This window comes from Oncorhynchus keta, chromosome 26, assembly GCF_023373465.1.
Source record: "Oncorhynchus keta strain PuntledgeMale-10-30-2019 chromosome 26, Oket_V2, whole genome shotgun sequence".
NCBI lineage: Eukaryota > Metazoa > Chordata > Actinopteri > Salmoniformes > Salmonidae > Oncorhynchus > Oncorhynchus keta.
The window spans coordinates 29,712,370-29,835,574 of NC_068446.1; the positions used below are offsets into that span (position 1 = coordinate 29,712,370).

Below are 123,205 nucleotides of genomic sequence, written 5' to 3' on the forward strand. Positions count from 1 at the left end.
TTGAGTCTCTGATCCACCTCTACGCAGACGACACACTTCTGTATACTTCTGGACCTTCTTTGGACACTGTGTTAACAACCCTCCAGGTGAGCTTCAATGCCATACAACTCTTCTTCCGTGGCCTCCAATTGCTCTTGAATACAAGTAAAACTAAATGCCTGCTCTTCAACCGATTGCTGCCTGCACCTGCCCGCCTGTCCAACATCACTACTCTGGACGGCTCTGACTTAGAATACGTGGACAACTATTAATACCTAGGTGTCAGATGTTTGACTCACATCAAACATCTCCAATCCAAAGTTAAATCTAGAATTGGCTTCCTATTTCGCAACAAAGCATCCTTCACTCATGCTGCCAAACATACCCTTGTAAAACTGACCATCCTACTAATCCTCGACTTCGGCGACGTAATTTACAAAATAGCCTCCAATACCCTACTCAATAAATTGGATGCAGTCTATCACAGTGCCATCCGTTTTGTCACCAAATCCCCATATACTACCCACCACTGGGACCTGTACGCTCTCGTTGGCTGGCCCTCGCTTCATACTCGTCGCCAAACCCACTGGCTCCAGGTCATCTACAAGACACTGCTAGGTAAAGTCCCCCCTTATGTCAGCTCGCTGGTCACCATGGCAGCAACCACCCGTAGCATGCACTCCAGCAGGTATATCTCTCTGGTCACCTCCAAAACCAATTCTTCCTTTGGCCGCCTTTACTTACAGTTCTCTGCTGCAAATGACTGGAACGAACTACAAAAATCTCTGAAACTGGAAACACATATGTCCCTCACTAGCTTTAAGCACCAGCTGTCAGAGCAGCTCACATATTACTGCACCTGTACATAGCCCATCTATAATTTAGCCCAAACAACTACCTCTTTCCCTACTGTATTTATTTATTTTGCTCCTTTGCACCCCATTATTTCTATCTCTACTTTGCACATTCTTCCACTCCAAATCAACCATTCCAGTGTTTTACTTGCTATATTGTATTTACTTTGCCACCATGGCCTTTTTTTTGCCTTTACCTCCCTTATCTCACCTCATTTGCTCATATTGTATATAGACTTGTTTATACTGTATTATTGACTGTATGTTTATGTTACTCCGTGTGTAACTCTGTGTTGTTGTATGTGTCGAACTGCTTTGCTTTATCTTGGCCAGGTCGCAATTGTAAATGAGAACTTGTTCTCAACTTGCCTACCTGGTTAAATAAAGGTGAAATAAAAAATAAATAAAATAAATGTACCGGTATGTTAGCTAACTTAGTTACTTAACGTTAGTTGGCACCTAATCAACGAACTGGCGAGGCAGTATATTAAAGTATATGCTATCTAACTAACTACACAAAGTTTATTGACATGATTATTCACATTAATTCTTAGCTTAGCGGCGTTTCATCGTGCGTTTCATTTGACATTGTTAATTCTGGCTATCTATTCCGATTTCAGAGAACTCTCGTGCAGAATAACTGATTCATTTATGAACACTCAACACAAAGTTGAAAATGGCCAGTGTCAGAAAAGTCCTAAAAACAGCATAATTAAATTGTTGCCAGCAACAGTTAGTCACCAACCCTCTGGATAACAGGAAAACAGCCTAACCAGCTCTGCTAGGGAGAGTACAATGGTCAGTGAGGTGTTCTCTCATTTGTGTCTAGAAGTAGCTAGCCAACGTTAGCTTAAGTGCTTGACTGCCATTGAACGCTTGGATCAAACTTACAGGCTATTCCTCGGCCAGAGCGTCCAGTGTGTGCTCTGAATTTACTGAGAGACAATCTGACAACTAGCAGAATTTACAAACACGCAGAGCGCACTCTGTCACTCCAGATTGGATTTCCAAACACACCCGAAAACATAAAATGCTTAGCTAGTCATTTGTTATGCTATCAAGCCAGTAAGAGGTTGCATAGCAACATCATCAACATCTGGTAGACAGGCGAAGCTCTAGTACGCTCAACTGAAACGATACTGTTCGTTTACAGTATACTAGAATTGACTAATAGTATGTAGTATATAGTCATTAAGTATGTAGTATACAATATGTTAGTATGGGTATTCGAACACATTTTGGAAGTCTCTCCTCAGAATCCTCGAGGGGGCAGCAGTACTTCATTTATAAACTGCAGATTATGTCTCCTTTACGTTTTCAACCTGGAGAAGGATTCTATGTGAGAGGTTACATTATTAAATCAAGCTTTATTTATACAGCAAATTTCAGACATTGAAAGCAACGCAATGTGCTTCACAGGAAAAAACAAATACAAATAAAATATTATAAATGATATTATATATTTACTACACAGCAAACATAAGAGGATAAAAAAAACAAATAATAACAACTGAATGACTAAAAAGATCCCTAAGGAAAAGCAAAGCTAAAAAGGTGTGTTTTAAGATCTCTTTTAAATATGTCTACAGTTTTGGCCCCCCTCATGTACTATGGCAGGCTATTCCAGAGGCTGGGGGCATAGTAACTAAAGGCTACCCCCCAATGCCTCTTGGTCCTAGGCTTTGTGATAGTTAGAGGGCCAGTGCCAGAGGACCTGGGGGACCAACTGGGTAAATAACTTAAAATCATGTCTAACTTGTATTTGGGTGCACAGTTGTGGATTGATTTAAAGCCAATAGAATAATCTTTAAAGTATTTCTAAAGCTCACAGGCAGCCAGTGCAGAGACCTTAAAACCAGTGTAATGTCTAGGCTTGGTCAGTACCCGAGCTGAAGCATTCTGTATGTTTTGCAGTTGACCAATGGCTTTCTTGGGTCGACCAGACAGGAGAGCATTACAGTAGTCAAGCCTGCTTGTAATAAAATCATGGATGAGTCTCTCTGTATCCGCCTGAGATAGAAACGGCCATACCTTGCCAATGTTCCTCAGGTGGTAAAAAGCTATTTTGGACACATTCCTAATGTGTGATTCGAAATGGAGTTCAGAATCTAAAATGACACCAAGGTTTTTTTTACCTGGTGTTTAATCTTTATTGCCCATGAATTAAATGGTGTGCCCAGATTCTCTCTGTGCGCTTTGGCTCCGACAATAAGTACCTCGGACTTGTCTTGATTTAGCTGGCGGAAATTGTGAGCCATCCAAGTATTTAAATCACTAATAGTCTAATCATTTATCCATGGAGCTTAAATCCTCTGGTGAAACAGAGATGTAAAGTTGTGAACTGTCTGCAAAGCAGTGAAAATCAATGCTGTGGTTTCTGATAACACTGCCAAGGGGTAACATATATATAAACTGAACAGTACACCACGTGTGATACGTATTTTCTTTGAATTATGTTCACCAAGGGTGACAAAGAACTATTGACCAGTTGAATAGGTCCTAAACCATTTAGAACTGTCTCAGAGAGGCCAACCCACCTCTCCAGTCTGTCCAGAAGGACATCATGATCAGTGTAGAATGCATCACTTAAAACCAAGGACAGAGAGCTGTTTGACATCTATGTTGGCTCTAAGATCATTTACCACTTTAACTAAGGGTGTCTCTGTGCTGTGGTGGGCACAAAAACAAGATTGACATATTTAAAAAAATATATATATAAAAAAAATAGAGTTGGCAGTAATTTAGCTGTTTGAACACCAAGAATGCTTAAGAATGGAAGGTTGGAGATTGGCCGTAAATTGCTAAGAGCTGAAGAATCTTGATTACATTTCTTCTTTCACCATAGCAGTTATTAGTGCAGTGGGAAAGTGCCTGTGAACAGAGAGTGATTAACAATAGCTTGCACTTCTTTAGTTATGCAATTAAAAACTGTTTTGAAGAAGGTGGTGGGGATAGGATCGAGAAGGCAGGTAGAAGTCTTAAGTTGTGATATCACTTTCCTGAGCATGTCTGTGTCAACCAGGAAAAATAAATCCATAGTGCCTTTGTGTGGTAGGCTAGGGCACATATCACATTTTTTAACAGGTCTTGCTTTTTGATTTATTTCTTATTTCACCTTTATTTAACCAGGTAGGCTAGTTGAGAACAAGTTCTCATTTACAACTGCGACTTGGTCACAATAAAGCAAAGCAGTGCGACAAAAACAACAACAGAGTTACACATGGAATAAACAAACGTAGTCAATAACACAATAGAAAATCTGTATACAGTGTGTGCAAATGGTGTGAGGAGGTAAGGCAATAAATAGTCCATAGTGGTGAAGTAATTACAATTTAGCAATTTATACAGTGGGGCAAAAAAAGTATTTAGTCAGCCACCAATTGAGCAAGTTCTCCCACTTAAAAAGATGAGGCCTGTAATTTTCATCATAGGTACACTTCAACTATGACAGACAAAATGAGGAAACAAAATCCAGAAAATCACATTGTAGGATTTTAAAATGGATTTATTTGCAAATTATGGTAGAAAATAAGTATTTGGTCACATACAACCAAGCAAGATTTCTGGCTCTCACAGACCTGTAACTTCTTCTTTAAGAGGCTCCTCTGTCCTCCACTCGTTACCTGTATTAATGGCACCTGTTTGAACTTGTTATCAGTATAAAAGACACCTGTCCACAACCTCAAACAGTCACACTCCAAACTCCACTATGGCCAAGACCAAAGAGCTGTCAAAGGACACCAGAAACAAAATTGTAGACCTGCACCAGGCTGCGAAGACTGAATCTGCAATAGGTAAGCAGCTTGGTTTGAAGAAATCAACTGTGGGAGCAATTATTAGGAAATGGAAGACATACAAGACCACTGATAATCTCCCTCGATCTGGGGCTCAACGCAAGATCTCACCCCGTGGGGTCAAAATGATCACAATCGCAAAAATCCCAGAACCACGCGGGGGGATCTAGTGAATGACCTGCAGAGAGCTGGGACCAAAGTAACACACTACGGCAGTGCCAGGCGTGTCCCCCTGCTTGTCCCCTGCGTGTCCCCCTGCTTAAGCCAGTACATGTCCAGGCCCGTCTGAAGTTTGCTAGAGAGCATTTGGATGATCCAGAAGAAGATTGGGAGAATGTCAGTCATATGGTCAGATGAAACCAAAATATAACTTTTTGGTAAAAACTCAACTCGTCATGTTTGGAGGACAAAGAATGCTGAGTTGCATCCAAAGAACACCATACCTACTGTGAAGCATGGGGGTGGAAACATCATGCTTTGGGTCTGTTTTTCTGCAAAGGGACCAGGACGACTGATCCGTGTAAAGGAAAGAATGAATGGGGCCATGTATCGTGAGATTTTGAGTGAAAACCTCCTTCCATCAGCAAAGGCATTGAAGATGAAACGTGGCTGGGTCTTTCAGCATGACAATGATCCCAAACACACCGCCCAGGCAACGAAGGAGTGGCTTCGTAAGAAGCATTTCAAGGTCCTGGAGTGGCCTGACCAGTCTCCAGATCACAACCCCATAGAAAATCTTTGGAGGGAGTTGAATGTCCATGTTGCCCAGCAACAGCCCCAAAACATCACTGCTCTAGAGGAGATCTGCATGGAGGAATGGGCCAAAATACCAGCAACAGTGTGTGAAAACCTTGTGAAGACTTAAAGAAAACGTTTGACCTCTGTTATATACCCTTTGTTGGCAATGACAAAGTATTGAGAAACTTTTGTTATTGACCAAATACTTATTTTCCACCATAATTTGCAAATAAATTCACAAAAAATCCTATAATGTGATTTTCTGGATTTTTTTACTTAATTTTGTCTGTCATAGTTGAAGTGTACCTATGATGAAAATTACAGGCCTCTCATCTTTTTAAGTGGGAGAACTTGCACAATTGGTGGCTGACTAAATACTTTTTTGCCCCACTATGTGCAGATGAGGATGTGCAAAAGAGCATACAAATATATGGGGATGAAGAAGGTAGTTTGTTGGATAGGCTATTTGCAGATGGGCTGTGTACAGCTGCAGCGATCGGTAAGCTGTTCTGACAGCCGATGCTTGAAGTTAATAAGGGAGATACAAGTCTCCAGCTTGACTGATAACCAACCTAATGTTTGTTATCATATCTCTAAAATATGCCACAAACTCATCACATACAGTATAGATGTGGAGGAAAGTTCACAGGTTTGCGAGGATAGGATTTATCAGGCCATCAATGGTCGAGAAGAGCACTATGTAATTATAAGTGATCAAGTTAGAAAAATGACCCCGTCTGGCATTTCTAATTGCCTTGTTAAGATGCCAAGATGCTCACTCAGAATATCACAATGGACCTGCAACTTTGACTTTCTCCACTTACACTCTGCAATTATAACCCCTAGCCACACACATCCCAATTCTGTTCAATATCCAGGGACGGCAAAGGCCATAAAAACACAATCAGTAAGTACACTTATCAGAATACCATTCCATAGGTTGTATGTGCTGTGTTTTTTATGGTTCTGTTGAGCTTCACTGTATGATTGTTTACCGTTTTCCTGCCTGCCACACTCTTGGGTGAGACTGAAAAGGCATCGGCATGGCTATGTGGGCAGGAGTTGGATCTGTGTGGCGATCAGGGGCAGCAATCTGACTCACTGTGTGAAAGATCTTAGAAATCCATAAGTGTTCCAGTTGGCCAGGTTTAGCTGCCTCGCCCCCGTCCAAATGTTGGCCTCAGCTCAGAGACCTGGATGAGTGTCAGCGAGTTCAGTTTGGCAGCCTACCATCTTCCTCTGCTCTTGGTGGACTCCAGGTCAAACCCCTCAACATGCAACACCCCTACACACTATTCAGCCTATCTACAGAGCCGCTGCCATGTTTATAACCACACCACAAGTTAAGGACTCTCTTGTCTGTGTGTTCATGGGTCTGCCAGCAAGGCACAATCCTTTAATTTGTCTAAGTCTTAAGGATAGGGATGAGATATATTCTCTACACAAGTAGCACGGATCAATACCCTAATTTGGGAAAGTAGGTCATGTTTAAGTGTAACCGGACAGTTGAATGACCTTTATACATCTCCATGTTTGTTAACCATTACACAATGGGCCCATGTACAATACTGTTCAAAAGTTTGGGGTCACTTAAAAATGTCCTTGTTTTTGAAAAAAAAGCACGAAAAAAATGTCCATTAAAATAACATAAAATTGATCAGAAATACAGTGTAGACATTGTTAATGTTGTAAATGACTATTGGAGCTGGAAACTGCAGATTCTTTATGGAATATCTACATAGGTGTACAGAGGACCATTTTCAGCAACCATCACTCCTGTGTTCCAATGGCATGTTGTGTTAGCTAATCCAAGTTTGTCATTTTAAAACTCTAATTGATCATTAGAAAAATCTTTTGCAATTATGTTGGCACAGCTGAAACTGTTGTGCTGTTTAAAGAAGCAATAAAACTGGACTTTAAAAAACTGGACTCCAGTATCTGGAGCATTAGCATTTGTGGGTTCGATTACAGGCTCAAAATGGCCAGAAAGACCTTTCTTCTGAAACTCATCAGTCTATTCTTGTTCTGAGAAATGAAAGCTATTCCATGCGAGAAATTGCCAAGAAACGAAAGATCTCGTACAACCCGGTGTACTACTCTCTTCACAGAACAGCACAAACTGTCTCTAACCAGAATAGAAAGAGGTGTGGGAGGCACCGGTGCAGAACTGAGCAAGAGGTCAAGTACATTAGACTGTCCAGAAACAGAGACCTCACAAGTCCTCAACTGGCAGCCTCATTAAATAGTACCCACAAAACACCAGTCTCAACGTCAACAGTGAAGAGGCGACTCCGTGATGCTGGCCTTATTTTGTGAAGTGCACCAGTCCCTCCTGCAGCAAAGCACCCACACAACATGATTCTGCCACCAGCGTGCTTCACAATTGGAATGGTGTTGTTCGGCTTGCAAGCCTCCCCCATTTCTATTTTTGTTTCATCAGACCACAGGACATTTCTCCAAAAAGTACAATCTTTGCCCCCATGTGCTTTTGCAAACCGTAGTCTTGCTTTTTTATGGCGGTTTTAGAGCAGTGACTACTTCTTTGCTGAGCGGCCTTTTGACTCAAACACCTCCAATTGACTCAAATTAGCCTATCAGAAGCTTCTAAAGCCATGACATCATTTTCTGGAATTTCCCAAGCTGTTTAAAGCCGCCACAGTCAACTTATTGTATGTAAACTTCTGACCCACTGCAATTGTGATACAGTAAATTATAAGTTAAATAATCTGTCTGTAAACAATTGTTGGAAAAATGACTTGTGTCATGCACAAAGTAGATGGCCTAACCTACTTGCCAAAACTATGGTTTGTAAACAAGAAATTTGTGGATTGGTTGAAAAACTAGTTTTGATGACTCCAACCTAAGTGTATGTAAACTTCCGTATTCAACTGTAACTATTGGATGGCTCCATTGGTGAGCCGTACGTTCTTAACTCGGTTACATATACATAGTGAAGTGTATATGATACCAACCAATACGTAATTTGTGATGAGTACAAAAGAGTTGTTGCTGAGAAAAGGCTTTTTAAATTATTCTGCCTTTTTATTGGTGTCATCATACCATTGACTCACTATTTCCATACAAACATGATCAACAAGTCATTAAGGCCTCCTAGATTACAAAATCAAATAATCTCAAATAATCTCTGATATTTAAATTAATTCACAATGTGGACGGTTTTACAAAAGCTAAACAAAATTAATTAATTCAAATCATTTGCCTTATAAAGACATCAGGATTTCCATTTACAAGTTCTGGGACACTGTGGAGAATAAGAACACCTCCCAGCTGCCCACAACACTGAGGCTAGGAAACACTATCACCACTGATAAATCTATGTTACTCAAGAATTTCAATAAGCATTTTTCTGGCACCTACCACAGTCAACAGCTCTGCACCACCAACAGCAACTTGCCCAAGCCTCCCCATTTCTCCTTCACCCAAATCCAGATAGCTGATGTTCTGAAAGAGCTGCAAAATCTGGGCTCCTACAAATAAGCTGGGCTAGACAATCTGGACCATCTCTTTCTTAAATTATCCGCTTTCTAAAATGATCCGATTGGAAAGCTGCCGCGGTCATCCCCTCTTCAAAGGGGGAGACACTCTAGACCCAAACTGCTTCAGACCTATATCTATCCTACCCTGCCTTTCTGAAGTCTTCAAAAGCTAAGTTAACAAACAGATCACCGACCATTTAGAATCCTAAAGGTACCTTCTCCGCTATGCAATCTGGTTTCCGAGCTGGTCATGGGTGCACCTCAGCCACGCTCAAGGTCCTAAACAATATCATAACTGCCATCGATAAGAGACAATACTGTGCAGCAGTCTTCATCAACCTGGCCAAGGCTTTCGACTCTGTCAATCACCAAATTCTTATCGGCAGACTCAACAGCCTTGGTTTCTCAAATGACTGCCTCGCCTGGTTCACCAACTACTTCTCAGAGAGTTCAGTGTGTCAAATCGGAGGGCCTGTTGTCCGGACCTCTGGCAGTCTCTATGGGGGTGCCACAGGGTTCAAATCTCGGGCCAACTCTTTTCTCTGTATACATCAATGATGTCGCTCTTGCTGCTAGTGATTCTCTGATCCACCTATATGCAGACGACACCAAATCAAATCAAATGTATTTATATAGCCCTTCGTACATCAGCTGATATCTCAAAAGTGCTGTACAGAAACCCAGCCTAAAACCCCAAACAGCAAGCAATGCAGGTGTAGAAGCACAGTAGCTAGGAAAAACTCCCTAGAAAGGCCAAAACCTAGGAGGAAACCTAGAGAGGAACCAGGCTATGTGGGGTGGCCAGCCCTCTTCTGGCTGTGCCAGGTGGAGATTATAACAGAACATGGCCAAGATGTTGAAATGTTCATAAATGACCAGCATGGTCAAATAATAATAATCACAGGCAGAACAGTTGAAACTGGAGCAGCAGCACGGCCAAGTGGACGGCCAGCATCACTACTCTGGAGGGTTTTGGCTTAGAATATGTGGACAACTACAAATACCTAGGTGTCTGGTTAGACTGTAAACTCTCCTTCCAGACTCACATTAAGCATCTCCGATTGTTGTGAAGAAGGCTTCAGGGCGCCCAAGAAAGTCCAGGAAGCGCCAGGACCATCTCCTAAAGTTGATTCAGCTGCAGGATCGGGGCACCACCAGTACAGAGCTTGCTCAGGAATGGCAGGTGTGAGTGCATCTGCACGCACAGTGAGGCAAAGACTTTTGGAGGATGGCCTGGTGTCAAGAAGGGCAGCAAAGAAGCCACCTCTCCAGGAAAAACATCAGGGACAGACTGATATTCTGCAAAAGGTACAGGGATTGGACTGCTGAGGACTGGGGTAAAGTCATTTTCTCTGATGAATCCCCTTTCCGATTGTTTGGTGCATCCGAAAATAAGCTTGTCTGGAGACGACAAGGTGAGCTCTACCATCAGTCCTGTGTCATGCCAACAGTAAAGTATCCTGGGATGCTGGTTGCTTCTCAGCCAAGGGAGTGGGCTCACTCACAATTTTGCCAAAGAACACAGCCATGAATAAAGAATGGTACCAATACATCCTCCGAGAGCAACCTCTCCCATCCATCCAGGAAAAGTTTGGTTTCAAACAATGCCTTTTCCAGCATGATGGAGCACCTTGCCATAAGGCAAAAGTGATAACTAAGTGGCTCGGGGAACAAAACATCAATATTTTGGGTCCATGGCCAGGAAACTCCCCAGACCTTAATCCCATTGAGCCCACTCCCTCAAGAGGAAGGTGAACAAACAAAATCCCACAAATTCTGACAAAGTCCAAGCATTGATTATGCAAGAATGGGCTGCCATCAGTCAGGAATGTGGCCCAGAAGTTAATTGACAGCATGCCAGGGCAGATTGCAGAGGTCTTGAAAAAGAAGGGTCAACACTGCAAATATAGACTCTTTTCATCAACTTCATGTAATTGTCAATAAAAGCCTTTGACACTTATGAAATGCTTGTAATTATACTTCAGTATTCTATAGTAACATCTGACAAAAATATCTAAAGACACTGAAGCAGCAAACTTTGTGGAATTAATATGCGTCATTCTCAAAACTTTTGGCCATGACTGTACACACTCCCAGGATTGTAATTCATGATAGATTATTAGCTTCCCTACAGAAAAGACACTAACCTTCACACATCTAGATGACCGGGCAGGGTGGGTGTGGAGCCAGAGACAGTAATGGGTTCAAACTGTAGAACCAGTTCCTACAATTGAATATAGAAATGTATTTTTTCAAACAAATCTACACTCATTTTATCTCTGGGACCCTCAAGATGACAAATCAGAGCAAGATTACTGAATGTTAGTACATTATTTACCTTCAGATGGGAATGTATCAAACCGTGGTAAAAGTATTTTGTCGTCATCAAACAGCATGATATTCTTAGCATGGTATTCTTTTGCTGTAATAGCTACTGTTAGATTAACAAGAATATAAGCTTTATGCCCATGTTAGACATGTCTATGTCCCGGAAGTTGGCTGTTGTTTACAATGTTTTCTAGTCATATTATCGCATATTGAGCAACAACTGCCCCGGTGTAGGGACACCAATCCCATAGAGGTTAAATCATTTCTTCAGTTGTTTAATAGGAATTAGTATATTGCAAATAACTAACCTGTGGGTCATTCCATGTTATTTCACCCACCATCTCAGATTGTTATGAAATCGTTTCTTATGTTCGAAACAGATAAGATTACCATTCCTGATTTTTTTTGTTTGTTTAAATTATATTTGATCTCTGGGAAATTAGGCTAAATTCTTGCACCCAAATTGACAGTTTTTTATTTATAGGATTCACATAATATTCAACAAATACAGTACCCAACTACCGATTTGGACCAAAATTCTTCCTACCCTTGAGTAAAACATGAGGAATCCAAAACATTGTTGAAAGTCACCCATGGACCCCTACACTCCACAGCAATCCCACCCCAACAACCAGTCTACAGCATCAGATCTCCATGTTTGATGAGTAGTATTGTTCTTCACCCTTTGATATATATTACCTGTGAATATGTTGATGGTTTTTCCCCCTTGTTCAGAGAAATTTGACATGGAATTATTAGTGTGAAAGTACCAGATTTTGCCCACTAGATGCTGCCGTTTTAGTTACAACATTTTAGTCACAATCCAGACCTGTTTTTGAACGGAATGAATCATTCACAGTTTCCAGGACACAAATAAAGCCTAAGAGAAGGACAAACTGAATTGCTTGAATTGTGAGGATGACCATACAATGTATTTTCATCATGAGCAAAATCTATTGGTTTTCTTCCCAAAGTTACAAAGAAAATGTTGTGATCCATTTAATAAACACAAAAGAACAGCAACATGGATAAAATAGTGTGGTGGCAATAGCAGGAACAGTGGCGTCTAGTGGGCAAAACGTGGTACTTTCCCACTAATTATTACGGTAAATAATGCATCAACTTCAATTCTCTAATTTCTTTGAAAGGAAAAAAAACATCACCAGATTCACAGGGAATACATTACAAAGGATGAAGAAGCAATAGTCTAAGCAGCAGCTGCACACTACTTGTCAAACATAGAGAACTGATACTGTATACTGGATTTTGGGGTGGGATTGGCGTGGGGTGTGTGGGGTCCGTTGGTGGCTTATGATCAGTTCATTGGATTCTCCATGTCTTATTCATTGTTAGATGTAGTTATGGTCCAAATCAGATTAAGGTACAAGAATCTTGTAAATTAAATGGGCTAATTTGGGTGCAATAAATAAGACTAGGAATGCTCATCTTAACCATTTTTAACTACAGAAACGACTTAAGAACAATCTGAGATGGTGGCTGTTGAAATCCTCTTTCTTGTGCTTTTTGAGATGTAATGACTTCTATCTCTGTCATTGGGCGTTATCATTCTCTTCCCTATGAAAAGTGTACCTTGAGGATCAAAAGGCACTGGGTCAGGGAGGGTATCTCACTGTTGGCTCTCCCTCAATGAAATGCTGTGATATAACAATTTTAAGTCAAATCAATGTTGAGTTGTTAAATCCCAATGTAGACATACTGTAGATCAGGGGTACTCAACTCTAACAGTTCGAGGTCCAGATCCTGCTGCTTTTTGTTCTGATAATTAATTGCACACACCTGGTGTCTCAGGTCTAAATCAGTCCCTGATTAGAGGGGAACAATGAAAAAATGCAGTGGAACGGGCTTTGAGATCGAGAGTCAAGTTTGAGGCCTGTAGATGCTATACACTGAACTAAACTACCATGTAAATTGTAATACAGTGAGGCTCACAGTACATCTGAGCATTCAGGATCCAAGTCCTGGAAACCTGCTAACAAAACTGGTTAGTTGTGTCGGATTCGTTAGCTACATCCAAAATACCCTAAAAAGTATGTGGACACCTGCTCGTCGAACATCTCATTCCAAAATCATGGGCATTAATATGGAGTTGATCCCACCTTTGCTGCTACAACAGCCTCTACTCTTCTGGGAAGGTTTCCACTAGATGTTGGAACATTGCTGCGGGGACTTGCTTCTATTCAGCCAAACGATTAGGTTTGGCTTGCAGTCGGCGTTCCAATTCATCCCGAAGGTGTTTGATAGGGTTTCTGTATGGACCTCACTTTGTGCACAGGGGCATTGTTATGCTGAAACAGGAAAAGGGCTTTCTCCAAACTGTTGCCACAAAGTTAGAAGCACAGAATCATCTAGAATGTCATTGTATGCTGTATCGTTAAGATTTCCCTTCACTGGAACTAAGGGGCCCGAACCATGAAAAACAGCCCCAGAGCCGTATTCCTCCTCCACCAAACTTTACAGATGGCACTATGCATTGGAGCAGGTAGTATTCTCCTGGCATCCCCAAACACAGATTTGTCCGTTGGACTGCCAGATGGGGAAGTGTAATAAATCACTCCAGAGAACGCGTTTCCAATGCTCCAGTGTTCAATGGTGGTGAGCTTTACACCACTCCAGCCGACGCTTGGAATTGCGCATGGTGATATTAGGCTTGTGTGTGGCTGCTCGGCCATGAAGACCCATTTCAAGAAGCTCCCGACAAACAGTTATTGTGCTGACGATGCTTCCAGAGGCAGTTTGGAACTCTGTATTGAGTGTTGCAACTGAGGACAGACAATTTTTACACGCTATGCATATCAGCACTCAGCGGTCCCGTTCTGTGAGCTTGTGTGGCCTACCACTTTGAGGCTGATCCGTTGTTGCATGTCACTGAGCTCTTCTGTATGGGCCATTCTACTGCCAATGTTTGTCTATGGAGATTGCATGGCTATGCACTCGATCTTATACACCTGTCAGCAACGGGTGTGGCTGAAATAGCTAAATACACTAACTTGAAGAGGTGTCCACAAACTTTTCGTGATGTAGTGTATATCTAGCCTAGCAAATGCACTAGCTAGCTACTCACCTCAGTGCAGACAAAAATGTTTCTTAAGGTTCTACACACGTTACGGTCAGCTCTTCCGCAAAGTGTTATCCTTGGTTTAAGGACTGGCATACACCAACCGGACACCTGGCCAGAACTCTTGAATAACCCAATATGTCATGGTTAGTTGTTGTCTTAACTTTAACGGCATCTCTCCCAACTGTGCCTGCAGCGCTGCCACCGGGGAGATCCCAACTGCTCCACAACATATTCATAGAGCTTGTGCCAGGAACATCGATCTTTTCACGGTCACCATTTTGGGGAAATTTTTATCAAGTTGTGCCTTCTGTTGTGATTGGTGAGCCGGTTCTTGTTCATTAGGGAAGACAGTGTAAAAATGTTTGCAATGGAAAAGGGAATAAAGCGTATCTTATTGGGCTAGTCCAGATAGTACCTTCCCATTTTTACCATTTTTGTCCTTTCATGCGTACTGAACACCACCCTGGTTGAGTATTGCTAATTGGCATCCGTGTAGCAGCCCGGCGTGAGAAAGGGTTGGGGGAGACCCGGGTGGGAGTTTTACCGACTCTGTCCAAGGCCTGGGCTATTGCGGTGGAGGTGGTAAAACTCATTGACTACGGCAGTGGTTTTTCAAAGCTCTCTTTGGGGACCCCCAGTTTCACAATTTGGTTGTAGCCCTGAACTACACAAAACATAAATATAAACGAAACATGCAACCATTTCAAAGATTTTACTGAGTTACAGTTACAGAAATCAGTAAATTCAAGTAAATTAATTCGGCCCTAATCTATGGATTTCACATGACTGTGAATACAGATGCATTTGGTGGTCACATATCTTTTTTTAAAGGTAGGGGAGTGGATAAGAAAACCAGGCAGTATCTGGTGTGACCGCCATTTGGCTCATGCAGCGTGACACATCTCCTTGCATAGAGTTGATCAGGCTGATGATTGTGGCCTGTGGAATGTTGTCCCACTCCTCCTCAATGGCTGTGTGAACTTGATGGATATTCCCGGGAACTGGAACACGCTGTCTTACACGTTCAATGGGTGGCATGTCTGGTGAGTATGCAGGCTATGGAAGAACGGACATTTTCAGCTTCCAGGAATTGTGTACAGATCCTTGCGACATGGGGCTGTGCATTATCATGATGCCGGTGGATGAATGGCACGACAATGGGCCTCAGGATCTTGTCACGGCATCTCTGTGTATTCAAATTGTAAAAAAATGCAATTGTGTTTGTTGTCCTTAGCTTATGCCTGCCCATACCATAACCGCCACCATGGGGCACTGTTCACAACGTTGACATCTGCAAACCACTCACCCACACAATGCCATCTACCCAGTACAGTTAAAACCGGGATTAATCCGCACACCTCCAGCGTGCCAGTGCTCATCAAAGGCAAGCCCTTGCCCACTGAAGTCGGCTACTATGCCAAACTGCAGTCAGGTCAACACCCTGGTGAGGATGACGAGCACGCAGATGAGCTTCCCTGAGACGGTTTCTGACAGTTTGTGCAGAAATTCTTCGGCTGTGCAAACTCACAGTTTCATCAGCTGTCTGGGTGGCTGGACTCAGACGTTCCCGCAGGTGAAGAAGTCGGATGTGGAGGTCCTGGGCTGGCGTGGTTGCATTTGGTCTGCGGTTCTGAGACCGGTTGGTTGTACTGCCAAATTCTCTAAAACAACGTTAGAGGCGGCTTATGGTACAAAATGGAACATTAAAATCTCTGGCGACAGCTCTGGTGGACATTCCTGCACACAGGATGCCAATTGCACGCTCCCTCAACAATTGAGACATCTATGGCATTGTGTTGGGTAACAAAACTGCACATTTTAGAGTGGCCTTTTATTGTCCCAAGCACAAGGTGTACCTGTGTAATGATCATGCTGATTAATCAGCTACTTGATATGCCATGGATTATTTTGGAAAAGGAGAAATGCTCACTAATGTGGATGTAAACAAATTTGTGCACAAGATTTTTGATAAATAAGCTTTTTGAGCGTATGGAACATTTATGGGATCTTTTATTCAGCTCATGAGATATGGGACCAACACTTTACATGTTGGGTTTATATTTTTGTTCAGTGTAGCTGACCTAATCAAGGGCTTGATAATTAGTTGCTTAGTTGAATCAGGTGTGCTAGCTCTGGAATAGTTCAAATACATGACTGGAGGTCCGCTACGAGGTTTGAAAACCCCCTGGAAGGCACTATAGCATTCACTCGCGCTACATTGGTTGGCTACATTGGTGGCAGCGATGGGATGTCTATAGGTATTTATTTACCTTAGAACAATGCCTAGTGACTTCATCAAGAGTTTTTGACCTTCTGGTGTAATGTGCAGTGACAGGTTTGAGCTGCCTACACCCACCCCGAATTTGCTTCAATGGTCAGAAGTGGGGTTGCTCAATACTTTATTTGGCTTTTATACATTTTTGAGTCTTCACATAGGAATTAATAGTGGCAGATGATCAATAGCTTTGTCCATTCATATACAGTCATTGAACTCAAGTTGAAGGTGTTAACTCTCGCAAGGCTGCCGGAACAGACGGCATCCCTAGCCGCGTCCTCAGAGCATGCACAGACCAGTTGGCTGGAGTGTTTACGGACATATTCAATCTCTCCCTATCCCAGTCTGCTGTCCCCACTTGCTTCAAGATGTCCACCATTGTTCCTGTACCCAAGAAAGCAAAGGTAACTGAACTAAATGACTCTCGCCCTGTAACACTCACTTCTGTCATCATGAAGTGCTTTGAGGGGCTAGTTAAGGGTCATATCACCACTATCTTACCTGACACCGTAGATAGACCCACCTCAATTTGCTTACCGCCTCCAATAGATCCGCAGATGATGCAATCGCCATCGCACTGCCCTATCCCGTCTGGACAAAAGGAATACCTATGTAAGAATGCTGTTCATTGACTATAGCTCAGCATTCAACACCATAGTACCCTTCAAGCTCACAATTACGCTCCGGGCCCTGGGTCTGAACCCCGCCCTGTGCAACTGGGTCCTGAACTTCCTGATGGGCTGCCCCCCCCCAGGTGGTGAAGGTAGGAAACAACACCTCCACTCAGCCCCCTCCTGTACTCAGTCCCCTCCTGTACTCCCTGTTCCCCCATGACTGTGTGGCCACACATGCCACCAACTCAATCATCAAGTTTGCAGATGACACAACAGTAGTAGGCCTGATTACCAACAATGACGAGACAGCCTACAGGGAGGAGGTGAGAGCCCTGGTAATGTCGACAAAACAAAGGAGCTGCTCATGGACTTCAGGAAACAGCAGAGGGAGCATGCTCCTATCCACATTGACGGAACCGCAGTTGAGCAGGTGGAAAGATTCAAGTTCCTCAGCATACACATCACCGACGGTCCACTGCTCCATCGGAATTGGACCAACCACACCCACAGAGTGGTGAAGAAGGTGCAACAGCGTCTCTTCAACCTCAGGAGGCTGAAGAAATTTCGCTTGGCACCTAAAACCCTCAACTTTTACAGATGCACAATTGAGATCATCCTGTTGGGCTGTATCACCGCCTGGCAAGGCAACTGCACCGCCTGCAACCACAGGGCTCTCCAGAGGGTGATGCGGTCTGCCCAGCGCATCACCAGTGGCAAACTATCAGCCCTCCAGGGCAACATCCAGCCGAGCCACTGCCTGTTCACTCCACTATCATCCAGAAAGCAAGGTCAGTACAAGTGCATCAAAGCTGGGACCGAGAAACTGGAAAACAACTTCTATCTCAAGGCCATCAGACTGTTAAATAGCCATCACTAGGCGGCTTCCACCCGGTTACGTAACCCTGCACCTTAGAGGCTGCTGCCCTATATACATAAGACTTGAAATTACTGGCCACTTTAATAATGGAACACTAGGCACTTTAATAATGTTTACAAATTAGTGCTTTACTCATCTCATATGTATGTACTGTATTCTATTCTACTGTATTTGAGTCTATGCCACTCTGACATTGCTTATCCTAATATTTCTATATTCCTTAATTAATTAATTCCTTAATTCCTTTCTTTTACTTTTAGGTTTGTATGTATTGTTGAGAATTGTTATATATTACTATATTGTTGGAGCTAGAAAACAAGCATTTCCCCTCACCCGCAATAACATCTGCTAAACATGCGTATGTGAGCAATTACTTTTTGATTTGAAGGCCGACTGGGTTACTCCAGGCTGCAATTAGCAACTAAATTATCATTACTTTTTCTGTGTGCGATTTTAAAATAATTGGTTCAAGGAAATACATCTGGTCTATTAGAAGCAGTTATTGGTAACATGATTATCTTCAAAACTTTTATTTACAAGAAGATTGGCCACGAAGATCGCCATGTTTCGATTCACAATAATAGGGGATCCTGTTTTCTGCTAACAATGCTGCAGTACCATGGTTGGCCTTGAACTCCCTGGCTTCAATGACAGGGAGTTCACCCCTGCTTGAGTTAAATGGCCCAGATTTCGACTGCTCCTACAGTTTTGCTTCGGTACTGCTGTTTAACACGGAGAAGTCAGATTTGAACATTGCTAACAAAATATCCATTGAATTATTCAAATCGTTGTTGCTGAGGCAGATTTATTTTTTCTATCACTCACAGCCGAGATCAACATTTTATATTCATACAATGTCTGCCATGTGTTTGGATGACGTGTTGACGTTGTGCGCATTTGACGTTCTTCCATATAAACCAGATGCAACCCGGATATAGTCAGTCCATGAATAGGCGTATATGAATGTGAGTAGATTACCTTGAAAACAATGTTAAGATATCTTGGGTGCATTCCTCAGTTCATTTTTATACCGCGTTGGTTAAATTAGTCAATGCGAGGGGGCAGCACTGACCAAGCCTGTTACGTCACGTCCTGGACTAGCTCAAACGGTGCATGTTATGGGTGCGTTCCTCTGCCCATTCATTGCTGACACATGCCATCTCTCATATGTTAAAGTATTATGTTGGTCGATGACGTGGCATGCAACCATTGGTTGATGTGTGCAATGTTTCAGCAGGGGACACAACCTTTGTCTCCATGAGAAACCATTTTTAGGGTCATGCTCTGATACAGTTTTTGTCAAAGTGTGTATATATATATATATATATATATACACACACTTTGACAATAGCTATATATATATATCTTTTTTTGGGGGGTTGTTGTGCGCATTTGACGTTCTTAATCCTAACCTGCTACGAAAAGTCAATTTTGACAAACTGTAACCCTTCGAGACAACTCATTTTAATCGACTTCATTTGGCATCAATTCGCTATTTAGTCTATTCATAGGAATGAATGGAGTCACGTGATCAATGGCTTTGTCCATTTATATCATATACAGCCATTGGCTCCTTGATAAACACACTTGACACACTTTAGGTAAATTGAGGAAAACAAACGACCTCTGTCTGCTCCATCCAAAACATTGGTTTTATTGTTCAATGTCATCACATGCAGTGAGTAATCGAGTAAAATGGTATCTCCCGCCAGTTGTCCGTTATTGTTCCCGGGAAATTCTAATTCAAACTGTTTTATACAGAGGAGAATGTTTGGTTGTTATCGTCATACTCATCTTTCGAAAAGTTACAATCCGGTTGTACAGCCCCGGTAACGGTTGATAGTTCCCATTCACCGACTGCCGCTCCCCCCACATAGACATGAAAACAGCCCCCGGCGTTTCTGTCCCTTTGGTAGTGACCGATTTTCACGCCGGGCAAGATGGCGGCTGTACTGCCGAGGTGTAGGAGCCGCTCGGCATGAAGTCATTTTTTAACAAATAGATTAAAATCAAACAAATATTTGAACACCGGACTACAGGGAGCTACTTGTACCACTTGCCACTCATTACATTCATCGATATCTAATTTTATATGTTGCGATAAGGATTTATTTCTGACAAAATGATAATTGTAGTAGCTCGCTAAACTAGCTAACGTTAGGAAACGCCGGAGAAAGTGTAGAATGGGAGAAAAGCTAGAACTCAAGCTGAAGTCGCCAGTTGGAGCTGAAGCTGCTGGCTACTCGTGGCCATTACCAGTATACGTGAGTATTTAATTAAACCAACCAAGTTGCCAGTTATAACTTGGCCAACCAAGTGAAGATTAGCTATTCATCTCTTAATGTACCTACCTAGCTGTTAGCTAGCTCTGTGTATAGCTACTAGCTTATGTGTTCGCTAAGGTTACATGCATACAGGCCAGACAGACGGTCCACCACAGGGCTAGCCAGAAGCTGTTCGAAGTGGGTATCATTGACATTATATCCACCGATTCTCAGTGGAGTGTATAGCCAACAATGTGGCTACTGACTGTGCGGAACACCTTACTAGTAAATAGATTACTAACGGATTAAAGTAAACACATCGTTAGATGGAGCATGACACAAATTACACACGAGAAGCGCTGCACACTTGGCTAGCTAAGTACAGTATGTTAGCTAGTTATAGGTCCCGGTAACTCTCAGAAGTCTAGAAGAAGCTCACCACCATTTGGTTTCTGTTGGGTCAGTAAGTTAGCTAGGTACTGTAGCTAACTAGTTAAGGTTCAACCACATAAAGGGTTATAAATATATTTGGTTAAACTCGGCTAGCTAGCGTTCTTAAAGGCGTTATTTGACTCGCATTATAGTTCTGAGTAACGTTAAGCATTTATTTAGCTATTTAGAACGCTAGCTCGCTAACTTTTTTTTATTTTATATATCTATCCATGATTTAATGTAACTAGCTACCATGCCATCATGAAGTGAGTCATAGAGCGATGTTTTAACACCACTGTCATTTGCAATACGTGTAATTCGACTCATGCATGCAAGGAATTTTGCCAGAACTTAATCAATATATTGTACCATGTGTTTTTCAAAATATTTTGCTGAAACGTTATTACTACAGTAGCTGGACTTCAAATGACTCTCTGCCTGGTGGTCACTGTCTTGTTGATCTACTTGTTACTGTTATTGCACAGAAAGATTGTTGCATACTCCAGTCTGACTGAATTTAGGGTATAGCTGCCAGCTGGAATTGCACCTAAAATCCTACACTCTTGATGCAATACTGCACTCATGCCAATAGAGTACAATCTGAAGGTATAATTTGCATTAATATAGCAGAAACACTGCACAATTCCTCAACTCTAGTCCCTTATATGGATATAAAAGTTGCTTTTCCACTAGGTCCAGTAAATCAAATAAATAGCGCTTCTGGGTAGTACCATCCCATATGACTCACATGTGTCTCACATGGTTTGACCAGTTATCCATCCCACTTCTAAAACCAGTTCCACAAATTCAGTGGATTAGCTGACAGACTTGAACTTGAAACCTAGTTTCAACCATAAATGTGAACATCCAATACTGTTTTGCAGTATGTAGGTTACTCAAAACATGTTTTTGTTAGTGCAGAGGAGACTGCAAACATCTAACCGAAAGGGTGTTAGACAGAAGCCTAATTGCAACAATTTTGGAATCCAGAATATAGCCTGTACACCTTGAGAAATCTGTGGAGGACTAGGCTAAGTTTCGGTTGTTCTACGCAAATCCCACTAAATAAACCAGTAGTGTGGGTTGACTGTGGGCAAAGGCCTACTGAATAACACTTAAGTCTTTTTGTTTTTACTTTTGCATGCATGTCATGTGTAGATTAAAAACAGTGAATCATTGCTGTGTGTTATGACCAAGCTTCTCGATCTTCCGTAGATTGCTTTTTGTTGTTGTTGCATGCACATACTATGATGCTGTAGTATTTTAACCTATGTGGATCTTACTAGATAGGCTATATGCAAAAACATATTTTCCTAGTTAGGCCCTAATGTGTTAAGTAGAGGTCGACCGATTATGATTTTTCAACGCCGATACCGATTCATTGGAAGACCAAAAAAGCCGATACTGATTTAATCGGCCAATTTAATAAAATAATAATAATAAATAATGCATTTGTAGTAATGACAATTACGACAATGCTGAATTAACACTTATTTTACTTAATATAGTACATCAATAAAATCAATTTAGCCTCAAGTAAATAATGGAACATGTTCAATTTGGTTTAAATAATGCAAAAACTAAATGTTTGAGAAGAAAGTAAACGTGCTATTTAAGAAAGCTAACGTTTCAGTTCCTTGCTCAGAACATGAGAACATATGAAAGCTGGTGGTTCCTTTTAACATGAGTCTTCAATATTCCCAGGTAAGAAGTTTTAGGTTGTAGTTATTATAGGACTATTTCCCTCTATACCATTTGTATTTCATTAACCGTTGACTATTGGATGTTCTTATGGGCACTTTAGTATTGCCAGTGTAAGAGTATAGCTTCTGTCCCTCTCCTCGCTCCTCCCTGGGCTCGAACCAGCAACACAACAACAGCCACCAACGAAGCAGCTTTACCCATGCAGAGCAAGGGGAACAACTACTCGATGCCTCAGAGCGAGTGACGCTTGAAAAGCTATTAGCGCACGCTAACTAGCTAGCCATTTCACTTCGGTTACACCAGCCTCATCTCGGGAGTTGATAGGCTTGAAGTCATAAACAGCGCAATGCTTGAGACACAACGAAGAGCTGCTGGCAAAACTCAAAGTGCTGTTGGAATGAATGTTTACGCGCCTGCTTCTGCCTACCACCGCTCAGTCAGATACTTGTATGCTCAGTCAGATTATATGCAATGCAGGACACGCTAGATAGTATCTAGTTATAATATCAAACGTGTGTGTGTAGTTAACTAGTGATTATGATTATTTTTTTTATAAGAAGTTTAATGCTAGCTAGCAACTTACCTTGGCTTACTGCATTCGCATAACAGGCAGTCTCCTTGTGGAGTGCAACGAGAGAGAGGCAGGTCGTTATTGCGTTGGATTAGTTAACTGTAAGGTTGCAAGACTGGATCACCCGAGCGGACAAGGTGAAAATCCGTCGTTCTGCCCCTGAACAGGGCAGTTAACCCACTGTTCCTAGGCCGTCATTGAAAATAAGAATTTGTTTTTAACTGACTTGCCTAGTTAAATAAAGTTATTTTTTTAAATCGTCAAATCGGCGCCCAAAAATACAGATTTCTGATTGTTATGAAAACTTGAAATCGGCCCCAATTAATCGGCCATTCCGATTAATCGGTCGACCTCTTGTTAAGGCAGAGTTGATTGTGTTTGCACCTTGAGTGTGTGCAGCATACTTTGAACATATTTGTTTTTAGCTGAAGTTCATACTATAGTTTGCCAGATTGTACAAAGGGGAACGAAATGGAAGCAGATGAAATCATTGTGGTTTCTCTGGTGGTTTCAAGTGTGTTTCAGCTGTTTTACTCATTTATAGAAAATTGCGGTAAGACGGTGCTGGGGGGACTACCTGAAAGTGTATTTCTCAGAACAGCGGAGTGTTGTCTATGGCATGTCTAGTGTTCTGTGTCACACTGGGTAATACCCTTTAACGTCAGAGTTCAGGAACTAAGCAGTACTGCTGCTGACGCAATCCTCCACAGTTGGCCCTGGCTGACTTCACTCCCATTACACCAGAGACGATAACCGGACTGTTGCATGACTGGCATCCTCAGAAAAAGGCAACGCAAACAAATCAATAATATTTTATGTCAAATGCTTCATAAACCGTTGTAGATTAACAGGGAAAAACGGTTTCTTATACAGGCCCTTCCCAACAAAGCCGAGAGAATAGTAGAAAAATAACACAATCAATAAATACACAATATGTAATGTTTTGGTGATGGAGCTGCCTCACAACAACTGCTTCTGTGTTATACCATGGAATTGTTGAATACTCATTTCTAATTGCCTTGAAGGGCATTATTTAAGTGATAATGCCTGAGAAACTGGTGTTTGGAGGATATATTGACTGCTTCGAGGGCATTATCACTTTTATACAATGGGTTACCAACATATTAAAATCATTATTGCCATATTTTCATCAACTTTATTTTGATGAATTCAATTCATACAATTTCATCCTTCCACAAGATACAGGCCTGACAAATATAGGGTTGCTACCTAATGCGGCTGGTTGTTCATTCTATCGTTTCAGTTGCCATGGTACCAGTTTTTGTTATACATCTATGGACGTGACCAGATTGTTTGTTCTAAATATTTCATTGCCGTGATGGCTGGCACCATTCGTATCCCTTTCTAGCTAGCCAACTTTGTCATGTCAAACAGTGCAACCAGAATAACAGCGAAGTAGCTGCAGTTGTGTTTATTGTAGCAATATGTAACCTTTTGAGCAAGCAATCAAATTCACATAGAAATTATACTTACGGACCTCTCATTTTACTTGAAAGCAAGTTTAAGATGCAGTAAATCTGTTCTATGTGCGCTATTTCTATGCTTCCCGTTAAGCACAGAGAGTTGTGGGGCAGCAGGTAGCCTAGTGGTTAGAGCGTTGGACTAGTAACCGAAAGGTTGCAAGATCAAATCCCCGAACTGACAAGTTAAAAATCTTTCATTCTCCCCCTGAAAAAGGCAGTTAGCCCACTGTTCCTAGGCCGTCATTGAAAATAAGAATTTGTTCTTAACCGACTTGCCTAGTTAAAGGTAAAAAAAAACAACAGTTTGTCTTTTACATTTGGTTTTGTACACCAGCTTCATAAAGCTGAAACAAGATTATTTTTGGTTATGAAAAATATTGTTCACAGCGGTTTTGTTGGTACAATGATACTCTGCACTATACTTGCAAACTATATTAGTTTTAACAACTAGGAAATGGCGGAGCTATTTCGGTATAGTGTAAAAAAAAAAAAGAAGAGAAAAAAAATTGTTGGGGGATACATCCATAACAATGCATGAGCTAATGATGTGCGATTTCACCTGGCATAGAACATGTGCTGTCTCTCCATGCCACTCTTCAGAAGAAAGCCAACTAACACAATCACTTCAAACTGAAGCTGGAATGACAGCATACTTGCTGAATTTTGTGTTTTTTCTATTGACATTTCTATGTATATATCCAACAAATATTATGCCAGCTTAATGATGATTTTGCCTGGCAATTAGTCATGGCTCGCAGTCAGCTTTACAATTCATCCCGGAGGTGTTGAGGTCAGGGCTCTCTGCAGGCCAGTCAGGTTCTTCTGCACTGATATCGACAATTTCTGTATGGACCATGCTTTGTGCACAGGGGAATTGTCATGCTGAAAGAAAAGGGCCTTCCCCAAACTGTTGCCACAAATGTTGGAGGCAAAGAATTATCTAGAATGTCATTGTTTGCTGTAGCGTTAAGATTTGCTTTCACTGGAACGAAGGGGCCTAGCCCGAACCATGAAAAACAGCCCCAGACCATTATTCCTCCCCCGCAAAACTTTACAGTTGGCACTATGCATTTGGGCAGGTAGTGTTTTCCTGGCATCTGCCAAACCCAGATTGGTCTGTTGGACTGGAAGATGGTGATGCTTAATTCATTCCAGAGGACTATTTTTCACGCCCTTCCTGTTCTGTGAGCTTGTGTGGCCTACCACTTCGCGGTTGAGCCGTTGTTATGCCGAGATGTTTCCATTTCACGATAACATCACTGAGTTGGAGGAGGAATAATGATCTGGGGCTATTTTTTTCATGGTTAAAGCAAACAATGACATTCTAGACGATTCTGCGCTTCCAACTTTGTGGCAACAGTTTGGGGAAGGCCCTCCTGTTTCCAGCAAGACAATGCCCCTGTACACAAAGTGAGGTCCATAAAGAAATGGTTTGTCAATCAGTGTGGAAGAAATTGACTGACCTGCACAGAGCCCTGACCTCAACCCCATCGAACACCTTTGGGATGAATTGGAACGCCAACTGCGAGCCAGGCCTAACTGCCCAACATCAGTGCCCGACCTCACTAATGCTCTTGTGGCTGAATGAAAGCAAGTCCCCACAGAAATGTTCCAACATCTAGCAGAAAGCCTTCCCAGAAGAGTGGAGACTGTTTATATTACTAAAGGGGGGACCAACTCCATATTAATGCCCAGGATTTTGGAATGAGATATTTGACGAGCAGGTGTCCACATACACTACTTGACCAAAAGTATCTTTCTGCATTTTCTAAAGGCAGATCTAAAATTCTTCTCATTGTAATTTCTGCACGGCACCAGACTAACTGGATTCTATTCTTTATCTGTGTGGAGTTCTGGCCATGTTTTTTAAAATAAGGGCCTCCTAGACTTCTCAATATGCACCACTGGGAGGGGCAGAAGATAAGACCAGCGTTACAAAGCACTTGATTAGCTGCAGATTCTGCCTGGCTCTTCAGTCTACACATCACAAGCCTGTGGATGTTTCATTGGGTTGGTTTCTTTTTTGCACTTTGATCTATTGAACAGGACTATGATTAACTCCTGAGCTAATTAATGTATAATGGTGCAATATTTTTGTATTCATTGGGTTGTATTTTATTTGTTCAGATTTCTCAGTAATAATGCGTCAGGTCAGGGGTGTCACTCATTCCATAGATGACCTAGTGTCTGCTGGTTTTTGATTTTCCTTTCAATGAAGACCTAGACAACCAGGTAAGGGGAGTTTCATACTAATCAGTGTCTTTTTAATTCATAAAGTCCAAGGGAGGAGCGGAAACCCACAGATACTCAGCCCTCCGGGGGAATGAGTTTGACATGTGCTTTAGGCCCAGTGCTCCTGCCCAGCCAAAAGATGCTGTACATCATACATATTCCAGTACTTCTGACCAAATTTCTCCACTCCCCCCACAGAGACGGTATGTGCACTGTTCTGTTGTTCACTGCACAACATGATAGTAATATATGCTGCCTTCCTGTCTCCCCACGCTGAAGCTGCTACCAATCACGTGCTTAAACGCTCATTCTCTCACTGTCACCATCTGCGGATTTAAATTTGTAACTGCTTCCATATGAGGAACAGCTCTTGTGCTGCAGAGCCCTATGTTAAATTATTTTCTTGGCTCTAACTAAAGCCAGAATGCTTTCGTACAAGACCATATTTGAATCGATGTCATCTTGCCTATTTTGTGTTGTCAGATGTGTGTTTCTTCCAATATTTCTACCTGTGTTAAAGTGAAACTAACAAGCCATACATCAATGAATTAAGAAGCACTCCTTGGGCCAACGTGACCTGTGGTGTTATCAGGGAAGATCAAGCATACAGGCATATTAAGGCAGTTCTGCCTAAGAGCTAGACTGTGATGGATGGGTTGATGAATCAGTTTTTCTCTGTGGTAATATCGCTGCTGCACCTGGTTAGATATTTGTTCATTGGTCATGAGTAATGCGTAGTGGAGCGGTATTATTCCCTGGCAGTGCGTCATGGTGAGGTAACAACAGAATGAAAAGGTGGGGAAGGTGCCCACAACAGGGGGCTAGGAGGGGAAGAGAGGATGATTGGCTGTTAGAGTGCCTCTCAAGCGTCACACGCATTCTTTCTCTAAGCCCGCGTTTATTTTTAGAAGCAGCGCTGGTGTTGCTGCTTGCTGTCTGTGTGTGAGCAGCAGGAACTCCCCCCTCTCTCGCTGCCTCCACACACCCACACTGTAAAGAGGCTGATTTGTATGTGCACACGCGGTCTGTCTGGGACCAGCATATTAACCCGTCACAAAATTGTAGCACAGTAAGCTCATTGGAGTCCTCTAATTTTGGCTGCATGTACAGTGCCTTCAAAATATACATAACCCTTGACTGTCTTCACATTTTGTTACAGCCGGAATTAAAAATGGATTTAATAGATTTTTCATCCAGCTTTTATTTAATTTTTTTACTAGTCAAGTCAGTTAAGAAATGTGTATTTACAATGACGGTCAAACCCTCCCCTAACCCAGACGACGATGGGCCAATCGTGTACTGTCCTATGGGACTCTCGATTACTGCTGGAACCCGGGTCTGTAGTGATGCGATGCAGTGCCTTAGACCGCTGCGCCACTCAGGAGCCCTACATACAATACCCCATAATGACAGTGAAAACATGTTTCTAGAAGTATTGAAATGTGTAAATGAGATTTCTTTAAGTATTCACACCCCTGAGTCAATACTTTTGTAGAAGCACCTTCGGCAATGATTACAGCTGAGTTTTTCTGGGTAAGTCACTAAGCGCTTTCCACACCTGGATTGTGCAACATTTGCCTTTAAAAAATGTTTTTATTCTTCATGCTCTGTCAAATTGTTTGTTGATCATTGCTAGACGAACCATTGTCAGGTCTTGCCATAGATTTTGAAGTAGATTTAAGTCAACTGTAATTCAGCCACTGAGGAACATTCACTGTCTTCTTATTAAGCAACTCCTGTGTCGATTTGGTCTTGTGTTTTAGGTTAATTAATCTCTGTGTCTTGTGGAAAGTAGATTTTCCTCTGATTTTGCCTGTGCTTAGTTCAGTTTTTAAATGTTATATCCTGAAACTTCCTAGTCCTTGCCGATGACATACATGCACGTAACATGATGCCACAATTGCTGCTGTTTTTAGAATATATGTTTATTCTGTACAATTCACTATGTCAATTTAGATTATTGTGGAGTAACTACAATGTTGTTGATCCATTCACAGTTTCTATCACAGCCATTAAACTGTTTTAAAGTCACTATTAGCCTCATGGTGAAGTCACTAAACTGTTTCCTTCCTCTCCGGGCAACTGCGTTAGGAATGAAGCCCGTATCTTCTTAGTGACTGGATGGTGTATCAATACACCCAAAGTGTAATTAAGTACTTCACCATTCTGTAAGGAATATTCAATGTCTATCTATATTTTTACCCATCTACTGATAGGTAGCCTTATTTGCAAGGAATTGGAAAACCTCCCTGGTCTTTGTGGTTGAATCTTTTTTTAAATTCACTGCTCGACTGTGGGACCTTTACAGATAATCGTATGTGTGAGTTACAGAGATGAGGTTGTCATTCAAAAATCATGTTAAACACTATTGTGCTGAAGAACATGCGCACATCCAGGTGCTGGAGTTGTAGGCAAACTAATGGAAAACAGAGGAACGCGCTGCTCATTCTCCCAGGTGCTTTTATTTATAACATTTCGACCCTTAGGTCTTCATGGGGCATCCATATCCCAGACGGGTGGAAGGTCCTATACAGTGCCTTAAAGTATTCAGATCCCTTGAATTTTCCCACATTTTGTTATGTTACTGCCTTACTCTAAAATGGATTGAATACATAAAACATCCTTGTCAATCTACACCCAATACCCCAGAATGACAAAGCCAAAAAAGGTTTTTAGAAATGTTTGCAAATGTATTTAAAATGAACTGATACCTTATTTACGCAAGTATTCAGACCCTTTGAGACTCTAAATTGAGCCCAAGTGGTCATCCTTGATGTTCCTACAACTTGATTTGGAGTCCACCTATTCAATTGATTGGACATGATTTGGAAAGGCACACCTGTCTATATAATGTCCTATAGCTGACAATGCATGTCAGTGCAAAAGCCAAGCCATGAGGTTGAAAGAGCTTAGACAGGATTGTGTCGCGGCATTTCTGCAGCATTTGAAGGTCCCCAAGAACACAATGGCCTCCGTCATTCTTAAATGGAAGAAGTTTGGAACCACCAAGACTCTTCCTAGAGCTGGCTGCCCGGCCAAACTGGGCATTCGGGGAAGGAGCCAGAAGCTAGAGCCAGAAGCTAGAGCTAGAGCCAGAAGCTAGAGCCAGAAGCTAGAGCCAGAAGCTAGAGCCAGAAGCTAGAGCCAGAAGCTAGAGCCAGAAGCTAGAGCCAGAAGCTAGAGCCAGAAGCTAGCCAGTTTACTGGCTAACGTTAGTATTCAGCTAACCACGGTTTGTGGTCATCAGCTATCCTTAAGCTCAAATCTATCGCCAGTTTTGTACAACGCGACTCAGACCAGAACATACCGGACCTATTTTTCTCTCCATATCCCCGGATTTCAACCGCAAATTCCGGAGCTAGCCAGCTGAAGAGTTCCATCAGCCACTCCAATCACCTATCCGGACCCGTTTTACTGCCAATGCAGAGCCCCACCGGGCTTTCACGACTGGACTATCGACATTATCTGCTCGAGGGAGTTATCCAACTGGCCCCTCCGTCACGGCGTGACCTGAACGCCCATCTGCGGCCCGCTAATCGTTAGCGGTCTTATCGGCTGCTATCTGAAAAGGTCTGTCGGACAATTTTTCCTGGGTCACTATCTATTTTGCCAATTGGATTGATCCCCTCTACCACACGAAACCCCACTAATCTACCAACGGAAACGCACGAGGTGGCTAAAAACAGACGTACATCCTATGCTAGCTTGCTACCTATATCCCGGCTAGCTGTCTGAATCGCCGTGACCCCAACCAACCTCCCTACTCACTGGACCCTTATGATCACTCGATTAAGCATGCCTCTCCTTGTCCATTGCTCTTCTAGTTTAGTGTTTATTGGCTTATTTCACTGTAGAGCCTCTAGCCCTGCTCACTAGACCTTATCCAACCTTTTCAGTTCCACCACCCACACATGCAACGTCGACACCTGGTTTCAATGATGTTTCTAGAGACTCTCTCTCATCACACAATACCTAGGTTTTACCTCCACTGTATTCACATCCTACCATACCTTTGTCTGTACATTATACCTTGAAGCTATTTTATCGCCCCCAGAAACCTCCTTTTATTCTCTGTTCTAGACGGCCAATTCTCATAGCTTTTATCCGTACCCTTATCCCACTCCTCTGTTCCTCTGGTGATGTAGAGGTGAATCCAGGCCCAGCAGTGCCTAGCTCCACTCCTATTCCCCAGGCGCTCTCTTTTGATGACTTCTGTAACCGTAATAGCCTTGGTTTCATGCATGTTAACCTCGTAGAACTACCCATCCCGGATCCGGGAGAATTATCAACTACACTATTTAGCATAGCGCAATGGCCAAAAAATATTCCTAGAAAATTCATATTCATGAAATCACAAGTGAAATATAGTGAAACACAGCTTAGCCTTTTGTTAATCACCGTGTCATCTCAGATTTTGAAATGATGCTTTACAGCCAAAGCAAGACAAGCGTTTGTAAGTTTATTGATAGCATAGCATTATGTCCAGCTAGCAGCAGGAAGCTTGGTCACAAATCAGAAAAGCAATCAAATTAACTGGTCACGACAACGCCGGGGAAAAATATCCAAATTATGTGAATAATATCGACAGAATCATAGCAAATGTTTTTTATAATCAATCCTCAAGGTGTTTTTCAAATATCTATTCGATACTATATCAACCGGGACAATTGGCTTTTCAGTAGGAGCGAGAGGAAAAATGACTACCTCTGTCTTTTACGCAAGAATCACTCTGAGCCCTCAGCTGGTCACCTACGCAATGTACTGAGCCCTCAGCTGGTCACCTACGCAACTTTAGAGTTTTCTATCCTAAGCTGTCAATTATATGAATATTCTAGCACCTGGTCCTGATAAATAGGCGGTTTACTTTGGGAACGTTATTTTTCCCAAAATAAAAATAGTGCCCTCGAGTTAACAACCCTCCAGGTGAGCTTCAATGCCATACAACTCTCCTTCTGTTGCCTCAATTGCTCTTCAATACAAGTAAAACTAAATGTCACCAAAGCCCCATGCTCTTCAACCGATCGCTGCCTGCACCTGTCCGCCTGTCCAACATCACTACTCTGGATGGCTCTGACTTAGAATATGTGGACAATTACAAATACCTAGGTGTCTGGTTAGACTGTAAACTCGCCTTCCAAACTCACATCAAACATCTCCAATCCAAAGTTAAATCTAGAGTTGGCTTCCTATTTTGCAACAAAGCATCCGTCACTCATGCTGCCAAACATACCCTTGTAAAACTGACCATCCTACCGATCCTCGACTTCGGCGATGTCAGTTACAAAATTGCCTCCAATACCCTACTCAATAAACTGGATGCAGTCTATCACAGTGCTATCCGTTTTGTCACCAAATCCCCATATACTACCCACCACTGGGACCTGTACGCTCTCGTTGGCTGGCCCTCGCTTCGTGCTCGTCGCCAAACCCACTGGCTCCAGGCCATCTACAACACCCTGTTAGGTAAAGTCCCCCCTTATCTCAGCTCGCTGGTCACCATAGCAGCACCCACCTGTAGCACGCGTTCCAGCAAGTATATATCTCTGGTCACTCCCAAAGGGTCTGAATACTCATTTAAATCTGATATTTCAGTTGTATTTTTAATAAATTAGCAACATTTCTAAACCTGTTTTTTGGTGTGTAGAGATGACAATTTTAGAATAAGGCTGTAACAATGTGGAGACAGTCGAGGGGTCTGAATACTTTCGGAAGGAACTGTATATAGGGGCGGTACCCAGTGACCTCACTTCCTGAAATGGGTGGTGAATGTAACATGGGTTCACAATGTAACATGGGTTCACAATCTTTACATTCAATGTATCAAAATATATTATCATAAAACGTGGAAAAAGTCAAGGGTTTGTTACGTTACAGCCTTTTTCTAAAAATGTTTTAATTTGTATTTATTTCCCTCGAATCTACAGACAATAACCCATAACGATAATGCAAAAACAGGTTTTTAGATATGTTTTTTGCAAATGTATAAATTAAACTACCTTATTCATGTTAGTATGCTATGAGACTTGAAATTGAGCTCTGGTGCATTGGGGTGGCAGGTAGCCTTGTGGTTAGAGTGCTGGGCCAGTCGACAAAAGGTTGCTTCCTCGAATCCCCAAGCTGACAGGGTAAATCTGTCATTCTGTCCCTGAACAAGTCAGACTGCCTTGTTCCTAGGCCATCAGTGTAAGTAAGAATTTGTTCTTAACTGACTTGCCTAGTTAAATAAAAAAATTCTGTTTCCATTGATTGTCTTTGTTTCAACTTCTTGATTTGGAGTCCACCTGTGGTAAATTCAATTGAGTGGACAAGATTTGGAAAGGTACACCTGTCTATATAAGGTCCCACAGTTGACCCTTCATGTCAGTGCAAAAACCAAGCAACAACATAATTCAACCTTTACTTTATGGGGTAAGGCCAGTGGCGTCAAATCTCCATTTAATTCTGGCTTTAAGACAAAATGTTGACGAAGTCAAGGGGTGTGAATACTTTCTGAAGGCACTGTATTCATTGGTTATTTTATTACTAGGCTATTCATAGCAGCGTCCGCTCCTTTTGTGAAATGCTTTGCTTACTTTGTGGCTAAATATATTTTATTTCATGGCATGCTCTCTGGTCCTGTAATCTCAGACCTGATGTTATTGTAAGCGTTTTCATGGCGAAATTTGTGGAGGTATTGGGCAGGAAAAGCAGAGCCCTGTAACTCTAGCCTGCTGTTGTACCAGAGCCAGTCCAGCTGAGTGCAGCTAGGCCTGGCTTTCTACCTCCTTCCCTTCTTCCTTCCCGCCGAGGCCCTCCCAGGAGGTCCCGCGTTGGAGCAAAAAGTAGGTCACTGGGTCATCTTAGGCAGCTGGCAACCAGTCTGACTGGAATCCTGCAGTTCCTCCCATGCTGCAATGGCAGTAGGTACAGCAGTGGCCTGACAACTCATCTAATTTAAGTTACTGAGCTTTAAATGCACTCATTCTCCCAGACCACAGCCATTTTAGAGAATGTCAGCTTGATAAGTGATGCACTCGGTGGTCTCTTGAATTGCTATGCTGGCAGTCGTAGTGAATGAGTCACACTAACTACTGTGGTTTGCACTGTGGATTATTAAGTAATTGAGTGCTGCTGGCCTTATATGAGCCAGTTGGCTGAACTCGTGTTGGTAGCTGTTAGCATATCTGTGTACATTCTTTGTCTCCTCTATTTGGATTCTGACTGACTAGGGCTGTTATGGTGACTGTATTACCGCCACCCTGGCGGTCACAGGTCATGAAGGCAGTCAACAAATATGATCTTAGCAACCGTTCAAGCAAGAATCATATAATTGTTAAGCGAATGAGAACCAAAAAAAAGTCTGTTTGGAAGTAATACAAATTTAAATCTAGGCTATGTTGAATGGCAGCAGTAAGAAAGCCATCTCAGCCAAGAGTCATGTGTCATGTACTGGAAAAGGATCTATTCAAACCCACTATCTTTTCTCCCCTTTTGTTTACTTTATCTCCAGGATAAACACCATGATGCTGCACATGAAATCATTGAGACCATTCGGTAAGTAACTACCACCTTTCTATCTCAAAAGCATAGTGTAGTGAGTGACTGTACTTCTTGACTGAGTTAGACTATGTCTTTGTAAACTAACCCCTGTATTGATCATTGTTCTCAGTTGGGTGTGTGAGGAGATCCCAGACCTTAAGTTGGCTATGGAGAACTATGTCCTCATCGACTACGACACAAAGAGGTGAGCTGAGCATCAGACTATGAAGAACAAGGACTGTGATGCTGATCTTAAGCACAGTCTACCAGAGCACCTGTAGTCACAGTCCAATACCATAGTAACATCCAGAGTATGAGTAGAAGGGACTAGCACTTTTTTTATATTTAAATGTTCTTCCCATGGGGGGATGCAGATACTAATGACAGGGATGCTCATTTAGGAATATTTTGGTTTTGGTGTGGTAGCAGCCCGAGAGATGAGTCTCGTAGAGTGGAGGCAAACTGATATGCAATTAGCCTTCTTGTATCCACGGTCCTGGCCAAACTAACATCAGCACAAAAATACAAGTCATGGGCTGCTAGCTTCCTTGTCCATGTCTTGTCATAAGATGTTGATAGACGTTATTTATTTTTCTGTGCGTTACAGCTTCGAGAGTATGCAAAGACTTTGTGACAAATACAACAGAGCCATCGACAGCATCCACCAGCTGGTGAGTTGGAATGTCTCTACAGTTTAGTCCAAAGCTTATTTCTGAACACGTTATGTTAAAACGCTGAAATGTTACATTTAATTATCTTTCTTGTCGCCATTTGTCACCGTAGGGAAAACCTAGCTCACTTGTGCACAGCGACATGTTTATAACCGAGCTATGTAATATCGTCATACTGAACTCCCTGTCCTGTGTGTCAGTGGAAAGGCACCACCCCGCCCCTGAAGCTGAACAAGCGGCCGTCCAACGGGCTCCTCAGGCATATCCTGCAGCAGGTGTACAACCACTCGGTCACGGACCCAGAGAAGCTCAACAACTATGAGCCATTCTCCCCCGAGGTGTACGGTGAGACATCCTTTGACCTGGTGGCCCAGATCATCAACGAGATGGAAATGATGGAGGACGACACCTTTGTAGACCTCGGCAGTGGTCAGTGTTTACCTCAATGTTTAGTTCCTAATGAGATAATCAGTCTTAATGTGACTCGCAGCCTGGTGTATTATTTGCCATCTTAATCATCTGTAATTGCAGGAGTGGGACAAGTGGTGCTGCAGGTTGCTGCAGCAACAAACTGTAAACACTACTTTGGTGTGGAGAAGGCAGACATTCCAGCCACTTATGCAGAGGTAAGTTCCTAACATCCCACACCGAGCTTGATGGTTTTTGTCATCTATTCCAGATGGTTGTCATAAAAGTAATTTGTGTGCTTTTTCTTTCAGTCCATGGACAAAGAATTTAAGAGGTGGATGAAGTGGTATGGGAAGAAACACGGGGACTACTCGGTAAGATTATGAGTTGATCTGACAGAAGTGTCATTTAGAAATACACAAATGGTTTTGGATTGCAGACATGCAACTTATTTTCCTGTTTATTTTCAAGCTGGAGAGGGGGGATTTCCTGTCTGAAGTGTGGAAGGAGAGGATAGCCAACACAAGGTACAGTACCTCTATATAATCTGGAGGCTTCCACTCCCACTGAGATGTCACTGTGTATTTACACACGTCTGAACACAAGGGAAACGTCTGCACAGCTTCAACTCTAAATCGTTTTCTCCTCTTCTCCCTTCTCTCCTCTTCCCCGTTTGTCTAGTAGTGTAATTTTTGTGAACAACTTTGCTTTTGGTCCAGAGGTTGATCACCAGCTGAAGGAGCGCTTTGCTAACATGAAGGAAGGTATGTAGTAAATGGCTCTTTTGTTACCCTGTGTCAAGCCCACCCTGCCATTTTGGTACAGCAAATTAAGAACCTTGGATAATTTCAATAGGTTATTGATTCAGCTGCTTTTATTAGAGATAACAAGAGAGAGGGTAACATGCAGGTAGCTAATGTCAGCTGTGTCAATACCACACACTTGACCTCTGAACCCTACCCTTGTGCATTTTATTCAACATGACCCTTGTGTTTTAAAAGCTAGACATGAAAGCATGGTCTATGCTGCCATTGATTATTTATTGCAGCCACATACACAGATCAATCTGGGACTCATTATAGATCTGTGTTTGTATTGTTTAGTTTTAAGCATTCTCAAATAGCCATTTGTGAAGTGCCTTCATGGGAAGATCATGTTTTTTCTCTTTTAGGTGGGAAAATTGTATCCTCAAAACCTTTTGCACCTCTAAATTTTAGAATCAACAGTCGAAACTTGAGTGGTAGGTTTTCATCATGTTCATATCATTCTTATGGATCTCAAAGATTCTAGTGTGTTTTCATGAACTAAATGGATTGCCTTTCTGCTCTTTGTTTCTCCTTTTCAGACATTGGCACAATAATGAGAGTCGTGGAGTTGTCTCCGTTGAGGGGTTCAGTGTCCTGGACTGGAAAACCAGTTTCCTACTACCTTCATACGATAGACCGCACCATAGTGAGTCAAGCTTTCCCCTCTTTTACACTCATCCCCTCCGTCCCAATACATTCACAATGTTGCAATGGCAGTTGCTCTACAGTGCCACCATTTTACTCATATGCGCCTAAATATTTTGCTGTACGACCTAGAATTTTGATTTGGGAGCACCCGTGCGCAGAGAAAAAAAAAAAAGGATTCTAGCTTTATTACCTCCAAAAAATTTTCATTGTGCTCCTACATTTCTATGTGCGCCTACATGTTCTAACTTAGGTGCACATGTGCTCCTTGTAAAAAAAAAAAAGAAGGGAAAAAACGGGGGGAAAAGTCTGTTTATAGTAGGGCAACATTGAATTGAATGAGAGCTCTCAATCAGTTCATGTGTATATAAAATACCAATGCGTACGGTAGCAGTACTCAGAACATGTTTAGTCGGACATATCCCTGCAGAAAACAACTGGATCTGCTGGTATAGCCCTGCAGTGGACAGAGGAGAGGTGATACTGAGACAGGTGATGGCGCAACCAACATTACTACTAGCCTACATGTTGTACCATGAGTGTTTTCAACTTGTTTAGGAACATTAAAAACAGGACTTGCTTGCTTACTTTTGCACTCATTTAGCCTGACTGCAAGCAGGAAATTTTCACTTTTCTGCCTGTTGGTCGTGGTGGCATATTGTGCCAATAGAACCTAGAACAGGACACTCCAACCCTGTTCCCGGAGAGCTATGGTCCTGGAGGGTTTCTTGCCAATCCTAATGTAGTGCACCTGATTCTAATAATTATACTGAACAAAAATATAAACACAACAAAAATATAAACACAACATGTAAAGGTTTGGTTTTATGAGCTGAGATAAAATGTCATTTTTTTTTCTCCATATGCACAAAAAGCTTAATTATAAAATTGTCCATGAATTTGTTTACATCCCTGTTAGTGAACATTTCGCCTTTGCCAAGATAATCCATCCACCTGAAAGGTGTGGCATATCAATTAGCTGACACAGGTGTAGCTCGTGCTGGGGGACAATAAAAGGCCACTCAAAACTGTGCAGTTGTCACAACACAATGCCACAGATGTCTCAAGTTTTGAAGGAGCGTGCAATTGACATGGTGACTGCAGGAATGTCCACCAGAGCTGTTGCCGGAGAATTTAATGTTCATGTCTCTGCCATAAGCCGCTTCCAATGTCATTTTAGATCATTTGGCAGTAGGTCCAACTGGCCTCACAACCACAGACCATGTTTAACCACGCCAGCCCAGGACCTCCACATCTGGCTTCTTCACCTGCAGGATCGTCTTACATGCTGACTAGAACGGGGTGTGCGAATGTTGATTTCTGTCCATCCAGACCATACGTGATCAGGACACGCAGGTTGAAATATCAAAATGAACTCTGAGACAACTAATTTGGGGACAGGTTGAAATGCATCAAACATTCATTATAATTTGTCCTGAGATATAAACATTGGGTTATTTGAGCTGAAATGCACAAGATCCTCTACTCCGACAATGAATCCACAGATTAAAAGGTAAACCTAGTTATTTTCTAGTAATCTTTCCAGTCTTCTGTGGACTTTATGGCAGTTGGCAACCAACTTTAGCTTCTTGCGTCGAGCCATCCGGGATCGTGAATACAGCCTCAAGCTCATTACCATAACGCAACGTTAACTATTCATGAAGATCGCAAATGAAATGAAATAAATATGCTAGCTCTCAAGCTTAGCCTTTTGTTAACAACACTGTCATCTCAGATTTTCAAAAATATGCTTCTCAACCATAGCAAAACAAGCATTTGTGTAACAGTATTGATAGCTATTGATAGCTAGCGTTAGCATTTAGCGTTAGCATTCAGCAGGCAACGTTTTCACAAAAAACAGAAAACCATTCAAATAAAATCATTTACCTTTGAAGAACTTCTGATGTTTTCAATGAGGAGACTCTCAGTTAGATAGCAAATGTTCAGTTTTTCCTGAAAGATTATTTGTGCAGGAGAAATCGGTCCGTTTTCTGCATCATGTTTGGCTACCAAAAAAAAACGAAAATTCAGTCATTACAACGCAAACTTTTTTCCAAATTAACTCCATAATATCGACAGAAACATGGCAAACGTCATTTAGAATCAATCCTCAAGGTGTTTTTCACATATCTATTCGATAAGTCACTCTTGGCAGTTTGGTTTTTTCCTCTGTTCAAAATGGAAAAATGCACGCACCTGGAGATTACGCAATAGTTTCGACGGAGGACACAGAGCGGACACTGGTAAATGTAGTCTCTTATGGTCAATTTTCCAATGATATGCCTACAAATACGTCACAATGCTGCAAACACCTTGGGGAAACGACAGAAAGTGTAGGCTCATTCCTTGCGCATTCACAGCAATATAAGGAGACATTGGAACACAGCGCCTCAATCTGGCTCACTTCCTGTATGAAATTTCATCTTGGTTTCGCCTGTAGCATTGGTTCTGTGGCACTCACAGACAATATCTTTGCAGTTTTGGAAACGTCAGTGTTTTCTTTCCAAAGCTGTCAATTATATGCATAGTCGAGCATCTTTTTGTGACAAAATATTGCGCTTAAAACGGGCACGTTTTTTTTTATCCAATAATGAAATATCGCCCCCATAGGTTGAAGAGGTTAAGGTGCATTACCACCACCAGCTGGGTTGGAGTGTGGACCTCACTTCATCTTTCAATCATCCATGTGGGTATATGTTCCTAAAAACCAATGAGGAGATGGGAGGGGTGTGACTTGCAAGCACATCAATCTTAAAAAATATATCAAGTTCAGTGAGCAGTTCAGATTAAATGATTGAATAACGTGTACATTTTAATTTGCAACTTGCACGTAACAGGAGCGGTGTGGTCTGCATGTTAGACCAGCCACATGGACAGCTGATGAAACAGTGTTTTTGTCTGTAATAAAGCCCTTTTTGTGGGGAAAACTTCTGGTTGGCTGGGCCTATGGCTGTCCAGGGGCTGCGCCCCTGCCCATTCATGTGAAATCCATAAATTAGAGCTTAATTAATTTATTTAAATTGACTGATGTTCTCTATATGAACTGTAACTCAGTAAAATCATTCCATGTTACGCTTTTATTTTTGTTCAGTTGCTGGTTGATAAGATGAATCAGGTTAGTAAGACAACCTACAGGATGGTAAGCTCTCCAGGAATAGGGATGGAGAATCCTGACCTAGAAATGTGTCCTTCTGTTAGTTATGTTTGGTCTTGATACTGGTCTATACTGGTTTGTACCATCTCAGTGCAAGTGAAATAAATGAGTAAGTCTTTAATCCTTAAATCGATTGACGCATCCGTCAGTTTTAAGATGGAGATATGTTTTGTTGCATGGGCTGCGTCTCAATCCACCATCTGCCTATGTCGGCCTTCCGCATCTGTGGTGGAAGGTGGCCGAGCTACAGCGGTGTTTGTCAGACCATGAGACATCCTGAAAATCGGTCTTCTCACAAACGTCTCTAGCGTCCGAACGGTTTGGCCTACAAACTAATATGACCACTCTATGGAAAGATGACTCTTTTGCTCTACAACCCCCACAAGTGTCACGGGACTCGTCTGAAGGTAACCCATACAAACAGAAGTATGGAGGTAGTTTTGTGAACAAAAATAAGGGGTTTAATGTGTTCAGAAAACAAATATTTCCTGAGCTTTCTTATGTCCTAGAAATAGGACAGACGATTCAAAAACGTATTCCTTATGATTTATTTGGTCTTTTTTACATTTATGAAGGAGTTATTCATTGCATTTCTGTGGGCAGTAGTAGTAGCCAATTTATTTTTAATATTTAATTAAATTGGAATCGTTAATGAAATTATAACTAGGGGTCCTAAAATTCAAAATCAAATAGCTAAATGATCCAACGGCTGAGCCTTCGAGGTTAATGTATCCATTCACTGGAGGCAGTGGAAACGGTGAGGTCATCGCTGCATTGTTTCTGTAGCTCCTCACTAACTCATCCACGTGCTGGAGGGCTTATGGACAGTGTCAAACAAAGGCACTGCGCTTAGATAGCAGAGGTCACTCTCCCCTATGTCCTTGTGCAATACTTGATACCTTCTTTTTCCTTTTCAGCTTGAAAACTATTTTCATAGTCTCAAAAATCCTAAACTCAGGGTAAGCTAAAAAATTATTTTTTCCTTTTGCACTATTTTATATTGTCATTACTCTGTGGGCAATCTTGGTCACCTCCAGCTTTACTGTTGCTCCTAGTTCGTGCCCTGCTGAACGATTCACATGGTAAACAACAGATGTTCCTATGTGTTTTTAGGAGGAGCAAGAAGCAGCTCGGCGTCGTCAAGAAAAGAATAGTAAAAGCAACAGCACCACGCCAACCAAGGCAAAGGAGCACAAGGCAATTGACTTAGCTGACTTTATAGTCTTTTCACGTCTCTATGCTAAGTTCTTGCGCTTTACCCTATGATATGAGATCACTTTAGCAGCTCTAGGTCCGAATTTTCTCTCTCATGCTGGTCCCTTCCCTGTATATGTCTTAGGATTCCTGTGAGGAGGTTGAGCGACCAGGCCTATTGGCAGTCGTGAAGGCGCCACCCAAACCGCGGCGCGCCAAACTCCTCAAGGGCCGCAAGCTGAGTGCTCGGAAGCGCGGGCGTCCCAAGAAGGCTGCTGTAGCCGCAGCTGAGCGAAAGAGCAAGAGCAGCCAGAGTGCCCTGGATCTGCTGCATGCCAAGACCCTCTCAGCAGCACCCCCTCAGGGTGAGCCACCTGGTGACAGTTTTACTCAGGGCTGTGTCCATATACCCTTGTGCATTTGTGTTATTCAGCCTTTTACTCATTGTGGTCCATGTCTGTTTAGCTGACTTTCTGTGTTTCTACAGATGCATACAGGTCACCTCAAAGTCCCTTCTACCAGCTACCTCCCAAAGTTCAGCACTATGCGTCTGGCCAACTTCTGCTGGGCCCCAGTCCTCCTGGCCTACAACAGCTTCTTGGTGAGCACCGCTACCCTGACCCCACCCTTAGTTATCACATCAGTCAGTCAGTCACTCAGTCAGCAGTCCTGATAAGCCATTGCTCTCTCCTCACACAGACAACATTAAAGTCCAGTACCTCCAGTTCATGGCCTACATGAAGACACCTCAGTACCGCAACAACCTGCAGCAAGTCCTGGAGCAGGAGAAGGTAAATGGAATGTCCAAATCACTCATTCCATCTTGTGAACTCTGACAATCACTAATGGTATTGCCACCTTTTAAAAAAAAAATAATAATTATTCACTCCCTCAGACTCTCACACCAACTCTCACCCCTCTCTTTATCAGTCATGTTGGATGAGACTATCCTTCTGGGAATGTTGCATCTGATCAGGGCAAGGTGACTGGAAACATGACCGAATACAAACAGTGTAACTATTCCCTCCGCAAGGCAATCAAACAAGCTAAGCGTCAGTATAGAGACAAAGTAGAATCTCAATTCAACGGCTCAGACACGAGGTATGTGGCAGGGTCTACAGTAAATCACGGATTACAAAAAGAAAACCAGCACCGTCACGGACCAGGATGTCTTGCTCCCAGGCAGACTAAATAACCTTTTTGCCCACTTTGAGGACAATACAGTGCCACTGACACTGCCCGCAATTAAAACATGCGGACTCTCCTTCACTGCAGCCGATGTGAGGAGAACATTTAAACGTGTCAACCCTCGCAAGGCTGCAGGCCCAGACGGCATCCCCAGCCGCGCCCTCAGAGCATGCGCAGACCAGCTGGCTGGTGTGTTTACGGACATATTCAATCAATCCCTATCCCAGTCTGTTGTTCCCACATGCTTCAAGAGTGCCACCATTGTTCCTGTTCCCAAGAAAGCTAAGGTAACTGAGCTAAACGACTACCAGTCATCATGAAGTGCTTTGAGAGACTAGTCAAGGACCATATCACCTCCACCCTACCTGACACCCTAGACCCCCTCCAATTTGCTTACCGCCCAAATAGGTCCACAGACGATGCAATCTCAACCACACTGCACACTGCCCTAACCCATCTGGACAAGAGGAATACCTATGTGAGAATGCTGTTCATCGACTACAGCTCGGCGTTTAACACCATAGTGCCCTCCAAGCTTGTCATCAAGCTCGAGACCCTGGGTCTCGACCGTCTGGGTACTGGACTTCCTGACCGGCCGCCCCCAGGTGGTGATGGTAGGCAACATCTCCACCCCGCTGATCCTCAACACTGGGGCCCCACAAGGGTGAGTTCTGAGCCCTCTCCTGTACTCCCAGTTCACCCATGACTGCGTGGCCACGCACGCCTCCAACTCAATCATCAAGTTTGCGGACGACACAACAGTGGTAGGTTTGGTTACCAACAACGACGAGACGGCCTACAGGGAGGAGGTGAGGGCCCTCGGAGTGTGGTGTCAGGAAAATAACCTCACACTCAACGTCAACAAAACTAAGGAGATGATTGTGGACTTCAGGAAACAGCAGAGGGAACACCCCCCTATCCACATCGATGGAACAGTAGTGGAGAGGGTAGTAAGTTTTAAGTTCCTCGGCGTACACATCACAGACAAACTGAATTGGTCCACCCACACAGACCGCATCGTGAAGAAGGCGCAGCAGCACCTCTTCAACCTCAGGAGGCTGAAGAAATTCAGCTTGTCACCAAAAGCACTCACAAACTTCTACAGATGCACAATCGAGAGCATCCTGTCGGGCTGTATCACCGCCTGGTACGGCAACTGCTCCGCCCACAACCGTAAGGCTCTCCAGAGGGTAGTGAGGTCTGCACAACACATCACCGGGGGCAAACCACCTGCCCTCCAGGACACCTACACCACCCGATGTTACAGGAAGGCCATAAAGATCATCAAGGACAACAACCACCCGAGCCACTGCCTGTTCACCCCGCTATCATCCAGAAGGCGAGGTCAGTACAGGTGCATCAAAGCAGGGACCGAGAGACTGAAAAACAGCTTCTATCTCAAGGCCATCAGACTGTTAAACAGCCACCACTAACATTGAGTGGCTGCTGCCAACATACTGACTCAACTCAGCCACTTTAATAATGGGAATTGATGGGAAATGATGTAAAATATATCACTAGCCACTTTAAACAATGCTACCTAATATAATGTTTACATACCCTACATTATTCATCTCATATGTATACGTATATACTGTACTCTATATCATCTACTGCATCCTTATGTAATACATGTATCACTAGCCACTTTAACTATGCCACTTTGTTTACATACTCATCTCATATGTATATACTGCACTCAATACCATCTACTGTATGCCTATGCCGCTCTGTACCATCACTCATTCATATCTTTATGTACATATTCTTTATCCCCTTACACTTGTGTCTATAAGGTAGTAGTGTTGGAATTGTTAGCTAGATTACTTGTTGGTTATTACTGCATTGTCGGACCTAGAAGCACAAGCATTTCGCTACACTCGCACTAACATCTGCTAACCATGTGTATGTGACAAATAAAATTTGATTTGATTTAGCCTCGACTTGTAAAGCTTCCTGGCTTGTGATCCTCCTTCCGTCTCCCTCTCTCCTCCAGCTCAAACACAGAGGGCTTTCTGGGCAGGCGGAGCATCTGCAGACTGCATGTCAGACCCACAAAGAGAAAATCAAAGGGCTCTTCCACCACAAACTGGATGAGGTAGGCAGACACTGGTGACTGTCTAATAAAACGAGCTGATATTGAGACTCAAATAGTGGTTGAGTACTCGATCCCTGAAAGTTGTACCATGTCTGTTCCACTCAGCTGGGAGTGAAGGCCCTCACCATGGAGGACCTATTGGAGGCCCAGAAGGAGATCTCGGCCCACAACCGTCAACTGAAGGAGCAGACCAAGCAGCTGGAGAGAGACATGGCCGAGCTGAGGGATCACAGCCTGCTCCTGGTGAGACCTCTACTTTTTTTTGTCATTTAGCAGATGCTCTTATCCAGAGCGACTTATACTGTATTCCTGGCTGACTTCTCTCTGGCCGCTTTCACATTGGATTTCATCTGCATGCTTGACACTGTTGGACCAGAGGCATGTAACTACCTGGAAGTGTCCGTTTGTCTCAGTTGAAGTCTCGATGTGAGGAGCTGAAGCTGGATTGGCGCTCTCTGTGTCTTGAGAGCCTGCTGAAGGAGAAGCAGACCCTGCGTAGACAGATCTCAGAGAAACAGCGCCACTGCCTCGAGTTGCAGGTACACCTCTCACCTGTTCCCAGGGCTCTAAAGTGCAGGCATTTTGGTCGCTTATGCTCCTTAAAATTTTACTGTGCGTCCTGGACATTTTTATTTGTGAGCACGAGTGCGTCTAGGGGAAAAAATCTCCCAGATAATTGTGGTGATTAGGCTTTTCTGTACTGTTGCGGGTTTTTTAAAGAAGAAGAAAGTGTTGTGATTGCCCCATTACTAGGCTACATAGAAAACGATTGTTGCTAGTCAGTTCAAAATATTAATTTGCTTAAGTGTATCATAAGACATGAACAGAATGCATCAGTGATTCGTTTTTTCTGCAACTTTCTGAAGAGGCAACGCACAGGAATGCCCGTCTGTGTGCGGTTTGAGTATGTCTACCACTGTGTTGCGACGTTAATGGTAGATTTAAAGGCTTTCTTGTCTGTGTTTCTCAAAAACCTCAATTAAAAGTTAAGTACAATTTAGCTTATGCCTACCCTGCAGCAAGACATCATGATTATTTGCATCCATTTGTTTTGCAAACCCTACAGATGTGAGCTACAAACACTGCTAACCAAACAATAGTCTGTTGCTATAGAGGGGCATGGTACACACTTAAATTAAAGTTTAACAACACTCAACAAGTTGTCTACTGAAGTGGTTTAAGCATTGTTGTGGACATGGAACTTCCTATTTAGTTTATATGAAAGTTTTATTTGTATTTTTTTTAGAGCACAACCTGACAACTTACATAACCGAATATTCAACAAATTACTTGGTAATTTCAATTAGTTATTTGTATCAACATTTTTGCTTTTTATAATAAGCAGATGTATTTCCAGGGTTACCTTTTAGTTTGTAGGGCACAACATGTGCTTCAGAAATAGCTCACATTCATATAGGCCAGCTATAGGCTATATCTCAATCTATTTAAAGAATTGTATTTTCTGGTGCTCCAACCTTATAGCCCTGCCTGAATCCCCTCTTTCCTCCCCTGCCTGTTTCTACTGACATACTCAGAAATAATTGAAAGGATCCGTCTACTGTTATTGTGAAGCAGTGGCATGTTCTCATAAAGCTTTGTTCCTCTTCTTACCTTATGCAATGACTCCCCCTGTTGTTGGTTCTCAGATCAGCATCGTGGAACTGGAGAAGAGTCAGAGGCAACAGGAGCTGCTCCAGCTCAAGTCCTACAGTCCCTGTGAGGGCTCCCTCTACCACAAGGGCCTCCCCGGCCTGGAGGCCCTCCCCCGTCCTCCCCTGGACCACCACACCCCCAAACTCAGCCTGGCTGCGGCCAGCCTCAACAGTCTCAGCCCCGAGCTGTCCATCAACAGCATCGCCCCGCCCTGCTTCCACAGGGGTGGTGTGGGGACCAAGGGAGGGCTGCTCTCCCGCTACCTGCCTATCTCGCCCGACCACGAGATTGTACCCCCCACCCCAGATGCCCGACACAGGCAGCTGGGTCACCCCCTCCCCGACTACACCCGCTACTCCCCAGCTAAGATCGCCCTGCGCAGACACCTGAACCAGGACTCTAGTATGGCACACTTCAGAGGCCTGGGCTTCACTGGTCTCAGGTTAGTCAGGTTTAATATCTACAACCACTGTAGGGACTCTGCTAATAGGTTTGTTACATGTTCGTAGAGTACTGTATTTCTGACACTTCTGCTCCTGCAGGGATATGGTTGCTGTCACCTCTCCATTAGGAGCTAAACTGAGCTGCCTCTCTCCCAACTCATCAGACAGTCTGCAGAACAACACACCCAGGAGTGCTGAGAGGGTAACTCTGTCCACTCTGTTCCCACACTGTCTGACTCCATCCTGACACACAGCCTACCATGCTGACTCAAACACTATTTACGCTCTCTGTATTTTCCTCCCTAAGTTGTCCTCTGTCTGTGTGTGATATCCAGGGTGACACCATCACCAGCCTGCCCATCAGTATCCCCCTCAGCACGGTGCACCCCAGCAAGCTCCCTGTTAGCATCCCCCTGGCCAGTGTGGTGCTGCCCAGCCGAGCTGAGAGACTGGTGAGTACATGTAGAGCTAGGGTTTGATTTTGGACTGGGTAATAAAGGTTACGTGTGCTGTAATAAAACACGGTTGACTCAAACTTTTGTTTTTGTAGAGGAGCACACCGAGTCCTGTGTTCCAGACGGGCCAGACCAACGGTAAGCAGCCCCAAATACACTAGTACTTTAACCACATCCATTGAAACCTGCATGTGTTGACAGACCTCTCCTGAAGGACCAGCGTCTAACACGCTCTGTTCTTCCTCAGGGTACTCCTCTAGCTCAGGGCTGATGAACGGAGGCTCTCATTCTGAGGACCAGGACAGTGCTGCCCCCTCCCCTCCCCCTCACGGTGCCCCTCTAACGGGACCAACACAAGGCCACAGCCCCCCTCTCAGCACCGGGGGGGTCCTCCACTACGCTGACGGCCCCCCCAGAATCCTCCCTGAGGACTGGGCCGAGCGGCACGGTGAGTCTGACTCTGAGCCCCAGGACAGCGAGTCCAGACGCCGCATGTTCTTCTCTTCCTCCTCCTCTTCCTCATCTTCATCCTCTTCAGGGGGCGCAGTGACTCGCCTACACCTTGGCTCGGGCAGGCAGGGCAAACATCACCACGGCAACCACAACACCAATAACCACCACCACTTGCCGGGCTCCCAGCACACACACACCCACGGCCATGGATCACAAGAGGGGCGCAAGCGTGGGAGGAGAAAGCGCAGCTCCACGGGGGCTCAACCTGCCAGCGGCTCACCAAAGAGGAGGTCCTTTCCTGGGCTCAGCTCCACCAGCCAACCCTCAGGATCCCCACTCAACATCAACTCCATGGTGAGTGAAGCCACATTCAAGTTGCTTCCCTGTCCTTCAGTATGTGGTCCATGGCTAAGTTGATTGCAGCGTGGTACTTGCTATAGGAGTTGTTTGATTCCCAAATATCTACTCTATACATATTTCAACAAGAGTTGTTCAACAAGAGTTGTTTGATTCCCTAATGGTTTCTGTGTTTGTCGTGTCAGGTGAACAACATTAACCAGCCTCTGGAGATTGCTGCCATTTCTTCCCCGGAGCAGTCTGGTTGTAGCCCCTGTGGGCCAGACATGGACCAGCCTCCTGTACTGAAGAGAGAACGCCCTCTGGAGATCAACGGCTCAGGACACTACTCCTCTGCACCCAGCTCTGACGACGACTCTGGCTACCCTGCTGACAGCTCCAGCTCAAGGTATAGTAAATGGTGAAGCAGAAAAGCCACGTTGCTGGTTCTCTACACAAGAGTACATTTGAGTACATTTGAAGTTTTTATATTTTCTTTTAATTTGTATTTTTTTTTTAGAATTGAAAGGAAGATTGCCACTATTTCCTTGGAGAGCAGAGATGGGGCAGGCAGACCAGGGAACAGCGAGCGGGGTAAGGAACGTCCAAATGTGACCGCTGAATCCTGCATAATAAACATGATATTATAGAGCTGACCGATATGGACAGAGTCATATCATGATAAATGTTAGTATTTTGCTCGATAACAATAAATTCAATGATAAAAAATTGTACTTTACAGGGCTCTTTTTCAGTCCCAATTAAGACAACTGAGATCGTACCCTATGGTTTAAAAAGTAAGCTATTTCATCTCACATATCCAGGGAATGCATGATTAAATAGGGTCCAAAATTATCTTCATTATAATTTTGGGGTGCTCTTCAAAGAATTTGCTGACATCTTTGTGCATATTGGCCTTTAGGCTTTATTATTCACCACCTGAGGAAGTGGGAACTAAAAAGGTTTGACTCAAAATAAAAGCTAGATTTCTAACTCAAAATATTATATTGTTGCTATATATCCATGTAGGCTAATAGATTAATCTATCAGTAAATGTATGCTGTTTCATTAGCTGAAATAAAATATCCCAGAAATGTTCCATACACACAAAGCTTATTTCTCAACTTTTGTGCACAAATTTGTTTATATCCCAGTTAGTGAGCATTTCTCCTTTGCCAAGATAATCCATCAACTTGACTGGTGGCATATCAAGAAGCTGATTAAACAGCATGATCATTACACTTGTGCACCTTGTGCTGGTCTCAATAAAAGGCCACTAAAATGGGCAGTTTTGGCACAACACAATGGCACAGATGTCTCAAGATGTGAGGGAGAGTGCAATTGGCATGCTGACTGCTGGAATGTCCACGAGCTATTGCCAGAGAATTCAAATATTATCTACCATAAACAGCCTCCAATGTCATTTTATAGAATTTGGCAGTAAGTTCAACCAGCCTCATAGACTACTTGTAACCACACACCAGCCCAGGACTTCCACATCCGCTTTCTTCACCTGTAGGATAGTCTGAGACCAGCCACCTGGACAGCTGATAAAACTGGGTTTGCGCAACCAAGAATTTCTGCACAAACTGTCAGAAACAGTCTCTGGGAAGCTCATCCGCGTGCTCGTCGTCCTCACCGGGGTCTTGACCTGACTGCAGTTTGGCGTTGTAACTGACTTCAGTGGGCAAATGCTCACCTTCGATGGTCACTGGCACGCTGAAGAAATATTTTGATTTTCTTTTTTTACCTTTATTTAACTAGGCAAGTCAGTTAAGAACAAATTCTTATTTTCAATGACTGCCTAGGAACAGTGGGTTAACTGCCTGTTCAGGGGCAGAACAGATTTGTACCTTGTCAGCTTGGGGATTTGAACTTGCAACCTTCCGGTAACTAGTACAACGCTCTAACCACTAGGCTACCCTGCCGCCCCAGGCTAGCTACCCTGGTTCTCTTAGCTGCTGCCAAGGTAGCAGCTACTCTTCCTGGGGTCTGGCTAAATTAAGGTAGTTATACAATTTTTAAAACATTACAATACATTCATAACAGATTCCACAACACACTAAGTGATTCCCGGTTTCAACTGTACTGAGCAGATGGCAGCAGTGTGTATGTGGGTGAGCAGTTTGTGGATGTCAACATTGTGAACAGTGCCCCTTGGTGGTGGGGTTATGGTATGGGCAGGTATAAACTACGGACAACAAACACACTTGCATTTTGCCGATAACAATTCGAATGCATAGAGATACGGTGACGAGATCCTGAGGCCCATTGTTGTGCCATTCATCCGCCGCCATCACCTCATGATCCAGCATGGGACTGAAAATGTCCCAGTTCTTCCATGGCCTCCATACTCACCAGACATGTAACCCATTGAGCATGTTGGAGATACTCTGGATTGATGTCCCGCCAATAACCAGCAACCTCCCACAGCCATTGAGGAGTGGGACAACATTCCACAGGCCACAATCAACAGCCTGATCAGCTCTATGCGAAGATGTGTCCAGCTGCATCATGCAAATGATGATCACACCAGACACTGACTGGTTTTCTGATCCACACCTCTTTATATATATATATATATATATATACACACACACACACACACACACACACACATACATACATACATACATACATACATACATACATACATACATACATACATACATACATACATACATACATACATACATACATACATACATACATACATACATACATACATACATACATACATACATACATACATACATACATACATACATGTGTGTGTATATATATATATGGGAACACTTAAACAACACAATGTAACTCCAAGTCAATCTGTGAAATCAAACTGTCCACTTAGGAAGCAACACCGATTGACAAATGTCACATGCTGATGTGCAAATGGAATAGACAACAGGTGGAAATTATAGGAAATTAGCAGGACACCCTCAATAAAGGAGTGGTTCTGCAGGTGGTGACCACAGACCACTTTTCAGTTCCTATGCTTCCTGGCTGATGTTTTGGTCACTTGAATTCTGGCGGTGCTTTCACTCTAGTGGTAGCATGAGACGGAGTCTACAACCCACACAAGTGGCTCAGGTAGTGCAGCTCATCCAGGATGGTACATCAATGCGAGCTGTGGCAAGACTGCTTGCTGTGTCTGTCAGCGTAGTGTCCAGAGCATGGAGGCGCTACCAGGAGACAGGCCAGTACATCAGGAGACGTGGAGGAGACTGTAGGAGGGCAACAACCCAGCAGGAGGACCGCTACCTCCGCATTTGTGCAAGGAGGAGCACTGCCAGAGCCCTGCAAAATGACTTCCAGCAGGCCACAAATGTGCATGTGTCTGCTCAAACGGTCAGAAACAGACTCCATGAGGGTGGTATGAGGGCCCGACATCCACAGATGGGGGTTGTGCTTACAGCCCAACACCGTGCAGGACGTTTGGCATTTGCCAGAGAACACCAAGATTGGCAAATTCGCCACTGGCGCCCTGTGCTCTTCACAGATGAAAGCAGGTTCACACTGGGCACATGTAACAGATGTGACAGTCTGGAGACGCCGTGGAGAACTTTCTGCTGCCTGCAACATCCTCCAGCATGACCGGTTTGGCTGTGGGGTGGCATTTCTTAGGGGGTCCGCACAGCCCTCCATGTGCTCGCCAGAGGTAACCTGACTGCCATAAGGTACCGAGATGAGATCCTCAGACCCCTTGTGAGACCATATGCTGGTGCGGTTGGCCCTGGGATCCTACTAATGCAAGACAATGCTAGACTTCATGTGGCTGGAGTGTGTCAGCAGTTCCTGCAAGAGGAAGGCATTGATGCTATGGACTTGCCCGCCCGTTCCCCAGACCTGAATCCAATTGAACACATCTGGGACATCATGTCTCGCTCCATCCACCAACGCCACGTTGCACCACAGACTGTCCAGGAGTTGGCGGATGCTTTAGTCCAGGTCTGGGAGGAGATCCCTCAGGAGACCATCCGCCACCTCATCAGGAGCATGCCCAGGCGTTGTAGGGAGGTCATACAGGCACGTGGAGGCCACACACACTACTGAGCCTCATTTTGACTTGTTTTAAGGACATTACATCACAGTTGGATCAGCCTGTAGTGTGGTTTTCCACTTTAATTTTGAGTGTGACTCCAAATCCAGACATCCATGGGTTGATAAATTTGATTTCCATTGATCATTTTTGTGTGATTTTGTTGTCAGCACATTCAACTATGTAAAGAAAAAAGTATTTAATAAGAATATTTAATTCATTCAGATCTAGGATGTTATTTTAGTGTTCCCTTTATTTTTTTGAGCAGTGTATGTAAATATATATTTGTTCGTCACAGATACCTAATAATTTTTTATTTATATATATCTGTATTCCCAGTCATGTGAAATCTGTAGTTTGGGACCCGATTTAATTTATTTCCATTGACAGATTTTCTTGTGACCTGTAACTCAGTAAAATCTTTGAAAACAAACCTAACATGCAACATTTTCAGTGTAGAACAAACGTAGTTGCTTAAACTGTATTCCCCCACAATTGCATTTTTAGCAACAGTCATCCTTGTGCTTCTCAAAAGGCATCTCTTTGTGCTCTCAGTGAGTGGTTTGCTCACACAGCAGGCGATAGTGAAACGGAGACAGGCAGATACTGTCATAGCAGGAATCAACAATGCATAGGCTATTACTGTTGACCAAATAATGGTTTTTGAACAATCTACAGGAACGTTGTGTAGAAAAATTACTGGCTTACATAAACTGCTTCGGAAAGAGGAAGGCCGTGTCGGTAACTTCAGTTTATCGTTCCAGCGCTGTCACTTGTCCAATGTCTACTGTACTTTTTATTTTTGATTTTTTCCCCCCACTTTACTTTTTCTCTCTATTGGGTCCACAGGAAGGAAATCGGGAGGCAGCAGTGGGAACAGCACCGGCAGTGAAGTCTCCTCTTCATCCTCATCTTCCAACAGCAAGTGGAAGTCTACCTTCTCCCCCATCTCAGACACCAAGCAGCCCCCAGGCGAGCTGAGGCAGGGGGGCTCCCCCTTCGGTATGGGGAGAGAGCCACTGGGCCAAGGCACCGACTCAGACTCTGATCACAAACCGCAGCAGAGGAGGGGGGGGGAAGGGGGTGGGGGCGAGTCCTCAGCATCTCCGTACATTCCCCCTAGCCCCTTCCTCAGCCAGGAGGCTGGTGGCCGGCCAGGGGCAGGCCCCCAGGGAGGAAGCAGCTCTGAGAGGCAGGCTATGCCCAAACAGAAGCCCAGGGGGGAGTGGGAGCTGAAGACATCAAGCAGCCTAGGAAACAGCCAAAACCTCTTCATCTCTGCGGCTGCCAGCGGTGGTATCCTGAGTGGGAAGGTGGGGGGAAGCCCAGTAGCTGTGTCATCAGCCTCAGGGGCTTCTGTGGGACAGTACCTGGGGGCCCAGTTCCCCCTCGGGGGGGCCTCTGTCCTTCAGTCCCTGTTTGGGGCCCAGATGCCCAGCACCTCGGTGAGCGGGGCCTCTCGCCTGGTCAACGGACACTCTTCCCTGGGGAGCTTCTCCAGCGCTGGGCTGGCAGGCGGAGCAGCTGGAGGTGAGGCCCACTGACATATTCTAATCGGTTACCTTTCCTTCAGCAGCACTGTTAACTATGGGTTGGGATAGAGGATTTAGCATTTATTAGGATTCCCATTAGCTGTTGCTGAAGCAGGAGCTACTCTTCCTGTGAGATCAGTCCTTAGATAGGGTTGCTGTGTTAGACAGCTCCAGAGGGATTCAATGGAGAGGCCCGAAGTTGGACAGAGGTAAGTGTGGGAGCCCTGTGCTGCTGCCTGTCTCAATGCCCTTGCTGCTTTGCTTTGCCATGGACTGGCTGTACAGAAGCTGAGTTAGACACCCTTGGGAAATGCCTAATACTTCAATGAGAGTACAGATCCTTAAGATGACAAAATTGGTTCATGAAGTCATGGCCACGGACATGGGAAATGTCCTTTTAATATAATAAAGACATATTGCATCTGTGATTATCTGTGTTGGTAAGATATAGATCTCTCAAGCATTGAACATTTAATCAAAGAAACCTAATCAACATGGCCATTTTCTATCGGTGTTTGTGTCATTTGCTTGTCTTCTGTGTTATTTATAGACATTTCACTATGATTTGCCACATTGCTGTTTTATTAGAACACCACAATCCATTTAAAGCAGAGGAATGGCCATTGAGCTATGTTGTAATACTTGAATGAGTTGATGTGTCAAAGTGAAATGTCTGTCTGCTTTCTGTGTGCTTGTCTGTATGACTTGCTTGGCGCTATGCAAATCCTGGCTCAGCCCCTCTGTCTCTCTGTCCTCCCCCCATCTCTCTGTCCTCCCCCATCTCTCTGTCCTCACCCCCATCTCTCTCTCTTGCTGTTTAATCCGCAGGTATTTTTCACCACGTGGTGCCCTCAGTGTCGTCCCATCAGTTTGGGGCTGTGCTGCCAGCCACAGGAGGCCTCAGCTCTCTGCTCAGTCTCTCCTCCTCCCAGCAGCATCAGCACATTGCCCCTCACTCATGCTCCTCCTTCCTGGCCTCTGTGTCCTCCACCATCCCCCTGCCCCTCTCACAGGCCCAGCATAGCCGCTCCCAGACAGTACTGCACACTCCTCTGCCCCCCATGCGCTCTCTACCACCTCCCCCGCCTCTACTTAATGTCTCCTACTCTTCCTCTGTCCCCTTTTCCTCTGAGCCCACTCCCTCGTCTCGCTCTGAGTCCTTCCTCTCCTCACGACTAGTTGCCTCTTCCCTCCAGCATCAGAGGGCACAGTCCTCCTCAATCTCTCTCTCTGGCTCCTCTGCTGCTGCTTCTGCCCACCTTCCTCCTTCCTCTCGTAACTTCACAGCACACCACCCCCCTCACCTGCCCCCTCCAACCCCGGCCAGTATATCAGGAGGTGGGGGCATCATGTGGAGGACTCTGGGCTTGCCTGCTTCCTACATGTCGTCCTCTCAGCACACCGGTTCCCGGCCTAGGTAGGGTGGGGGTGGGGGGGGAGTAGGTCAGTCAGAGGGATAAGGCGGAGAGATCTGGTTGTCCCTGTTCTCCCCAAGCTGCTATTCAGTCCCAACAAGGTAAGTTAGACTCCTACTCTAGGTTTGTGAATAGATTAGCTCTATGATAAATCCGTTCTTCATGAGCCGTCTCATGTCTGCCATGTCCTATCCTGTTATGTGCCCTTGGTCATGACAGAATTTTGTCTTGTTTTCTGAACCTGGCTCTTTCCTCTCCCTGGCAGGTAACTGAAGAATATCTACCTCAACCCAACGTAACCTATGCAAATGGCCAGGTGTGGACCACGGTACTCTTTCACTGGTGCTCCTAAGCCTGTTAAATTGCCACACACTCTCACATTGACACACACAGCATGGCATCCTGAGCGGAGTTGAGCGGTCACGGGGGTTTTTGTGTCGTGGGTTGAGGCTGACTGTAATCCGTGAGTTGTGTACCTCCCATCCTGAATGAATTGGTATGCTGCCTGCTCTGAACATTAACGTTATAGAGACACAGGACATGCACTGTTTCCATGGCAGTAAGTTGTACAGGTACATCACTGTCACCATGTAACCTGGTGCTACAAAGTATGAAATATAGATAACTATATTGAGCTTTAAGACTCAACTCAGACATTTGATGACAGAAGAAAGCACAGTTAGCAGTGTAGTTGTCCATGTTATATTACTAAAGACAGACTGTATATGGCGGGAGACTCCTGTTGTACCTTCATCCCAGTATCATCTTTGTTCTGTCATTATCTGACCACCAGGGTGTTTTCTTTGTCCCCCCCCACACACACGAATAATTTGTTTACACAGGACGACCAATTCTGATATTTTTTCCAGTAATTGGTCGTTTGACCGATCAGCTCTGAAAAATATCTGATGTGATTGGTCAAATAACCAATTAGTGCAAAAAATATATATATTTGTCTGCCTGTGTAAACGCATCTATATAGTGGGGCAAAAAAGTATTTAGTCAGCCACCAATTGCAGGTTCTCCCACTTAAAAATATGAGCGAGGCCTGTAATTTTCATCATAGGTACACTTCAACTATGACAGACATAATGAGAAAAAAAATCCAAAAAATCACATTGTAGGATTTTTTATTAATTTATTTGCAAATTATGGTGGAAATTAAGTATTTGGTCACCTACAAACAATCAAGATTTCTGGCTCTCACAGACCTGTAACGTCTTCTCTTCTTCCTCTTGGTTCGACCCGGGACGCATGCGTCCCATCTAGACATCTGGAAATGCAAATGCACTACGCTAAATGCTAATAGCACTCGTTAAAACTCAAACGTTCATTAAAACACACATGCAGGGTACTGAATTAAAGCTACACTCGTTGTGAATCCAGCCAACAAGTCAGATTTTTATAATGCTTTACACTCGTTGTGAATCCAGCCAACAAGTCAGATTTTTATAATGCTTTTCGGCGAAAGCATGAGAAGCTATTATCTGATAGCATGCAACACCCCAAAAGACCCGCAGGGGACGTAAACAAAATAATTAGCATAGTCGACGCTACACAAAACGCAGAAATAAAATATAAAACATTAATTACCTTTGACGATCTTTTTTGTTGGCACTCCTAGATGTCCCATAAATATCACTATTGGGTCTTTTTCTCGATTAAATCGGTCCATATATAGCCTAGATATCGATCTATGAAGACTGTGTGATCAAGGAAAAAACTGCGTTTTATAACGCAACATCATTTTTTTAAATTAAAAAAGTTGACGATAAACTTTCACAAAACACTTCGAAATACTTTTGTAAATGCAACTTTAGGTATTAGTAAATGTTAATAATCTATCAAATTGATCACGGGGCGATGTATATTCAATAGCTCCACGTCTTCAAATCATGTTCAGAAATTTCTACTCCAAAACATCCCGTCGGAGACCGGAGGAAATGGGCTGTCTCTTGTTCGTTTGACCAAGAAAAAAAGCCTAGGCAATTGACAAGACTGGTGACATCGTGTGGAAGCTGTAGGAATTGCAATCTCAGCTACAGGTAATTTGGTTTCCATTCAACAATACATGCAAGTGGCGCATTGATACTTTTTCCAGTTTTCAGTGATCAGTTTTTATTCCGCTTTTCGATGAAACGCATGCTCTGTTATAGTCACAGCCGTGATTTAACCAGTTTTAGAAACGCCTGAGTGTTTTCTATCCACACATACTAATCATATGCATATACTATATTCCTGGCATGAGTAGCAGGACGCTGAAAGGTTGCGCGATTTTTAACAGAATGTTCGAAAAAGTAGGGGGTAGGATTAACCGGTTAAGAGGCTCCTCTGTCCTCCACTCATTAACTGTATTAATGGCACCTGTTTGAACTTGTTAACAGTATAAAAGACCTGTCCACAACCTCAAACAGTCACACTTCAAACTCCACTATGGCCAAGACCAAAGAGCGGTCAAAGGACACCAGAAACAAAATTGTAGACCTGCACCAGGCTGGGAAGACAGAATCTACAATTTGGGGTTATTGCAGCTTGGTTTGAAGAAATCAATTGTGGGAGCGATTATTAGGAAATGGAAGACATACAAGACCACTGATAATCTCCCTCGATCTGGAGCTCCACGCAAGATCTCACCCCGTGGGGTCAAAATGATCACAAGAACGGTGAGCAAAAATCCCAGAACCACACGGGGAGACCTAGTGAATGACCTGCAGAGAGCTGGGACCAAAGTAACAAAGCCTACCATCAGTAACACACTACGCCGCCAGGGACTCAAATCCTGCAGTGCCAGACGTGTCCCCCTGTTTAAGCCAGTACATGTCCCGTCTGAAGTTTGCTAGAGAGCATTTGGATGATCCAGAAGAAGATTGGGAGAATGTCACATGGTCAGATGAAACCAAAATAATATAACTTTTTGGTAAAAACTCAACTCGTCGTGTTTGGAGGACAAAGAATACTGAGTTGCATCCAAAGAACAACATACCTACTGTGAAGCATGGGGGTGGAAACATCATGCTTTGAGGCTGTTTTTCTGACGGCTGATCCGTCTAAAGGAAAGAATGAATGGGGCCATGTATTGTGAGATTTTGAGTGAAAACCTCCTATCAGCAAGGGCATTGAAGATGAAACGTGGCTGGGTCTTTCAGCATGACAATGATCACTGCCCGGGCAACAAAGGAGTGGCTTCATAAGAAGCATTTCAAGGTCCTGGAGTGGCCCAGCCACGAAGCATTTTAAAATATATATATTTATTTTTAATTTGAACTTTTCTCCCCTAATTTCGTGGTATCCAATTGTTTAGTAGCTACTATCTTGTCTCATCGCTACAACTCCCGTACGGGCTCGGGAGAGACGAAGGTTGAAAGTCATGCGTCCTCCGATACACAACCCAACCAAGCCGCACTGCATCTTAACACAGCGCCATCCAACCCGGAAGCCAGCCGCACCAATGTGTCGGAGGGTACACCGTGCAACCTTGGTTAGCTCACACTGCGCCCGGCCCACCACTGGAGTCGCTGGTGTGCGATGAGACCAGGATTTCTCTACCAGCCAAACCCTCCCTAACCCGGACGACGCTAGGCCAATTGTGTGTCGCCCTACGGACCTCCCGGTCGCGGCCGGTTACGACCGAGCCTGGGCGCGAACCCAGAGTCTCTGGTGGCACAGCTGGCGCTGCAGTACAGCGCCCTTAACCACTGCGCCACCCGGGAGGCAGTAAGAAGCATTTCAAGGTCCTGGAGTGTCCTAGCCAGTCTCCAGATCTCAACCCCATAGAAAATCTTTGGAGGGAGTTGAAAGTCTGTGTTGCCCAGCAACAGCCCCAAAACATCACTGCTCTGGAGGAGATCTGCATGGAGGAATGAGCCAAAATACCAGCAGTGTGTGAAAACCCTTGTGAAGACTTACAGAAAACGTTTGACCTCTGTCATTGCCAACAAAGGGTATATAACAAAGTATTGAGAAACTTTTGTTATTGACCAAATACTTATTTTCCACCATAATTTGCAAATAAATTCATTAAAAATCCTACACTGTGATTTTCTTGATTTTTCTTTTTTTCCTCATTTTGTCTGTCATAGTTGTATCTATGATAAATTGCAGGCCTCATATTTTTAAGTGGGAGAACTTGCACAATTGGTGGCTGACTAAATACTTTTTTGCCCCACTGTGTGTGTGTGTGTGTGTGTGTAATATATATATATATATTAATTACACACAGTCTAGACCAGTTTAACCCGACTCTGTACAGGACTAGGGACCATGCAGCTGTGACTGCATCTCTGTCGCTCTGCTAGCTAACCTTTAACCCTGATAATTTCTTCAGTGAATTAAATATGATTTGACCACATTAGCTTTTGGATACAGTATGAAACGAGAAGCTGTTGGTTCAAACACACTGGATAACATATTTGTGTTCCCTCACTGTGGCAACATCCCTGGTGCAGGGACAGCACTAAAAAAAAGTTATTGGTGTGATCATTTTCTGGAAATTTAATAGTAAGCCTCTAGTGTCTTCTCATTCATTTGAATGCTGTGTCAAAATGTATAGAAGTGAACAGCAGAAAGACTTGAGGATGTAATGGGGAAACAGGATTCAATTACTGAGACAGTCAGTTGATAATCACTACTTATAGAGCCAGCTAGGGAGTAGGGACCTGCAACGCAATGTGCATTCTTCACAAGTAGGAATTTCAACTACTCTAACTTAAGCTTCTTGGTTTTGTTTTTATAGCCCTGCTGAAAACACTGATAGGATGAAAAATGCAGGTGTAATTTTGGGACTTTTAATACGGTCCGTGTTGTATTCAGGCAAGTCTCTGGAACCCTCTCAAGGAGTTCACAGGGGATGGGTAAAACATTTTTTTTACGTGTCACCTTTTGTCCACTGAAGGCTGTAGTGGTACTTTCTGCAGCCTGTCCAACCTGCACACACTGGTATACGAACATCCTCACCCACACACTGGTATACAAACATCCTCACCCACACACTGGTAAATGCATGAATAACAACAAACTACTGGGCAATTTTCACTTGATTTATTTCATTTTTGTAAACAACATTGTACTGTGAATGGGAGACATTCTGACTGTTTAATTGTGTATAATTTTGATTATATTTATGCTGTCATGTTTTTGGTTTTTTGTTCTCCTGAAATGTGTAACAGTGTAGAATGCATTAGGTATAAGTGTGTACTTAACGTAGTCTGAAAACATTGGTGCTACAATCTGTATAACTCTGGACTGTGCCTCATTTTATTTATACAATATTAAGAACATCAATAACTGTCAATACTTGGTGCTTCTTGTACACAGGGACGTTTTAAATGCCATTTTCTGGCATTCTTTCTCGTATTTAAAGTGTAGTTATCAGATTTTTGAATTGTTGTACTAGTGTACAACTGCAGACGATTTGGCTCAGAGTTAAGGCAATAGGTAACGCTCTCATTAGATGTTTTCACACAGTATTTTTGGCATACTGCGAAACACCCTTTTGCTTTCAGAAACTTGCCACTTGTTCAGGACTATTTGTAAATGTTTTTCTTGTATTCTTATTTTTAACTTAAGTTTTAAGGGTGTGTTGCTGAATATGAAACGCCTAGATTGCTTTGGGGTATTATTTAATTATTTGGGGGGCTGACATGTGGCCAACTTCTACAACCTGTCAAACAGGTTGGGCCAGGACCCAAGGGAGACAGAGGTGCAGAGTTGTTAAGCCAGTGCTTTAATAGTGAGAAACACCATGACTATTCAGTGTCAATGAGGGCTTCTCTGAGATGTACTGTACCAGTTAAAAGTTTGGACTTTTTTTTGGTTACTACATGATTCCATATGTTATTTCATAGTTTGATCTATTCACTATTCTACAATGTAGAAAATGTTAAAAATAAAAACCCATGAATGAGTAGGTGTCTAAACTTTTGACTGATACTGTATATATTTATCTAGAGAGACTCGACGCTTGTGCTATGTGCTTAACACATGCAGATAGAGATTGTGTGCTGAAACTAGACTGTCTGGATTGTATCAGATTTACTTTGTGCTTTTTAAAGAAAAACGTATACTGGTGCTCTTTCAACCACACAGACTGATTTCAGAAAATGTTCTGGGTACATCCAAAAACCAAATGTCATCTCATTTCTACTGCCTGGGATATGTCTTAAAACCGCCTCCTTCCCATAGCGTGAGCATATTACATCTGTTTGTAATTACATGTTAATTGTTCCAATATAACTGGTAGTAGAATAACTAGTAGGTATTATGTGAGTTTGTAACAATCAGGCTTCCTTTAGATCTGATTGCCAAATGAGTCTTTATTAATTGAGGACGTGAAGCAGCAGGACATGAATGTCTCTTCATTGTTTTGTTTGTTTCACCTATACCCTGAAAGAAAAACTACTCATCAAAGCATTAGTCACAATGTGGTCCGGTAAACGAGTGCTTTGTAACCAGGAATGTTTATCAACCCTTCATGTTCAAGTGAAGTGAGGACAATGATTTGTTAATTGTCAGACATGAATTCCATTGTTAACAGCGCTGACAGGTCTTTTTTGTAATGATTGTTTTCATTTTTTTTCTTGGTGTTTGATTTCATCACAGTTTATCAATTACGCTTTTATGACAAGATTCAGATGAAGTTTTAATACTCTTAAACAGACAGTGCAGTGCTCTCCTACACTTAAAATGAGGGAAAATGCAGCTATTGATTAATACACTTCTCCTGTTGTGCTAGAGGGGGAAGGTTTAAACTTCAGCACAGGCTCTCGTTTACTTTTTAATCTGAATATAAATATATATACATCCTAGTTGGCTGGAGTGGCAATGTGTGTGGGAGTGAGAATAGTATTGGGTAGTGAATATCAGGTTTTAACAAACTTTTACAACATGCCCCATTTCTAATATGTCCACTGAAGAACTAAGCCTACGATCTCTCTGGCAAATGTGGATGATATATCTTGAAGTCCATATAGTGCTCTATACATTTTCTCAATGCATAACTTTACAGTTAAGACTTTTCCACATACCAAAACTGAATCCTGCCAAGTCTCTCTCAGGAACTTATCAGATATCTTAAAATGCTATAACACTTTGAATAGTGTATGTCCCACTTATCTTAAAACTGGGACTTATGTTTGTCCCTTTCTCAGGACCAGGGACCGCATTTATATTTTGATGTAACTTAAATTGATATTGGTGCTATGAGTTGACAAACTGCCGTAGATGTATGTTTGTCGTCTCAATTTCTCACTGTCACACACATCCAGCCACGCCAGCAAAAGACTGCAGGTTTGTTCGACTAGTCTGAAGATGTCGTGGAAAAGCCTCATCTCTTCCTACTCTCTCACACGTCTCAATCCCTCTCCTCTTTCTAAAAATGAAATGTCCTTTGACCATCAGTGTTGTGATCCTTACATAGGAGAACGCTGTGTGGTTGAAGGAATTAATTTAACTAACTCAGTAAAGCCAGGGCAGGTTTGAGGTGCAATAGGCAAACCTACTTTCCAAAACACCCTGGGTTGTCATGGAAACTCTTGGTGTTGGTGCTTTTATCTTAAATATGATTAATGACAAATTGAAATTTGTTTCGCTTTTTATGATTAATAAAATGTTTTCTTATGAAGTGTTTCATTTGCGTCTCTGCTTATTGGTGATATTATGCATATTAAAAGGGTGCTCTTTATGCATTTTATTCAAGATTTTTAGGCTTTAAAGTGAAGGAGCCCGACAATGACGCTATGTAGGTGTGGGATAAGTTCATAATTTTTCTACTACTATTAGAGTAGTATGTTCTGTACAAAGCTAGGCTTATCGGTTTGCCCAAAAATGGATAAGTGTTTTGAGAAATTACTCTTCAGTTCTCTGTCTAGTGGGGAATGCACATTTCAGGAAAAAATGTCCACCATTGGGGAAATAATGGACTTGATAACATTTCCTGTAGGCCTAGTAAATAAAAGCAACATTTGATGTCATGTTCTGGGATTACTCTGAAGTACACATTGTTAAATAGTGTTTTGCATTATTACGTCTGTTTTCAAGCTGTTAAATTATCATTCTTGTCATTTCGTTTGTGGATTTGTGAATCCCTGCAGGAATTTGTAAATGAACCTTGGTTGTATCACTTGGCATGGTTGACCACTAAGCAGGACCGCCTCAACTAAATGACCTTGGTTGTCTGCAAAAGAAGGCTGCAGCTGTGGAATTTGTCCAGGAGGCCCTTCTCAACCCCAGAGGTCTCAACAGCAGCATCTCATGGTCTGGCCATCAGAGATCCTTTAATCGGTCAGACGTAAAGGGCGCTCCTATTTAGATTACAAGTGTGTGTGTGCTATCTAGCAGTGTAGCACATCCATACTCCATCCCACTGTCTGTAGAATAACTGCTGAGAGGACTTTTGAATGCAAATGTGTCTAATCTGTCATCCAATTCGTCACCTTTAAAAGCAGCCACTTGTGAGGCAATTCGATGAACATTCCAATATCTGTTTGTGCATTGGAAGAAAAAACATGTAGAAAAGGCAGGAGATTGAAACGATAGGATAGTGTTTAGAGTCGGCCAGTTGTCCATGAAAGGCCTTTAGAAATGTGATTACATTCATGTTTTTCTGTCTCCAAGCGTCCTTATCTTTGTTTCGGTGTTTGTCAGTCCCCAGTCTATCCTCACCCACAGGGAGGCCAGGTGTCCATCTGCAACACACACAACACTCCATAGTCTTGTGCTTCCTTTCCATAGCTTTCACAGCCCAACATAGTATTCACAGCTTTGGGTGGCAAGTAACCTATCGGTTAGTGTTCGGCCAGTAACCGAAAGATTGCTTTAAGGAATACCTGAGCCAACAAGGGGAAAAATCTGTCGGTTGGCCCTTGAGCAAGGCACTTAACCCTAATTTGCCCCAGGGTGGCTGTACTAGTATGGCTGACCATGTAAAACAACCCATTTCACTGCAGTTATCCAGGTGTCTGACAAAACATTTATTTTAGCATACTGTTCCTCTACAATGTTTCCCCCCATCTTTCAATGGACACATCACATGGTATTGAGGCAGTATACTACACAAAACCATTCTCCCTTGCTGACCTGAACCAAACCAAGTGTTAGATCCAGACATGACGGGCTGCCATGAGGCTGTGGTGCGCATTCTGCCTGATACTGATGCTATCCAGTGTGGGGACACTCCATATTTTGGAAGTACACCAGCTCATGTAGAGGTAGTTGAGGATATGCTTTCAGCAATTTGTGAAGTTTAGGTCCAGGAAAGCGATCTGAGACAGGATGTGACTTGGTGGAGTTTGGAGCACCAGCTGTGTGAGCAATCTAGCTGAAGACGCCAACAAAGAGAAACATGGGTTACATGTTTGGCACCCAACCAGTTATGGATCTGATTCTGAATGAAATGGGATACTCTGCCTCCCTTCCAAGATCAAGTTCATACTGCTCCTTGCCTTTAGAAAACCTAGAACAGCAGCCTTAAGCGACATCACTTTCACCAGTCAATCTACAGCCTTAAACAGGTTAGAACTCATTACCTACTCATTTACATTACTGAACTTCTTGTCTTTCACATTTTAGAAGTCTCTTATCTTACCATAGACCATTTCAAGACTGGTGTAATGCTGTTGGTATCGGACTCCCACTTTTCCCCATTTCAGACTGTATTTTAAGGGAACACAGTTCCTCATCCTAACAGGAAAGCTATCAGAGGGCAAAAGTCACCTGAAATGGCGAATCAATGTTGACCCAAAAACACCAGATACAGGTAAGAAGAACACTTCATCTTGTTCAGCTTATTGTTTTCCAAGTTACATGCTGATGGAAGGAAAGCATATTATAAAGCGTATTTACCCTTCTCAGCTACAAGGTATGATTGGTGAAGGAGCAATAAGTGATGTCAGTGTCATTCCCCTGGTGCTTTTCTCAATGGCTAAAGGAATTAATGAAAGGGCAGTTGGCTTTGGCTTTAAAAAAAAAAAAAAAAGCTTTTTTCTTTATTTTCTTATAATTTTTCTTAAATTTGTGTAATTGTCCTTCTCCCAGTGACAAGCCAAAGTCCTTCCCCTGCTTCCTCCAGGACCTATGCTTTTCTGTATGAGCTGCAGGAGTTCCTCAGTGCTGTCCAGCCACCACAGATGCAGTCACAACCACGGGCTGCTCTGGTCCCGCTGTGTACCTTGCATTCTCTCCCCACCCTGTCCCTTGGGGTGTCGTCCAGTGAGACCGTCCTGGCCGGGCTGCTCAGCTCACACTGTTCTCCTTTCCCACACTGGGCTCTATATTCCAGGAGCTCCACAGGGACCTGGCCCTGCTGGAGGTGCTCAGGCAGAGGCTGGAGGAGGCTGTGGTCCAGATGAGGAAGGAGGTGGGCAGGGATGGACAGGCTGTAGATGCCCCAAGAACTATGTTCTTCCCAAAGAAGGTGAGGAACCACCAGCAAGTGAGCAGGCCTCAATGTAAATTCATGATACATGTCTGTGCATTGATTGCATTGCCAAGTTATTAATTAATTAATTTTTTATTCTCTCACATAGAGGTGGAGAGGGAGCAGCAGGCCAGGAGGGCCCAGGGAAGGGACACCTGTTTCAGCTGCACAGCCTCACCCTGTCCTGTCAATTCCGACTGGCTCATCTTCAACTACCAGGGAGTGTGCCGCTTTCCCCTGACCAACGGTAACAACCAGGCCCTCCTTCTGAACAGCCAGGTCCAGAGGGGCCCTGCAGCGCTCACCTGTGTGTGCCTTTTGACAATGAGGACCTCAAGGTGGTGGAGTTGGATCAAGATGGAACCAAGATCTCCATCAAACCCAACATGGTGGCCAAGGAGTGTGGTTGCCACTGTTTCCTCCATGTGGTCCACTGACAGTAATTATGGCAAGGGCCAGGCCAACTGAATGGGTGGAACATTACTCATAAGTCAATGATTTTGTTTATTGTATATACAGTGGGGAGAACAAGTGTTTGATTCACTGCCGATTTTGCACGTTTTCCTACTTACAAAGCATGTAGAAGTCTGTAATTTAATATAGTTACACTTCAACTGTGAGAGACGGAATCTAAAACAAAAATCCAGAAAATCACATTGTATGATCTTGACACAGAAACCCAGAACACCCTGGTCATGCTGCTCCGAGACGTCGCTCAGCGTCACTCCAAGGAATTCGAGGTCGTCATGAAGTCACTTCCCGCTGAGCAGAAGATGAAGCTGACAGGGGCTGTTAGCCAATCCTAGCACACCACGTCAACCAGCTATTCCATGCCAGTCAAAGCCAGCGAATTGTAGGATTTGTGTTACTACATATGACATATCCCCTCCTCTCTTCTCCAGACCATTTGCGGAGACCTTCTCCCTTACCTCACCTCGCTCATCAACTCATCCCTGACCGCTGGCTACGTCCCTTCCGTCTTCAAGAGAGCGAGAGTTGCACCCCTTCTGAAAAAACCTACACTCGATCCCTCCGATGTCAACAACTACAGATCAGTATCCCTTCTTTCTTTTCTCTCCAAAACTCTTGAACGTGCCGTCCTTGGCCAGCTCTCCTGCTATCTCTCTCAGAATGACCTTTTTGATCCAAATCAGTCAGGTTTCAAGACTAGTCATTCAACTGAGACTGCTCTTCTCTGTATCACGGAGGCGCTCCGCACCGCTAAAGCTAACTCTCTCTCCTCTGCTCTCATCCTTCTAGACCTATCGGCTGCCTTCGATACTGTGAACCATCAGATCCTCCTCTCCACCCTCTCCGAGTTGGGCATCTCCGGCGCGGCCCACGCTTGATTGCGTCCTACCTGACAGGTCGCTCCTACCAGGTGGCGTGGCGAGAATCTGTCTCCTCACCACGCGCTCTCACCACTGGTGTCCCCAGGGCTCTGTTCTAGGCCCTCTCCTATTCTCGCTATACACCAAGTCACTTGGCTCTGTCATAACCTCACATGGTCTCTCCTATCATTGCTATGCAGACGACACACAATTAATCTTCTCCTTTCCCCTTCTGATGACCAGGTGGCGAATCGCATCTCTGCATGTCTGGCAGACATATCAGTGTGGATGACGGATCACCACCTCAAGCTGAACCTCGGCAAGACGGAGCTGCTCTTCCTCCCGGGGAAGGACTGCCCGTTCCATGATCTTGCCATCACGGTTGACAACTCCATTGTGTCCTCCTCCCAGAGCGCTAAGAACCTTGGCGTGATCCTGGACAACACCCTGTCGTTCTCAACTAACATCAAGGCGGTGGCCCGTTCCTGCAGGTTCATGCTCTACAACATCCGCAGAGTACGACCCTGCCTCACACAGGAAGCGGCGCAGGTCCTAATCCAGGCACTTGTCATCTCCCGTCTGGATTACTGCAACTCGCTGTTGGCTGGGCTCCCTGCCTGTGCCATTAAACCCCTACAACTCATCCAGAACGCCGCAGCCCGTCTGGTGTTCAACCTTCCCAAGTTCTCTCACGTCACCCCGCTCCTCCGCTCTCTCCACTGGCTTCCAGTTGAAGCTCGCATCCGCTACAAGACCATGGTGCTTGCCTACGGAGCTGTGAGGGGAATGACACCTCAGTACCTCCAGGCTCTGATCAGGCCCTACACCCAAACAAGGGCACTGCGTTCATCCACCTCTGGCCTGCTCGCCTCCCTACCACTGAGGAAGTACAGTTCCTGCTCAGCCCAGTCAAAACTGTTCGTTGCTCTGGCCCCCCAATGGTGGAACAAACTCCCTCACGACGCCAGGACAGCGGAGTCAATCACCACCTTCCGGAGACACCTGAAACCCCACCTCTTTAAGGAATACCTAGGATAGGATAAAATAATCCTTCTCACCCCCCCGCCCCTTAAAAGATTTAGATGCACTATTGTAAAGTGGCTGTTCCACTGGATGTCATAAGGTGAATGCACCAATTTGTAAGTCGCTCTGGATAAGAGCGTCTGCTAAATGACTTAAATGTAAATGTAAATTTATGATTTTTAATGAATTAATTTGCATTTTATTGCATGACTTAAGTATTTGATCACCTACCAACCAGTACGAATTCCGGCTCTCACAGATCTGTTAGTTTTTCTTTAAGAATCCCTCCTGTTCTCTACTCATTACCTGTATTAACTGCACCCTTTTCAACTCGTTACCTGTATAAAAGACACCTGTCCACACACTCAATCAAACAGACTCCAACCTCTCCACAATGGCCAAGACCAGGGAGCTATGTAAGGATCATCAGGGATAAAATTGTAGACCTGAACAAGGCTGGGATGGGCTACAGGACAATAGGCAAGCAGCTTGGTGAGAAGGCAACAACTGTTGGCGCAATTATTAGAAAATGGAAGAAGTTCAAGATGATGGTCAATCACCCTCGGTCTGGGGCTCCATGCAAGATCTCACCTCGTGGGGCATCAATGATCATGAATCAATCTACACACAATATCCCTTAATGACAAAGCAAGAACAGGTTTTTAGAAAGATTTTCAAATGTATTACACATAAAACTGATTACATTTACATAGGTATTCAGACCCTTTACTCAGTACATTGTTGAAGCACCTTTGGCAGTGATTACAGCCTCGATTCTTCTTCGGTATGATGTTTCAAGCTTGGCAGTGGTGGGACAAAGTAACCGATTGTCATACTTGAGTGAAAGTAAAGACACCTTAATAGGTTAGTCAAGTAAAAGTTAGTCACCCAGTAAAATACTACAGTAAAAGTCTGAGTATTTGATTTTAAATATTAAGTATCAAAAGTAAATGCAATTGCTTGTATCAAAAGGTATAAATCATGTTACGTTCCTTTTATATTAAGCAAACCAGACGGCACAAGTTCCTTGTTTTTTAAATTTACGGACAGCCAGGGGCACACTCCAACACTCAGACATAATTTACAAACAAAGCATTTGTGTTTAGTGAGTCTGCCAGATTAGAGGCAGTAGGGATGACAAGGGATGTTGTATTGATGTGTGTCAATTGGACCAGTTTCCTGTCCTGCTAAGCAATCAAAATGTAACAAGTTATTTTGTGTGTCAGGGAAAATGTATGGCGTAAAAAGTACATTTTCTTTAGGAATGTATTGGAGTAAAAGTTGTCAAAAGTAAAGTACAGATACCCCAAAAAACTACTTAAGTAGTATTTTAAATTATGTTAACTTTATTTGGACATCTCTGCAGATCCTCAAGCTCTGTCAGTTTGGATTGGGAGCGTTGCTGCAAAGCTAGTTTCTGGTCTCCCCAGAGACGTTTGATCAGGTTCAAGCCTGGGCTCTGGCTGAGCATCTCAAGGACATTCAGAGCCTTGTCTGGAAGCCACTCCTACATTGACTTGGCTGTGTGCTTATGGTCGTTGTCCTATTGGAAGGTGAATCTTCGCCCCCCTAGTCTGAGGTCCTGAGCACTCTGGAGAAAGTTTTCATCAAGGATCTCTCTCTACTTTGGGGTGTTCATCTTTCTCTCGATCCTGACTACTCTCCCAGACTCTGACGCTGAAAAACATCCCCACATCGTGATGCTGCTACCACCATGCTTCACTGTAGGGATGGTGCCAGGTTTCCTCCAGATGTGACGCTTGGAATTCAGAGCATAGAGTTCAGTCTTGGTTTCATCAGACCAGGGAATCTTGTTTCTCATGTTGTGAAACTCTTAGAGGGCTGCCATGTGGCTTCAGTCTGGCCTCTACCATAAAGGCCTGATTTGGTGAAGTGCTGCAGAGATGGTTGCCCTTCTGGAAGGTTCTCCCATCTCCACAGAGGAACTCTGGAGCTCTTTCAGAGTGACCATCGGGTTCTTGGTCACCTCCCTGACCAAGGCCCTTCTTCCCCGATTGAGGAAAGAGGAAATTGTTTGTCACGCCCTGATCTGTTTCACCTGTCTTTGTGATTGTGTCCACCCACCTCTAGGTGTCACCTGTTTTACCCATTAGTCCCCGGTATATTTATCCCTGTGTTTCCTGTCTCTCAGTGCTAATTCATCTTGTTTTTCCAAGTCAACCAGTGGTTTTTCCTAGTCCTCCTGGTTTTGACCCTTGCCTGTCCTGATCCTGAATCCGCCTGCCTGACCACTCAGCCTGTTCTGACCTCGAGCCTGCCTATCCCCTTGTACTGTTTGTCCTCGGACCTGATCACTGAACCTGTGCCTGTTCTGACCTCGAGCCTGCCTATCCCCTTGTACTGTTTGTCCTCGGACCTGATCACTGAACCTGTGCCTGTTCTGACCTCGAGCCTGCCTATCCCCTTGTACTGTTTGTCCTCGGACCTGATCACTGAACCTGTGCCTGTTCTGACCTCGAGCCTGCCTCTTTCGGACAATCGGAGTCTTACAAGCGTGCCACGAGAAGGCCCAACACTCTTTCCAAGAAGGTCTGATTCCGACAAATACACAAAGAACCTAGGCATTTACACGTAAATACATTCATGATTTCTTACTCCAATCGGGCGGTGGTTCGTGTGCAAAGTATATGATCACTGTGAGAGTAGTTTCTAAATGTACCAAAGTATTATGTCTCTGTCTCTCTGCCCCCCGCCCACCTCTATCGCTTTTGTACAAGCAACCATGTTGCTGTCAGTCTGCTAGGGACCTGTTTCTAATGTATTAAGTGTGTATGTCTACCCTGTGTTACCATTTAATTAGCTAGTAAATAAATAATTAAACCAATTTGTGTAGTACTGAATCATAAGTAAGGAGGAAGTAGTTCCCGCCTCAGCCCAGTCAAAACTGTTCGCTGCTCTGGCCCCCCAATGGTGGAACAAACTCCCTCACGACGCCAGGACAGCGGAGTCAATCACCACCTTCCAGACACCTGAAACCCCACCTCTTCAAGGAATACCTAGGATAGGGTAAGTAAGGGTAAGTAATCCTTCTCACCCCCCCCAACAAGATTTAGATGCAAGTGGCTGTTCCACTGGTTGTCATAAGGTGTATGCACCAATTTGTAAGTCATAAGAGCGTCTGCTAAATGACTTAAATGTAAATGTAAATGTTCAGGTTTTGCAGATGCATGAGGTTACGACTCTTCAAAATGATATTTGATACGAGATTATAAATTGACTGTTTATGGATGTGATAGAGACCTTTTTTAGTTTTTAATTCGGGAGATGGTAACTCTTTAACCTCTACAGGGTGGGTGTCCCTAAACCGGGACGGTTGTTACTAATGTGACTAGACGTGTCTTATATGGCCAGAAAGCATCAATTATTGTTAATTTAACTGCAGTGTCCAATTAACAGTAGCTAATACAGTGAAATACCATGCTATTGTTTGAGTAGAGTGCACAACAACAACTTATCACGGCAACTGGTTTGATACATTCATTTCTGAAGGTAAATTATGTACTTACATTCAGTAATCTTGCTCTGATTTGTCATCCTGAGGGTCTCAGAGATAAAAATGTAGCATAGTTTAATTTGATACAATGTTTATGTTCAAATGTAGGAACTGGGATCTACAGTTTCACCCCACTGCTGTATCTGGCTCCACACACACCTCGCTCGGGCCATCTCTCAGCGATCACTGCCTCATTGCCTGCATCCATAATGGGTCAGCGGTCAAACGACCTCCACTCATCACTGTCAAAAGCTCCCTGAAACACTTCAGCGAGCAGGCCTTTCTAATCGACCTGGCCGGGGTATCCTGGAAGGATATTGATCTCATCCCGTCAGAAGAGGATGCCTGGTTATTTTTCTTTAAATGCCTTCCTCACCATATTGCCCCATTCAAGAAATTTAGAACCAGGAAAAGATATAGCCCTTGGTTCTAATCAGATCTGACTGCCCTTAACCACCACACAAACATCCTATGGCGTTCTGCATTAGCATCGAACAGCCCCCGTTATATGCAACTTTTCAGGGACGCTAGAAACCAATATACACAGGCAGTTAGAAAAGCCAAGGCTAGCTTTTTCAAGCAGAAATTTGCTTCCTGCAACACAAACTCAAAATGTTCTAGGACACTGTAAAGTCCATGGAGAAAAAGAACACCCCCTCCCAGCTGCCCACTGCACTGAGGATAGGAAACACTGTCACCACCGATAAATCCACAATAAATGAGAATTTCAATAAGCAATTTTCTACGGCTGGCCATGCTTTCCACCTGGCTACCCATACCCCGGTCAACAGCACTGCACCCCCCACAGCAAATCGCCCAAGCCTTCCCCATTTCTCCTTCTCCCAAATCCAGTCAGCTGATGTTCTGAAAGAGCTGCAAAATCTGGACCCCTACAAATCAGCCGGGCTAGACAATCTGGACCCTTTCTAAAATGATCTGCCAAATTGTTGCAACCCCTATTACTAGCCTGTTCAACCTCTCTTTCGTGTCATCTGAGATTCCCAAAGATTGGAAAGCAGCTGCGGTCATCCCCCTCTTTAAATTGGGGGGGCACTCTTGACCCAAACTGCTACAGACCTATATCTATCCTACCCTGCCTTTAAGGTCTTCGAAAGCCAAGTCAACAAACAGATTACCAACCATTTCGAATCCCACCATACCTTCTCCGCTATGCAATATGGTTTCAGAACTGGTCATGGGTGTACCTCAGCCACGCTCAAGGTCCTAAACGATATCTTAACCGCCATCGATAAAAAAACAATTCTGTGCAGTCGTATTCATTGACCTGGCCAAGGCTTTCGACTTGGTCAATCACCACATCCTCGTTGGCAGACTCGACAGCCTTGGTTTCTCAAATGATTGCCTCGCCTGGTTCACCAACTGCTTCTCTGATAGAGTTCAGTGTGTCAAATTGGAGGGCCTGTTATCCGGGCCTTTGGCAGTCTATGGGGGGTGCCACAGGGTTCAATTCTTGGACCGACTCTCTTCTCTGTATACATCAATGATGTCGCTCTAACTGCTGGTGAATCTCTGATCCACCTCTATGCAGACGACACCATTCTGTATACTTCTGGCCTTTCTTTGGACACTGTTAACAACCCTCCTGACGAGCTTCAATGCCATACAACTCTCCTTCCGTGGCCTCCAATTGCTCTTAAATACAAGTAAAACTAAATGCATGCTCTTCATATGATCGCTACCTGCCTGCCCGTCCAACATCACTACTCTGGACGGTTCTGACTTAGAATATGTGGACAACTACACATACCTAGGTGTCTGGTTAGACTGTAAACTCGCCTTCCAGACTCACATCAAACATCTCCAATCCAAAGTTAAATCTAGAATTGGCTTCCTATTTCGCAACAAAGCATCCTTCACTCATGCTGCCAAACATACCCTTGTAAAACTGACCATCCTACCAGTCCTCGACTTCTGCGATGTCAGTTACAAAATTGCCTCCAATACCCTACTCAATAAACTGGATGCAGTCTATCCTAGTGCCATCCGTTTTGTCACCAAAGCCCCATATACTACCCACCACTACGACCTGTACGCTCTCGTTGGCTGGCCCTCGCTTCATACTCTTCGCCAAACCCACTGGCTCCAGGTCATCTACAAGACACTGCTTGGTAAAGTCCCCCTTATCTCAGCTCGCTGGTCACCATAGCAGCACCTACCTGTAGCAACCGCTCCAGCAAGTATATCTCTCTGGTCACCCCCAAAACCAATTCTTTCTCTGGCCGCCTCTCCTTCCAGTTCTCTGCTGCCAATGACTGGAACGAACTGCAAAAATCTCTGAAACTGGAAACACTTATCTCCCTCACTAGCTTTAAGCACCAGCTGTCAGAGCAGCTCACAGATTACTGCACCTGTACATAGCCCATCTATAATTTAGCCCAAACAACTACCTCTCCCCCTACTGTATTTATTTATTTAGCTCTTTTGCACCCCATTATTTCTATCTCTACTTTGCACATTCTTCCACTGCAAATCTGCCACTCCAGTGTTGTACTTGCTTTATTGTATTTACTTTGCCACCATGGCCTTTTTTTGCCTTTACCTCCCTTATCTCACCTCATTTTCTCACATTGTATATAGACTTATTTCTCTACTGTATTATTGACTGTATGTTTGTTTTACTCCATGTGTAACTCTGTGTTGTTGTATGTGTTAAAAAAATCTAGATTTGTGAAAGTTAATGTATAAGCTAATGATCCATCATGTATGACATTTCTGTGAACTTAAATTTTTATTACCATAGCATTTTTGTATGTTCTCAATAGTTATGTACAAATTGGCCAACTCCTGGCAGATTTGATACAAACTATTGTCATGTAATTATTCACTGGATCAGTCTGAAACTTTGCACACACACGGCTGCCATCTGTTGGCCAAAATCTAAATTATACCTAGACTCCTATCTGAAAGTATCTCTTGCATTTCAAATGTTTTTTGTTGTTGTTTGTATTACCTTTTTACCAGGTCTCATGTATTATTTTCTCCTACATTCATTTCACATTTCTACAAAGTGTTTCCGTTTAAATGACACCAAGAATGCTCATATCCTTACTTCAGGTCCTGAGATACCCAAATCTAACTGCCTGTATGTAATTTTAGGATAACATTTTTTTTTAAACGGTACGATCCTTAAAGAACCGCTCTTGTGGTCCCTCAAATCCTAATGAGTTCATTGTTACATGATTCAGGTAATCGGGCAATAATTAAACATAGTTGATTTGATAAATAACAGTCATCAGATTAATGAAAGTACAGTCACGACAATAGAGATCCTATTAAATTATTGTCATTCCTAATTATATGGTTTAATTCATTAAACGTCATGGTTTTAGGACACTCCCTTTCCTTTGTGACTGCTGACTCGAGCAGCCCTCCCCTTATGCTGTGGCAGGCTGAGCCTAGGAGAAAAATTATTTGGTGAGGAGAGAAGCAAAAGGGATCTGCAGTCTTGGACGCTGTTGGCCTTATGGTTAAATCCAACCTTCAGACGATATTAAATAGCCACTGTTTTGTCAGAGAAAAAGAGAAAACCACATCCACAATGCCAGTTAACGAACTGCCCGGTAATAACCCCGAGAGTGAAAGGTAAGTTGAGATAGTGTTGTAATTGTCAGAAGGACTATGATTACTCATTGGGTCAGTAGCAGAGGCCTAGCTAACTGTAACCTTACTCCGATAGCAACTTGTTTACTGTATTTACAGTTGATATTATGTAAGTCAGTGGAACAATATTGTGCTGAACTGCCTTTTTATCTCAAAGTTGACTATATTTAGCTCTAATTGAAGTCTGTATAATGTTATTAAAGTTGGTTGCTGTTTATATCGAACAAATTGTCATTTAGCATTATGCTGACGACGTTGGCTAACGGGTTAACGTTAGGTAGCTAGTTAGGTTACCAGCTAATGCTAACTAGCCAGCTCGTTCTTTGACTAGCTACTTTGGTTTTGTCAATGCACTGTTTAACGCTAATTGCTCTATTTGCGATGCATTAATAAACCAACTAACGTTAACCACGGCAACATGTTTTCACAATAATGTTGGGATAATTGGATTAACACCTTATTTCGTCGAATGTTCTGGAAGACGTTTTGTCGACGTTAGTAGCTAGAAACGTAGTGACAGTGCGTTTTAAGCAAGAGTCACACAGCCAGTTAGCGAACGTTCGTTAGCAACTACTAGCCATTGCGGCAAATATGTGGCTTGCAACACTTCAACACTTGTAGCTTCTCACCTGCAGGTATCAATATCATATGTCCACTTGCATATGTTTGGCCAATAAAAACATGTGACGACTTGACTGGGTCGACAATATACTTTCGACCTAGGTTAGCTAGGTAACATGAGTGACAACTAGTTAACTTACCTATTGGCTCAGTTCCCTGTCAGTACTTGTGCCTAAAAACCAAAGTACAGGATGTGCAGTATAAAAGTTGGTTATTTAGCTAAAAACAACCCAGCTAAGGATCAGCAGTGTACACTAACCCTATCAGAATTTACATCCCTTCTCATCTGTGGGAATTAAAACTTGCCCTAACACAAGTCGGCTCACCATGGAGTATTTTCCATTTGATTATTCTCAATAGTTGCAAATCGTCATGATTAGCCTCGGCAGTCTGAGTCTCACTAAGTACAACTACTGTTGACTTGTGTAGTATAGTTTTCTATCAGAATGGACACAGCACTATTTGCACGTTTTGGTCAAGTCTGTGCCCAATGGGTGTGAAATGCTGTTATGGTTTGTTGTATGGGTGGGGCATTGAGCATAATGCTAAATGTCTGTTGCTAGAGGAAGAGGGCTCTTGAAACTTAGTCCCCAGCACCACCATTTAAATGCTTTGAGTACAGGTTGCAAGGTGTCCATAACTGCCCCAAAATCATTCCCCTTTGGCCAAATATCTATTCTATTTTCTGCCAGGCAGTATTTTTCCACATCAGATTCATTCAACTGGTAAAGGCTGTTACGCAAGAGGTGGACTCATCTCCCACCTGACTAAGCCAGCTGTCAAGTTAAGGCGCTTCATGAATGGTTTGTGACTGGGGATTTTGAGGAATTTTGTGAATGGCGTAGAATAGCAGTGCAGTTGAATCTGTGGTAACAATTTACAGGTGGATTGTGAACGGCCAGGGATTTTCCATAATGATGCTAGTTGGATTTTATTTGCAATTATCTGGTCAGGTTGTTTCCAAAGGAACCTCGTTCACTAGAACCACAAGTGATTCCAGTCAATATACCGTAGTAATGAGTGATGAGCCTATGCCGTCGCTCATACTTAATATCACTGTTTCTCTGATTTTGAGCTCCAAGGTTGACAATGGTTCTTACTTTGCTTTCACATGTCTGCTCCACATATAACACTGGAGTGGCATTTGCATATGAGTCTGAACAGTAACACCACCGCTAATGGGTTATGGGTTTTGTTCCTGCTTGGAGAATAGACCTACTCTCAGTTCTGCTAGCGCAACCCTAACAGAAAAGCTTATTATGGACAAGATCACACTGTTGTGGCTTAGGCAAAATGGCTGATCAGTGCAGTTGGTAATCTGGCACATGTCTCAGTGATGTAAGAGGTTGGTCTTTTTGTCGCAAGTGCAGACTTGAATTAGGTTATGAACTCCACCATTTTTTGCCACCCTAGTTTTTAGCCCGGGTAGCTGAAATTGTTCTCAGTATTTTTCCATTAACGTTGTTTCCCGAAATGATGCAGACAGTGGCACTCGTTTCTTCCCCCATAGGCTACTCCCACTGTGACAGTTCACTCTGCTTAATCAGTGATATGTCAACAGGGAATCAGTCACCATGGCAGCCATCTCTGACAACCAAGCTGAGTGAAGGCAGTCATTTTGTTTATTGAATCATCACCAGGGACTGAAACTAATATTTTGGTCCACTAGGCACTGTGGCAGGTAGATTTTGTTTTTTTTACCTGCTGTAATTTTTTTGCTATATTTACCCCGAAAACCACATATGGATGAGCATGCTTTGAAATGTTTATAAAACAATGCATCTATTAATAGTAAGAAGTGATGTGGTACAGTGCCTTCTGAAAGTATTCACACCCCTTGACTTTTTCCAAATGTTGATCCAGACTGAATTTTGAGCTGATTAAATAGTTGTCACTGGCCGACACACAATACCCCATAATGTCAAAGTGGAATTACCTTTTTAGAAACGTTTACTGAAGAAAAATATAAATGCAACATGTAAAGTGTTAGTCCCATGTTTCATGAGCTGAAATAAAATATCCCAGAAATGTTCCATAAGCACAAAAAGCTTATTTCTCTCAATTTGTGCACAAATTTGTTTACATCATTAATGAGCATTTCTCTTTTGCAAAGATAATCTTCTATACACCTGACAGGTGTGGCATATCAAGAAGCTGATTAAACATCATTATCATTACACAGGTGCACCTTGTGCTGGAGACAAAAGGCCGCTCTAAAATGTGCGGTTTTGTCACACAACACAATGCCACAACTGTCAATTTGAGGGAGCGTGCAATTACCATGCAGTGCAGGAATATCCACCAGAGCTGTTGCCAGATAATTGAATGTTAATTTCTCTACCGTAAGCCTTATCCAATTTTAGAGATTTGGGCAGTACGTCCAATCAGCCTCACAACCGCAGACCACGTCCAACCAGGATCTTCTAGGACCAGACACATGGACAGCTGATGAAACTGTGGTTTTGCACAACTGAAGAATTTCTGCACAAACTGTTAGAAACCGTCTCAGGGAAGCCCATCTGCATGCTTGTCGTCCTCACCAGGGTATCTGTATTCCCAGTCATGTGAAAGCCATAGATTAGAGCCAAATGAATTTACTTGAATTGACTGATTTTCTTTATATGAACTTAGTAATATCTTTGAAATTGTTGCGTTTATATTTTCAGTATAAAATTAAAATCTGAAATGTCTTGAGTGAATAAGTATAAGTAAATCCTTTTATGTTAAGCCTAAATAAATTCAGGAGTAGTGCTTAACCCCCCAGAGTTGATTGACACATCAGTTAATTTAGTTTTTGACCCTCTGCCATTTTATGAATCTTATTCAATGTGTTTCTATGGGCTTTAGTAGTAAATGCGAATATCAGTATTTTATCAATAAAAAATAAAAAATATATATATATATATATATATATTTTTTTTTTAAATTTTTTAATTTTATTATTTATTTATTTATATATATATATATATATTTATTTATCTGATACCCAAAGCGGTCCTAAAATCAAATACCTAAATGATCCATTGTATGACCATTTTTAAAACAATTCCATATGTCAGCTTGGCACCCCTTTCCCCCAAAGACATGAAATATCCCTTTGAGCATGGTGAAGTTATTAATTACACCCAGTCACTACTAAGATACTGGTGTACTTCCTAACTCAGTTTCTGGAGAGAAAGGAAACCGTTCAGGGATTTCACCATGAGGCCAATAGTGACTTTAGAACACTGAGTTTAATTGCTGTGATAGAACTGAGGATGAGCAACATTGTACTTACTACACAATACTAAGCTAAATGACAGCTGGGGGCTGTACAGGGAGAAAAAAACCATCACATAACATCCAGTTAACATCTGGTTTGCAATAAGGCACTAAACTGCATCAAATTTGGTAAACAAATGAACTTTGTCCTGAATTTTGGCTGCATCATGTTATGGGTATGCTTGTCATTGGCAAAGACTAGGGAGTTTTTTTGGGATAAAAATAAACTGAATAGAGCACATGGAAAATCCTAGAGGGAAACCAGGTTGTCTCCTTTCCAACACACTGGGAGACATTCATCTTTCAGCAGGACAATAACCTAAAATACAAGGCCAAATATACGCCAGAGTTGCTTACTATGATGACAATTGAATGTTCCTGAGTGGCCTCGTTACAGGTTTGACTTAAGTCATATTGAAAATCTATGGCAATGGCTGTCTAACAATGATCAACAACCAACTTGACAGAGCTTGAAGAATTTACAAAGAATGTACAACAATGCTGTTTTCACTTTCCTTAATATAAATTCAAAGGGGGATACCTAGTCAGTTGTGCAACTGAAAGCATTCAACTGAAATGTGTCTTACACGTTTAACCCAACTAAACTCTGCGTTTATTTTTCAGCAGACTTAACATGTAAATATTTGTATGAACATAATATTAAACTGAGACCTAAACGGAACAAGTTCCACCGACATGTGACTAACAGAAATGGAATAATGTGTCCCTGAACAAAGGGGGGTCAAAATTGAAAGTAACGGTCAGTATCTGGTGTGGCCACCAGCTGCATTAACTTCTCTGGGATATGTGGGACGCTAGCGTGCCACCTAACCAACAGCCAGTGAAATTGCAGGGCGCCAAATTCAAAACAACAAATCTCATGATTAAACATACAAGTATTATACACCATTTTAAAGAAACTTCTCGTTAATCCAGCCAGTGTCTGATTTCAAAAAGGCTTTATGGCGAAAAGTCACAGAAAAACATACAGCCATTTTCCAAAGAAGGAGAGGTGTCACAACTCAGAAATAGCGTTATAAATATTCACTTACCTTTGATCTTCATCGGAATGCACTCCCAGGAATCCCAGTTCCACAATAAATGTTTGTGTTGTTTGATAAAGTCCATTTATGTCCAAATACCTCCTTTTTGTTTGCGTGTTTAGCCCAGTAATCCAAATGCACAGTGCACTAGCAATTAGTTCAGACAAAGTCAAAAAAAGTTATTACAGTTCGTAGAAACATGTCAGACGATGTATAGAATCAATCTTTTTAGGATGTTTTTAACACACATCTTCAATAATGTTTAAACCGGACAATTCCTATGTCTTTAGAAATGAAAAGGAACGCAGCTAGCTCTCACGGCCGCGCGCCTGACTGAACTCTGCCAGACCTCTGACTCAAACAGGTCTTATTCTCTCCCCCTTCACAATAGAAGCCTGAAACAATGTTCTAAAGACGGTTGACATCTAGTGGAAGCCTTAGGAAGTGCAATATGACCCCATAGACACTGTATATTGGCGTGGCAAAGACTTAAACCAACAAACCTCAGAATTCCCACTTCCTGGTTGGATTTTTTTCTCTGGTTTTTGCCTGCCATATGAGTTCTGTTATACTCACATACATCATTCAAACAGTTTTAGAAACTGGTTAGGGTTACTAATTATATGCATATTCTAGCTTTTGGGCCTGAGTAGCAGGCAGTTTACTCTGGGCAACTTATTCATCCAAGCTACTGCCCCCGTTCCCAAAGCAGTTAAGTACTGCAGTTAATCTCCTCCTCATGGACTGCACCAGATTCTCATGGACTGCCGGTTCTTAATGTGAGATGTTACCCCACTCTTCCTTCCACCAAGGCACCTACAAGAACCCAGATTATTTCTGTCACACAGGTATGATGTTGAGATGTACCTATCCTGTACCTACGATCAGCTGTCTGTCCTGTCTCCCTGTAGCACTGTCTTAGGCGTCTCACAGTACGGACATGGCAATTTATTGCCCTGGCCACATCTGCAGTCCTCATGCCTCCTTGCAGTATGCCTAAGGCACATTCACGCAGATGTGCAGGGACCCTGGGCATCTTTCTTTTGGTGTTTTTCTGTCAGAAGAAAGGCCTCTTTAGTGTCTTAAGTTTTCATAACTGTGACCTTAATTGTCTACAGTCTAAGCTGTTAGTGTCTTAATGACCGTTCCACAGGTGCATGCATGTTCATTAATTGTTTATGGTTCATTGAACAAGCATGGGGAAACAGTGTTTAAACCCTTTACAATGAAAATCTGTGAAGTTATTTAAATTTTTTACGAATTATCTTTGAAAGACCAGGTCCTGATAAAGGGGCATTTATTTTTTTGCTGGCTTTAGAAAGGTGTGGGGGCTTCCTTAATCAACATCCACGTCATCGGTGCCTGGGAACAGTGGGTTAACTGCCTTGCTCGGGGCAGAACAACAGATTTTTACCTTGTCATCTCAGGGATTTGATCCAGCAACCGATTGGTTACTGACCCAGCGCTCTACTAGCGTTATATAATTACACTACACAATTAGTTTGTTTCTTACATCTGCAAACGGCTATTTTCTTAGCGATTTGAGCCTAATTTGTTAGCTGCTAATGCTAATCAATAGTTAGCTGGCTGAATAGCTGAGTCAGCTCAAATGTAACTAGCTATACAGCCTGATAATACCAGTGATGGTGTAGACCTAAATCAGCATGTGCAACCATATCTTCTAAATCAAAGAGGAATACGCAAAGCATAAGTATGTTAGCTGCTTCATGTAGCTAACATACTTATGCTTTGCGTATTCCTCTTTGATTTAGAAGATAAGAGAACATTCAATGTAGCCAAAGATTATAGATTCCCATTGTCAACTCTTTGGTTCTTACCCTGTCACAATAACTCCTCCCTGGTATTTTCATTCGTTGTCATGACAAACACTGTATTCAAAGTGTCCGCTATGATATTCTAACTATAGAATTAGAATAATCATTCTATTTCCATGATTCCAACACTTTCCCAAGTGATTTGCTCCAAATCGCAATTGCAACATTTGGTTAAGAATAAGGCCTAGGCCTCCCGGGTGGCGCAGTGTTTAAGGGCGCTGTACTGCAGCGCCAGCTGTGCCATCAGAGTCCCTGGGTTCGCGCCCAGGCTCTGTCGTAACCGGCCACGACCAGGATGTCTGTGGGGCAACGCACAATTGGCATAGCGTCGGTAGGGATGCCCTTGTCTCATCGCGCACCAGCGACTCCGGTGGCGGGCCGGGCGCAGTGTGCGCTAACCAAGGTTGCACAATGTACCCTCCGACACATTGGTGCGGCTGGCTTCCGGGTTGGATGCGCGCTGTGTTAAGAAGCAGTACGGCTGGTTGGGTTATGTATCGGAGGACGCATGACTTTCAACCTTCGTCTCTCCCGAGCCTGTATGGGAGTTGTAGCGATGAGACAAGATAGTAGCTACCACAACAATTGGATACCACGAAATTGGGGAGAAAAAAGGGGTAAAAAATAGATTGTTTGGCCAAATCATGCAGCCCTACATGGGAGTGTGGAAATGATTTCAAATGAGCACAAGAAATTTATAAATGCTAAACTATTTATGGTTTTATACGGTTCAATTCAATCAAAATGGAGAAAGACCCATTGAAATCACTTAATGTATGCGTTGCCACCCTAGGGTCAACCACCACTTATAAAGTAAATTTAGAACTTTCATTATTAAAATACTGCCATATTGTCCAATTTCTTTTAAACACAGTGATATAGACTTGGGTGTGAATACGATATTTATTTATTTAATTGTAAATACATTTGGAAACATTTCTAAAAACATGTTTTGACTCTGTCATTATTGGGGTATTGTGTTGATAGGTGAGGAACAATTTGATCAATCCATTTTGAATTCAGGCTGTCACACAGCAAAGTGCGGAATAAGTCAAGGGCTTTGAATATATTCTGAAGGTGCAATATAGTAGTAATAATAATAATTAGTAATAGTAATAATGGCTCTGTTCTTCTGTGTTCTCCAAACACCTCCAGTCAGAGGCGGTGTTCCCGCTGTTGCAGTAACCCCTGTCCGGGGCCTCTGTGGTGTTCCTGATGCCCCTCGCCCACCCCTGAAGATCCCAGGTGGGCGAGGAAATGACCAGCGGGATCGCAGTCTTTCAGCTAAGCTATTCTACTCTGTGAGTCCACTCTCCTTCACATCCTCTGGCATTAGGATACATACCTGTGTCAAACCTCTCTTCGTACCCACTAATTTCTAAAAAAAAGAAATCTTGCAGGATGCTCGGTTGCTGGTTCTTGAGGAGCCTCCACCCATCAACGGCAGAGTGCGTTTCCTGCTCTTTGAGCCCCGTCGCTCAGTGGGCAAGCACTGTGTCTGGAGGGGGGCGCTGAAAGGGAGGAACATCTACATCGAGATCCCCCCTGGAGCTCTGCCTGAGGGCAGCAAAGACAGGTCAGTGATCCAATGCAAATGCAACCTCTTTTGTCGACTTTTCAGCTCATTTATCACCTGATTTTATTTAAAGGAAAATCCACCCAAAACAACTAATTCCTTTAGTTAATTAACACTATGTGAGAACATAGGTTTCATTTTGGCGGTATAGTAAGGTTGGTAGCAACGTGGTAAATTATTGTGGGAATCTGTTGCTCAAGTCGACAACAAAAATCCACAATGCAATGCTTTCTTTAAGGGCTGGCTAGGTTGCTAGCTAGAAAATGTAGCTACACACAATAATCGTAAAGATAATCTCAGCATGTAAAGTAGCTAGTTAGTGCCGTTTGATTAGGCAATTTAGGAGTCAACAATCTCACCATGTTCAATCTGCAAATCGATGTGTCTCAGTAGAGTCCAACATTCACAACTACAGATATACTTTTGAGGAGATGGGGAAACGTTGCCCATGCTACATCAATGTGCCGTGTGGTGCATTCTGGGCAATTCTGGGACAAAGAGCGCTCTCCTTCAAAGAGTGAATGGGAGTCTTGGCCCGCCATCTAAAAATTCCCAACATTGGCACAAATTTTGTCAACAAGAAGTACAACATTACAAATCTTTTCAGAGATGTAAGATAACTAGCTTTGGAATCGAGACATTACATACTTTCGCGGGAAATAGGCACGTTTCTTGACATATACCCTCACTTTGAGAAGGGATTGTGTGACGATTAGCTTAGCAACTTTGTGACCCAGCATGACAACGTGAACGCGATTGGTAACCGCACCTATGCAATGCACCCTTGACTAAAGAGGCAGACGTATAGGAAAATTAGCTAGACCCTCTATTAAATTACAGTTTTCTCGAGGTAGGAATATCGCAAAAAAATATGCCCAATGGCTCATTCAAGAAGGCATCCTCTCGAGTTACGACATCGGCCAATATTGAAATCGTTTTCGCAATCTAAAAGTCGTTTCCTATTAACTTTCATTGTAATGAGAGTGACTTTATCGCAGTACTACATCATACCGGCCGGATTTCTGTCTGCTTGAACGCCAATAACTCAGATACACATGAAATGACTCTGGGAATCTATAGAACATCTATGAGATGCACAAAAACAATATAACGTTCAAAACAGGTGACCCTTTAATAAAAGGCACATCTCGATAGGTGGTCCAGGTATCCTCATGAAATAGTTGGCATTTACTATTTTCTGTATTTGGCCTCCGCTTGCGTGAGGAACATCTCCATTAGTCCACCTTGAATGCCCTACTCTTTCTGCAGTTGTCTAAAACCTTATTTTGTTCTAAATTTATTTTTTTACCCTTTAGTATGTCTATTTTACTGTATTGAGTTATACTTGCTTTACAATAGGAAACCTTTTTTGAATATATATTTTTTTATCGCTGGATGTCTTTAAACCCGTTTTACATGGTTGTTTCTTGCTAGATGGACTCTGTTTCTATTGTACTGCCTTAATAGCTCACTGATTTTACTTCCCTTCTCCAGTTTCGCTCTCCTGCTGGAGTTTGCGGAAGAGAAGCTGCAAGTTGACCATGTCTTCATCTGCTTCCATAAGAACCGAGACGACAGAGGTAAGTTCCTGTGTGTTTGTCCAGTCAACCCTTCTTTTTATACTTTTTTTGTTTGCGTCTTCTCACACTACCTTCTCTCTCGCTCCAGCATCTCTGCTGCGTACCTTCAGCTTCCTGGGCTTTGAGATTGTGAGACCAGGTCATCCCCTCGTCCCTACCCGTCCTGACGCTTTCTTCATGGCTTACAGCATCGAACGAGACTCCTCTGACGACGAATAACTGATCACACACAAGTTTGCTTTTATGTACCCTTCCCCATCCCACTCTATCACTTAGGGAAAATGCATATTATCAAAACTCAGTGAGGTTTAGGTTTCCTGTGAAATTGTTTTTGTTTATTACCTTTGATGTGCTGTATTACAATGACATTTGCACTAGTGTGTAATGTTAAACCAGGAATGGACACATCTGGAAAATGTTTCCTCACCACTGTAATCATTTCCATGTGTAGTGCTCATTTCCCCCTCCCCATCCACCACAATGATAATCTCTAGGATGTAATATATATGGTAATTTCCATGCTGCATACTCATGTAACTAGTTTTTTCCCCCTGGCTACTTCAAGTTGATTTTCATGTTTAGTTTTAAAAAAAGTGTGCATGAATTATTTTGTTTTAGTTTTGATTCACTTGACTGAAATCTGCATGTAACAAGTGCGCGAATAAAAGTGCTCACCTTAACAAGTCGATTTTGATTTCTAGTTATGTTGTTTGGATTGGATACAGCGCAGTGAAATATGTAAAGAATTGTACAAGAAGTAACATTTTGGCCTATGTAGACCAGAGGGTTATACCAGTTTTAAACATTTACATTTACATTTAAGTCATTTAGCAGACGCTCCTATCCAGAGCGACTTACAAATTGGTGCATTCACCTTATGACATCCAGTGGAACAGCCACTTTACAATAGTGCATCTAAATCTTTTAGGGGGGGTGAGAAGGATTACTTATCCTATCCTAGGTATTCCTTAAAGAGGTGGGGTTTCAGGTGTCTCCGGAAGGTGGTGATTGACTCCGCTGTCCTGGCGTCGTGAGGTAGTTTGTTCCACCATTGGGGGGCCAGAGCAGCGAACAGTTTTGACTGGGCTGAGAGGGAACTGTACTTCCTCAGTGGTAGGGAGGCGAGCAGGCCAGAGGTGGATGAACGCAGTGCCCTTGTTTGGGTGTAGGGCCTGATCAGAGCCTGGAGGTACTGAGGTGCCGTTCCCCTCACAGCTCCGTAGGCAAGCACCATGGTCTTGTAGCGGATGCGAGCTTCAACTGGAAGCCAGTGGAGAGAGCGGAGGAGCGGGGTGACGTGAGAGAACTTGGGAAGGTTGAACACCAGACGGGCTGCGGCGTTCTGGATGAGTTGTAGGGGTTTAATGGCACAGGCAGGGAGCCCAGCCAACAGCGAGTTGCAGTAATCCAGACGGGAGATGACAAGTGCCTGGATTAGGACCTGCGCCGCTTCCTGTGTGAGGCAGGGTCGTACTCTGCGGATGTTGTAGAGCATGAACCTACAGGAACGGGCCACCACCTTGATGTTAGTTGAGAACAACAGGGTGTTGTCCAGGATCACGCCAAGGTTCTTAGCGCTCTGGGAGGAGGACACAATGGAGTTGTCAACCGTGATGGCGAGATCATGGAACGGGCAGTCCTTCCCCGGGAGGAAGAGCAGCTCCGTCTTGCCGAGGTTCAGCTTGAGGTGGTGATCCGTCATCCACACTGATATGTCTGCCAAACATGCAGAGATGCGATTCGCCACCTGGTCATCAGAAGGGGGAAAGGAGAAGATTAATTGTGTGTCGTCTGCATAGCAATGATAGGAGAGACCATGTGAGGTTATGACAGAGCCAAGTGACTTGGTGTATAGCGAGAATAGGAGAGGGCCTAGAACAGAGCCCTGGGGGACACCAGTGGTGAGAGCGCGTGGTGAGGAGACAGATTCTCGCCACGCCACCTGGTAGGAGCGACCTGTCAGGTAGGACGCAACCAAGCGTGGGCCGCGCCGGAGATGCCCAACTCGGAGAGGGTGGAGAGGAGGATCTGATGGTTCACAGTATCGAAGGCAGCCAATAGGTCTAGAAGGATGAGAGCAGAGGAGAGAGAGTTAGCTTTAGCAGTGCGGAGCGCCTCCGTGATACAGAGAAGAGCAGTCTCAGTTGAATGACTAGTCTTGAAACCTGACTGATTTGGATCAAGAAGGTCATTCTGAGAGAGATAGCGGGAGAGCTAAAAGCATCTTTTAAAATCAGTCTGTCCGTGTTGATTTTCACCGAGTGCACTGTAAGTTGATGTTTTAAAATCATTACTGTGTGCTAATGGGGCTCCTTGGATCCATTAAAGGTTAAGTGCATGTATACTGATTATAGAAAACATTAGCAACACCTCAAAAAATAATAAAAAAAATCTTTAACCTTTAGGTAGGCAAGTCAGTTACAATGATGGCCTACACTTTCCATGACAGACTGGCAAGGTGAATCCATGTGAAAGCTTTGACCCCTTATTGATGTCAATTGTTAAATTCACTTCCATCAGTGTAGATGAAGGGGTGGGGATGGGTTAAAGAAGGATTTGTGTTTCAAGGACTGCAACTTTGCAGTGTTTCAAGTTCAACATTTTCCTGTGTGTGTCAAGAATGATCCACCACCCAAAGGACATCCAGCGAACTTGACAAATATGGGAAGTATTGGAGTCGGCATGGGCCAGCATCCCTGTGGAACGCTTTTGACACATTGTAGAGTCCATGCCCTGACAAATTGAGGCTGTTCTGAGGTCAAAGGGTGGTGCAACTCAATATTAGGAAGGTGTACATTTTGAAATTGCTTTAATTTGGGCTTTTTGATATGGAGTTGATATGTAGTTATTATCCTTGGAAAACCCTTTAATGGAGAAATAAGCTAACCCTTTAATGGAGAAATAAGCTAACCCTTTAATGGAGAAATAAGCTAACCCTTTAATTGAGAAATAAGCTAACCCTTTAATGGAGAAATAAGCTAAGCTTTTATGCATTCCAGATACATGAAGGTTTAAAATCATCCACATTTTACATTGGAGGATCAGTGAAGCAGTGAACTTTAACGTATTTGAAATATGAGTATTGCTGTGAATAATGACAACTTCTGGTCTAGTCTTAGTCGTGCTGTGGTCCTCATCACAGTCCTGGAGTCAATGAAAGAGAGTTACTGCAGACACAGTAAGCGTTCCCAATCCAGACTGAGCTGGTCCTGAATCAGCCCTGTCTCTGCCAGCTTCAGCAACAGAATGGCCTGCTTGACACTGCAGAGTGAAAGGTCCAGTGGGATTTAGCTTGAAGAGCTTAGTACGTGGACCCCAGAGCAGAGCCTGCAGGTTCCAAACTGTTTTCTATCTGTAGCCCATTACACTTATCCTGAAGCCAAGAAATGAGCTGGAGAAGCCATGGTAGATATGGGGAGTCCGAGGTGGCATCATCTGAACTCTGTCTGCTGAGAGGTAGCATTGTCAGGGAGGTACAGGCAGTACTCTAGCAATGCTCAGAACTGAGACTGTATGGATGGAGCAGCATGAGAAGTAAGGTTATGGATCAACACCACATTAGAGGCTTCCCAATCACTCCATAGGGTCTGAATCACTCCCTTTATCTTTGCTTTATCATAATCTAAGAACTCTTCACTTCTTCCACGTTCTCCTGCTTTATATGCCACAGTGCCCACTTTCTCCTTCTTTATATACCACAGTGCCCACTTTCTCCTTCTTTATATGCCACAGTGCCCACTTTCTCCTTCTTTATATACCACAGTGCCCACTTTCTCCTTCTTTATATGCCACAGTGTCCACTTTCTCCTTCTTTATATGCCACAGTGCCCACTTTCTCCTTCTTTATATGCCACAGTGCCCACTTTCTCCTTTATATGCCACAATGCCCACTTTCTCCTTTACATGGCACTGTGCCCACTTTCTCCTTCTTTATATACCACAGTGCCTGGCATTGATTGTATGTTTTTATTTTTCTAATTTTCCTTTCCTGCTGTTTCCTCTCCCTCTGTTTTCACCCCTTGACCATACCAGTAAGAAGCGCTGTGCCCTCACACAGGTGGCTGCATTGCTGCACAGGTGTTGCAACCCCAAAGCCAGCTGTAGCAGCAGACTACTCACTTTTTATTTAATTTAATTTCTTTTATTTCACCTTTATTTAACCAGGTAGGCAAGTTGAGAACATGTTCGCATTTACAATTGCGACCTGGCCAAGATAAAGCAAAGCAGTTCGACACATACAATGACACAGAGTTACACATGGAGTAAAACAAACATACAGTCAATAATACAGTATAAACAAGTCTATATACAATGTGAGCAAATGAGGTGAGATAAGGTAGGTAAAGGCAAAAAAAAAGGCCATGGTGGCAAAGTAAATACAATTTGCAGTGGAAGAATGTGCAAAGTAGAATGTGCAAAGTTGAAATAAAAATAACTTGCCTCTCATAGGCTAGTAGTTCAAAGCTCTGCAGGACCCTTCCCTCTTGTATAAAGTCTTCCAAAGTAGCTTCTGGTTGGTAAATCTCTCCAGGGTTGGGGAGTCCGTTACAAGTAAGGGATTACAAAAAACGGAAACTGTAATTGGTTACGTTACCAGCAAAAATATTGTCATCAGATTACAGATACTTGTGAAAAACTAGATGATTACTTCGAGGATTACTTTTCAATTCAGAAATTATTTTGAAAAAAATATGACACTTCTCTGTTTTCTCAATGACATTCAAATCAAAATTTTAAAAAGGCGCATATTTAATTTTGTTCCACCTGAGCGAGTCTGACAAATCAGAGACCACTACAGTATGATGACACCAAATGTGTTTGATGGATCGCGGGAAAAGAGCAGGAATAGACTTTTGTAGGCTACAGTCCAAACTATGTCTTCCAATAGTGCGAATGCTGTTGGCATCCAAAAATTATTAAACTTGAATTAACGCTTGGAGGTAAGGATGACAGCAGTGGTGTAGTCTACGGCGATACGGATATCACTTATTATTGATGTGAATCACACTGCTGCGCTCTCATTTAGCTATTTGCGCCTTACGGATTGTGGTTGTTGTGGATTGCTGTTCACAAACCTAAATGTGTATTTGATCCCAATAATGGTGAATTCAAGAAGTTTAAACTATCAATCATTGTTTTTGAAACCAGTGGACAGCCATTGATAAATGCATAGTGCGGATCCCAGCCTATGGAATAAAAGTGTGGGTTTTATTGCTCAATCTAATTCATGCTCATAAAAAATGTATCCATAGGTCTAATGGACACATGCTCAAACTAGCACACTTTTGGTAAACTTAAATGGCCAATCTGTGGTTGCTACATCCATTTTTGGATGTATAAATTATATATATTAATGTACAGACTAGCAAAGTTATATGTAGTAGAAAGCGATGAGTTAGAAGAGCCTACACAACCAAGCCATAATGTAAAATTTAACATTCATATAGGGCCAGCTATGTAAACTTTAACATTCATTTATCCTGCAATAGATGTCCTTCAATTGGTAATATACATTGTTGTCTTCTTCTAATGCCTTTTAAGGGGAAAGTAATCTAAAAGTAACTGACTGTAATCAGCAGAGGTGGGACCAAGTCATTGTTTTACAAGTCCCAAGTAAGTCTTAAATCTTAGCACTCAAGTCCCAAGTCAAGACAGGCAAGTCCGGGTCAAGTCTCAAGTCAAGACCGACAAGTATCAAGTCAAGTCTCAAGTCCTAAACTTTGAATGTTGAGTCCTAAACAAGTCATAATGTGCTCTTCACCAAATGTAATACCATTTCATATTTTTAACAAGAGTAATACTTAGTATATTACATTTAGTCAAATCATGAATGCTTTACTTTCCAATAAACGTTATGTTTTCATGGAAATACATGGGTAGCCATGAGAAAGACCCCCCCAATAGTGATCGACTATCAAGGATTGCTATAGGGCACAATCGGGCGATGTAGGCTTGTACACAATTGCCCAACCTCAACACACACACACTCTCTCTGTGTGTGGTTACTGTAGGCTAACGAATGTCAATGGTTTTAGGAACAGTAACATCAGGCAAGATTTAGGCTACCAACTGCCTAGCCAGTTGTAGCTCAATCTTGGGTGCAATGATCATGTTCCCGCACTGACTGACTGGGTGGAGGCTCATTGATTTAACGTTACGTTAGCCTACATGCTACACTAGCAAAGTTATAAATTATATAGCTGTCGGCTATATTAGCCACAACTTACCGTTCTTTGTGCAGCTTCAAATGTCGAACAGAGTTGGAAGTTGTTGCTCCTCCGTCTGCCCTTTTCTTCCCGCATGTTTTGCAAGTTGCAATCCGTTTTTTGTTGATACAGCTTCGTCTTTATATCAGAAAATAATCATTTTGTGTATCATCTTTCCAAGGGCTCCGTCTGAATTCACTCGCCAACGTTCCTCTGCACTGCCACATGCAACCTTTTCTCAACTGGCACAATTTGATTGGCTGCTGTCCGATTCAAACTGTAATCCGTTAAATGTAGAGTTGATGTGCTGCACACTTTTTTAATAGCATAATGTTTTATATTTGGTCTTGGGGAGGGTATCAAGTCAGGTCGAGTCAAAAGGCTCAAGTCCAAGTTAAGTCACGAGTCATTGGTGTTAAAGTCAAAGTCAAGTTGCAAGTCATCATATTTGTGACTCGAGTCCACACCTCTGGTACTAATCAGATTATGTTACTGAGTTTGGGTAATCCAAAAGTTATGTAACAATTTTGGACCGGTAACTAAGGGGAATACCTAGTCAGTTGTCCAACTGAATGTATTCAACTGAAATGTGTCTTCTACATTTACCCCAACCCCTTTGAATTAGAGAGGTGCAGGGGACTGCCTTAATCAACATCCACAGCACCCAGGGGAACAGTGGGTTAACTGCCTTTCTCAGGGGCAGAATGACAGATTTTTACCTTGTCAGCTCAGGGATTTGATCCAGCAACCATTAGGTTACTGGCCCAATGCTCTAACTACTAGGCTAGAAACTGTAACAGATTACATTTAGAAAGTAACCTACCCAACCCTGAGTCTCTCTCAAAAGTCACTGTGTATCCCATGTGCAATAGTAAAACAACTGTAGGCCGGGCCACCGCTGTCCTCAGATTTTTGTCTGCCTCAATTTGGTGATTCTGTCACAATGATCAGACTGAGGATTCTGAAGTGATTTTGGTTTTGGTTCCAGGTTCTTTCTCCAGTGCTGGTCATGATGGGAAAGATACAAGGACCTACTGGACGTTGACATGGGGCGACACTAGGCGAGGTAGGATCAGACGAGGGGGAAACTTGACTGTTTACTTGGGAATGAAACCAGCGAGAAAATATTAACATCCGAAAACCTTTCCTTTTGTAAAGAAGTCGCATCAAAGTTGGTTGGCTTCTCTATTGTACAGTCTTACAAAACAGCCCTTTCTAACCCATGGATGTTTGCTGTTGTCTTTGAATTCTGTTGGGTTGCTGAACACCTGTTGGCAGTTCAGAGGAAGTGTGTGTCACTGGGGTTTGAACGTGTGAGTTAGGGGTTACCAAACTTGCCATAAGGGTGTAGATCATGACTTGTGGCTTGGGGTAGATCATAGAAATACCACTTTTTTGTAATTATCTCCTATTTTTGATTGTGGCTGTTTGCATTTGGTGCAGCTGTGTTTGCATTTTGCTTGATTTTTGCACTGTGCACATGACTCAAGTATGAATACTGCGTAGGCTATATATTATGAGTATAACCTATATATTATGAGTATATCATCTTCCCAGGAAACGTTGGGCTATTCAGTGCTGTAGTACAGTGAAGCTGCTATCTGCACGGGCTGGTAGTTTTCACAGAAGAGGACATCTTTGAGCTGAAATGCACCAACTTCTTCACTGGATTCTCTCATCAGGAGAACCCCAGCCTCCAGGTGCTGTGCCATATTTCTCAGGAACAGTAGGTGGCGATGCTGAATGCCTTGAGAAATATTCCCCTGATTGTAGAACTGCTGAAGAAATAGTGAAGCTGTTTGTTAGGTGTATCGAAGTTCAGTTGAGATATGGGCTGCAAGTGGAGAGGGCTCTTCTGGACTGTTCTTTCTTCATCTCTCTCTACATGGGCCTGAGTGTCTGTGATGGGGGCAGGCTTGTAGAGAGTGTTGTCATAGTTTTGGAAATGGCAGGGTAGCAGGCAATGGGGAGATAGGACACAGATAGACCCCTGGTAGGGATAGGGTGCGAGCCAGCCTCTTCTTGGGCGCTGGTGGTGGGGTGGTGCTCTTTAAGAAAAATCTCTCTTGGTGACAGTAAGAGGGTTCTGAGAGTTTTATTTATTTATTTTTATTTCACCTTTATTTAACCAGGTAGGCTAGTTGAGAACAAGTTCTCATTTGCAACTGCGACCTGGCCAAGATAAAGCATAGCAGTGTGAACAGACAACAACACAGAGTTACACTTGGAGTAAACGATAAACAAGTCAATAACATAGTAGAAAAAAAATATCTATATACATTGTGTGCAAAATGCATGAGGAGGTAGGCAATAAATAGGCCATAGGAGTGAATAATTACAATTTAACAGATTAACACTGGAGTGATAAATGATCAGATGAACATGTGCAGGTAGAGATACTGCTGTGCAAAAGAGCAGAAAATAAAATAAAATAAAAAGCAATATGGGGATAAGGTAGGTAAATTGGGTGGGCTATATACCGATGGACTATGTACAGCTGCAGCGATCGGTTAGCTGCTCAGATAGCAGATGTTTAAAGTTGGAGAGGGAGATAAAAGTCTCCAACTTCAGAGATTTTTGCAATTCGTTCCAGTCGCAGACAGCAGAGAACTTGAAGGAAAGGCGGCCAAATGAGGTTTTGGCTTTAGGGATGATCAGTGAGATACACCTAATGGAGCGCGTGCTACTGAGATAAGGCGGAGCTTTACCTAGCATAGACTTGTAGATGACCTGGAGCCAGTGGGCCTGGCGACGAACATGTAGCGAGGGCCAGCCGACTAGAGCATACAGGTCGCAGTGGTGGGTGGTATAAGGTGCTTTAGTAACAAAACGGATGGCACTGTGATAAACTGCATCCAGTTTGCTGAGTAGAGTATTGGAAGCTATTTTGTAGATGACATCGCCAAAGTCAAGGATCGGTAGGATAGTCAGTTTTACTAGGGTAAGTTTTGCGGTGTGAGTGAAGGAGGCTTTGTTGCGAAATAGAAAGCCGACTCTAGATTCGATTTTGGATTGGAGATGTTTGATATGAGTCTGGAAGGAGAGTTTGCAGTCTAGTCAGACACCTAGGTACTTATAGATGTCCACATATTCTAGGTCGGAACCATCCAGGGTGATGATGCTAGTCTGGCGTGCGGGTGCAGGCAGCGAACGGTTGAAAAGCAAGCATTTTACTAGCGTAAAACCAAATGCACGGAAGGAGTATTATATGGCATTGAAGCTCGTTTGGAGGTTAGATAGCACAGTGTCCAAGGAAGGGCCAGAAGTATACAGAATGGTGTCGTCTGCGTAGAGGTGGATCAGGGAATCGCCCGCAGCAAGAGCAACATCATTGATATATACAGAGAAAAGAGTCGGCCCGAGAATTAAACCCTGTGGTACCCCCATAGAGACTGACAGAGGACCGGACAACATGCCCTCCGATTTGACACACTGAACTCTGTCTGCAAAGTAGTTGGTGAACCAGGCAAGGCAGTCATTAGAAAAACCGAGGCTGCTGAGTCTGCCGATAAGAATATGGTGATTGACAGAGTCGAAAGCCTTGGCCAGGTCGATGAGGACTGCTGCACAGTACTGTCTTTTATCGATGGCGGTTATGATATTGTTTAGCACCTTGAGCTTGGCTGAGGTGCACCCGTGACCGGGTCGGAAACCGGATTGCACAGCGGAGAAGGTACGGTGGGATTCGTGATAGTCAGTGATCTGTTTGTTGACTTGGCTTTCGAAGACCTTAGATAGGCAGGGCAGGATGGATATAGGTCTGTAACAGTTTGGGTCCAGGATGTCTCCCCCTTTGAAGAGGGGGATGACTGCGGCAGCTTTCCAATCCTTGGGGATCTCAGATGATACGAAGGAGCGGTTGAACAGGCTGGTAATAGAGTTAGCGGTAAGTACAGAACATGTCATCGTCAGAACAGAAACTTTCCAGAGAAATCATTGCACAGTTTCACACTTTGACTCTATGATTATTGAGAACTTCTTCAGAATAAGGAAGAGAAAATACAGAAGAAGACTTATACTTAAGCAATAAGGCCTAGGAGATGTGGTATATGGGCATTGTAGTGCCTGAATACAACCATTAGCCGTGGGATATTGGATATTGATTCTCTCTCTCTCTCTCTCTCTCTCTCTCTCTCTCTCTCTCTCTCTCTCTACAAGTAGTGTCTGTGTAATGGCATAGCAGTACTTATGCAGTAACCTCAACTACAAAATAAGGATGAACATCAAAAAGAAACTCCCAACTTCACACAACTTCTCTTTTTTTCTCTCACTCCCCTTTTTAGTTAGATCCATCACACACTTGGTCTCTGCCTCCATTGTACTTTGCCTTCTTCTTCTTCAATGTGCTTGCCCCCAATTACTTTGGGATGCATCTGTTTTGACAAGCACGTGTGAATTCATGTTGTACACTGTACTCCCATGAAGATTATTACTGTCTTTGTTTTATAAACAATTTAGCATAACAAAGTGTCTGATCTGTGTTGTTTTGTCAACTCTACAACTGTCTTATTTTATTTACCCTGATGTTCATTGTGCATAATGTTTATGATTGAGTGAATCCCTGCTTAGGTCTATGGTAGAGGATCATACACACAGTCAGCCATTTCTATTTGTCATTGTGGTCACTCTAATTGATGTTCCTAGTACATTTACATTTACATTTAAGTCATTTAGCAGACGCTCTTATCCAGAGCGACTTACAAATGTGCATACACCTTATGACAACCAGTGGAACAGCCACTAGTAATGATGCAACATTTTGTGGGTGCTATAGATCTATTCATATTTCAGTACAGTCCATCTAGGGTTGCAGAGTGTCTTTGGCTTATCTCGGAGAACATAATTGAAGGTATATCTGGCTTGACTAACATTCACTCTACTTGGACATTCAGTCCTTGGGAAGATGGGAGGTTGGACCTGTTATTGTTGAAGTGCAGAGAGGGATTATAATTAAAACAGGTATAACAATAGCACACTGAAGGCCTATTGGTCAGCATGAATAGGTTTAAACAAGCTTGTACATGCAACTCCCCCCGTTCAAACCTACCAGTGGTTTCCCTTGCTCCTGTCTTTGCTATAGTCCATGTTTTCTAGTTTCCTGGGTTTTGACCCTGCCTGCCTGCTGTCCTGTACCTTTGCCTCTACTGTGGATTACCGACCTCTGCTTGACCTGATCCTGAGCCTGCCTGCCGACCTGTACCTTTGCCTCTACTGTGGATTACCAACCTCTGCTTGACCTGATCCTGAGCCTGCCTGCTGTCCTGTACCTTTGCCTCTACTGTGGATTACCGACCTCTGCCTGACCTGATCCTGAGCCTGCCTGCTGTTCCGCTGCTTTACACCCTCTCTGGATTATTGACCCCTGCCTGCCTTGACCTGTCGCCAGCCCCTGTTTACAGAATAAACTTTAGTTTCTTCAATAATATATGCCATTTAGCAGACGCTTTTATCCAAAGCGACTTACAGTCATGTGTGCATACATTCTACGTATGGGTGGTCCCGGGAATCAAACCCACTACCCTGGCGTTACAAGCGCCATGCTCTACCAACTGTGCAACACTGTCTGCACCTGGGTCATACCTGAAACATGATAATCCTATTGAAATATATTAGGCCAAGTGCTCTTCAGACAAGGGGGTTTGTGTGATTTGGTTTTAGAATTATAGGGTTTCATCTTTCGTCTTTATCTCACAGTGAGGCACTCTCCCTCTTAATGATAATCTAGATCTGAGAGAGAGATATAATGAGTATCAGTAAAAGGTTAGACATCATTAGGCGTGAGTGTCCTTTCCCTTAAGAGCTACTCATATGATGAGAGCCACAGAGAACAGGGTCTATCTCACAGCAGACGTTGCGTCAGCACACTTTGAACAATATGCACTTCAGCTTTACAGACTGTTGGCCGTATGGCCGTACAACGTCTCATCTGCAACAGATTGAGTTGCTGAAATACATCATCCTTTATGATATGTAGCTTTAAATGGTCACCTGAAGAGTAATAAACCATTGAAAATATATAGCCATTCTATGTGTTGTTATTGATGGTGCATGGTAGATTGGGATGTCTGTTTGAAAAGACCGGCTGAAATTTCTGCCTGTTTTGGTGGGATGGAGTTTTTGCTTGCCTGGTGTCATCACCAGGCGGTTTAGACCAATAAGAAAGAGAGCTCCAATCTTCTCTGCCAATAACAGCTAGTTTTCAGTTTTCCCCTCCCCACTCAGACCACTTACAGACAGTCCTAGCGAGATTATTGCTTGAGAAATTGCTCTTTGTTACTTTTTGACCATTTCAATTGAATACAATCACAATAAGGTTTTGCACCACTGCCAACTTCATTGTTACCCAGAAATGATTTGATATAGAGATGAATACGGCTGCACTGGCCCTTTAAAACACACAGACATAAGGCTAGCCATAGTGGGGCTCTATATACTGTAGGTCTGAAGGGGGGCTGACACTGCTGCTGACACTGCTGCTGACTAAAGGTGACTAGGGATTGGAATCCATTAGTATTAACATTGGTCAGTGCAACATGAATGCACATCCACAACCATGATGATATAATCCAAGAGATAGCCTACACCATCTCAGTTGGATTTATTTTGAGGGGCAATATTATTATTATTCATTGTAAATCCAACAAGTGCGTCTTGGAAATTGGAAATCTTTGAAAAATGTATCTAGCGTGTAGCCATAGCTAATACACTAGCCAGTCATCTGGATTTCATGATATATTGACCTGTCTTTAGAGGAGACTGTTTATGAAAGGCTTCTTCGTGGCATTTAAACAAAATGATAAATTCATGATCAGCTTTCATATGAATGCAATTTTATTGTTGGATTTGACAGAACACCAATACAATGCATCACATGAATTATCATGTCAGGAACTGAAAATATGCAAATACGGTCTATACGGTTTATTTTACAAATGGGTCCTTAGCAAAACATGCTGAAGTAGAGAATGCATAATCAAGATAAATCTGTAAGCTGTAGAAATGTCTTGATGGTTATTTCCTGTAATGTAAAGGGTATCCGACTATCCTTATTTTCTGATAGAACAATCACTCAATCTCCTGAGTCGTGAAGTGTTTGCGTAGAACTCCCCACAGCCGACATTGAGGTTTGACTCCTGTGGCATGTTTCTGTGAGGCGGTGGAGGATGAGGATGATACTGGGGAGATGGTTTGACTCCTGTGGCATGTTTCTGTGAGGCGGTGGAGGATGAGGATGATACTGGGGAGATGGTTTGACTCCTGTGGCATGTTTCTGTGAGGCGGTGGAGGATGAGGATGATACTGGGGAGATGGTTTGACTCCTGTGGCATGTTTCTGTGAGTGGCGAGGATGATACTGGGGAGATGGTTTGACTCCTGTGGAGGATGAGGATGATACTGGGGAGATGGTTTGACTCCTGTGGCATGTTTCTGTGAGGCGGTGGAGGATGAGGATGATACTGGGGAGATGGAGGATGAGGAGGATGATACTGGGGAGATGGTTTGACTCCTGTGGCATGTTTCTGTGAGGCGGTGGAGGATGAGGATGATACTGGGGAGATGGTTTGACTCCTGTGGCATGTTTCTGTGAGGCGGTGGAGGATGAGGATGATACTGGGGAGATGGTTTGACTCCTGTGGCATGTTTCTGTGAGGCGGTGGAGGATGAGGATGATACTGGGGAGATGGTTTGACTCCTGTGCCATGTTTCTGTGAGGCGGTGGAGGATGAGGATGATACTGGGGAGATGGTTTGACTCCTGTGGCATGTTTCTGTGAGGCGGTGGAGGATGAGGATGATACTGGGGAGATGGTTTGACTCCTGTGCCATGTTTCTGTGAGGCGGTGGAGGATGGAGGATGAGGATGATGGAGGATGAGGATGATACTGGGGAGATGGTTTGACTCCTGTGCCATGTTTCTGTGAGGCGGTGGAGGATGAGGATGATACTGGGGAGATGGTTTGACTCCTGTGCCATGTTTCTGTGAGGCGGTGGAGGATGAGGATGATACTGGGGAGATGGTTTGACTCCTGTGCCATGTTTCTGTGAGGCGGTGGAGGATGAGGATGATACTGGGGAGATGGTTTGACTCCTGTGGCATGTTTCTGTGAGGCGGTGGAGGATGAGGATGATACTGGGGAGATGGTTTGACTCCTGTGCCATGTTTCTGTGAGGCGGTGGAGGATGAGGATGATACTGGGGAGATGGTTTGCTGTTTCTGTGATCTCCCTGTGGCATGTTTCTTTGGAGGATGAGGATGATACTGGGGAGATGGTTTGACTTCAGTCTGTGAGATACTGGGGAGATGGTTTGATATTCTCTGGAGGATGGTGATTGGGGAGATGGTTTTGACTCCTGTGCCATGTTTCTGTGAGGCATTGTGTTTGATGTGAATGGCCTGTGTCCTGTGGTGGACACTGTCCTTGTCCTTGTCCTTGTGTAGCCGCCGGAGCCCAGCTTGGAAAAGCAGAGCCTCCTCGTTGGCCATCTGAGGGCTCTGACTCAGGGTGACAAAGCCGTAAGGGGTGGTGACCTTGGCAGGGTGAGGCAGAGACAGGGCAGCTCTGGTCGTTGGGTCGGGACACTGCTCAGGTTCCAGGTAGGGGCTGGGGTACGAGCTCTCCTTGTGGAGGGCAGACCGCTTTTGGATGAAGGTGTCTGAGATGGTCCGGTGGGCTTTTCGCTCAGTTGGAGACACAACGTTTGAGGATGACGCTGATAAAGATAGCGAAGAGGCTGAAAGAGATAAACAGCCGGTGTCCACTTCAGGGCTTCCAAAACCTTCGTCTGCCTCCTCTCCATCATCCTCTTGGGAATGGTGAAGACTGGGAATGGTAAACTGTGGAATACTGCTAGGTGTCAGAATATTGCTGAAGATGTTGTCCTTACTTGAGTGGCAGTCTGATCCAAAGGAACTCCCTAGAGAGCGCGTGCTGGAGGTGGCCCACAAAAGCGCACGCATCCCTGCGCAACTGGGTTTTGCACTACTGCCTATAGTTCCAATGCTGATGGTGCGTGTCACTGTCATATTCTTGTTCATTGTGATTGTTGTGTGTGTGTGTCTCTCCCGTTCACCAGTGCGCGCCTTGGGAAGGCTTGGCTAGATTGGTCTGGAGAGAAACCAGCGGGGCTTTATACCAGTGTCTTCCCCCTCACCCCCTCATGATCTCCCACTTTCCGTGTGTGTACAAGTGACGGTGTTTGTCTCGTAGCGGAAGCTCTAACCAAGTGTGGTTATTTCTGTTCAGAGGGATGGACCTAATTAACTCAATTAAATAAATATACTAAATATTTGTGTGTATTGTAGTGTATTGTTAGATATTACTGCACTGTTGGAGCTAGGAACACAAGCATTTCACTACACCCACAATAACATATGCTGAATATGTGTACAGTATTTTTAATAAGAACAAAACAAAGCAAGAATTTCCCCTGTAAAGAAGTAGCTGTTGACATTATTGCTAATGTTGTGCTTTTTTGTTCAGTTTATTATATTTATTCTGTAGCCTACTCAGTTTCAATAATATATTATATATTATGGTCCTAAAATCAGTGGTGGAAAAAGTACTCAATTGTTATAAACTCAGCAAGAAAAGAAACATGACTTTTTCAGGACCCTGTCTTTAAAATATAATTGGTAAAAATCAATATAACTCCACAGATCTTCATTGTAAAGGGTTTAAACACTGTTTCCCATGCTTGTTCAATGAACCATAAACAATTAATGAACATGCATGCACCTGTGGAACGGTCGTTAACGGTAGGCAATTAGGACGGTAGGCAATTAAGGTCACAGTTATGAAAACTAAGGACACTAAAGAGGCCTTTCTACTGACTCTGAAGAACACCAAAAGAAAGATGCCCAGAGTCCCTACTCATCTGCGTGAATGTGCCTTAGGCATGCTGCAAGGAGGCATGGGGACTGCAGATGTGGCCAGGGCAATAAATGTCCATACTGTGAGACAACTAAGACAGCGCTACAGGACGGACAGCTGATCATCCTCGCAGTGGAGGGTGAGGGCTAGAGCCATTCCCCCCAGAAATGTCCGGGAACTTGCAGGTGCCTTGGTGGAAGATTGGGGTAACATCTCACAGCAAGACCTGGCAAATCTGGTGCAGTCCATGAGGAGGACATGCATGGCAGTACTTAATGCAGCTGATGGCCACACCAGATACTGACTGTTACTTTTGATTTTGAACCCCCCGTTGTTCAGGGTCACATTATTCCATTTCTGTTAGTCACATGTCTGTGGAACTTGTTCAGTTCATGTCTCAGTTGTTGAATATTGTTACGTTCATACAAATATTTACACATGTTAAGTTTGCTGAAAATAAACGCAGTTGACAGTGAGAGGATGTTTCTTTTTTTGAGTAAAAGTAAAGATTCAACTTTGGTTTTAGAAGTGGTGGGGTGTACAGTTCAAGTACAGTTGAAGTCGGTAGATTACATACACTTTAGCCAAATACATTTAAACTCAGTTTTTCACAATTACATTTAATCCTAGTACAAATTCCCTGTCTTAGGTCAGTTAGGATCACCACTTTATTTTAAGAATGTGAAATGTCAGAATAATAGTAGAGACAATGATTTATTTCAGATTTGATTCTTTCATCACATTCCCAGTGGGTCAGAAGTTTACATACACTCAATTAGTATTTGGTAGCATTGCCTTTAAATGGTTTAACTTGGGTGAAACGTTTCGGGTAGCCTTCCACAAGTTTCCCACAATAAGTTGGGTGAATTTTGTCCCATTCCTCCTGACAGAGCTGGTGTAACTGGGTCAGGTTTGTTGGCCCCTTGCTCAACACGCTTTTTCAGTTCTGCCCACAAATTTTCTATAGGATCGAGGTCAGGGCTTTGTGATGGCCACTCCAATACCTTGACTTTGTTGTCCTTAAGCCTTTTTGCCACAACTTTGGAAGTATGCTTGGGGTCATTGTCCATTTGGAAGATCCATTTGCGACCAAGCTTTAACTTCCTGACTGAGGTCTTGAGATGTTGTTTCAATATATCCACATTATTTGGGCTTCCTCATGATGCCAACTATTTTGTGATGTGCACCAGTCCCTCCCGTGCTTCACGGTTGGGATGTTGTTCTTCAGCTTGCAAGCCCCCCCCCCCCTTTTCCTCCAAACATAATGATGGTCATTATGGCCAAACAGTTCTATTTTTGTTTCATCAGACCAGAGGACATTTCTCCAAAAATTACGATCTTTGTCCCCATGTGCAGTTGAAAACCGTTTTTTTATGGCGGTTTTGGAGCAGTGGCTTCCTAGTTTCTGAGCAGCCTTTCCAGTTATGTGGATATATGACTCGTTTTACTGTGGATATAGATACTTTAATACCTGTTTCATCCAGCATCTTCACAAGGTCCTTTGCTGTTATTCTGGGATTGACTTGCACTTTTCACACCAAAGTATGTTCATCTCTAGGAGACAGAATGCATCTCCTTCCTTCCTTCCTTCCTTCCTTCCTTCCTTCCTTCCTTCCTTCCTTCCTTCCTTCCTTCCTTCCTTCCTTCCTTCCTTCCTTCCCTCCCCAACACTAATCCAGGGTTCTAATGATTAATAACATTTAAAGTTCAGAAATCCAAGCCAATCAATAGTTTGTCAAAATTGGCTGGCTGTGCTTGCCTTCCATGAGCAGCTGTCCTCACTTTGCGTCTGTCTTGGATATGTGAGGCCCCTTTTTTTAACCTATTTTTTTCTCCTTACCTACCATGTCTGCAGATGACTGCTCTCTGTAGGTTTTGGTGGCTGAAGACTTTCACTGCTAGTGAGGATGACCACACTAGTTCAGTCCGCCAGTGTCTATCAGGCCACAAGCGTCGGGCCAAGTGCATACTGTTGTCTATCCTGCCCTGACCTCTGCAGAGCGCCCAGGGCTATCCCATCTGCACCAGCATCTGCTGATCCTTATCCACAGGCATGTATATTTAAGGTTCCCAGACAGTGTTTTGTCTGGAATGGTAGTGGGGAAGTAGCTATGTTAATGTTTGCTGTTTATTCCAGAGTTAGTCTCCCCCACTAAGCCCTGTGGGTAGGGCAACAAGAGAAGGCAGGATGACATTGATGAAGAGAAGCAGCAGACCTGGGTTGAGGCCCTCACTCAGGAGCTAGTGGAGGATGAGGACCCTTTTGTTGATCCTGACTATGAGGCGGGTTCTCTTGCTATGGGTTGCTTGACTGGGCCCAACCCTTCTCTTCTCACATTGGTAGTGTAAACGCATGCACTAAACCAATTTCTTCACACACTTGTATTCCATGGTTCTTGGATGGATTTTACACTTGTGTACCACTCCCAGACAAACCTAGCAAAATGCATGCTTGATAAATGTATCTTAAACTATTTGTGTTTCTTTTTGACCATTTTTATTGAAAACATTAACAGTAAGGTACTTAATTGTTACCGGGAAATGATATGATATTGAGATAAAAACGTCTGCATTGAACCTTTAATAACGTCAGACATGCAATGTAAGAACTGAACAGCAGATGGCAGTACCTGATTTTGGTTAAGCCTGAAACATCTAGCTGTTTTGAAAGGTGGATGACTTGATGAGCTTGCAGTTGATAGTTGTCACCATATGTAGGGAAACATAAGAGATACAATCTTAACACTAGTACAAAGAGTTGGTTGCTACTTGACCCTTAGGTGTCAGTTAAGTAACATCCTATTTGAGATGCACAAATTACTCGTACACAAAATGCCAGTTAGATCCCGTCTTTGTACTTGTATTGACGCATTCAAAATCAGTTGGCAGTACGTGCATATCTAAGCTAAATACTGTAAAGTTCAGATGATTTGGTTCAGAAATTGAAATGAATGATTTCCATTGCAGAAAGCAAGGTCCTTTGGATAGAGTTTTTAGGTTAGCCGTCAAACAACAGGTCTGAGCATGTACTGTGATTACGTCATTGCCACCCACAGGCCTTCACCCTTCAACGTATATGCTCATGAACATACATAACTTAAACGGAAGCATCAAAACAGCTTTGTTTTCCTGCAACAACAAAAAAACTTGTTTTAATGAATCAGTGTCACATATGACAGATGAAAGCTAATTGGCTCTGTGGTACTTATGTGTCTGACAGGATACAGAGATGGGGGCAGGATGAGTTTGCAAAGGGCACTGGTGCCCTCTCCCAGCCCTGTGCCCTCCCCCAGCCCTGTGCCCTCCCCCAGCCCTGTGCCCATGCTCCTCCAGGGTGCCAGGCTCTAGGCTGAAGAGGACCATGTGCCCTCCATCTGAGAGGAGTAGGTGGGAGGTGTTGGAGAGCCCCTCGAAAACCCTTCAATGTATTTCCAGCACTCACCCATTTCTGTCAGCAACCAACTTCTCTCTGTATATCTTCTCTTTCTACGTTCTACTCATAAAGGTGAGCTTCAGGTGGCAGGTAGCCTAGTGGTTAAGAGTGTTGGATCAGTAACCCAAAAGTCACTGGATTGAATCCCTGAGCCGACTAGGTTAAAAATATGCAGATGTGCCCTTGTGCAAGGCACTTAACCCTAATTGCTCCTGTAAGTCGCTCTGGATAAGTGTCAGCTAAAATGTAGCAGAAAGTGCACATTTTTATATGGACTATGGAACCAATAACCAAATTTGTATTAAACTTAGTCACTAGTGTAAAACTATACTGTTTAGTTTGGCAGGAAACCTTTTTGATTGCCAAATCATTTTCTTCACAGTAATCTTCAGAATAGAGCTAGATGACAAATTGGAATGAATGAAAAGCTGGTTGTTTTTGGTTGTGGGAGGGAGAGAGGATGATGCAGTGAGAGCTGGATACAAAGCAGGGACTGATGGTCTCTGGGGATTCCTTTGGCTGTCTAGGTGTTTGAAGGAGAGCCTGCTCAGTCTGGGAGTGTTTGTACTTCGCTCTGGAGACAGCCTGTCTGGCTTTACACCACACGCTCTTCCTCACTCTCTACCTTTCAACTACACTGTGCTTTTGAAACACAGTGCTGGGAAAGGTCATGTGTGAAAGTAAATGTACATGCATAGTTTCAGCTGTGCAAGGTTACCTGGGCATGTGGGCAATTCTTCCACAGTGTGCTGCTTTTTGTCGTGCCACTTCGTCCCCTAATGAATGACATCACGCAGAGTGATGTGTCAAGGTAATCAGTTTACATGCTGTGTTTTTGCACTGAGGTTTTTATGTCTTACATGATCTAGATGCCCACACTAACTTCCATAGAGGATGCTTAATGAGAGGCACTGTTCAGGCCCCCTGTGGCTTGGCACAGCACACTGCAGCCATCAGCACATTGTGACATGGGCACATTGTCACCTTGACTGAATGGCAGCAGGTGCTGCCTCCTCCCCAGGCACTCTGTCTGACCTGCAGGCTATTATCTGATAGATTACAATGTGACTCTTTAATGTCAGGCTACAAAAGGGCTCTCGTACTAACTCTTCCTCCTCTTTCTCTCTGTTTCGGTATTTCTGCTCCCTCCCTAAGCCTCTCCGAGACACACACAGTCTTGTACAACTAACCTTGTGGGGACACACAACTAACCTTGTGGGGACACAAAATCTTATTTTCCCTAACCTTCACCCGGAAACCTAACCCTAGCTCCTTACGCTAATTCTAACCATAACCCTAAACCTCCTAGAAATAGCATTTGATCTTGTGGGGACTAATAAAAATGTGCCGGTTGGTCAATTTTTTGTTTTACTATTCTTGTGGGGACTTCTGGTCTCACAAGTATACTTAAACATGTCCACACACAACATCTAATGACCAATAGTCCCCTTGGATTTATGCAGCCATCCATAATCTGTATAAAAGCTTTATAGAGAGCAGGGAAAGAGAGCCAGAGACTTGGAATAGCACTGGCTGGGTAAAAAGGACGGGGACAAATGAAAAGAATTCACATTTTTGGCCATCACTGTTGAGTGGGACCCTCCAGATGACTGGCATGGTTACCTAAGGAGCCTGTAAATCACAATGAAGATTAAAGTGGACACATTTAAAGCTGCTGTGGATGTGCAGTGCCAACCAGAAATTGTGTGCAGAAACATTTGAAATAGGTAGACATTTTTTTTTTTTTTTTTGGGGGGGGTCTCATAGAGTTGATAATAGTTTGGGATGCAGATGGAGGCTCTTGAGCCATCGGGCTCCAAAACATGGCCTTGTCCTTGATGTAATCTCCAATTTCTCAGCTAGAGCAACTCAGTGGTGTAAAGTACTTGAGTAAAAATACTTTAAAGTACTACTTAAGTAGTTTTTTGGGGTATCTGTACTTTACTATTTTATATTTTTGACAACTTACTTTTACTTCACCACATTCTTAAAGAAAAGAATGTACTTTTTACTCCAAACATTTTCCCTGACACCCAAATGTATTCGTTACATTTGGTATGTTTAGCAGGACAGGAAAATTGTCAAATTCACGCATTTATCAAGAGAACATCCCTGGTCATCCCTTCTGCATCTGATCTGATGCACTCTCTAAACATAAATGCTTTGTTTGTAAATCACGTCTAAGTGTTGATGTGCCCCTGGCTGTCGGTTAAACAAAATTGTAAAATCGTGCCGTCTGGTTTGCTCAATATAAGGAACTTGAAATGATTTTATACTTTTGCTTTTGATACTTAAGTATATTTCTAACAAAACTTTTAGACTTTTACTCAAGTAATATTTTATTGGGTGACTTTAACTTGAGTCATTTTCTATTAAGGTATCTTTACTTTTACTCAAGTATGACAATTGGGTATGTTTCCCACCACTAGAGAAACTATGTTGAAATGGAAACAAAATAATCTGAATGCCTTGAAGGCCAGTAGACTAGGTGTGGCTGAACGACGTGCACCTTGTGTTTTGGTCCATCAGCTCATCATACCTACACACGGGATTAAACGGCCTGGCTGAACTCTCAGTCCTGAAGGTAGCTGGCCAGATGTGGTCAGTAACATCTCTCCCCAACAGCCCGACTCACTGAAGTGAGAAGCAAGAGATCAGGGCTTGGCTCTGGTGTGTGGGGCCGTCACCTCTCCTTCTCAGTCTGACCATGATGACAATCCCTTTCACACATGCAGCAAACCCTCTTAGAATGAAGATGGATCATCAGAGGACGCTGTGCACCTGCGGCAGACATTCTAGACTCTGATTCTTTCTTGTTAATGAGCAAACTTATGAATGCATGGTTAATGTCTAAACTGTCTATCAAAGAACTGAGAGGTACTGGTAACTGTGAAAATAAAGGAAACACCAACATTAAGTGTCTTAATAGGGTGTTGGTCCACCACAAGCCAAAACATATTCAATACACCTTTGCTTAGATTCTACAAGTGTCTGGAACTTTATTGGAGGGATGTGACACCATTCTTCCATAAGAAATTTCAGCATTTGTTTTGTTGATAGTGGTGGAAAGCGCTGTCTCAGGCGTCGCGGCATTCTCCCATTAGTGTTCAATTGGGTTGAGATCAGACAGCCATGGTGTATGGTTTACATCATTTTGATGCTTGTCAAACCATTCAATGACCTCTCGTGCCCTGTTGATGGGGCCATTGTCATCCTGCCTAGAAGGCCAGCATCCCAGAGTCTCCTCTTCACTGTTGAGGTTGAGACTGGTGTTTTGCAGGTACTCTTTAATGAAGCTGCCAGTTGAGGACTTGTGAGGCGTCTGTTTCTCAAACTAGACACTGTAATGTACTTGTCCTCTTGCTCAGTTGTGCACCGGGGCCTCCCACTCAAATCAAATTTTATATTCTTTATATTCTGGTTAGAGACAGTTTGCACTGTTCTGTGAAGAGAGTAGTACACTGCTTTGTATGAAATCTTCAGTTTCTTGGCAATTTCTCACATGGAATAGCCTTAAATTCTCAGAACAAGAATAGACTGACGAGTTTCAGAATTAAGGTCTTTGTTTCTGGCCAGTTTGAGCCTGTAATCAAAGCCACAAATGCTGATGCTCCAGGTACTCAACTCGTCTAAAGAAGGCCAGTTTTATTGCTTCTTTAATCAGAATAACAGTTTTCAGCTGTGCTAACATAATTGCTAAAGGGTTTTCTAATGATAAACTTGGATTAGCTAACACAACGTGCCATTGGAACACAGGAGTGATGGTTTCTGATTATGGGCCTCTGTACACCTATGTATATATTCCATAAAAAACATCTGCCATTTCCGCCTATGTAGATATTCCATAAAACATCTGCTGTTTCCAGTCATTTACAACATTAACAATGTCTACACTGTATTTCTGATCAAGTTGATGTTATTTTAATGGACAAAATTTTTTGCTGTTCTTTCTGTCTAAGTGACCCCAAACTTTTGAACGGTTGTGTACATTTATGCCTAATTTACTCAAGTGTTTCCACTATTTTGGCAGTTACCTTTAACTCACACACTAGGAGCCTCACAGTTTGAGAGCAGAGACAGCTTGTTAAGTCCCTATATTTCACAATTAGGGCCAGGAATGCAGATGGCCTGTTCTGGTTGTCATTTGCTTGATTGGAGGACAGGCTCTTTGATTCAATATGCTCACAACACCTGCATTACGTGTCACTTTATGTTTACATCATGCTGATTTCATTACAAGATAATTGAGAGGACAACTTCTGACATTATGTTTTTGTGAAATTGTATCCATCGTACATTTGAACTGGTGTAAAAAAAAAAGTACCTCATTAAAAACGAGACTTTCTGTTTGACGCTTTTGGAACATTCCCCATGAATAATGATGATGCCGCTTGTACAGAGACCTAATTTGCTTGTAGCTAATGACTTCTGGCCTCTGGATCCAAACACCAAAATAGCTCCTACTAAGACTGACGGCCAATTACAACCATTTAACAACTGCATTTAGGCTGCGTTTAGACCCGCAGCCCAATTCTGATAATTTATTCCACTAATTGGTCTTTTGACCAATCACATCAGATCTTTTCACATCTGATCTTCAGAGCTGATCTGATTGGTCAAATGTGCAAAGAAAAAAAGATCTGAATTTGGCTGCCTGTGTGAACAGGTCCAATGCAGCCGTTTTGATCTAAATATCAAATAATTTCTGGGTAACAATTAAGTACTTTACTGTGATTGTTTCCAATTAAAAAAAGCTTCTTAACTTAACAAAGAGCAATTTCTCAAGCTAGAATTTTGCTAGTACTGTCTGGGAGTGGTCTGAGTGAGGGTCCTAATTGGATGAGCCTAATGGGAGGGATATGTAACCTGAACTAGCTGTCATTGCCAGAGAGGTTTGAAACTCTCTTTGTTATTGGTCTATTAACTTATACCGCCTGGTGATGTCGCCAGGCAGGCCAAAACTCCATCCCACCAAAACAGGCTGAAAGTTCAGGCGGTCTTTTCAAACAGCTCTTACACTAAAATTACATTATCATAATTTAAAAGATTTAGATGCACTATTGTAAAGTGGCTGTTCCACTGGATGTCATAAGGTGAATGCACCAATTTGTAAGTCGCTCTGGATAAGAGCGTCTGCTAAATGACTTAAATGTATATGTAAATGTAAATAATTTTCACAATTTCACAGTATCTTTCCAATCTCAGGAAAAAATCAAGTTTGACTGCATTGGGCCTTTAACATACACAGCACCACAGAGATGGCAATGCAATAACATTTTCCAGTGAGTTCTATATATGCACAATTTCATTCTGGATATGCCCCTTGCTTGGGGATTAGTGTTTGGAAGGTGCTGCTGACTCTAGAATGTAGGGCAGAGAGATGAAGGGAGAGCTGGGATGGAAAGGAGGTCAGCGCTGGTTAGAGACACACCATCCAGGAGATCTCATTCTCTCACTTTTAGGGTTGCAAAATTCCAGAATTTTCCCAAAATGTACAGGTTTTTCAGAAATCCCGGTTGGAAAATTCTTTGAATCGGGAGGGAATAAGCAAGAAATCCAGAATCGTCTAACCATGACTTCTGAAAAACCTAGTTTTGGGAAAGTTACTGACATTTTGAAACTCCATTCACTTTTAAGGCTTTTTTTATACTTGACATAAATAGCAGCTTTAGTTTTTCTAGTTTTATAGAATATGGTTAATTTATGTGAAACAGGATAGCACAGTGGAGGGTACTAGTCCATTACTAATGGGGTGGATACAGATGTTTATAGCCTTATGTACTATATAGTGTCAGTTCATTACCATTTCTCATGTAGTCCCCTATTCCTCAGTCTGTGGGGTCTATGCAATATAAACAAAGGTTATGCAACGTCTCTAGTGAATGTTTGTTTTCGTCTCCCCTAACAGCCACTCATAGATGTTCTCTGCCTGACAGTACAGTAGCAGACAGGGTTGGGTGACAGTGATGGTAATATGCAGAGTGTGTGTACCTCCCCCTTTAGTCAGAGGTCCTACCTCAGCTCTTTGATGTGCCCACCAGAAGTAATGGGATTTATCATGTCTTCAGACTTCACTGTATCTTCACTCAGTCCTATTCTGTCTGTGTACAAGAGATACAGTGCCTTGCGAAAGTATTCGGCCCCCTTGAACTTTGCGACCTTTTACCACATTCTAGGCTTGAAACATAAAGATATAAAACTGTATTTTTTTGTGAAAAATCAACAACAAGTGGGACACAATCATGAAGTGGAACGACATTTATTGGATATTTCAAACTTTTTAACAAATCAAAAACTAAAAACTGCAGAGATTGGGCGTGCACAGTTTTATATCTTTATGTTTGAAGCCTGAAATGTGGCAAAAGGTGCGCAAAGTTCAAGCAAAACGGTTTGGCATAAAAGCAAATATCACCCTTTCCCCACTGCAAGGCACTGTACAATTGGCCATTTCCTTGTTGCCTGAGCGATGCTTGGCGACAACCGATGAATGATTCAACTCATTACAAATATGTATTTCCTCTCTGGACCTGTACACACAAAGTAAAGTTTGGTATTTGAGATGAGGGCATCGCCTTAGTTTGAGCTGATGGAGCTGGGGGAGAGGATGTGGAGGAGTGTTACACTCATGTTTCAATAACCTAATCGAGAGCTCATTTTCACTGACTTAGTGTCTGGAGATGAGATTTCAGATTGGTCTGCCTTGCCAGCAGGAAATTAAAGTAGGATGGTGTGAGATTTCTGTGACGCTGTCTATGTGAAGCGAGCAAAATCCACTTCTGTTTCTGACAATAATTTCAAAAGAAAGTAGGCCTATGCCATCAGAAAATAAAATATTCCCCAGCCTTAGTGCCCTGTATAGCTTGGTGATCTCATTTGATCATTTTCTCACAAAAAGGCCATTTTGTGACAAGTAAGTTTTCATCCTGCCTTGCCTTGGCTGGCAGTTGATCATTGGACATAATAACAACTATTTATTTATTTGTGCCAAGAGAGAATTTATGGGTCCCTTAAAAGCGTGTGATGGATATAAACTCTGGAAGGCCAAAACAATCTACCATTCCTTTATGCTTGTGTGCTCCCAATATTGGTATTTGTCATATTGAATAGAATGAATGCTCTGCCAGTCATGTTATTTGTTTTAGAATGGGAAAATGAAAACCAATACTAAGACTAAAATGAATGCAGAACCAGGGACGTGTCAGGCCAGGGTGAGTGTAGCAATGTGTTTTTGAAGCACCACGGCCTATAGAGAGACCGGAGGAGGGAGTTTTGTGAGGCATCAGTCTGGTTTTATAGTGCTGCTGGTACGCCAACCCAACATGGCAACTACAGCCAGGGTTCTTATGCAAGAAGCCGTGAGCAGGGAGCTCTGAATAGGACTGTTGAACTGCTAATCATGAAAAGGAGTCCAACTACCTTCACTCACAACAAAACAAACCGTTTGACTGAAAATAATCTGGAAGGGAAAAACGTGGAAAGGGGAGCGGTTACATAATGGGAGCGATTTGTTTCCTTTTCCTTCTATGAAGTTAACTTGATTTTTCAGGGGGGGTTGAGTCATTCAGAGCACCGTGCTCTGACAATACAATAACTGATATATATTATACACTGTACGTACATACATACATACAGTTGAAGTCGGAAGTTCACATACACCTTAGTCAAATACATTTAAACTCAGTTTTTCACAATTCTTGACATTTAATTTAAGTAAAAATTCCGTCTTAGGTCATTTAGGATCAACACTTTGTTTTAAGAATATGAAATGACAGAATAATAGTAGAGAAAATTATTTATTTCAGATTTGATTTCTTTATTCGCATTCCCAGTTAGTCAGAAGTTTCCATCCACTCAATTAGTATTTGGTAGCATTGACTTTAAATTGTTTAACTTGGGTCAAATGTTTCGGGTAGCCTTCCACAAGCTTCCCACAATAAGTTGGGTGAATTTTGGCTCATTCCTCCTGACAGAGCTGGTGTAACTGAGTCAGGTTTGTAGGCCTCCTTGCTCACACATGCTTTTTCAGTTCTGCCCACAAATGTTCTATAGGATCGAGGTCAGGGCTTTGTGATGGCCACTCCAATACCTTGACTTTGTTGTCCTTAAGCCATTTTGCCACAACTTTGGAGGTATGCTTGGGGTCATTGTCCATTTGGAAGACCCATTTGCGACCAAGCTTTAACTTCCTGACTGAGGTCTTGAGATGTTGCTTCAATATATCCACATTATTTGACTTCCTCATGATGCCATCTATTTTGTGAAGTGCACCAGTCCCTCCTGCAGCAAAGCACACCCACAACATGATGCTGCCACCCACGTGCTTCACGGTTGGGATGGTGTTCTTTGGCTTGGAAGCCTCCCCATTTTTCCTCCAAACATAAGGTTCATTATGGCCAAACAGTTCTATTTTTGTTTCATCAGACCAGAGGACGTTTCTCCAAAAAGTATATTCTTTGTCCCCATGTGCAGTTGCAAACCGTAGTCTGGCATTTTATGGCAATTTTGTAGCAGTGGCTTCTTCCTTGCTGAGAGGCCTTCCAGGTTATGTTGATATAGGACTCGTTTTACTGTGGATATACAGTGCCTTGCGAAAGTATTCGGCCCCCTTGAACTTTGCGACCTTTTGCCACATTTCAGGCTTCAAACATAAAGATATAAAACTGTATTATTTTGTGAAGATTCAACAACAAGTGGGACACAATCATGAAGTGGAACGACATTTATTGGATATTTCAAACCTTTTTCACTAGCAAAGCACTCCCACACCATATCTGCCATGCTTCGCGGTGGGATCCACACATGCAGAGATCATCCATTCACCTACTCTGCGTCTCACAAAGACATGGCGGATGGAACCAAAAAATCGCAAATTATGACTCTGCAGTCAAAAGGACAGATTTCCACCGGTCTAATGTCCATTGCTCGTGTTTCTTGGCCCAAGCAAGTCTCTTCTTATTATTGGTTTCCTTTAGTAGTGTTTTCTTTGCAACAATTCGATCATGAAGGCCTGATTCACGTAGTCTCCTCTGAACAGCTGATGTTAAGATGAGTCTGTTACTTGTACTCTGTGAAGCATGTATTTGGGCTGCATTGTCTGAGGCTGGTAACTCTAATGAACATATCCTCTGCAGCAGAGGTAACTCTGGGTCTTCCTTTCCTATGGCGGTCCTCATGAGAGACAGTTTCATCATGGCGCCTGATGGTTTTTGCGACTGCACTTGAAGAAACTTTCAAAGTTCTTGAAATGTTCCGTATTGACTGACCTTCATGTCTTGAAGTAATGATGGACTGTCGTTTCTCTTTGCTTATTTGAGCTGTTCTTGCCATCATATGGACTTGGTATTTTACCAAATATGGCTATGTTCTGTATACCAGCCCTACCTTGTCACAACACACCTGATTAGCTCAAATGCATTAAGATGGAAAGACATTCCACAAATTAACTTTTAACAACTGCCCGAGTTACACCAGGAACGCACAATCCCTCCATCAGTGCTCAGACTGTCCGCAATAGGCTGAGAGAGGCTAGACTGTGGGCTTGTAAGCCTGTTGTAAGGCAGGTCCTCACAAGACATCATCGGCAACAACGTTGCCTAACCCACCGTCGCTGGACCAGACAGGACTGGCATTAAGTGCTCTTCACTGACGAGTCACGGTTGTGTCTCACCAGGGGTGATGGTCGGATTGCCGTTTAAGACATCCTCCTCCCTCATGTCGTACCCTCCTGCAGGCTTATCCTGACATGACCCTCCAGCATGACAATGCCACCAGCAATACTGCTCGTTCTGTGCGAGATTTCCTGCAAGACAGGAATGTCAGTGTGCTGCCATGGCCAGTGAAGAGCTCGGATCTCAATCCCATTGAGCACATCTGGAACCTGCAGGTTCGGAGGGTGAGGGCTAGGGCCATTCCCCCCAGAAATGTCAGGAAATTTGCAGGTGCCTTGGTGGAAGAGTGGGGTAACATCTCATAGCAAGAACTGGCAAATCTGGTACAGTCCAGTTTTGACCCCTCTTTGTTCAGGGTCACATTATTCCATTTCTGTTAGTCACATGTCTGTGGAACTTGTTCAGTTTATGTCTCAGTTGTTGAATCTTGTTATGTTCATACAAATATCTACACATGTTAAGTTTTCTGAAAATAAACACAGTTGACAGTGAGAGGACGTTTCTTTTTTTGCTGAGTTTACTGTATTGTCTATATTGTAATTGTTTTGAATGACCTGCCCAGGGACTGAGTTTGAAAATTAGCCGGCTGGCTAAAACCGGCACTTTTACTGAAACGTTGATTAATGTGCACGGTCCCTGTAAAAATAAAATAAACTCAAACTCAATATACATTTTGTGGACACAGTCTATTTGAATAGTTCTCTTTTGTTTGTTTTTGGTCCTGTCCTTCCTCTACCCTCAACCTCTCCCATCTATTTCTGATGTCCATCCGGTTTGATTTCTTTTTGCCATATCTTTGAAACTGTGCTCTTTCACTAAATTTCTTAACCCATATACACTTTATTGTCATAGTATGTTTTACATTAGTTATCTTGTTATTATTGGTTGTTATTAGTCCCAACCTTAAACTCCATTCAACTCCTCCCATCTATCTCTTAACACCATCCATATTGGATACCATTTTTCTAGTAAATTCAGATTGTATAAACTATCTCCTTTGTGTTCATCTAATTGTGAAATCATGTGAATTCCTGTCCTCGTGTGAAATCCTCCTGGAAACCACAGAGAAATGTGATACTCTCCACGGCGTTCTAATCCACCCACCATCCTCTTGTCTCGGCTCGGCCTCAATCTGCATACTGTGTGGGTGGCCTCACTGATCTGTATGAATAGTTACATTGCTCTCAGGTACACATGTATGCGGACACACGCACGCACGCACGCACGCACGCACGCACGCACGCACGCACGCAGACACACACACACACACACACACACACACACACACACACACACACACACACACACACACACACACACACACACACACACACACACACACACACACACACACACACACACACACACACACACACACACACATAAATCACTCCCCCGTGACATTGGGGACTATAATTAATGCCTGGAGAGAAACAAAATGATTTGCATTGTCAGAACTCCGCAAGAAGGGAAACATTTCTATTGCAGATTTTAGAAATAACTTAATAAATAACTCCCTTATTTAGCCTTGAATATTTCTGATAGATTTTGATGTTGCATGCTAATCTCAATAAGCCAATTTAACATCTGAAATAACACCCAGGGGATTGTGCAGCATGAGCAGTTGTTACCATCCAGTTGCATCTCGTACTGTAGCTGCAGTGTTCGTAGCATACGCTTGACCTTTCAAATAAGAGGATACACCTTCAAATAAGAGGATACACTTTCAAATAAGAGGATACACTTTCAAATAAGAGGATACACCTTCAAATAAGAGGATACACTTTCAAATAAGAGGATACACCTTCAAATAAGAGGATACACTTTCAAATAAGAGGATACACTTTCAAATAAGAGGATACACTTTCAAATAAGAGGATACACTTTCAAATAAGAGGATACACCTTCAAATAAGAGGATACACTTTCAAATAAGAGGATACACCTTCAAATAAGAGGATACACTTTCAAATAAGAGGATACACCTTCAAATAAGAGGATACACTTTCAAATAAGAGGATACACTTTCAAATAAGAGGATACACTTTCAAATAAGAGGATACACTTTCAAATAAGAGGATACACCTTCAAATAAGAGGATACACTTTCAAATAAGAGGATACACTTTCAAATAAGAGGATACACTTTCAAATAAGAGGATACACTTTCAAATAAGAGGATACACTTTCAAATAAGAGGATACACTTTCAAATAAGAGGATACACTTTCAAATAAGAGGATACACTTTCAAATAAGAGGATACACCTTCAAATAAGAGGATACACTTTCAAATAAGAGGATACACCTTCAAATAAGAGGATACACTTTCAAATAAGAGGATACACTTTCATATAAGAGGATACACTTTCAAATAAGAGGATACACATGTTGCTGAGAGGAAGTTTATCAAGGAAAAACCAGAGACATATTTCCGGGCTCTGTGAAACTGTTGCTGGGAATAGCTCATCTCCCTCTTTCTCTAAGCTCCTGTATGACTTTACCTTCCTACTGAGTATAATTCACTGGTGGAATATTTCAGACCTGAATTTTTGGGGATTCTTTACAGACTTCAGAAGTTCTTGCGAATGAAGAGGAATGGGAACATTGAGAAGCTGATTGCAGGCATGATGCTAGAGCTCTAGTAATAAGAGAGAGTGCATTGTATCTGGAATGAGCCGAATGCCTTTAAGGAATAGAGAGTCCTCATGAAATATATTTTCTCCATAATCCCCGCTAATAAATTTCCATCGTTTGGATATTTGTGTTTGAAATCTGTATTGTGTTTAGGCTATCTCATTCCGGTTCCAAGCGGTTTAAAGGCTCTCTTCCTTTGATAGTAATGGGAGGAATGAGCTGCCTCAGAAAGCAAAGCGGGGTTCACTAATCCTGCCCTCTATCTCCTTCCACCCATACACTTCTTATTTACTCATGACAGCTCCAAATTGAAACTGTGATCACATTTTTCACACCATCACTCTTCCCCCACTTCAATCTTTAAGCTGCTCTCGTCCCGAACACAGAAGTAGCATTTTTGCTTTCTCTCTTCCTGGCTGTCTCCTCCAAGGTTGCCTTCCTGCGTTGAGGGCGCTATCAATATCTGACCCCGGTGCACCCCTGTTCACCCTGTCACAGTCTATGGAGAACACTTCATCTGTTAAGATGGAGGACTGCGGTGTTGGTGGAGAGCAGTGGGGTGGATTCATCACAGCTGATGTATTTCTCCCTCTGACAGCTACAGCCAGTCTTGTCATTACCAGCAGATAAAGATGAAGAGAACCAGTGGCTGGGAATTGACTGGGCCATTTGTCCTACCACTCCTCTATCGCTGGTCGTGTTGTAGAACACTTGGTGGAAGGTTTAAAGTGTAAACAGTGGCAGGCTCAACCGCTGGGTTAAATGCATTAGTTAGGAATGGTGTATATTGGATAAATACTATACTATTGCCCAATGCAATGTATATAGCCGAAAGCACATTTTTGTGTGTACACACACACACACACACACACACACACACACACACACACACACACACACACACACACACACACACACACACACACACACACACACTAATGGGATAACACAATGTATAAACAGCCGTGGCCTGTTGGTGGAGCGTAAACTGGGTGGCTGTGACAGCCGGTTTGTGTGAGCTCTGGCCCTGAGCCCAGGCTTGCTCTGGCATGTGGTTGTGGGCAGTGCGCTTGACTAGGCTTTGTATTGCTCATGAAATCCTCCATAGGCACACAGACCAGCTCTCAGGCAGGCTTCAAACAGAGACCGAGACGGGCAGCTCAGCTGTCCATATGGAATCTTCTCCCTCTACTGCTACACTGCAGGACTGCAGCAGGGCTCCCCACTCATTAGTCTACTACAACCTACAACCTACTTTTGGCCAGATCCACCTGCCTCTGATGAGAACTAATAACTAGCTAGAGGAATGCTGATACACAATTCATTTGCATGATCATTCAGCTGACAGATTACAGTAGTACATAAGCAGGCATGTGAATACTGCAGAACTACAGGGAATGAGAAAGGGGTGAAATGTTCCCATAGAGCTAAATGTAATTGTTTTGATAATTGTAACAGCTGTTGGAAGGAGTGGAGGACCAAGGTGCCGCGTGGTATGTGTTCATCTTTATTATTTGGACTGAACACTGATTAACAAAAAACCAAGGAAGAGACCGAACAAAACAATTCTGTCTAGTGCAGAGAAACACAAAACAGAAAACTACCCACACCACACAGGTGGGAAAAGGCTACCTAAGTATGGTTCTCAATCAGAGACAACGATAGACAGCTGCCTCTGATTGAGAACCACACCCGGCCAAACACACAGAAATAGAAAATATAATAATATAATAATAATATATGCCATTTAGCAGACGCTTTTATCCAAAGCGACTTACAGTCATGTGTGCATACATTCTATGTATGGGTGGTCCCGGGGATCGAACCCACTACCCTGGCGTTACAAGCGCCATGCTCTACCAACTGAGCTACAGAAGGACCCACAACGTAGAATGCCCACCCCAACTCACGCCCTGACCAAACCAAAATAGAGACATAAAAGGATCTCTAAGGTCAGGGCGTGACAATAATGCTGCATTTTTTTGCTGCCAGGGGCCCAATAATTGTCTTTCACATGCTGCACATTTGCATATAAAAACAGAGAAACAACCAATTAAAGGTGACTTTTTCCTTGTTTAAATATAATCCATTTCCGTATGCCGTTGTTCCTTGTCGTTGCTACAAGTCAAGTACACAACCCACAACACCTACACTGTCTTCACTACAGAGCTTTCACTGTCCATTGATTTTAATGTAATGTTTTCATTTCAGTAGAGAATTGCTGTGTCTGAATGTGAATTTTGTGTACAGTTGGCAAATATGTCTACTTGTATAATTTACTTAGCTGAGGATAATATGGGCTTTGTTGAAAAACATAATAGCCAGCTGTGTATACACCATGAGCATCAAATACATTTCGATTTGTCACATGCTTTGTAAACAACAGGTGTAGACTAACAGTGAAATTCTTACTTACTTAACATTATACAAAATCCATGTAAGAGCATGTAAATACCACGACTGTCCGGCTGGATCTGTCCCTACTGTGTTGAGCAGAGCGGCCGGGTAGGAGATCCCTGTGTGTTAGCCACTACTAATACAGGGCTTTGCTGACCTAGTGGCCAGGGCCAAGTTTAGCTGTGTTTAAGCCAGTGATGAGGGACATACAGCATCTGACTAGACAGGTGGGTGATGATGATGGTACTGACCCAGTGAGCTCCAGACACCATCCACCCTACTATAACACTCCCAGGGACTGGACAAACCAATACAGACTAAACATCATAGATAGGCTATTTCCCATGTGGTCTGGGTGCCTGCTGTCTTGCATGGCAGTTACTATGTATCCTTGTTGAATAGAGATACAGCCAGGTACCCAGGTTATTTCTCATGGTGATCTCAGTGTGTTTATAATTCATTTTCCAGACCCTTGCCTCCCTCTTTCTTTTCTGTTGACTTCAGCATTATCGGGGCACGTGTTCCTGACTGATATTCACCGCCACCTTCATTTGCTGGGGCAGCTGTTTCCCGCTAAAAGCGTAGGGGATAGATGTTTCATACTGTTGTGTGAACGTATAGCTGCAGTCATGTCTAATGTATTATTTTGTTTCAATTATGTATCTGTCTGTCGTGAGGATATACATATCGAAATATTAAAGCAGGAAAATCCCTGCTCTCTCTCTCTCTCTCTCTCTCTCTCTCTCTCTCTCTCTCTCTCTCTGTGTGTGTGTGTGTGTGTGTGTGTGTGTGTGTGTGTGTGTGTGTGTGTGTGTGTGTGTGTGTGTGTGTGTGTGTGTGTGTGTGTGTGTGTGTGTGTGTGTGTGTGTGTGTGTGTGTGTGTGTGTGTGTGTGTGTGTGTGTGTGTGTTTACTCCACAATAAATTACAGATTTTAAGACATTTAAATCTTCTGCTCTCTCCAATTACTTAAATGACAGACTGACCAGGTGAAATATATGATCCCTTATTGATGTCACTTGTTAAATCCACTTCAATCAGTGTAGATGAAGGGGAGTAGACAGGTGGAAGAAGGATTTTTCAGCATTGAGACAGTGTACTTGTGCCATTGAAAGGGTGAATGGGCAAAGCAAAATATTTAAGTGCCTTTGAATGGGGTATGGTAGTAGATGCCAGGCACACTGATTTGACGGTGTCAAGAACTGCAATGCTGCTGGGTTTTTCACGCTCAAATGTTTCCTGTGTATATCAAGAATGGTCCACCACCCAAAGGACATTCAGTCAACTTGACACAAGTCAACTTGGATGAAATGGGTCCCATTATGTCTGATGAAAACCAAACACTGCATTCCACAGTGAGAACCTCATACCAATGGTCAACGACGGTCGTCATCAAAATCAAATGTATTTACAAAGCCCTTCTTACATCAGCTGATATCTCAAAGTGCTGTACATAAACCCAGCCTAAAACCCCAAACAGCAAGCAATGCAGGTGTAGAAGCACGGTGGCTAACTCCCTAGAAAGGTCAGAACCTAGGAAGAAACCTAGAGAGGAACCAGGCTATGAGGGATGGCCAGTCCTCTTCTGGCTGTGCCGGGTGGAGATTATAACAGAACATGGCCAAGATGTTCAAATATTCATAGATGACCAGCAGGGTCAAATAATAATAATCACAGTGGTTGTCGAGGGTGCAACAGGTCAGCCACTCAGGAGTAAATGTCAGTTGGCTTTTCATAGCCGATCATTCAGAGTATCTCTACCGCTCCTGCTGTCTCTAGAGAGTTGAAAACAGCAGGTCTGGAACAGGTAGCACATCCGGTGGACAGGTCAGGGTTCCATAGCCGCAGGCAGAACAGTTGAAACTGGAGCAGCAGCACAGCCAGGTGGACTGGGGACAGCCAGGTAGCCCTGAGGCATGGTCCTAGGGCTCAGGTCCTCCGAGAGAGAGAAATAAATAATTAGAGAGAAAAATACTTAAATTCACACAGGACACCGGATAAGACAGGAGAAATACTCCAGATATAACAGACTGACCCTAGCCCGCCAACACATAAACTACTGCAGCATAAATACTGGAGGCTGAGACAGGAGGGGTCGGGAGACACTGTGGCCCTGTCCAAAGATACCCCCGGACAGGGCCAAACAGGGCTAGTACTGGAGTAATATGATCCAATTTTTTGCTCCTAGTCAAGATTCTAGCAGCCGTGTTTAGCACTAAGTGAAGTTTATTTAGTGCTTTATCCGGGTAGCCGGAAAATACAACATTGCAGTAGTCTAACCAAGAAGTGACAAAAGCATGGATTAATTTTTCTGCATCATCTTTGGACAGAAAGTTTCTGATTTTTGCAATGTTACATGGAAAAAAATTGACAAAAAAAACATGGAAAAAAGCTGTCCTTGAACAGTCTTGATATGTTCGTCAAAAGAAAGATCAGGGTCCAGAGTAACGCCGAGGTCCTTCACAGTTTTATGATGTTGGTAGTGTGATGGTTTGGGGATTCTTTGCTGCCTCAGTACCTGGAGAACTTGCCTTAATAGAAGGAACCATGAATTCTGCTCTGTATCAGATGATTCTACAGGAGAATGTTAGGCCATTTATCTGTGAGTGTAACAGTATAATTTTAAGCCGTCCCCTCGACCATACCCGGGCGCGAACCAGGGACCTTCTGCACACAACGACAACAGTCACCCTCGAAGCATCGTTACCCATCGCTCCACAAAAGCCGCGGCCCTTGCAGAGCAAGGGGAACTACTACTTCAAGGTCTCAGAGCAAGTGACGTAACCGATTGAAACGCTATTTAGCGCACACCGCTAACTAAGCTAGCCGTTTCACATCCGTTACACTCACCCCCCTTTTGACCTTCCTCCTTTTTTCCCCGCATCAACCAGTAATCCGGGTCAACAGCATCAATGTAACAGTATAATTTTAAACCGTCTCCTCGCCCATACCCGGGCGCGAACCAGGGACCTTCTGCGCACAACGACAACAGTCACCCTCGAAGCATCGTTACCCATCGCTCCACAAAAGCCGCGGCCCTTGCAGAGCAAGGGGAACTACTACTTCAAGGTCTCAGAGCAAGTGACGTAACCGATTGAAACGCTATTTAGCGCACACCGCTAACTAAGCTAGCCGTTTCACATCCGTTACATGAGCTGAAGCGCAGCTGGGTCATGCAGCAAGACAATGATGCAAAACACACAATCAAGTCAACATGAAAATGGTTCAAAAGTTACACACTTGAAGTTTTGGAATTGTCTAGTCAAAGGTCAGACCTAATCTTAATTGTGATGTTGTGGCAGGACTTGAAATGAGCCGTTAATGCTTGAAAACCCACAAATGTCACTGAGTTAAAGCAGTTCTGCATGCGACAATGTGCCAAGATTCCTCTGCAGTGATGTGAGAAACTGATGAACAACTACAGGAAGCATCTGGTTGCAGTCATTGTGTCTAAAGGTGACACATCCAGTTATTGAGTGGAAGGGGGCAATTACTTTTTTACACGGGCAATTTTGGTGATGCATAACTTTGTTAATTAAATAAATAAAATATGCGTCCATTTTTTGTTGTTGTTATTTGTAAACTCTTGTTCCCTGTATCTAGTATTAGGTTTTGGTTGAAGATCTGAAACCATTCAGTCAAAAATATGCAAAAATAGAGAATCAGAAAGGGGGCAAATACTTTTTCACCTCAATTACCTCCTACCCCTGCACATCGACTCAGTTCTGGTACTCCGTGTATATAGCCATGTTATCGTTGCTCATTATGTATTTATTACTTGAGTTCTCCTTTTTCTCTCTGCGTGGTTGGGAAGTGCCCGTAAGTAAGCATTTCACTGTTAGTCTACACCTGTTGTTAACGAAGCACGTGGCCATTTTTCTGTTTTGATTTGTTGATGTTAACATAATAACATTACATTGTAGAATCATATTTACATTTACATTTAAGTCATTTAGCAGACGCTCTTATCCAGAGCGACTTACAAATTGGTTGTATATCATTTTAATTAATGGACATCAGTGAATGCTTCTCCAAAAATGTTTGAAGTGTTTTAATGTAATGTATTTGAAACAGTTACAAAACAAAACATTTTGTTGGCATATCTGGTAATATTTTGTTAAATATATATAACTGACATGCTTGATCCATCGTTTTCGGTTGTCCTCATTATTGGCTTTATTAACCCAGTTATTTATTCAGGTATGGCCATGCAAAATCTTTTACTCTATATAGCAAAAAGTAATTTGGTGGAGTTATCATATAGGGTGCCATGTGGTAATATGGTACTATACTAATACTGTCCATTCTGACTCATCATACCCCAAAATGCATACATGTATGACCTTTGACCTTTGACCATTACCATTCCAATTGTTTCATACCTTATTGTGTTCTGAAGTCAATAACATATCAAATTACCTTAGTTTGAGAAGATTTTTCCCTGATAATACAG

General features: G+C 43.0%; 2 protein-coding genes and 1 pseudogene across 6 annotated transcripts; all 3 read left to right on the forward strand.

The window, feature by feature from the left end:
* The first annotated feature begins 17,808 nt into the window (after positions 1-17,808).
* LOC118359228 (histone-lysine N-methyltransferase, H3 lysine-79 specific-like) lies at positions 17,809-62,353 on the forward strand. 5 transcript variants are annotated; one of them, XM_035737618.2, is made up of 30 exons: positions 19,971-20,299; positions 34,212-34,255; positions 34,371-34,445; positions 34,848-34,911; positions 35,112-35,340; positions 35,443-35,537; positions 35,631-35,693; positions 35,791-35,846; positions 36,001-36,083; positions 36,491-36,559; positions 36,665-36,771; positions 40,842-40,883; positions 41,038-41,121; positions 41,264-41,483; positions 41,606-41,719; positions 41,818-41,909; positions 44,303-44,404; positions 44,510-44,647; positions 44,818-44,943; positions 46,051-46,499; positions 46,600-46,702; positions 46,836-46,952; positions 47,051-47,093; positions 47,203-47,403; positions 47,494-47,762; positions 47,951-48,153; positions 48,265-48,338; positions 52,633-53,313; positions 54,144-54,831; positions 54,996-62,353. In XM_035737618.2, exons 1-29 carry the CDS (start codon positions 20,219-20,221, stop codon positions 54,734-54,736), a joined length of 4,617 nt encoding a protein of 1,538 aa, XP_035593511.1. In that variant the 5' UTR covers positions 19,971-20,218; the 3' UTR covers positions 54,737-54,831; positions 54,996-62,353. The 5 variants fall into 5 exon arrangements, with proteins under 5 accessions (XP_052336480.1, XP_035593511.1, XP_035593509.1 ...); XM_052480520.1 differs by lacking the exon at positions 19,971-20,299 and adding an exon at positions 17,809-17,946 and having other exon boundaries at positions 47,203-47,762; XM_035737616.2 differs by having other exon boundaries at positions 47,203-47,762.
* Positions 62,354-63,831: 1,478 nt separating this feature from the next.
* On the forward strand, positions 63,832-68,844 carry LOC118358675 (uncharacterized; annotated as a pseudogene).
* Positions 68,845-74,394: 5,550 nt separating this feature from the next.
* Positions 74,395-85,234, forward strand: LOC118359229 (ornithine decarboxylase antizyme 1-like). Its single transcript, XM_035737620.2, is given in 6 exon segments — positions 74,395-74,612; positions 82,546-82,603; positions 82,605-82,691; positions 82,791-82,966; positions 84,461-84,546; positions 84,635-85,234. Coding segments are annotated over 6 exon segments (657 nt in total). The 5' UTR covers positions 74,395-74,493; the 3' UTR covers positions 84,766-85,234.
* Positions 85,235-123,205: the final 37,971 nt, after the last annotated feature.

Excerpts from the sequence above, each read along its gene's own strand:
- LOC118359228 (XM_035737616.2), top strand. The coding sequence starts at position 20,219 with ATGGGAGAAAAGCTAGAACTCAAGCTGAAGTCGCCAGTTGGAGCTGAA. Across the intron at positions 35,341-35,442 it reads CTTTGTAGACCTCGGCAGTG|GAGTGGGACAAGTGGTGCTG; the intron begins GTCAGTGTTTAC and ends CTGTAATTGCAG. Across the intron at positions 53,314-54,143 it reads GGCAGGCGGAGCAGCTGGAG|GTATTTTTCACCACGTGGTG; the intron begins GTGAGGCCCACT and ends TTTAATCCGCAG.